The sequence below is a fragment of the Phalacrocorax carbo genome, chromosome 2 (assembly GCF_963921805.1).
Source record: "Phalacrocorax carbo chromosome 2, bPhaCar2.1, whole genome shotgun sequence".
NCBI classification, from domain to species: Eukaryota; Metazoa; Chordata; class Aves; order Suliformes; family Phalacrocoracidae; genus Phalacrocorax; species Phalacrocorax carbo.
The window spans coordinates 65,137,805-65,281,983 of NC_087514.1; the positions used below are offsets into that span (position 1 = coordinate 65,137,805).

Sequence of the window (144,179 nt, forward strand, 5' to 3'; positions counted from 1 at the left end):
CAAAGGTTTTTCCCCTTTCTGAATTGTTCTGAAAAAGAAGTGGTTTTTCTCTCTCTGCTGACCACATTTAGTACATGCCTATCTTAATAATGGCTCTCAATTTACCTTCAATCATCCCCATGATGTAGGAAAAGCCAATTTGAGTTTCCTATGTCAATGCAGTAGGGGACTGATTTCTTCCTACCAACCACAGGCAGGACTCTATTACATTCTTTCCTAGACTTTTGCCAGCACTGAGGCTGCAGCAGGTTTATTTATACCTCTTCATCAGGTGATACCCACCTCTGAAGTAGAGTTGTCCTCCTCAGGCCCAGAAGATGCTGCCTCATGTTGTGCAATAACCGTCCCTCCTCTGGAAGAGTTGTACAAATCTGAAAACATTGCACTAGGGTCTCAGTTGGTTTCTTCTCAAGTCTAGATCTGTTATCTGTGTCTGACTATTTTACATCAGCATGCGTACATGATCTATGTCCTTGCTTCACTTCCTCCCGCTATACTAACCAGCATCAGTAAGATGGTTGACAGGAAGAAAATAAGCAAGCCTTATGGGACAGGGCTAAGGATAGCCCTTCTTTTAGGCTGGGTGAGAAGGAGCCAAGTGAGCCTGGCATTACACAGTAGCCACAGGAGATTTTTCAGTTTAACAGCTTTGCTTATGAAATGACACAACTAGTGGAGTTTGTGTAAATTAAGCTTAAGGTGAGCTGATAGAGCAGGTTTTGTGCTCAGGAAATGACTGCACTCTGCTTGGCATCAGTCATTGCCTCCTGATCCCATCTCTGAAAGATCCCAACATTTTATATTTATTTACCAACACAAATTACATTGGCAGCCAGTCACTTCAAGCAATCTGCCTGGTCTGGTACAGCCAAGCATACAAGGTTTTAACAAAGAAAAATAAAAGATCTGTTCTTATTCAAAGAGTGACAGATATAGCCTTGCCCAGGCTCTTGGTCAGCCAGCTGGCACTAAATTACATCACACTTTAAGAAAAAAAATCCTCCTTATTTCATTAATACTTTCAATGGAGCTAACTATTACAGAAAACAATTATTGGCAGTGCAGTATCTTTACTTCAGCTAAACTGAATCTCTTTCTGTCTCTAACACATTTTTTGACACACCACTGAAATATGATGAACTGAAATGAAGACATGTATCTCTGTTGTGGTCAAGCTGTGTTCTCCTCACTTTGTTTTGATTCCAAATAAAAAACACAGCGGAGAAAAGGTCCTATTGTGGATTAAGGCAGGAATGAAGCAGCACAAGCAAGTAGAAAGATGTTCTTTGTTCTATAGGGCCCCTCATTTCCATAAATTTTTCATTCGGTATATTTGGTAAACTCCCATGCAGAATAACCGCCTAGTCATCCCGCAGAATAAATAAATAGGAAAGAAACATCACGGTTCATAATGAAGGGGTGTTTAAGCAAACAGGTAATTGTCAATTTTCAAGGACATTTGATTTGTAAAAAAGGAAGAGCATCTAGGGGCAGCATGGTGCAAGGGATTCGCCTTAGAGCATAAGGCATAAGGACACCTTAAGTGAGTTATTTAAAATGTTAGCTTTCAATTTCCCTATCAGTAAAATATGTTAATGATATGTGCCAAATGGGTGCTGTGAGGGTTAGTCAAGGAGCCAGTTTCTTGCTTTTGCACTTGCTGCGTGGCCCTGTGGACATCAGCAGAAGTTTTTCCCTTTAAAATAATGATTTGGGTGAACACACACACAGAGTGGCTCAAATCCACAGAGCACTACACTTCATGCAGATCAAAATGACAGTCACTTCTTAGCATGAGATGTGAGGTTTGTTGTACGTTGTCAAGCAAGGCTCATCTCACAGTCACATCTCATTACTCCCATAGCCTCTTTCTCAAAGCACTTCATCCTCTCCAGCTAGTAGGTACTGGCTCAGTTCAAAAGGTTAAACTGTTGTTTCCAAAGGATCCAGAAGTACGTGTCTTGACAAGGAAGAAAGCTACAACTCCCTGATAAATCATGCACACCACTTGGTCATGGGACTTGTGAAGTACAAAATTAAACTGTGTTCACATTGGCCCGTGCCGACTCATAGAAATGCAATATGGGAATCATTGTTTTAATCAAGTCACACGTTAGGTCTCTTTGTGAAATAAAAACTAAGGCGAGTTGTACAGGCTAGGAATAAATACTAAGGAAAAGAGAGTGGTCTGTGGAAATCAATCTCTCCTTTATATACTCCCAAATTATACTCATAAAGAAGAGGCCTCCAGCAGCTCTGTCAGTCACAATAAAGCTATCACTCTGAGATTTATTACAGGTTCTTTCCTTGTGTTTTCAATGGAAAACATCCTACAGGTGTGTTTGCATTACTACCAGTGATACATGAAGATTAATTACATGTCTGAGTGCTGAAATTCATTGACATATTTTCAAAGATTTAACCTGCATTCAAAGTCATGCCCTAAAAAAAGGGGCACTAGCTGGAAAAGTCAGAGCGGGAATAAAATACTTTCAGGGATCAAAGAGTAATCACCATTTAACTCTCAGATGCAGGAATGTAGCCCGAGCTTTCTCCCTGGTGCATTAAGGAAGCTCTGTGCTTTGCATTTGATCTCTTTTGACAAAATCCAAATTCTATTTTTTTCACTTTGGCTTCCCCCCAAAAAGATGTCTGCGTACAAAAAGCCTGATTTCCTAAACTCCTTGGGGTCCTTACCTGGGACAGCAGCAGTCTTATGCTAGCTATTCAGTCTATACAGAGAGCCAGAATCTTTTGGGCAAGGAGTCTCAATTGCAGCTGTCAATCCACAGCGCTGATTAAATTATTTTCCTCTGTGAGGAAAAAGTTTGTGATGATTAATTTCCTAGGATGGGAAATACTGCTCTTTCCCATGCCCTGGTCTCTCTTCCTCACTGGCCTCTCAAGACCAGGTAGAAACTGGAGTTCACTGTGTTGGGGAAAGTTTAGCAGAGACAAGTTTTCACTTCTATAGGGCAATAAAAGCAAGCACACCCGAGCTGTTCCCAGGAACGCAGAGACTGTCCCTGTCATGAGCTGTGGAGTAAACTTGTTTGGAAGGGGGAAATGTTTAAGGTCCACTTTGCCATGGGGATAGGCACATAAAATAGTAATCAGCTTTGCTGTAAAAAAAAGCTGCTATGTGGTTTAAATCCACCATCTTGACAAACATCATCTAAATAAGTTGCAGCAGTCCAAATGTATTGGTCCTGTCATGAGAACTGAAGGTAGACCAAGGAAGGATTTTGATTTACTGCTTTTCAAGGTCTTAGATGAACAAATACAGAGTGTGGTTTTTATTTATATTCTTGCAATTGATGCTAAAGTAGCACTTAGGCAATGAAGTATATAGGTTGCAATTGAAAAAGGAAAAACATAATCCCTAAACATTGTATATCTTTGTCCAACTAAAGAAATGAAAAATCTAACCAATACAGTCCAAAGTGTCTGGATCTTATTCAGCAGAAAATCAAACTTTCTGAGAGCTGGATCAGTGGTACAGTGGGGGTGGCATTGCCCTGGTGAGAGAAAGAAAAACAGGGATCCACTGCAAAGGCAGACATGTGTGCTTGTCTCACCACCTCCCTTCCCCTTCTCCTCTCATCACTCCTCCTGCCAGGGTCTGAGTCTTATTACCCACCAAGTCCTCTCAAAATTACACAATTAAACACCCTCCTTCCCTCCAATTCCGATAATCAATAGATTTGCGGGGAATACACTCACAAAGTCAAAGGGACAAGAATGAAGGTCTTGAAATAAGTTCATTATGAAGGGAATTCTAACACTAGTCAAAGGAAAGAAAATGTGAGAGCAGTAAGAAAACCTAACAAAATATTTCTAACTAAGCTGAGAGCTAGCAACTTTTCAGATCCAATATTGATATATTTTTTAATATCTTCAAAACAGCAAGATTTCAATATTTATTTCAAAAAAAAGATGATTTACCCTTACACAAGGTGCCAGAGTAGGTTCTTCCAAGAGTATCAACAGAAGACATATTAAAATAGGACTACACAAGACAGAAGAGTTATGAGTCAGCTTAAGGCATTTTCTGGATCATACTACATCCAGGACCTTTATCTGTCTTAAAGTCTTTTCTCCCTGTGCAGACACAGATTGCTGTATTGTCACTTTTCTTGCTCCTACGACCACCTGGAACTTACTGCTATTACCACTGCCTATTCTCTTGCCCAGGGAGCTGCAGAAGACCCACATTCCCTAAAACACAAAGTTGTTTAATTTTTCAACTCAGCCTTTACTAATGTAGGAGTTATATAGAGGCAAAGTTTTCATATGGCAGGGTGATGGTTTCCCTTTAATGAAGAAAGTTTAAAGTCTTGAAAAATTTATTAAATCCACCAGGTAAGCAGAAAGGCATTTTCTGGCAGCAGCCAGCCCATCGGATTTCAAATAATTACTCCAAAGCTACATCTGTTAGGACAAAAATTGAACATGAAAATTGCTGATCAAGGCTTATTGTCATGGAAGTACTGTCAGTATTGACAAAACTCAGAACCAAAACAGACACACAACAGCTTTGCAAGGCAAGACGACAGTCATCTAGCAGCTAATCTATGAAGTCAGCAGGTAAATCCAACAGGCTTAAATCTCATCATCCATTTGTGGGTTAAAATGGCACAGGAAAAAAAATGAACTTTTACTGAATGCAACGGGTAGGTTTTGATCCTTCAAAATGGATTATGCAAAACTTCAAGTTTTATTCAATGAATAGGCCTCTGTGCCATTAAAGCACAAGTGCTCATTTTAATGTCAAAAGCTATGTTTTTGCAAGTGTAATAGAGTTTCTCAACTCCAACCCAGCAAATGCAAGCTCTCCCGGTAACATTCCCTGCAACAGTCCTTGCAAGTAATATTCCCTGCAGTATTCTGTGTTACCGGGGCTGGCCCTCAAGGACACCATGGATTCTTCCATCTCCAGTGTCTAGAGTTGCTTTCTTTACAATTATATAAAATCTTCTATGTTCATGTACAGATCTTTTGTGGGCACAGGCAACTGAAGCAAAAGGGAATGATACATCCATGTCCAGCTTGTTTGCCTATTATTGTTATTTAAAAAAAAAAAACACGTTTATATATGCTAAAATTAAAAAATTAAAGAAAAATATTTTTTTATAAAATGTGTTGCGCAATTTTTGACAGTATAGCATTTGGCTTCACTGTTTTGCCCATGTATTTAAATTCTTTTGTCAGTGTGGGTCTTTCACATAGCAGAATGGAAAGAAAATGTTTGTAAAATTGGAAAACCTGATTTTAAAAACTAAACGCTAGCAGAGCTGCTCCAGGACAGATTGAGGATCTAGTATTGACAAACATAATTCCTACAATTTAAAAGTCTCTTTGGTCAGGGCAATAAAACATAATCCAAAAATATACGATAATTTATTACTGTCTACAGCAGATCATGACTCACAAAAGTTTGCATTTTTTCTGACTTTTTTTCTATATATTAAAAACAAAGATCAGTAAAGCGAGAAACTGCACATGAGGAGTGAATTTTGAATTCTGTTTAAGATCACAGGACTTCTACCAGAATGAATTGCAAGGATCCCAGAATTCTCTGCAAACACAGTACAACCTCCTTGTACACAAAATGAAGTCATACTAACCAAGGAGCTGGAAATTACTAATTTGCAAAATAATTTCAAATTTTGTAGGAGAGTCAGGTTTATTGCAGTGTGGAATATGACGGTGACTTTGTTTACAGGGAATCAAAATTGCCCCTTTCTGAGAAAGGCTAAAGATATGTGGTAAAAAGTTTACCTTTGGAGAGCTTAGAAGGAAAAAGCTCATGCTTCATTGAGTGTAAAGGAAATTCTATCCCAAACATGTTTACCTGATAAACTAAGTAAAAAATTAAGTTAAATTCGTTTTTGCTGGAAGGGGAGCAGTGACAATACTAGGAAAAATCCTAATTATTTGGAGATTAAGCCAAGAATTCTAGGTGCACTTAACACATCATATCAAAAGACATCTAAATACTGCTGGTCAGGAGTCAAAGCTAGACATTTTCTGATAACAGAATCTTACTTCCTAGCAAGATAAATCCAGTTGCCTTTGCTTCCTAGTGATATTCAAATAAAAAGTCACCTGATCTTACATACATTCATCAACAACTCTTCCTCTGAATTTTTAATTTCGGTGGAAGTTTTCCTGAATAAGAATTACAACATCAAACCAATAGATATGAAACACTTGCCCTGTGTATTTCTTGTAGCAAACAGTTGCATTTTGTCTAATACTTAGATTGTAACCCTTAAGGAGAAAGACTGTCACTCTGTTACACGTTTATAAACTACCTCCTTTAATATAATTCAGGCCTCAAGATGCTACTGCAATAGTTAAGGCATTTTTTTTTATATATGTATATTTCTCTTCCAATCTTGGGAAGAGCAAAAAATACATTAAAATGTATACCAAATTCATATTCGTTTGAATTCAAAGTGGATTCTTCATTCCATTTAGCCCATCACTAATCAATTTTATATTGTGCATAAAGGAAACACACAAATCAAAAAGGTAAGGGATAATCTGTAAAACATACCTGAGATTTTTTTTTCCCTAAAATTCTACTTCTTTACTTGGGAGCCAATATTGCTAGGAAGAAAATAAACACAAATAATTGATCATCTTAATATTTGAACTGCAATCTAGAGGTGGGGAAAATATTTGGAGATATGCTTTGGCCAAGCACAGTCTCTGCTTACTCTCAGTTATTTCGTGACCGTATAAATCAAGCATAAAGTATAAAATCCCTTGCAGTATCAATGTTCTGGAATTATTTTGTATGCATAAGGACCTGCCTTTCTGGCCAAGTCAAAACTGTGGTATGTTTTTGTGTAATGGATTTAAAGCCTAATCATAAACTTTACTATTTCCGTTTCATAAAGTTTGTGTACCTTCTTTCACTTTCTTCAGCATAAGTATACAGCACCATTCATAAAAATAAAACATTTTAAAAGTCCTTTCAAAAAATAGCATCCATCTCATAATCTGTCTTCCACTCTCGAGACCAAGAGGGTAGAAAGAATCTACAGTGTCCATGATATTACTTGATGAAACAATTATAACACACACAGAAACTATAGCAAGTAGGAAATGTGAAAACCTATACACAGCAGCACATACCATAGCCAGGTAATATTACTGAGTCATCGGGAAATGTTTGTTTCAAGAACTTGGAAACTGTCAGTGCATATAGCAGCATCACTAGTTTTAAAGTCACAGACAGATACAACATCAAAATAATTTAAAATTTCTGCCCCCTGAAGAAACCATGTCATTAAGGCTGGGTCAGTAGCTGCCTATTCAAGCATGGTTGATGATGTTCTCAGGTAGTAAAGGGTTCATATGTCTACACTGGTGAACTGTTACAACATTGCTTGATATCAGTGTGGTCTATCCTGAGTAGCCAGAATCTCTCAGCCTTTTCCAGGTATGGTTTGTTCTCCAAGGAACTTGTGCCATAGTTCACATGCAGGAACCCAGTTTTGGAGGCTTACTAGTAGACAGTTCATTAACAGTCACTGAGGCCATGAGAGCCAGCCTCCATGCCAAGGAATATTCTTAAACATGTCCAATTTACCAGACTAGATGTAATTGAGTCTCTCTAGATAAGAAAGTAATTTTGTTTCAGAAATATTTCCAATGTCCTGAACCACAGAAGCCTTGGATGTTATGGACAAAAGCCCAGCTCCTCATAACTTGTGCATACAGCCATGGGCAAATCATGCCCATGAGGAAGGTGTCGTAGCCTTTTTGCAGAGACTTGAAAGAAAAAGTACCATGACAATTGTCTCTCTTCCACACTTTTTTGCTCCTGTTATTTCTGGCCTTCGCAAACATTCAGGACAGCCCAAAGGTTCAATTACACAGCAGGACCAAAGCAGCTCAAAGATTGAAACAGTTTGCAGAATTGAACAGGTTTTGTACCTGTTTGCAGAGTTACTGTAGTTCCTATAGATCCATTCCAATCCCACAGAGTCTTGCAGTTTGAAAGCTGTGGATTCAGCATCAAGGTGATCTATCAAAATAAAAAAAAAGAAGTAATAACAATAATTTAAAAAATGATTGACATGAAAATCGTACTTCATGTCACTTCACACAATAGGGCTGGAGCTAGTACAGCGTGACTAAAACTTTGACATATATACCAACACTTCAGATGAGGGATGCAGGACAAACTCATGTTATCTGAGGATTTTAATGTTTTCATTTGGATCTTATACATTTTCATGTTAAGCACTGACAATCATTTAAGCTACAAGTCTAGACTTGGCCATGGAAATGTTTTCTGAGCCTGGTGTTAGCCAAGTTTTCAATGGGGTGACATCACTTTATATTGGGTGAGGATCTTGACTAACAGTTTAAAAGGATGGCATAAAATAAGAAAGAGAAGAAAGCAAAATGGTAGTCAAGGTTACATGAACTCATGCTACTATTCTTCTGTTAATGAATAGCGGAGAATGCTTTTCTTAATGATGACATAACTTGTGACTGGCCTGAATTTTGCAGATGAAATCAGTATCACTTCTGGCATGCAATAAAGAAACTTGCTTATAGTAGTAGTATGAAAGGAGAAGCAGCGGGAAAGGAAAGAAGTTGCATAATTTGTAGGGATTAAATATATATCTGAAATTGCAGTACAGATGCAGATGCAGCATTTAAAATTTAAACAAATACTTCAGACGTTTCTAGATATGTTACGTTATTTTGCAGACATTTCTACATGCTCTCAAAGAGTATAAAATAGTATTTAAAAAACACAAAACTTCACATAAACAGAACCCAACTCATCACTCATCTCTCCACCAGTGGCATATTTCCCTTTAGTGTTTCAAAGCCATAGGAGCAAGGGAGTATCCCTTGGTAACTCCATGACACAGTGTATTTTATTGGTCAGCAATGTAGAGTGTATATCTAAACATCCTGTCTCAGACACAATTAGAGATGCTGGCAGTGACCAGCCCCTAGCTCTGTCACAAGCAAGGAGAAGGATTCTCAATTTCTGCCCTCTTCTGATGTGAAGTACAAATTTCCCACACTGTTCAATGTGATAAATGTGATTTTTAGGGTTTTTTTTTAATTACTGCAACTGAGCGTGTGTGTGCGTGTGCGTATACATATATCCATGCCTATCAGTATCAGTCAGGGAATTCGAAATTGCTGTGATGGGAGTATTTAGAAGACTGACAAACCAACTTCAAAATAACATTTTAGTAGACTGACATTCATTAATGACAGTTTGTGCCAATGGTTAGCCTTACATATTATCACCACATAGCTTTGCATGCACAAAACTTTTAGTCCACTATAGGCTGAATTAGCTGTGAGTATGCAATATCATGGAGGTGATGCCCCAGTGGCTGCAGTACTCAGTGGTTGAAGCTGAGGAAGTCAAGGTGATAGGGCTTGAGAGCCCTTTTATGGACAAAGTTTCTCTGGATGTCTGATGCTTTCTGCAGCTTGCTCCTCTCCCAGAAAGGAGTCCCATCTACTCCCAACGCTGCTTATCTTGTTTTCAGCTTTGCTTGTGTATTCAGTAGGATATCCTGCCTATTTGCTGTCCCTTGTGCTTATCTTGTTCTTTGTTCTTTATCTTGTAAATTCTGTTACTTGGGTTGCTGTTTATATGTTTTCCCACATTTCTAACTTGTAACTACACAAGGTTTTGTTTACCTTTTGGTGGACACATTGTTCACATACTTAAGTGAGTTACTTACACATTGTGTTTGGCCATGCCATGACGTGTTAAATATATATATATGTTGTTGGCTATGCTATTTTAGAATGCTTCTAGTTGGGTTCAAGGCAAGCAAATATTAATTCAGTCCCAACTACGATTGTACTATAATGTGTATCCTCACCCTAACTATCAAAATAATTTATGGGTGTCACAGCCTCTGGTTAGCTACAATGCCTACAGTTGCCAGTTGGTGTGGTGGTGATCTCAGGTAAAACCATTCTCTGTGGCAGAAATAAGCAACCAAAGAGCTGTTCATTAGACAGCTAGAAGAACAGAATAATCAGTACACCTCAGTAGTGCGTTTTAAAACAAAATGATTACACCTGCAACACCACTTTCTTTAGTCGGTACAGTGTCACTGTAGAGGTGGTCTGCAGTGTTCCTGAAATAAAATCTATTTCAGAGCTGAAAAATAGAGATTTTGTGAAGATGACATTACACAGGGATTCACTATTCATAAAATGAAGTTATTCTCCCTTGTGCTGCAGAAGCTGTTAAATTAAAGAACACAGTAGTTAGTAACTTTGATGTAGAAAAGAAGGCAAGAGAGAAGAGAAGGATAAGTGTTATCATCAGCCTGTCTAAGGGAGAAGCAGAAATAACAGATGCAGGAATAGACTGATTTTGACTTAACTAAAACACTTTTTTCAGCCTTAATGAAATTATTTCCTAGCCCTGATGTGCAATGGAGTCAGCAGCAGAGGCTCTTTGCTTTGATACAGACCAGCAAGTGAGAAATGACATGCAAGTATGTTTAGGAAACCTGACATGACAGCTGGTTACCTAGTCTCTCTACTCCACAGATGTACTACTGCACTGGGGAAGAAAAGACATCAGTCATACTCTTCAGCCAGAAGGCAGAGGAGGATCATTTCAGGAAAAGTTTTCACAGCTTCTGTGAAAAAAATGGAAGCCATGCCAAGAAAAATTGGATGCTGGGAAACACCCAGAAGAGCCTTTCTGTGAATAAAGTTCACCTCTGGGGATACCAATGGTGCTTGCTGAGGACACCCTTGCAGGAGCTGTGCCAGGGAGCCAGGGCTACCCTAGCCCATGGACAGAGCGGGCCAGGTCATCCACAGTGCCCTTCAGCTAGGGCAGGCAATCAGCAGTTCTCAGTAATCTCATTATCATTTCTCTCTTCTCCAGTTAAATAAACTCTCTGTAATCAGCGACACAGACAGAAGACGTGTATCAGTAGCAGAAAGCCAGGTAGGGTGAGGGGGATGTCGGGTGGGGGGTGGTGAAAGCATGTGCAGAAGCACAGCGGGGCAGCTGTAGCTTTCCCATCTGCCTCATGCATAGCAGTGAGTCTCTGAGACCTCTGTTCCCCAAAAACCCACTGCTGCAGGGACTTGCGGTGCACGCCACCTCATGAAGATCCAAGATTCCTATTACTCACAAGCAGCGAAATGACAGAAGGCAAATTTGTCCCCAGTACCAGCACCTGCCAAAGGATGAATGAACACTGCATATGTCCTTGGGCTGTCTTAAAAGGCTGCCACTGACAGTGGTAGGAATTACTGACCTACCTCCAATATAAACTTGGCCTTCGTGGAAGGAGGGATGTGTAATGCATACTTTCTGACTGCTCTGTCAGTGATCTCAGTCCTGACCCAATGGGTCTAGTCAGAAATTAGTGGGCTTCTAATTGCTTTTTAATTTAAAGCAATTACAAAAGGGGGCACTACCAAACGTCATTTGTACTTGTGGGATCACACATGGTGTTTAACTGGGAAAAGCATGTTGGGCAATTTTTTTCATTAGAAATCTTACTCTACCCATAGCAAATGCTGGAATACCTAAAAATCAGAATTTATATGGCAAGTTATATGGGCATTTTTATCAGCAGATGTTTATTTTGTTTGGAATATTGAAGTGAAAAACAGACTCAACCATTTAGACTGGCCTGAAACTTATGATTCATGCTCTTAGCTTTGCGGCATTGTTCTTTATTGTTTTAGCCACTTAAGAAGAGACCATTGTTAAAGGTTAACTGAGCCAAAGAGGCATCTAGAAAGAAAATAAATTCCTGATGCCCCTTTATCTTCCTTCAAAATTTACAGCAGTGTGGAACATGACCTTGAGAAGTCACATTAACTGACACAATGAAGACCATGGGCTTGCAGTCATTGTAGACAGAGATAAGTTTTGTCCAGCAACAACTTTGCAGATTGTGAGTCAGTTCTCACTAGAGTAAGGCTTTTCTGTGATTGAAAAAACACTTTGTCCCTGCCTAGACACACTGTGTAGTCACGGTCGTTGTTGCATTAGTTAACGTGACTTCTCAAGGACATGCTTTAACTTGTCATCCTGTTCCAGTGAAGTCAAGCCCACTGAGAGGGACATCAAGAGGGTATTAGCAAAGTATGGGGCTAGCTCCATCAAAAAGGACAGATTCTCCTGCAGCAGTTCATAATAGCGAAGTGACATCTCTGCATTGCCTTTTCAAGCCCACAATGTTATCTGAAGTGACATCTTCATGTTGCAGCATGAAGCCCGTAGTATTATGTGGAGTGACGTCTCCACAGAACTGACTGAAGCCCTTGCTAATTGCAACTCAGTCTCGGGAAAAGACTTTTGCGAAAACATTACTGAAAACCCTCTGAGGAGGGCAGGCACCAGCTAGCAATGCTAAGTAAGCCCCAAGTACCAGAAAGTGGTTAGTCCTGTTAACAAAAAACTAATGTGGGATTTTTCCCCTGAGTTCAAAAAAGCAGATCGCTTTTGATAAGAAGAATCCATTGCTCTGTTTCTCTGAAAAGAGAAAAAGCGCTTCATTTTTCCTTTTGCATATATGTTGGGGGGGAAAGTAAACATCTTCCCTGCACTTACAACCATTCAGATATGCTTAAGCTAAAGTAAAACATGCAACTTTCTTCCCTGAAGAAAATCTTGAGTCATACATGATCGCAGATTCATGTCTATCCTTTACAGTTGGGTAGTCTTCTTTCTTTGAAGATCTCACCAGGGCTGCCTCTTTAATTCTGGCTTTGATTTCTATTATCCCATCATCCCTACCTGCTCCCCAACAAAAGTGCCCAGCAGACTGGGAATGGACAGAAGTCGTCCAAAAAAGTGCTGGGATGGAGGTTAAGACTTGGGGGTCATTCAAGGTGTACAATGGGGGGGTGTGGGGGGTGTGTGGGTGTGCAGGGGGGGGATAATAAAACATCACATTTGCATCAGCTTGGCTTCCAGCCTTCAGAAGAGAAAGGGCAAAGAGGAGATACTCTTTCTTAGTACTTGAGAGCAGTTATTTTATATATTTGTAGACCATTACAGGAGGGCCAGGAATCTGTTTTTGAGTACTAGCCAGTATTCTCAGATAGCCAAATTTCAAGTGCTTGACTCAAGTTTTACCTTAGTTAATGACCCTTATTCTGAAGTTACCTATTTTTGCTGGTTTTAAGTCACTTCAGAAGTAAAGTATGTTACCAATGCGGACCTTGTCCAAGTCAGATCTCAGCTATTAATAATTTGTTTTCAGACTTACATTTTCAATCTTGAAGTGATTTGATTTTTATCCTACTAAGTTCAACTAGCATCTTTACTCACAGATGGTGTTTCTTAGACATATACTTTTAATAATTCTAAGCGTAGGGAAAGGAAAAGCTTTCCCCTTTCAGAAATTTTCTGGGGCTTTTTTACAGACTCATACATACTTCCTTCTGCTATACCACTGGAAATTTTCTCTCCAGCTGGGTATATTAAAAATTGTTATATTTACCAGGAACCTACGTTTTGTTTATCTTATATGGGTCTAGTTCAAATTGGCAGTGACAGAAAAGTTACCTATTATGTAGTACAGGGGAATTCAAACTTGCTGCACCAGTTACTCTCAGCACTGACCTGATGCAATTTAAGGGACAAGGTGAATACCCATCAGTAGGAAAATGTCATTATTCACCACAAATAAACAGAATTACCTGTTCTTAAACAGTAAGGTCATCTGTTTCACATTCTATCCACCTTGGCCTGATTAGAGCAAATTAGATTCTGTGCTAATCAGCTCAAGACATGTGCTGAAAATGTAAAAATCCGTTATTTGATTTTCTTGCAGTAGTTCTCACAGAATTTGTATGCCCAGTGAAGAATGCAAAAGTATTTAACCTTGGTAGGACCCGATCTTGCCACCCTTTGGGATTTATTCCGAATGGTCTTATCAGGTTAAATAGGACCCCTCACACAAGTGAAGAGCGCATAATGGGCATAGTGGAAAGGTGGTTTTACAATCTGTCAACAGCATCTTTTTAGTTACTTACTTGCAGTCAAAACTGTACCTTGTGCGCCCTAATTTTGCCAAATTCAGAAATTAGTGGGTTTAGTTGCATCTTTTCAATCCTACCAGGAATGAAGTGGCAAGACCAACACTGGACAATTATCACTTTATATTAGAATGAGACTCCATTTAGGCATGAAAGGACAGGGGACACTTAAGTAAGTTCTTTTTTAATTTAAATTTCATTAGTTTTGCATGTTACATTTGTCATGGCTGTACTAAAATAAAGTCCTAAATCAGGTCATCTATGAAGAATGTGGGAATGAGAGTCTAAGTAGATGGTTTCTATTCTTTGCTTTGCTATTCCTTCCCACATGAGCTTAGGCAAATTGTATAAATGTCTTTTTCAGCTGCTAAATGACAAAAATAATGTGTAATATCCTCTGAGAGTTTTACTTCACTTGTAGAGATTAATTGCATTCAGACTCTTATCTATACTCAGTAAGACCCCTATATATGCACACTCAAAAGATGTGTTTATTAACAGCATTTTGTAATTTGTTATGTCATCATTTCAATATATTTCCATGTCCCACTACATCAGGACTGTATCCATTGACCTCCAAGAGATTCACATCTCTGCTTCATAGGTGACTGCCTTAAAATCAATATACATTTAAAAAACTCATATTCCTAAAATACGTTTTTTAAAAGGTTGGGGGGGCTTATTAGTTTTGTTAACCTCTCCACTCCTATGAGAATATTTACTCTTATTATCAGTAAAAAGGGACAGGAAAAAAATTAAGTTATCTATGTAATTTTATTTTTTTACCTCATGTTTCAGAGCAAGAAAAAAGCAGGGAAGTCCTAATCAAAATACTCGAATCTGGATAGGAAAAATAATTTCATGCTTACAAAGGCCTAGGATCTTGTTTATGTGAGACTGGAAATTTTTGTGCAAATGATCTCTAAAATATGGGGAGAATCCATTTATTTCTCTCATTATTTGGATAGCTGTAGTCAATGCTTGTAGGATTTGCAGTCTTCAATACAGAGGTTAAATTAAAGAGGGGAAAAAAAAAGCATATTCCTTAGTGTTCCACATAACTCGAATCTTCTCGGTAATCCTGCCATAACTTGAGAAACAGTGGTATTTCAGGCTTTGGAAATCTGTGTTTTCAAAGCCTAAATGGGTTGAAAACAAATCAATGCAACTTCAATCCAGTACCAGTTAATTTTTAAGAAAGGCACAGACCCACCCTACCTTTTCATACTTTCTTCCCAAACCAGGTCTATCAAGGAGAGGGTGCCGGTGACTTAAACTCTGTCATCCAATACGCCACAGTGGGACTGCAAGGATATCCCACAGTCACCTGAATGCATAAAGAGGGCAGTAACTTGGACTCTCTGGTTCTTGCTTCTGGTCATACCAAACCATAAAACTGTCTTATGAATTGCAATTAAATTTATTCCATTCAGGCCTGAAAGATAAACTGACAAAGCAGAGATTGAATGAGTTTACAGGTCAGAAGTAGAAATGCTGCATGGACACATATTTGACCTGTTAGTTTGTGTCTAGCACAATACTAGTGCAATTATCCTACTTTAAAATTTCAGATTAGTGATGTCATTCTATTACCTTTGCTGCATCAGAGGTGTGGGGACATCTCTCCATTGGCTTTAACTGCACAGTGTATGAATACAACATCTGCAGGGTGATCTGTGCAATAGCATCCCATCAATAATCTGGGAAAAGTGAGAGTAATAGTAAGAGTCTTTTTATTTCAAGGTAAAGATGCTCTAAGTCTGTCCATCCAGGGATTTCCCTCATTACAGGTGAATTCAGGGACACTTTGAGGGTCAGAGCCAGGAGACCAGACACTACGTAAATTCCCAAAATAGGGATGAAAAAAGAATTAGTGGCACAATGACTTGTTACTGGATGAATTTCCCTCTAACCGGGAACTGCTTCATTAACACATACCCTCTCCATATCGCAAGACTAAAACCAAATAAATCAAACCCTGGCTAGACTTAACCAATATTTTTTGTCATCATAATGTCTCTTTTTCAAAAGAGTTACATGATTCAAGTTCATTTTAATAGTGAGCAATGAAGAAATTACAGTTGTTTCCATTCACACATAGCTCTAATGGGAAAAGCTTGACAGTAACTGCTGTTGCAAGAAATTCTTACTTTTTCAGGAAAGGCACCAGTGTTCCTACATGGGTAATTACATCCTGATTCTGAGATTTTCCAGAAAAAAAATGAGACAATAGCTTTGTCCCCTCGCTTGGAGAGGACTAACTGGAATAAAAAAAAAAATCTCTTCAGGTTAAAAAGATTTTTTCAAAAGTAAGTGATTGTGATGGAAGGAGTAGATTACATCATTCATTTCCATAGCAACAAAACTTGTAAAATAACAAAGCGACTAAACTTGTAAAATAACAATAATGTTAGCAGAAGTTGTTTGAAATAGCTTCCTTGTTAGTTGGTATAAAACTCCAGTGAAAAGATGAGACAGATAAATAGAAAGATTTGCTCTTTCTATTGAGGGTTGATCCACTATTTGTCTTTCTTCTTGATTTTTTCCCCCTTCATATTTTGAACTTCTTTGGAACAAAGAAATACCCCTTCGTCTCTCTGATAGCATAAAAGCATTTCTTTCTTCTTCATTCACTCTTCCTTGGCCTCTCACTCTACCTCCCCCATGCTCGTCTTCCACTTTCTTCTTTTGTGAGTTTTCAGCTATCTTTATCATTTTCTTTATCTAAATAAAATTTTTAATGTAGCCAACAAAAGAACACACGAAACATTGGAATTAAAAACAGAAGGGTAAATCCCAGAATAAGAATCACAAAATATCGAAATGCTCATTGCTGAGGAAATCTCACTGACAGCCTGTATCAACAAGGACTCCTTCAGTTTTACTTTTCCTCTCAAATACTACTATATTCTTCTTTAATTAAAGCTGGATTTAAATGTTGAGGCAGTCTAAGAGGAAAATGCTTATCTATTGAATTCAGAGCCTTTCTGAATCTTCTGCTGCATAAAACCCTCTGTTTACTCACAATAAATAGAAACCTGTTCTGTAAGTAAATCCAGTAGATTTCAGCGTGACCACTCTCAAAGTAAGTTGTTAGCAGTAAAAAGGATAGTAGGTTCAAACTTGTTGGGAAGCGTTGCACTGAAATAACTCTAGAAATGCTATGAACTTTGCTTTACAGCCAACGACTTTTTTTACAAGAAATGTGGAAAACATTAGCTAAAATTGTGTTGGTCTGTACAATTTTATTCTGTTAAAGACAGGTTTTATGATACATTTAGCCTTTTAAATGACACTAATAGTCTCTGGAGACACATGGTCTTTCCTGCAGTTCAACAATTAAGTCTATTTCAATGTTATTTGGATAAGTTGAAACAATTCAGTTACTGTATGTCTGCTCAGTGGCATGTACTGTAAGGCTAATGGAAACCACCTAGAGTTAACTAAATAATAAGGCTTTAGCCAGCTGTAGACATCTACCTAACTATTGGAGGGAAGGTTGAAAACTGAGGGGGTGGAAGGGGTCATTTTATTGGTAGAGAAACGAGTGTATTTTTCATCTCTCATTCCACACATATGCACCCCTCCTCCCATCCACCACCACACACACACTTCAAAAAAAGTGCCCCAGAATTTACACAGGTCATAAGTCTGAGCTGATAATGAGCATGATTAATCACAATTGTGTTTCTGTTTTTCTTTTCTCTCTCTGCTTTTGAAATGTGTTACTTGCTAAATTGTACTAGTGGGGTTTTTAGATGTGTATGCATAAATATACACATCATGCAGCCCTTACATACGTATATACACACACACGTGTGTGTGTGTGTGTGTGTGTGTATATATATATGGCATGTTCTGAATTGCTCACACTTTTGTGTAGTAAGTGTATGTTTTTATATAAATTATCGTATGTTGCTATGGCTAGACTGCTTCCGCTACCAAAGTAGCTCTTTTAGACCTAGCTTAAATATCCCTACAGTAAGCTACTATGTAGACATATCTATAATCAGACTTCTACCACATGACAAAAAAAAAAAAAAAAAGTGAGAGGAAGTAATTAAGAGGGCTCCAGATTTAAAATCTTGGCTTTATTTCAAATCCCAAGCCTTGGACTAATCAGACATAAGAAGGATAAAAGGTACAGAGGGAGCTAAATTAATCACAGGTTAAACTGTCTAATAGCTTTCCATCAACCTGTACTAAGAGTGGGAAGAAGCAGAAGTGTACCAGTATAAATCTACTTTAACACACCTGAGTTTCCCAAGATTTTCGGATCTTAAGAATCAAACTGAAATTCAAAGTATGTCACTTATTTCTTTGGGGTCAGTTAAATTGGTGTTAAATCTGTGAGGCTGCTGAAGCACGTCATGAATATTGGTGTAATATAGGATAAACCATGGCCTGTCCTTTACATGAACTACATGAGGAGACTTGTCTGATCATGGCATACCACTGGAGATACAGCATTAGAGATTAATAGCAATCCAAGGTATGAAAACTTCATGCACCATGTGGCCTTTCAGGTCTAGATGACCTGAGGAAAATTTAAAACAAAATCATAGAAAACAGATGTGTTCTTCAAAATTATTTTTGCTGCCAAAAGCTTGACACTACACACATGCTAAAACAAAATGTTGGTGAAGACTATTCCAATACTGCTGAAGTTACTCAGTCGAAATATTTAATAGTTGTGGGTGCAAGGTGAGGCAATCTACCCTCTGAAAGTGAATTTTGCCTAGGAAACCCTCTCATCCATCAGGACCAACACCAGAGAGATTTTGGGGTGGAAATTTTGGCAAAGGACAGCTCCAAATGGTTCTTCAATATTCATTTGTCAAGGATGGACTTAAAACTCACTTTCTGCCAAAAAAACCCCACCCAGATAGTTGAGTGGCTCTACTTACACCACTGCCCCCCACATCAATGCCAGGTCCAGGGCCACAGTCCGGATCTACCAATACAAACAATTGCAAATGCACAAGGCTCCAGATGAGATGGGTTGCATACATCCAGAAAGCCAGTAAATCCTACCCAAAGCAGCCAAATAGTAACACATGGATAAAAGTGATGATCTAACACCAAATTCAGTAGGGTTGGAAGGTCTACAGTGCCTTTCTCAAGGGCTTTGCTTGTTTGAATAGATTTGCTGTAGTGATGACCCTCCTGTGAACAGTTACAGTATGGTTTCCTCAGAATACTCCTGCCAAGACAAAGCCATTAACTATACTGAACATTCAACTTTGGGGTAGTCAACACTTAATTTGATGTAGAAATTATTAGAATGTACCATTACAAACAATTAGTTCCTTTGACAGGGAAGTGTCTTTTTACTAGAGTTAAAGGGTGGCAGTTTATGAAGACCGGACTTATCCTTCTGCATTTATTTAAGAATTTTCAAGGGGCATCAGGAATACAAAATAAGGTCTGTGGAAGAGCTTTTCTTTGATCTAACACAAACAGACTACTATTCTGCAAGCTGCAAAAGTACATTTTAATTACCACAGTGAAAGCAGATGTAAAATCAATAAGGTGTTTTATTTCTCTCATTGATATGTATAAATACTTACTTTACAGCAAGGTTAAGCTGAGTTTTCTGTCATTAAATGTAAGGATTGATGCAGGCCATTCAAACCATGTTAGAGCAACAGAGAACAGAGTAGCCCTCCATGTCACACCATCACCTGAAAATATTCACCCAATGCTTCAGAAACTATTGTCTGGGCTATTCAGAAATTTCTGTCATCACCCAGTTGGGACTGAAAGCTATAATGGATAAAACTTTATTACAAATAAGTGGATCAGCCATTCCAGTTTTTATAAAACTCTGCTTGCTTGTCTTAATATATGAGGTAGTTCAATTACTGTAGAATTTCTTGGGGATGTCTTATTTTAATAGAAATATTAATTCTATGCACAGAGGATGTATAGAAATTGATGGTCAGTTCCTGTTGTTCTTTTTAAGCAGAGATGGATCCAGTTCAGAGCCTCCCACTTAAACTCTTTCAAACTTTGAGGAAAATTCAAGCTGCATTCGTAGGTATCAAAGGCCTAGTTTTCTGCGTTTATTTATTTATTTTATTAGGAGCAAGAATCACAGTCCACTATTGTCCTCGACTGACTTCAAGCAGGTTGTCTCCCCTCTCACTAGGGTTCTCATTTATCTAGGAGAAATCAGAAGACCCCTTTATCCCCTAACGTCCATCTGTCAAAAACACTGATTATCATTGCTTCCTATCGCTTTTTACTTCAGTCTGAATGGAAACAGACTTTGAAAAACTCCACATGAAGAAAGGCTGGCCCAGCCACAGCAGTGCCTAACTTGAGACGTCACTAGACTCTGCTTCTGCTACAACTGTGTCTGAGACACTAGACAGAACAACAAGCCCAAAACTTCAGATGACTTTAAACATTTAAGCGTGGCCTACCTAAGCACTGAAATCTAATGCAAAGTTTTGCATTTTAAATCTTTATAGATGTTATACCTCAGTTTTCCCTGTTAGAAGCCTTTTCCTTCCATGACAGTGGTGCTGGGAATATGCATTCAAAGCTTAGAGGCACGCAAATGTGTTAGAAATAGGTGCCACATAAGTACTACTGATTCAAAGCCAAATCCACATTATTCCTACAATTTTGTCCTCATTTAGAAATTGGTTTAAATGAATATCTCACTATTTTACAAGGCTTTGAAACTGCACCATTATGTACATACTGCCCAGATGACAGTCCAGTCTGCTCTACAAAAATCTGTACAATCTCTCTTCTGCTTTTTAAGAAGTACTTTCTGTATTTTTAAATTTCATTTTAGGTTTGTTTACGACCTGTTTTCACACATTCCTCATGTATTCCATTGTGAGGGCTGCAGGAAAGAGGTACTTGCAGTGTCTGTACGATGATGTGCAGAGGGACTCGAACTACAAAACATCTGGTTATACTGTACAGACAGGGGAACCATGGAGGCAAATTTGCCAGTAGCAGAATGTTAGTCTTGAATAAATTAGAAGGGAGAAATCATTCACAGGCTCTTTTCTAGCAAAATTATATGAATATGAGATTAACATGGGACAAAAACCCAGGGAGAATAGAACCCTTATGATTCAAAACGCAGAAATATCAGAGGCAACATGGCACAGAAATAAGGAACAGTAAGTATAAGGATGCTATGTTTCCTTTTTTTTTTTTTTTTTTTTTTGCTTTTTTTACTGCAGTCACAGAAGATGAAATGCATTATCAAGGTATATGCTTTAAGGGGCCAATTTTCAATCTAATGGAGTCGATGGAAGAAAACATCGAGTTCAATGATGCAACCTAATGTCCTTAATGAAAAAAGTAATCTCATGTTAGGACCCACTTTTGAACGCATTTAAGTTGATGGAAATCCTTCTTTTGATTTCAAAAGTACCAGATTAATATACCAAATATTCAAAAAGAAAGACATCTAGAAGCTCTCTTTACATGGAGTGCATCCCATCTATTAAAAGTTTAGACTGAGTAATGGAGAGGCCAGTGCACGATCCCACAGATATGATCAGACTGCCCATGCATCTAAAACAATTGTGGGCTCAGACACCAGCAGGGCAATTGTACCTGAATGTCTTTATGTTTAACTCTTTGTGCCAATAAAATTTTCTCTGACATTTATGGATCCTGCCATTTTAACTTACTGTAGGCTTATGCTAAAACTCCAAGGAAGAGGCATAATTTTTTCTCTCCCTGTATACTCTACCTCAATAAGGGACAATTCATTTTACTCAGACTATTCTTTTTTAATATCACTGTAGCTCTGAGACCAGGCAGAGAAAATATCAACCCAAATGCTTAAGGAGGGAGAGGCTGGCGGTGGGGGGAGGACATGGAGGGGAGAAGATTATGACGGGAAACGACTGTGGCTAGCCCTTTTTAAAGCAAGAGCAACTGCAAGGAACATGGTTCTCCTCAGTTCAAATTCAGAAAGCACAATTTGGTAAAGTTTGGTAAAGGTTACCTCCAAAAAAAACCCAGAAGTTCTGGTGGATTCAAGAGCTAGGTGAAATTTGTTTTGCCCCTGAGCTAAACAAGCTTTTAAATTAAAAAAGACAAATTCATATGGATAGGCATGAATTTTCTCAAAAGTGAGGGAAAGCCAATAAACTCCAGTTATTTTAGGCTACTGATGAGATGAGACCCTCTCTCCAGTCCGGGTCACTGAGACACAGTCACCAGGGCTGGACCTCTGCACTGGTTTGCTAGCGGTGCACATCGGCCACAACAGGTTGCCGGCACGAAGGTGGGAGGCAACGGCACAGACACCGAGAAGGGTAAGCATGCAACTCAGAAATGTGTTTCAGTACTTCCCTCCCTGGTACTAATCATAATCTAATCCCCTCATAATCATCTAACTACTCAGAGGACTCAGATTATTTAATGACACACCTGAATCTTGGAGTGCTAGAGGTCAGGAAGTGCAGTTTTTTCCATTACTAGAAAGGAAGAGAGCAAGAATTCCTGTTGCAGAAGACAGCAGAAAGAGGAAGGGGAGCACAACTTCCACATAACCCCTGGAGCTGCTGACACTGAAATCAGAATGAGGAACCTGAATTTTAATTGTGAGGCTCTGTCCTGGATTAATAAGGAGCAGAGACATCCCAGGTCCTTCAGCAGAATGAGCAGAGCACCCACGGGTATGACTTAACCTGGCCTACCCCACTTACAACCTTGAGCTACCCTAAGCACATGTACAGTTCAGTTTTCTATGCTTTTCTTTTTAGATGGGAAATCTGGGGGCAGGGACTATCTTCTTCCATACATTTGTACAACTGTACAGCACTAAAGAGACCCATTTAACATTAGGGAAGAGTATTCATCCTTTGATGCATATTTAACATGTCAGTCATACATCAGTGTTAGATCAGTATATAAACACACATATGCTCATGGACAAAAGCATCCATGCATCAAAACTCTGCATCCATACTTCAATGTATTTAATTAAGAGAGTAACCCATTATCACTAATTATGGTTTATATTTTCATAATGCATTTTTATGGTTATTACCTATTCCCTTCAGTTCTATCTATCCATAAGCCTTACATGTTATGACACTACCTAAAGAGCTCTTTGTTTCACACAAACCAGTACCTAGGCTGATCTCAGATCTTTGACACTGTCCATTCTGCAGTATCTGGGCTGCAAAGTGACTTAATCATCTCCTACTTCTCCTTGCAGATAATCTGATCAGGAATTTCACATACAATTTCTTCACTTTGTGAAACATTCACATGCATATGCGCCCACTCCCCAGGAGGCTTTCCCAGCACTTTCGTGGTGCCCTCCATGACAGCAAACACTATGGGGAGAGGAAAGGTGGTAAAAAGATACAACCAACATGTCAGGCATCATATTAATTCCATCTAAGAACACTAAAACTATGCATCAATACAGGCAAAATAGCTCAAAAGAGAGAAATAATACAACCTCTACAGTTACGGACAAAATTACCAGGAAAAGGAAGTTTTGAAATGGAAGTTAAATACTGAAAAACATGGATTTGAGATCTTTCTGGATTCTCTGAAAACCTTTTATTTAAAGAAGAGCTATCACTCTGGGCCATGTTAGTGTAGAATTTATGAATTCTTTTAAAAGCATAGTTATCTTTATTTAATTGTAAATATTTTTATTGATTAGAAAGACAGGCTGAGAACAAGTTTTCTTTCAGTTTTTACTAGAATCCCCAATAAGAAGTGGTATTACTAAATAATTACAATATTTTTAATAAAGAGGATAGAGCTTTTAGGCTAGCACCTTATTTAACTACATATACCAATGTTTTGCAAAGATTTTCCTGTCTCTGTAATTCTAATCCTTTCTCTCTTCCGATAACATTTCTTCACATCTGGCTTGGTATTCACTAACTGAGGAAAGCAACACGCTTTCAGAATGAAAAAAAAAAAAAACCAAAGGAGAGAGACTAGTTTGGACCTCATTTTTCATGGGCTCATGCATTTTAAAGCCACTACCTTTTGTGGAAACACTACTGATTTGCAGTGGTTTGCACACCACCTGCCTCACCTCCTCCCAGTGGTTTTCCTTGGGAAGCCAGCGCAGGATGTGTGGGGTGAAGGACCCTCTTAAGCCACAGGTGTAAAAGGCTCCTGGTGTTTGCACACAGCAGTGGGGCAGTCCACAGGCAGCCCAGATACAAAACACAGCCCATAGCTGATTTTCCTGAGCGCTGCCAGTGCTGTGGTGCCAGCCACGGAGGCTACAACTGTGGCTTGGTGTCAGAGCAGGAAGGCACAGGTTCCTTGGACGTGCTGCAAGAAGCAAAGCTGCCTCCAAGGAGATCTGCCAGGTCTCGCAGATTTTTGACATACGACACATGGCTTTAGCTGGGGTGGTCAATCTGCAAAATATATCATTTTTTTCCCAGTCCATACCACCCTCTTTAGTCTTCTACTGGCTTCATCTGACGTCAGGCACAGAGGAGACACGGTAGGATCTCTGCCATCAGTTCAACAGGGCAGAAACACCATGGCAAAAAAACCATCGGACTATAAACTTTTTTGGTTTAGGAGGATATGAATCCCCCATTTCCTGATGAAAAATTGTCATCAGGAACCACTGGAAGGTTTTTTAAGGACTCCAACCAACCCACGCAGACTTGAGCAATAATGGCAAAAATAATTTAGAAATATTAAAACAGATCAAATATACCTCAGTACTCAGAAAGAATAACGGCAATTTTTGAGCCACAAATAAAGCAATGCATGTTAACATATGTATGAAAGTAGGCAGGAAAAAATCCATCTGTAATTCAAGTCATTCTGCTTTATGGCTGTAATGAACGCAGAGTAAAGACAACTCGTTCTACTGCAGCTCAGTCTAACACATGCTCAGCCTGACCCTCTCATCTTCTCACTGGTAAAATAAATATTATAGAAAAAAATTCAAGGTAATAAAAAGAAAAAAAAAAAAGAAAAAAAAAGAAAAAAAGGAAAGGATAGACAAAGACACTAAGAAAGAAAAGAAGAACTATTGAAAGCCTGTGCAGACAAGTATGAATCAATTATTCTAAAAAGCAGATGTAAAATGAAGCTGCTTAAACATATAAGGCACTTCTACATTGTATTCAAATAATGCTGAAATTATAGAGCTGTCATTCGCAGACCTGTCGAGGGTGCCTTTCTTACCGCATTATGATTTAGCATTTCTCTCGGAAGGTTGTAGCAATTTTGACATTAGAGTCATTGGACAGAAAAGCCATAAAATGTACACAAAGCACCACATCTCTTTTTTGTGGTCTTAAAGAGAGCTCTGAGAACTGATTTTGCCACTAAAAAATTTTAAAAATAAAAAAGAGACCTGAAAGTATTTGTAAAAGTGGAGAAATGCTAGTCTCAAGAGAAAGAGCACACATGTCTGTAGAACAAATGTAACTGTGAAGATTTAAATAATTTGATGGCACATAACCTAATCTGACATGGCAGCAGGTTATTTTACAAATTGTGAAGGGCTCTGCCCACCAGTGTCATAATAAGAGCCTCTCTGAGAGGCAACTCAAAGATACAGATTTTTCTGGAGGCAAACACCCAGGTGATAGAAATGGAGACCGAGAGAGCGAAGTAACTCCCGACGACTCACTTTCTAGGCTGCTCAGCTTTGGGTGAGGCAGTATGTACAGCATTTATACCCGGGATCCCTATACAACCGATGGGCAGATCAAACCTAACATTAGCAGTATGGAGGTACATACAGCATGGTTTCATACTTATTAACAGGCAGAGGTGGGCATCAGTTGGCAAGGTCCTGCCCCACACATGAGTGGATGGGGAAGGGCTGCAGGTCTCCCCAGGGAGGGCGCAGCGCCCCTCCCCTCTGACCTGTGCTTGTAGGGCTCCTGCCTGGCTACAGTGTGCAGCTCTGGAAGCTGGCTTATGGAGACAGGTGGCTCTGCGAGGGGGCCTGAATTGCTCAGAGGTAGTTGCTGACCCTCACAGGTCCAATTAGCAGTTATACGCTCCCTGAGACAGCTCACAGGACTGATCCGTTTTTGCACACACATATATTGAAACTTTCATTGCACTCAGTATCATGTCTACAAGCTTTGCTGTTGCTTTTCAACAGATCAAAGGTATACTGGGAAGAATGAATGCTGAACCAGCTCTGGACATGAACAAATATATGTATGTATGCATACCACTGAAAGACATGAACTGCAAAATGCTGATGAGCTATAATGAAATGCAATATATTTAAGGGGGTATTTTCAATCACTTTCTCTGATTCTTATAATTTGATGAGATAATCCTAACCATTTAGCTCTAATAAACTCACAGGTCATGAACAATGGCTGCATTAAATCTATTGTTACTAGCAGTAACTCGAGCAGCAAAGGCTCACCGGCTCTTCTCACAGCATTTGATTTTATTCACTCAGTCTCTCATTCCACATCAGCTGCCATCTGGACAAAATTCAGAAACCATGACACCTGCTTGAAGAATAAGATGCTGATCAGATGGAATGGGCTGGGACTTTATCTTGAGAGCAGAAATGTGAATTGTTGGTAACACAATCGCTTAAAAGGTTTGTAAATTATGTGCCTTCAGCTCAGCATATGGCTCATGTGAAATATGGACTTGTGAACTTTTCGCAAAACTTGAGCTTGGATGATATAGCGGTGGCTGTTTTATAAACACTTGTGATAAATAAGTACAACTTTACATGTATACACACAAGAGAGTGTCAATGGCTTTCAGCACCCTTTTAAATAATGATACTATTTTACGTTTACTTAGCAGCATACAAAAATTTATTTCACCCAAAATATCTATGCAGACTTCACAGTACTGCTGGAAAAGCCAGTCAAGAAAACCTGGGCCCTTATGGCTATGCTGCCCTGGTGTGGAAGCCAGCCCCTGTTGCCTTTCTGCCCAGGCAAGGGGTACAGACATAGGTCCCCCTTGGGCTGGGTGCAGCAGGCCCCCCAGGCCCCGTCCCCGCTAGCAGAGCTGTAATTTCTGTAAGGATGGGTAAGGTCAGAATAAAAACTTCTCTCCTGGCAGAGGTGACTATGTCTGGTGGCTTGGGAGTCTGCGGTGAAACCCACCTGGGTAACTCTGCCCTCTGCAGACGAGGGACCAGAGAGAAACTCCTGACATCTATTCACTAATGAATTTACAGAAGAGTAAATGTCAGTTTGCATGCACAAATATGGACACTGCAAGTGTTTCAAGCAGGCTTTTGTTGACCCTCTTGTTCCTCACACGTCATGAGGGGATTTCTGAGTACTTATACTCAAGAACTGAATCTGAAGAAACATGGTTTCTTATTACCCTCACTGATGCCAGCTAGTGCTGCTAAGACAGTAATGAAATTCTTTGTATTTCTTTACCAATTTACAAAAAAAAAAAAAAAAAAAAAAAAAGCCACAGCAACTCTTCAGGACTTTTTTGGGGAGCATGATAGAAATTTTAAAAAATTAGTCCCCCACTCTAATGCCAAGTTATGGTGCTTTATAGCAGCCAGCTTTGCAGTGTTAAATGGTCTTCTCTAGCCTCATCCTTCTGCCTGCCTACAAGAAATAGTGACAAATTACAGTTGGGGGGGAGACTGAAGAAAGAAATATTCCATTTTTAATTGCCTTTTCATTTTCTTTTTATAGCCATGCTTAAACTGTGAGTTATCAGAAGCTGTTCAAAGTCTTTTTCTTTTACCATTTTAAAATATATTCCTCCTAAAGCCAGATGAAAAATACGGTTAATGGGGTTTTGTGACTCCCACAAAGTCCCCTACAAATTAAGGGACTTTGAAAAAATGTCAGCTGCCCAGTTCCCAAGAAAGAAAAATTAAACAATAAAGGCTTATCGACTTGTTCCTGAAAAGATAAAGCACTTATGAATGAGACCCTCTCATACTCTCTGGTTTGTGATCAGAGTCTGCGGTTTCCAAGATTCACGGAAAATACTCTGATTAGCAAAAAAAATGCTCTGATTAAATGAGTTTTAAGATTTTATAACTGAATCCCATCCTCCCTTCAACCTGTTTTCATACAATGTGCTGTCTCGTTCAGTCGTGCTGCTATCACTACCAATTATAACCAGTGCCATAAAAACATCACATTCATGCAGATCAGCTGACTGTGCCAAGTTCAAGAAAGGACAGCAGGATAGAGATGACAGCAGCTTCTGCTGGCTTTGCTCCAAAGTCCCTTCAGGCTTGTTGTTGTTTTTCTCTTCTGCAAACCCCCAGGATTTCACTTTCTCAGAAATATTAATGCCATGCCTCTCTCTAAGAGGGCCTGACTTCCAGTCTACTGACACCATTGAGGGTATTTCTTTTGACTTCAGCAGGTCATCTGTGGAGCTATTCATCTTTCACATCTTCCTCTTTTAGACTATTTCTGATCTCTCTGCCATGTGTTAGCCTGAGCAAAAGCCCTAAACCGCAAACTCCAGTCCCCCATCACATATTCAATATATATGCACCATGAACAGGTAAACTGTGGGATTACAGCTGCTGTCTTTGCTGTGCGTGTGCCTTCTACATGGTCTAAAAGACCTTAGAGCAAAGGGGGAAAAACCCACCCATGGAATACTTCCAATTTTAAATTTTCTGACTTGATGAGTCCTGCCCTATGCCATCTAGAGAAAGGGAGGTACCACAAAAGGAAAAGGACGATTCATACTACTTATTTCTTTTCCAAGCACAGGACACAAGGCATCTTTCTAGAAACTTGTCAGATTAATGTTTGTCCTGGTTTCAGCTGGGATAGAGTTAAATTTCTTCGTAGTAGCTAGTGTTTTGGGTTTTTGCTGGAAACAGTGGTGATAATGTGGAGATGTTTTAGCTGTTGCTAAGCAGCACTTACACTGGTCAAGGACTTTTTCAGCTCCCCGTGCTCTGTCGGGTGCACAAGAAGCTGGGAGGGGGCACAGCCAGGACAGCTGACCCCAACTGACCAAAGGGATATCCCATACCATATGACATCATGCTCAGTATATAAAGCTGGGGGAAGAAGAAGGAAGGGGGGGGACGTTCAGAGTGGTGGTGTTTGTCTTCCCAAGTAACCATTACGCGTGATGGAGCCCTGCTTTCCTGGAGATGGCTGAGCACCTGCCTGCCCATGGGAAGGAGTGAATGAATTCCTTGTGTTGCTTTGCTTCTGCGCGCAGATTACCTTTACCTATTAAACTGTCTTTATCTCAAACCATGAGTTTTCTCACTTTTAGTCTTCCGATTCTCTCCCCCATCCCACCGGGGGGGAGTAAGTGAGCGGCTGCGTGGTGCTTGGTTGCTGACTGGGGCTAAACCACAACACTATTGAAAGCCCAGGTGGATTTTCTGACTTAATATCTTTGGAAACTGAAAACTGTTTCACCTGGAAAATAATTATAACTGTAGTTAGCTAGCCATATTAATCATAACTGAAAATTGATTTAAAATGTTTTAAGTAAACTAAAATGTTTGCAAGAGTAGGCTGAAGAAACCAGTGTTTCAGCTCCTCTTACATGGCACAAAGAAAAATCTGATTTTAAAAATATCTTTCTTATTCTCTTTCCCTCTGTCACTCCATTTTCCTGACATTAGAAATGTGAGGGCAATTTCATCAACAAGAAGACAGTGGTCAGCTGCAGAAAGGAAGATCATTCACTTCTCCATATGAGCAGCAGCAAAACCCGGCTTAAAATATCCACTGCAGAGTTTTGAAAAAATCCTACATCACAATTAAAGACAAATAAAGTATTTTTTTATCTTACTCATTTTAATCTTTAAAAAAAACCCCCACAAATAAATTTAATAACAAGGCTGTTGAACACAGTATTCAACCACCCTTCAGGCTCCTAACCTGCCCAGTGTTGTATATTTTTAGCATTCAGCTGATTTGTTTAACTAAGCAGGGACAGCACTAATTGCTGCAGGAGGCTGACATGGAAGAAAATAGTCACATCCTTCCTTTAACGTGGTGCAGTCTGCCATGACTCTGCAGAGTGACACAGCGAACTCAGAATAGCAACCAAACCAAGTGAGTCTTCCTAATGCCAGACAGGGATCATGGGAGAAGATGGAGTGTCTCTGAATTAAAGACAAGAAGCTAAAACTATGTGAAGTCTGGAAAGCCAGCTCATGCCGAAGGAATATTTGCTTTGATTTAATTGATGATAAAAGAAAACCCAGGAGAAGGGTGAGTTTGGATGACATTCAAGTGTGTGTCCTGTGTTAGGAGGAGGGTGGAGATACCATCTGCTTACATTACCCTTCATCGCTACAACCACAATGGCTAAGTACAACTATGAAAAGAGCCTTTGCTACACAAGAAGGCTCCATGGCCAACAAAGTCAAAGATTTGCTGTTTCATCAGCTTCTGGCCTCTCTGCTAAGGCATCTCCTCTGGAGCGGCTGGTGGAAGGCAGAACTAGCAGCGGTAGGGAGCAGCAGGAGGAAGGTACCTGCTCCCTTACGAGTGAATTTTCCTCATACTCATTCTCTTCCACATAAAAGAGAAATGCCAGAGCAATGCAGTTATGTTTCCCTTGCTCCAGCAAAAGCAACTCTGGACCCTTTGGTTTGTTATTTGTTGAAGGTGATGCATAGAAATTCTGAAAAAATAATCCGTGTTTTTGTCAAAGGTGTTATAAACAAAAAAGGTAGCAGAGAAGACATTTTCTAAGCTCCAGGAAGAGAAAATCCTTTGTCTCTTCAAACAAAACCAGACTTAAAAAACATTCATGCTTTCCTCATCTCATAAACCACCTGATCACCACATCTCTTTCTCACCAGTATGAGATGCAGGAGGCATACAATCGCTTTCCTGGTCAAATGCTAAAGAGGCATTGTATATAAAATGCACAGACAAGCAGAATAGGTTTACATAATGTTAATATAGACAAATGACATGTACAACATATCTAGCTGCAATTTAATTAGATTAATTGGATCAATATAATTAGCAGTGCTATATTACACTATCAAGACTTAGCCTTGCAAAGAACACTGCTAAAAATGGTTTACAGTCTTAAAGCATTGTAACAGCACATGCAGTATCCATGCTATCACGCATCAATATCACCACTAACACACTATTAATACTGGGAGTTTATAGGACACTCAGGAGACACATAAAACACTACCCTTGCAGAGGAAAATTTTGATAATGGAGCCTGTGAAATTATTTCAACTGTTGAAAAGAGCTCACTCGAACTTAATTCCAAACTACAGCATGGTCATGATTATATAGAAAGTTAATTTAACCCATCGAGGCAGGAGCAGACATAATGAACAAAACAGACTGAGGTAGCATGACTTACCAATGAGCATTTTGCTGAGCGTTCTCCATAAGTTTTGTACACATAATAAATCACAAGCGGCTGTTTAACTATTGCATCATCTACTTGGACGTAGACAAGATGTCACACTTGCTGAAATCTCATACAGTTGTTATTGTTTTTAATAGTGATTTTGCATTAACCAGGGCTTTGGGATTGTGCTCAGACATCTAAACCTCCATAGTGGTAAAAAATGTTAATTTACATCTGCTAGTGCACTCTGTACACTGGGGCTCATAACTTACCAAACAAAGTGCATATGTGTAACATCTAGAATCAACTACTGTGACTTTCTGTGTCCTGGAAATCATAGCCCTTGCAAGGAGAAGAAAAAAAAAAAAAAAAAAAAGAAGCAATTCCAGCTCTTTCAAAATAACAACAGCCACTACAATTTAGCAAAACAAAGTGATAACGTAACCAGAATTCATGTTTATGGATTTCTCCCACTAAGCAGAGAAGCTAATCATAACTGGTTCATCTGCACTATTAATTTGATGTTTGCACCAAATTCTACTAAGAAAAAAAACCTGGTATGGTAACCACTTAGACTAGGAAAGATTTTTTTTCTCTTTGTATTTAGACACATGTATGAATAAATCTGTTCATGGACAGGATGTAGTAACAGCCCTGGAGTCAGCTATCTATACACAAGATACACTGAAGCTAAAAATGCCAGAATGCCTATTTCCATTCTGCAGCCTTTGCTGGTGAGGCATGGCTCAAACTATATGTCAATTTGACCATGGAGTACTGACGAAATAAAATCAAGCCGTTTCACAAAGAAGACCAAATAGTTCTGTTGCTACCACCCTCGTCTCCCTAGAAGACTGAGGAGTCTCAGGACAAAATGGCCCCTGTCAGCGTGTGTATCTTGACTGGCCACAAGAATTAGGTCCCAGGCATCCTAAAGCTCATTAAAAGAGCAAGTGCAGAAAGCTTAGATGTGGATTAGGTTTCCTTAAGAATAGATGCAATTAAAATGTATGTATCTCCCTATAACTGTCAAAGGAAGTCATCCCATTTTCCACCATTTTTTGAGTTCTACTGTTTGTTATTATGGATGCATTATGGTTTATGCTAGTGGTACTCCGAGTCTTCTGTCCTTGATCATACTTTTTATTTCAAGAACAAGTTAAACGTAATGTGAAGAGCCCCTCTGCCTGCCTGTTGGGAATATACATTAATGCTTAACTGCTAAAACTGGCATAATTCTGTTTTTATCTGTTTTGAGTATCGTGTTGGATGCACACTACCTGCTTCTGACTTTGGTTGCTTTTACATCATTATTACCTACAATCTAGTCTCCACTAGATTTAAACTACCAGATAAATAGAATAAAGCACAGACTGAAATAGAAGTGTCTTGTGTCTGGAAATAATCACCTATGTTATGGAAATACTGAAAACAGAAAACAAACATGGCTTTCCAGCTTTTTTAATGTGATGCTGATTTTAACTTCTCTGATAGAAAACTTTGCTTGCTCACTTTCTGTGTGACATATTCAGAAGAAAGTAGTACTATTTTCATATGTGAGTGCAATTAGTAAAAAGCAGGTAGGTAGTCCAGCTGATATTAAATTAAAAAATTGGGAGCAGAAGCTATTTGTGTCAGTTTTCCATTTTGTCACTCTCCTTTTCAAATAGCTAATTTAGGATACTGTGTCACACACTAGTGTTTTATGGTATGTATATTTTATGACAGCTAAATGACAAATTTGTCTGAAATGAAGCTATTCTTTGAAGAGTTAATTATAACCTGTGTAACATATTAAAGAAAATCGATATGCATTTGGAATGAGTCACTACTGAATCTTATTCCAAACAGAGCAAACCTATTCTAACAATTAAAGCTCCATTTTTAACTCAGTTTTTGCTAAAATAATCTAATTTGAGAGTTAATTGGTAGAAAAGGAATACTTTGTCAATATATCTGTGCAATAATCCTTTTCTAATGTAACATTATGTAATCTGCCTGTATGACGTTCAGCTGAAAATTTCACATTTAATGTTGTTTGACAGCAAAATAATGGGCCAGACTGGTCTAATTGCTGAACACCTTGACATATGCGATATTTGGACTTTGAAAAGCATCACCAAATTTTGGGTATCTGTTCCAATCTTTCAAGCTCTTTCAAATAATTAGACAGAGATCTAAGAATTTACTATAAGAATTGCTCAAAGAGTAAATAAAGGAAAGTGCATAACATTTTTCCAGTCATCTCCAGACTAGGGTTTCTGTCTCAGGTACCAGTAATTTCAGCCTACAGGTTTTGTCATTATAATTTCTTACAATGTATAACACGTGCTATGGCAATAGCATCTCGGTTCTGCAGCTACAGCCATCCAAAGTGTAGTGAACTAAAATTTTAATACGAAATAACTCTTAAATATTATTAAGCTGGCCCACCTTTTTCTAGCAGTGAATATAAAGCTTAAGAAACAGACCTCAAGTATTTCATTTGTTCAAAGTGAGGGAAAATATTAAAATAATAAAGGAAAAAAATTAAGTGCTAAGAAAGATCCCGAAACAGAGAAACAAAAAGACAAGGTTTATCATATTCATAGGTCCAAAAAAATTTTGAAGAAAAGTAAGGACGTGCATAAAGCAATTTTACAGCCTACTCAGGGAAGTGAATTTTTTAGTTATATGTGGATGCTAGCTTCACATATGATTATCCCTAGGTATCTAGCAGAATCCTGTCTCTTCTGATCACACTTCAGCTGGGTAGGCTCTGCAACTGCATGTTCAGCTTAAGAAAACAGGTTTTATTGCTGCAGCTACAAAGAAGCCGGAGGTAATGTAAAACCAATCCACTGTTTGTAAGATTATAGGTAGATTATGACCAGGATTACAGGAGCAAATCAGCATGTCATCTGCATACAATGAACCCAAATTTATGGAATTTCCAATTTCCATTCCTTGAAACAATTCTTAGTTACTGAAAAATAAGGCTAAAGGTTCAATTACAATTGCAAAAAGAAAAGACGATAATGGACAGCCTTGTCTAGCTCCCTGGTGTCATTTTAAAAAGGGCAAGTTTAAATTGCTAGTATGTACAGACCTGGTCAGGATATTACACAATATTTTTAATCCAATTTTTATGAAGGTCTTTCTAAAGTGAAGAGTGGAGGGTTTGGTGGTTTTTTGGGGGGGTTCATTTGTTTTGTTGTGGTTTTTTTTAAGAATAGTCAACAAGTATTTCCATTTTAATGAGTCTGAAGAGTTTTCCAGTCAGTTGAATGGACAAACCTACGCTATCAAACTCCCGTGCTGAAAAAAGACAAAACTCCTAACCATCCTCAGTGAAGCACAATGGAAATACTCCGGGCTGATCTATGTGGAAATCATTTGCAATGAGCTGGAGAAGTGTCTCAGCAAGCCTCTGCTCCCGTTTAAACCTTCACTTAGGCTTTGCACACAGGAGTGCATTTTAACACTGGGAAATAGATGTACTCTGATGTTTAAGACCAATATCCAACACTGCATATAGATAGGAAAACCTGTTCGTTGAGATTGTCAAGTTGTGTAATAACAGACTTTTTGATTCAAATGTTCAGTTAAACGCTTCCAATAATAGTTCACTTGCGTATGTATGATTTCTCACTGAATGTTTACTGGCAGCTCATCTAAGCACGTTACTTTCCCCACTGTTAGACTTTAACAGCATTTATTATTTCTTATTAAGTCTATGGGTTGCTCTTTGATCTGGTGAAAGTTTCAATAAAGTGCTTTTGTTTACAAAGTTTATCTCCTGTTTAAAGCAACTTGGAAAAGAGTCTGACACTCACACAGTGTCTGACACTGCTCTTTGAAAGTGTTACTTATGATTTCTAGATCGTATGTCAAAGTTTGAGCCTTTACTTTTAATAATTGACACAGTTTGGGATACTTCATCTTATTCTTTACACAGAACTTGTGCCAGCAGTTTCTCATTTGTATTCTCACTGGTTTACTTTATATGAAAGCTTTTCTGCAGCCATGGCATGTTGCCGTTTGTTCACTTTTTGTCAGCTAATTCAGTTGAGGTTTTTTTACTACACATATTAGTATTCATTGATTTTTGTCATTTTAAAACTATTATTCAAAATTACTATTGTTGTATCTCTCCTTTTTTGAGGTCTGCACCATTGTTAATTGTGGTTTTTAATGATTCCCATCTTGGATTTTATAGCATATTATTACCATCACAGATTCAAGTTTCAAATGAATATTTTGGTCTGAAGAAAAGCACTCCTTTTCTTATTTCAGGAAGTATTTGATTTGTTCATGCAGTTTCTTGCTTGTGACAATTGTAAAATGAAATTTTTCTGCTACTTCTACAGTGGGAAAACTACCCCAAATACCTGACTTTAGTCTTCAAGTCTGTGAGTCCAGGATGAGACAGAATATTTACTTGGCCCTTGGTGGTGAAGATTTTCTATGGAGAAGAACCACATCCATCTCCAAGATACATACTCTGAAGTTCTATGATCTCCAGCATCCTCACCACTGTGGGCGCAGGATTGTCTTTCAAATGCTGCAAATGCCAGGCTGGTTTGGAAGAATGAAGCATCAAAAAAGAAGTTGAAAACTTGTAACACCTGTGTGACGTTTCACTTTGGCCTCCTTTTTCTAAAAGATAGATTGCAGCCTATTGATCCTTTCCATGTGCTGTTCATAGTCAGCCCAAGACAAAGTGAAGGGCTGTAAGCTGGAGACAGTCTACAGGCAGATCACTGAAATTAGTCCATCACTCAAGGCAAATGAGCATAGACTTCTTGCTAGCCCAAAAAGACCTTCTTCAACGTTTCCAGCTGTGTACTTATGACAATGGCACTCCCAGCTGAAGCTTGTGTCTGTGCATCATGCTATCAATAGCGAAAAGGCCTCAACGAAAGGTGAGTTCTTTGAAGCATTGTCTTTCCCTGACAACCTCACCTTGCCTTATCCACGAAAAGCTGGATCCCGCTTCTTTTCGAGCTTGTATTTATTTCTCACAGGCACTGGGATATCTGGGCAATAATACTGCCTGTCTCTACAAAAGCAGACAGGCATGTATGTATGTTCTCAATGATAGAGCCCACAAAGATGTTGAAAAAGATAGAGCAGAAGATTGAAAACTACATATCCCACAAGAGCGAGTCTTCTGTTATCTGTCCAAGAGTAACACGCAGAGCCAGCTCAGAGCTGCAAATCCAGCCCTGCCAGGTCCTGTAAGTGCATCAGCTGCACCCAAGAGACTGGTGGTGTCAAAGGCTGTTGATGGATCGAGCAACAGTAACATACATGTCTTCCCTTGCTCAGTGACCATAAGAAGTTCACCCACCAGGATCACTAGAGCTGTCTCCACACTACTCCAGACTGATACCTGATTATGAAGACTGCTGGGTTTTGGCAGCTGGAGTACTAGACACTCGTTTCCCAGTATTTTTGCTTAGGCATGAGAGTTTAGATATCTTAGGTATTCATGTTTCACAAACTTGCTGAGGTGAAGATAGATGGCAGAGAGAGGTCTAAGAAGCTTTAAGCACCCTAGCTTTCAATCATTTCTCAGCTTAACTTTAATATAAAAATCTATTATTTCAAACTTTACATCTTCTGTTAGAATTTTGACTTTAAAATTGAAGGCTTCTTTCTCCCAAGCAATTTAATTTCTTTATAGATTGTTGGATTAAAATACAAGCTTCCTGTTGGACTTCTCCCTATTTTTATTATCCTTCCTTAAGCAAAACATTCTTGGTCCTGTACCATAAACAGAGACAGAGAAAAAAGAAAAAACTGTACACTTGTCTGGTGGTCTCACACAGAGAATATTTTCCAGGAATATAGAAAAGGAAAGTAGGACAGCAGCTTTATTATGCATAATAGTTATTGCGAACAGAGAGAAATGGTGATGCATTGTTTGCTACAGTGATGACATGTACAGTAGTAATTGCACAGTATCATGGGAATTATCCAAAACTCTTGCACTAAATTTCAACAAATATAATGGATTATCTGACAGTATAACTTATATTACAACTACACACTGAGAATAGGCCAGCAGGAGGAGGGAAGTGATCACCCCCCGGTATTTGGCACTGGTGATGCCGCACCTGGAATACTGTGTTCAGTTTTGGGCCCCTCACTACAAGAAAGACATTGAGGTGCTGGAGTGTGTCCAGAGAAGGGCAACAAAGCTGGTGAAGGGTCTGGAGCACAGAGAAGTGGTTGAGTCACCATCCCTGGAGGTATTTAAAAAATGTGTGGATGTGGTGCTTAGGAACATGGTTTAGTTGTGGACTTGGCAGTGCTAAGTTAACAGATGGACTTGATCTTAAAGGTCTTTTCCAACCTAGATGATTCTATGATTCTAAATGCACAAATTTGAGATAAGCCATCCTGCCCATAGAGTATGAGAGAAATTAGTAAGATCATTAACAACCTTAAGCTGGTTGTCATATATTGATGTCTTAAATTCAAATTTTAAATCAACAGAAGTTCCCACAGAATCCCTAATTAAATGTAAAGAAATTCTGAAGGACGGTAATTTATTTCTGCCATGCCAAGACACTACGTATAGCTGATATAGCTACAGATGCAGTGGTAACTAAGGTACTGCTGTGCTGTTTACAAATATTAACAGGCAACCATGACAGCACTAAGGAGAAGGCTAGATGTTCAATTAGCATAGAACAGGGTCTATACCCTACTTTTATTAATGTTAATATAACCGATTAAACCAGAGAGATCTTTCTAATAAATAGCTCTTGTTTGGGCAGGATATTAACTGAAGGAAAAATTATGTGAAGGCTTAAGGTTAGGATTTGATTGAAGATTTTAGACTACTGAATCTATTTAGTAATTAGATGAGGACTAAAGGGAACATTTTATCTCAAAATGAATATGAGTTATTTGTTGGGACAAAGAGCCAAAGTCCTGGGTGTCATGCTTTCATCTACTTACGGCAAATGGAGGAAACTTGGCTTCTCAGCAGTGGTCAGTAATCAAATGTGAAAATTCAGTCAAGTTAGTATTTTCTCAATTACAAAGCTTTTTAATTTATTGTTTTAAAATAATTGAAAATAAGCATCAACGGGAATAAAATTCTCATTTAAAAAATGTTTCTGCAGCAGGAACGTCTAAACAAAATACAGCAAATAGCTCCATTCTTAACGGTCTCACTCTGTCTATGGTAAGTGCTGATGTAAATTACACCAGGGTTCAGAGCTACATCATTTTCTCTACTGTATTTTTCTGTTTTAATTCCAAGGACAATTTCACATAGGAAGGGTGAAGACAACCACCAGGAGGGGCCAAGTTTGCACAGGATGAGGTTTTCTTCACATTAATTTTTCTTTCGGAGTAGATATCCATAGAAAGAGTTTTAGAATTTGCTATGTAAAGAGAGGCTTTCTTGATTCAGGGTGTAATTCTGCTCTATCATTTACAAATGCATACTTACAAACATTTACACTTGGAAACTTTGCAGTGGCTTGTTCAATCATGATTATTATGCCCACTATTACAATGCAACAAGCAAAAGAATGGCAGGAAGAGGTACCACAAACTGCATCTAAAAATGACATAAAAGCAAAAGTCATCCCAGCTTTACATCTCCAGAGCATGTGCATGTTGGCACAATCTACAGGAAGGGAGATGCTCTCTTCAGCTGAGTGATATCAACGTTTTCCTAAAACACCATATTTCTCCATTAAATTTGTTTTCCAGGGTTCATGTGATTTGATACTTCTTTTTTTCCTTTGAATGTCATTTTAAAAGAACACAGAATCCATGCAAAATCTAACTCTGAATTTGTATTCAAAATTCAAGAAACATGAATTTGAATTGGTCTTATACTAGAGCACAATTCTGAAGGATTAAAAGGACTTAGATTTTGGGAGTATTTATAAACAAAGAATGGAATGAACTTGTCTTCCAGCCCTAGTTTCCTGAGATCACTCTCTCCAGGGAAATATTTAAAAATCTGATTCTTCACATTGATCTCTTCAGATCCTGTTGATAAAAAAGGACATATATAGTGGCGTGATCTACATACTTCCTACTAAAAGCATCCATCCTACTCTTAAGCTATGCAAGCACCAGTGCCAGGCTAATGCATCAAGCACAGCTTTGCCTAGGATTCGTGTATAACTTTTGGACAAGGAAGGCATCCAAGATCCTTCACTGACAAACCTCATGGGGAATAGATTAAGAATACTAGGAAGACATTGTCTGTAATATTTCCATCTGAAATCTGGGAAGCATCAAACAGTGCTATGCAAACTAAGCCAAAATTCCAGAGGCAATCATGAAAGCAGGTTGAGATCTGCCATCTGATTGTTGTCTCAAGGACCCATAATTCGAACTGAATGCTTCCGGAGCTTAGCTTTGCTGAAAAATCAGGCACAAGCTGACTGCACTTGGGCATTTAAAATGGATGTACCCAAGAAGAGGATGAGTTTTGTAAATTCAGCTGCTTAAGCAGAAAAAAATTCCAACCATGACGTTTGTATATGAACATAATCTTAGGCCAAAAAAGAAACAAGAGAATCAAGCACAGCATGACTTCTGTCTGCATAGAAAAGAACTCTCCAGAGGGTGTGCAGAGGTTTCAGAATTTAAGTATTTTAAAAATATATTTATTAAGAAAATATGAAATATCTCCATGATCTACACACACACCCCAAAATGGAATTTTAAAATTATTTTGTAAACTTTTCTCTTTCGGATATGAAGGTATGTGACTATTACAAACCTTTAACAAACATACAGCTAAATTAATCAGTTAAAGTTGTGATTAAAGAAAAACAAGCTGTAAGTGCAGTAGACAGAACTGCTAATATCAGGCAACCGGGGCAGAAAGTAGCACAATAGATTGATCAATTTAATGACTGACTAAAACTCAGTTCTAAAATAGGTTGCAGGACAAATAGGGGTAAAAATCCTTCCTGACTACGCAGTCGTTTCTTTACGATCAATTCCTTCATCTGCATTGCGTAGTGTAACACAAACTGGTTGAGATTAAAATCTTGAGGCTCTGTTCTTTGGATTTGTCTCAACTGGCAGCTTATTCAAGGTTATTAATCAGATCTGATTCATAATTCTCAAAATGTTGTAAAGAGGGCTCATATTAAAAAAGAAATAATGTATATCACGCAAACATCTTTCTGGGGATGACTCAGTCAGCTGTAGGCTGTGCCACAGCTCTGTTGCAGTGTGTACCACTGTTTGAATCACTGATTCTAACCAGACTTCTTTGAACCTGATTTTCCCTGGAAATCCTGCAGATTTTTTTTCTTTCTTCCCATCCACAGAAGACCAAGAAGACATAAAATGAACAGATGTCCCATAAATTACTGTGGCCCTAGCCATATCTTCAACGCACCACAGTAATGAAAGCAGTAATTATATCTGGATACAGTAGTTTTAAAATTAGACATTGGTTACAAGCAACAAAAAGAAAATAGGAATCTAGGACAGATCATTTTTGTTTTCATCACACATGAATCAGTCACCAAAGGATTGCAATGTTCTTTAGGACAAAAAGACCTTTTCTCATTATATTTCAGCTTCTGGACAAGATACTCTCTGAGGGATACAACAAATATGGGGAAAAAAAGTCAATGTGGAGATGCCATCCATGCTGAAGACTTTTCCAGAATCCTGTGGGTTTGATTACATTAAACCAGTTGTCACAATAAATAGGGAAGGTAGGCATGCTATGTTGAGTTCAGGACATTAAGAAACTGAGCTGTAAGCTCAGAGCCTGAGCCTGACAGCTGAAATATCCTACAAAGAACAGCATTATTTAAAGACCTTTTCTGAAGGCAACAAACAACCCTCTGGCTTAAGTCCTGAATAGAACTCATTAAAAAGTGCTCTCCGATCAGCATTTTCCAGGAAAATTAGTTGCCCTTTAATGGCAACTCAAATACTAAAAATTTACTACCAAAATTCAAAGCATGCTGATGTGGAATTAATCCTATGCTGCCAAGAGATATATATATATGTATATATATATATGTAAAATTCAGACACTGTCTGCTCTCATTCTCTTCTGTTGGTCCACTTTGCAGACAGCTTTCAGCCCCAGAAAGTCATTACCACCTTTCCTCACAATGCAAAGGCAATGCGATGGAAAGCATTACCCGGTGTTTGTCTTTGGCTTCAGTGCCTCAGTGAGAAATACTGAGTATCTGGGAAGCCTATCCCTGAGAGAGAATGGAGACAAGAAACAATAGCCCCACAACTTTCATGAAGTCTTATTTCCAAATCAAATACTTTGTTCTTCAGCCAAAAAAATATATAAACTCTCTTATGTTGTCTTTAAAGCAAACACATTTGTAAAAATCTCAAAGTAATCTGAAAGAAAAAAATAATTTTTAGCAAAACTAACAATATCTGATTAAAATAATTTAACTGCATGATTACCAACATGCCTTATCTTTTCAGCTTTAAATAGTCACAGTTTTGGATACAATAAATATGGTTAATGCAAGTACAGGTATTTGTAGAAAAAGTACTAGAGGTTCAACTAAGATTCATATGGAAAGGTTCATATACTTCCTAAGAAAAAATCCAGAAATCACAAGGATATTTCAGAGTTGCCTTATATGAAAAAGTCACAGGCATAATTTTATAGTTTCATTTTTCAGAACAAATTAAACTTCATAAAACATAAAATCCATCTTTTACCTGTCTATTATATAGTGTCATGAAAGGTAAGAAATAAATGTTTTAGTACTGTCAGCTTGAATATGCAGCTCAATCCTTTCTTGCCCCATTTTAAGAATAGTCAAGAAGGAAAAAAAAAAGAATAAAAATACCAAAAGTTGACTAACATGCTATATACCAAAAAGGTTAAAAGGCACATTTGGGGATCTTCTGGGTAAACACACCCTGAAGTTTTATTATATAATTCTAAAGCATATTTTTAATTTTGTTTTTCATGCTACAGCTTCTAAGTCCTGCTCATTTCAAAATGCTAAGACAATCTTCATTTAAGTATTTTCTAAACAGGTGTAAAATATGAAAGTTTTTAGTTCTAATTGTAAGTGTTGCCAGTCTCTTTCAATTCCACAGTTCTTCTCAGACTGCTTAAAAACATTACTTTGTGTTTCTCCTATTTGGGTAAGTCTAACATACAGTCCACAAATTGTTTTGATTTTTTTAACTAGCACATTAAATTGCCTTAATGTGATATGGTGCAACTACCCAGGGTCTTGCATCTATCCAATGTCACCAGAGTCAAGACTATTTTTCTCCATTTACTCCATTACTTCATTGTGTTGTTGTCAAAGAAGACCAGGATGATTTTCCATCATGGAAATACAGACACAGTGGAGAGCACAACACAAGTCTGTATGAACTTGGAATAAGTCTGTGATGCCCTGACGTGGGTTGTATTGCTCTTAGGCGAGTCACTATAAACTTGTATTCTGTTTTTCCATCTGAACAATGGAAAGAACATACATATCTTCCTATGCCATTACAACAGCAAATTCTATACAGCCCCCCTTAAAATATTATGTTACTCTATGTTATTATTATAGTCAATATTATTAATACTACACTAATTTTTTTTTTTTTTAAAGTGTGCCTATTTTCCTGTAGATGAGTGTGGAGACTGAGTGGTCCAAAACCATGGAGAGTATTGCCGTTATAACTGGCTGGAAATACTTCTGATGGAATAATTTTTCAAAGGAAAATTCAAAAGTGTCCAAAGTAAGAAGCTCTGGAAACTTAGATGGGGTTTTGCCAAAATTTGTTTCAGAGAAAAACGAAGACAAAAGTTCCAGCAATGAAGAAAAATGTACTGCTTGGGTATCTTCCAAATAAATCATTTTGGGGTTGTTTTTTTTTTTTTTGCGTGTGTATTGAAAGCTGTGTTTTACAATACAAAAGTATCAAAAGGAAAAACTGTAATAAAAGGGTGTGATTTTTCCAAAGTGACGTATTTTGATTGATCAGCAATATTTTGATGTGAGTGGAAGACGGGATCTGAAATTTTTCACTGCAGAGAAATTTAAAGCTTGCATCTGTTACTTTTTCTTTCCTTTACCTGCATTTCTTCAGGTAGGCAGCAGAAGGGCAAAATTCAGGTTAAATGTGTGTCACTGAAAGTCTTATTGCACAAGGTGATCCTCCATTGTCTGCAAGCATCACCACCAAAATCTTCTGTAAAACAACCTGAAATGGCCCTTATGATGTTCAATAAATGGCCAAACAGGTGCATATGCAGTTTAATCTACAAAAACATCAGTAGATGTTATCTCCCAGGCATCCAACTGCAGACCATGACATTCTGGGAAAGGTCTTGCGCAGGTAAAACGCCTTCACAAGGTACATAAAGTGTTTCACCCAGTAGCATTGCCAGTGGCACAGAGAGTTTCTCAAATGATTTTGGTACAGTTGCAAATTGGAAAAACATTTATATACTTCAGTGACGGAGCATTCTGGGTACAAATTCAAAAGCTTCATTTCCCCCAGTGCATAAAAAAACTTACAAGTCTACATCCAAATCACTCAGGGAAAAAATAACATTAGGAATAACTCCTGCACAGATTTTTGGCTAGCATCAGTACTTTTGTCTAAGGACATTTTCTGTCTCATGCTTGCTGCTTCATAACACTTGACAAATTCTTGGTTCATGAAAGGAAGCGTAAATGTTTTGTGGATTGCTTAATTTAGCAGGGAGTTCTCAGGACCTCACCCTGGTATTCAGTGTGGTTCTGTCTTCCCTTTGTAGCTTATCTTTATTTTTATACATTTCCAGCTCTGATAAGATTTTTTGTCTACCCCCTACCCCTCGACCACAGGAGAGATTTACCATCTGTAAGCTGGAATTTCCCCAGGCATGAGAATTTCTTTTAGAGGGGCTTTATTTTGGGAGGGTGAAGGCATATAGGAGCAGCACTTATAAATCCAGTGTTTAGAAAAAAAAGAAGACAGCAGATCAACTAGGGATTTTGTGCAAGTGCACAACTGTGGTGAATTCCTATCAAAGTAGTAAAAGGGGATTACCAAAGTAGATATTATATAATCTCTGTCCAGAACTACAGTATCATATGTTTTGAATAATAACCATACAAGAGACCGGATATGTGTTGCAAAAACAGGCAGGAGGATAGGCAAAAGAGGAATTTAGGTAGGTAACCTAGCAAAAATCATGTAGTGAGAAACCAGTTGAAGCAGAAAGCTAAATTAACAGAGCTGCTCCAAACACTATCCTTCAGAAAGGCAAGATATCAGCATCTTGTTTGGAATATTTTGCTGGATAAATTATATTAAAAGTGAGATACTATACTGTAAATATAAGATCAAGTGCTCAATCGTTGTGTCCTCACTCAGGGCTTCTGGTTCATTCCCCAAAGTACAATATCCCAGATATTATACCAAGGCTGTACAGTATAGTTTTCCATCACTCAGAAATGTTACCTTTTAAACTAGAGAATGTAAATGAAATATTCTACACTGCAAAACTAACCTTAGGACTAGTGTGACATAACCCTGATTCACTGCTGTCTGCAGTACTATTAAAGGTAGAAATCTTAACCTGCATTAATGAAAAATATCATGCCTGATTTTACTAAGGACCTAGACAGGCACGTACACAATAACTCCATGCTTCTAGCAAGATTAGCAAGGCCGCACCCAATTCAAAATGAAAAAAATCAGAAAGCTGAAGTTGCATTAAATATTTGCTTATGAATAGCTTCAGTTTTGCTTTGATTGTATGCTTGAAGTCCACTTTCCAAGAATTCTATAATAATTGCCTGTATAATATTTGTTTTGCATCAACTAGGGAAATTAAGGTAAACAATCTATTTTCCCTAGCATCTTTTATGCAGTAGTCATGGTAATACCCAAAACATACATTATTTTTGTAGACTTCCTGACTTTTTGAGTTTGGCAATACCAAACTAACAAAAACTATCAGAGGTCATCAATTCCTAAGCAGCACAAGCAGAGCTAATTCTGCTACACAGGCAATATATTTGCCAGGAAGTTGCATGGGAATCCTTGGATGTGCTCCTAGGATCTCTTACTCATTCCTAGGACAGCCCTGGGTAATATTTCCTTCCTGTGAAATCAGACAGAATTCAAGGGGAAAGGAAAACCTCTTGGAGTTCTCCTTTTAATGTGATATAGTCTATTCTCTCACAAAACAAGAAATTAGGCTTGAAGAATGATTGCTTTATTTTCAACAAGGAGACAAGTAGGTACCTGAAATTTGGGGTTGGCTGGGCATTGATAGGCAAAAGGCTGATGAGGAAAAGGAACTGTACGACCTGCGTTTATATGCAATGCATGCTACTTTTAAACAGCAAGTTTTGGGAAGATGTTTGGAGGTGGTTGCTGGCTTTTTCTCTTCCTTTTACTGCACATAACCTACTAACTGTGCAAGTCAATATATGGTTATCTGCACCCCATGATTGTCCATGAAAATCCTTGTTGGACTAGGCTACATACAAACAGAACAAAAAGAAAACCTTTTCTGAGCAAAACTGTGTCTACAGTTTCACCACTTTTCCCACAAGACACTTGTGACAGACTGTTCCTTCCTTTCCCATACTTCATTGATTTATGACAGGTAAAGTCTAGGAATATTTCCTGCTTTTTTTAATGTATGAGTTTGGTTATGTGTGCCCAGCAGTCTACTTCTATACCTCTATAGTGTTTCTAACCCTGTATGCAAGATAAAGAAACTTTTTAAAAAAAACACAATTTAAACAATGTGAAATCTATTTCAAAAAGCTATGTGGTACTAGAGAAATCATGCCCAAAATCTTGCTGAAGTTCATCCCAGTGTAATCAGCATGATACACCACTTGCATCCTCAATGTATATCTCAAGATATTTGTGAGCAACAGGGTCACTCATATTTTTCAACCTTGTTGCAAGTATTATCAAGAGAATTTCAGTGTTTCAGCTATAAATATGATTAAACTAGAACTAACACATAGTAGGTGCATGCCAACATATCTTTATGTAAACATGTTATTCTGCTGTTCTGCATTTGGAGCAATGGCAAGTACAAACATGTTTTATGTTTCAAGCCCCTCTGAGTAGTTGTGCTCCCACGTAGCCTGAGCAGATCACGGCAAGGGCGTAATGGAGTTGAAAGCCCTCTGATCCTGCAGCTCTTGGCCTCAGTAAAAGCAAAGCTATGCCTGTCAAAATCATGTGCTGCCTTTGTTCCTCTTGCGTATACATCCCCCTTGCTGCTTCCCCAGCACACTGCAGCTTAACTCTGGCTAGCCATGTCTTTCCTTCCTCTCTAATTTCCTGAGGCCTCCACTTCACATTTCTAAGCTGTCTTTATTACACACTATTAGGTAAGCCCAAAACACTCCTGGAAGATCATGGGAGGCCTAGATCAGATCTACATGCCCCATCTGCTTGTATCTAGACTGTGTCACCTTGTGTGAAGAATGTCCCTGGTATCTTGTCATGGTGCAGGGTCACTAGGTACTTATCCCTGTATGCCCCCAGCCAGTTTGGTGTAACAGGAGACATTCCCCAGAGTCAGAAGAGTACTCTGGGAAGAACTTCTGGTCAATTTGTCCTCTGCCAGATGATCAAGTACATTGTCTTTCACCAACCCTGGTGGCAGGGTTTCTGCTAGAAGGCTCTGTGGTCCTCAAATCTCCTGCTAACTAGAAAAAACACTCATATAGAAAATCCACACCTTCATCTTACCCCTCTCCTTCCTCTCTCTTCCTCCTTCTGTGCAAGCGAAGCCTATGAAGACACATTTTGAGCACAAGTCATCCAACGTACTAAATTGTTCAAATGAAATGCATTTATGCAATCACACTTTCAGACCGCCATGCAAGAGTAGTTTTCTGCCAGAGGATACAGGTGGTACAAAGCAGGACAGAGGCCATGAGGGAGGTTTCCTGTCTAGGTAGGCCCCATGGATGTTAAGTGTGTAAGGCCAGCCTGCTTCTGCTTCTTCCAGTCACATGGTTGAGGAGATGCTGTTAAATGTGTTCGAAGACATCCTACCATATGGCACACTCTCCCATCTACAGACCAGTTCTGCTGTCTCTCTGACAGATGCCACCTGAGTCATGGCTTTGTGTGACACCCATGCAAATAGGAAATTGAACCCTAAAAAAATGTAGGTCCTTGCCTCCATAAGGCTCCTCAACCAGAAAGCATGTGTTCTAAGCCTTAGCGAATACTTACCAGTATGGATCACTAAGGTCTGCTGAGCTACACCTCACATCAGTCCGGCCTGTGATGCCTAGAGATATGTAAACATTGCCTGGTTCCAGATTTCTACAAGTACTGCTGGACATCTGCTGGAAGAAGGAGCCTGCCTTCTCCTCCAGCTCCTTGGGTGGGTGAGGATAGGATACTCTGCACTAGAAAGATACTATACTGCCCAGGCAGAACTCATTCTTTTATAAATGCCTCGGAACACAAAAGCAATCCTATATGATGTGATGGCCTGCAATGGATGAGGACTATGCATGATGAAACAGAAGGGTCTTTTACTTTCTGTATTCTCAAGCATCCATGGGATTTTGAAGACAATACTGTACAATATCCAGGAATCATGAGGACAGAGGAGACTTGATGAGTCTGTGTTTAGTTTTTTGGGTTTTTTTTTTGTGCTAGGTATACAGGATAGACCAGAGCAGTGGGAGAATTAAACACAAACACAGACCTGCTGTTGAGGGGACAGCACTTACTTCTTTTATCATGATCTCTTCAGCTAGGCACATTAAGAACAAGGAACAAACTAAGGCCCTTTAGAAACTGTATAGTAATGTATAGTCCAAGTGTATTAAACAAGTTACTGGCCTTCACCCTAGTTCTGAATGAAATCAACACAAAAGTAGAATACTGACTTCAGGAGGAGGAAAAACAACCCAAACCAAAGTTAAAAAAAAAAACCCTGACATTCATATTTTACAGTAATTTTGGAGAAGTCAACAGTTCACACACTTAGAAATGTAACATGTACATTTTGTGACTAGGATAGGTAGAGCCAAGCCTGCCTTTTTTGGCAAATAAACTATCATGTCTCCAAATTTTATTTCCTTCCAATCACAATAAAATCGTGCCAGTACTGAACAACCTCTGAAAGCTCTCTGAGTTTGAGTTTGAGTGCAGCACTTACAGAGAAAGAAAAGCTTCCTGATACCTGCCATTTTATCTAGGTATGGGAAAAGAGTTCACTCCATTTGAACTTGGATCACCAGCAGACCTGCATAATTTTGCCCCAAATATTTTACTGAAATATACTAAGTATACTCTACCTTATAGCTAGCTACCTCAAAAGAAGTAAATATCTTGTACATTCCTCTGTCAAAGTCTTTTCTCCATTCAGTGCTGCATTTTTGAAAAGCTGCTACTTTGCATTTTATTTTTTATGGATTCCACTAGTTATTAGGAGTCTGGACAGGAAAGGAAGAAAACTCAGTGGAAGAAAGTTGCAAGCATCCCTGCAGCTGACCTCCCCTGTAATCTACTCAAGACCTGAGCAGGACATCTGCTTTTCAAGTCAGTAAAAACTTTCTGTTACCTACAAGCAAGTTAAAATGGCAAAGGAGCTTTGAGAATCAAAAACACTGCACCACAAGCATTGGCTAGTGCTGGAATGTGAAGCACAGTCCTTGGGAACAGATGGTTTAATACATCACAATAAATCTCTTACCAGCCTTTGCAACATAGTACTTCAGATAAAAATAAGTTTAAGTTACAATCTGTGAACAAAATGTTGTCCTCAGAGGCAGAGAGGAGCTGCTTTTGACTTTACTGAGAGTTGCAGCTCCATTTTAGAAAACGTTTAATTAATTTATGTTTTTAAAGGAGCTGATCAAAAGTTCCTTCTCACCTTATTTCATAATTATGAAATTCAGCCCAAAAGACTACATAATGACTCAACGCTAACAACTACCAGAGCTAAAAAACGCCATTCAGCATTTATCCTCCTACCCAGGACACCTGGAACAGCAGCTCATGATCCACCTGCTTCACAGACATTAGAGAGTGCAGAACAATTATCAGAGCAAAGTAAGAATGTCATTTGAGCTACAAAGTGCTCATGTTATGTACAGCTGACATATCAGAATACCTGCCTTGAGCAACTGGATTTGCATAAATGAAAGAGCTACAGACCATGACTGTCACATCAATTGGACCACACTTCCTTCTTTGTTAGGTTTGTATGCAGGACAGTCTAGGGAAGGGGGAAGAATGAGGGGAAGAAAGAAGGGTTAGACATTTTGGATGACATAATACAGCTGCAGTTTCCATTTTTGACAAGTTAAAGACTGTATTTTTAGAATTAAGAACTTAAAGGGGATTGGGTGCAAGCTGGTAATTTCTTGATCTAAGGAACATTAACATTCATTTCTAATTCATGTAAGTTGGCATGCATCTTCAATTGCATCTGCTATGTTTATTCCATCATTTGCTTCATTTCACATGAGTTCTTTCATTTAAACAATGTTCTTGTACAGTAGGGGTGATGGGTCCTGAGCTCTCTTCAGTGGCATCAGCAGCATCTTATGTCTCCCTTGGAGAAGTTAACAGCAGGCAAAGAGTTTGTACCACATAATTTATCATACTCCTGAATGCAGTTCATGAACAAACTGCAGTTTTTACAAGTTCGTTTTCTATTTGAAGCTGTCCAATAAATGTTTTGTGCAAACCAATTTCAGCCTACAAATTGCTCATAAACTGCTCACTGTGAGTAGTACTCCCAGTATTTGCTACTTGTGATTCAGTAGTCAGCCTATGGAATTGGTCAGGATGATCGTATGGCTTGGTTTTCTTCCCCGAACATTCAACTAATCCTACCAAACCCCAAGCAGAGGAGAAAATAGGATGTTGACTAAGTAATAAGCCAGGACACAGTAGGTGTAATGCCCAAGGGGACTGGCAAAGACATGAAGGTCAGTAAGGAGAGACTAGTAAATGTTAAAAACCAGTGTCTGCCTGAATGTTAGTAGTATGAGAAAATGAACAGCAGTTCTCAGTGAGGAGCTCTTTATTCTCCCTATTCTTTATTCAGGAGGATGGTCCAGACCAAGGGGAAATTCAGGCTTGATGTGGCCAAAATTACCAGGATTCCTATGACAAATAAAGCCATTTCTTTTCACCAACTTTTTAAAAGTTGCATTTTTCACTACTTGATGTATAACAAGACTATGCCCTTCCCAGTTTATTAATTTCAGCCATCAATTCACAACAACCAGGTAGGAAAGTAGAAAGTTTTGTGGAACAATACGAACACTGATTTTTCAGCGCTTCTCAACAACCACAACAACAGAGTCTAAAAATATTCTTTGACCTATGAGATGTGTTGATACTGTCCCCTACTTCCGACTCCATGTTCTAGGAAACATAAAAATACCAAGCATGGAATATCTCCTCCCACCCCCCAAATAGTTGCCTTAGAACTGAGAGGGGAAATAAAAATGTTATTTCTCCATACTACATGTAAGTTTAATCATGGTGCATTTTTCTTCCATTTGCCTCAAGGCAAAACAGAAATTTTAGAGAAGACAGAACAGTTTCCGATAGATCACAGAGGTAGGCAGAAAGGGAGGAAAAGGACATAAAGGTATTATTGGCAAAGCACAATAAGGACATGGGGACTTGGTAGGAGAATTAGCAGAAATGTAGGTCAGAGCTAAGGTCTTCATGTCCCTGGAGGCTGGCAAAGAAACTCTGAAACTACAGCAAAGTCACTCAGAGGGAGTGTTTTTCAAAGCGTGATTGTGCACATGCCCATGAGTGCCTAAGAAACTTCAGAGAAATTACTGTAATTTCTGTAGTGGATATCACAGGAGTTAAATTCTAAAACACTCCAGCACTTTCGCACAGAAAATGGTATTAAACAAGGTCCAGAGGTTTTTTCTTCCAGCGCTGCAATCACTATTGGAAAAAAAGAGACACTCAAGGCAAGTGAAAGGAACTTCAAAAGATCTAGGCATTCGCTTCATTTCAGATGGGTGGGGTTTTTTGAAATGTGCTAACATTTTGCCAAGGCTTCAGCAGCTGGCCATGTTGTTTGCTGCTTCAAACACAGCAGTGGCCCAGATCTTCCCCGTGTAGGAAGTGCCTCCATTCGCAATGCAGACCTCTAACCCAGAATCTGCTCTGGACTCAGATCTTTTGAACACGCGGTATCCTGCCAATGATGGACAGTTATCTGCAAACGTTACGGAGAGGAAATATGCACTGAAGAATAAAAATAACCCATGGAAATATTTTTATCTGATGGCATGAGATTTGGAGGTATACATGACAGTTTTCCAATCACCAGTGATGAAGAGAAAGAATCAGCTCCAGCAGAAAATTATAATGAAAAAGGCTGATAGTCTGAAAAGCCAAAGTTGAGAATTGAAGCAAGTGTGAGGTAGAGGTAATACCAATCATTGCTCCTCCATCAGTTAGTGGCAATAGCATTGAGAAGCCAAATATTCATCACCTCCCACCGTACAGGTGAACTGTAATTTTGAAGCTTGGAAAAATGTCATACTTCAATTGTATTTTGCTTTTCAGTAGGTAGCAAAATATTGCCGTCATGTGTGGGCACATACTAGAGCGCTTTCGGTGCTTATCTTTGCACAGATTATTTCAATCTCTAGCATCCAGAGAAATTAAACGAGGTCATATGTAAAATACTGTTATGTGAAAACCAGCAACACTTAGATTACATCAATGACAGTAAAGGATCATGCTAATGGCAGTAATAAAACCATTTGTCCAATATTGCTGGATACCCACATTTTCAGCTCCTGCAGATGGTAGCTATTGTTCAGAGACTTCTAGAATAATAACATATTGTGCATGTAACTGTTAGGAGGCATAAAATAGGGAAGAGACAGATGATCTTTCCAACTTTCACTCACCGGATTCTTCTCAGCACTTGGTTTCCACAGTCTATCCATTTCATCTGGTCACTTGGGATGTCAGCAAGCAGTGATGATACAAGTACAGAGTCAGGTGCTGCTATTTACCAAGCACCATGCTACACCTATTGCTTGAATAAATCTGAACAGCATCTTAAAGCAAAGGAGACACTGCTGCAGTAACATTGACAGAAGACCTAGCTATTAAGCTGTCTACAGAGTCTAGTATCAGTGAAATGTTTGACAGCCGCAGGGACAAATATGTATTAGCAACATTGCTTAATCCATGTTTCAAGGGCAGAATTGAAACCATGTCTTCACCCTATGCAGGCACAGATTGCTGGAAGGATACTGTCATAAATAATAGTGCTGGAGGCCATACCATTATGCACCTCCTCTTCTCCCTCATCCTTCCACTTAGCTCCCCTAGGCCAAGTATATCTCATAAAGCAGAAGATGCACAAGCTCCTGGAACATCACAGAGTGCAAAAGAAGTAATCACAGCATACCTATAGTTCCTGGGTCTTCCTTTATCAGCTCAGAGTGGGGCAGTACCTCCCAGGAAAAACTCAATTTGTCCATATCATGGGAAGAATCTGTCCATTATGAAAGGTCTATAGGTGTCATGGGAGACCTTTTCATATGCTGGGAAGTGAGAAGTTGACTTTCGAAAAGATATGCTCTAGTTCAGACAGGAATTAATTCAGCGGAGCCTATGGCCTGTGTTAAGCAGGAGGTCAGATTTGATGATCGCAATGGTCCCTTCTGGCTTTATAATCTATAAAGACTAACTACTTTAAGGGGGGGATAAAAAGACAAAGAAAGAAACTAATACCAGGATTTTTCAATCTCCAAATTCCCCACCACCCAATATGTGCTCAGATTTCTTTTTCAGGAATGTATGTGGCACTGAGACATATCAAAGAAGTGGGCTTAATAAACCACAGCATAGAGCACCTCTTTCTTAAGGGAGTAATTTGAAAAGCTTAGCAAGTTATACATGCAACTTACAGGTGACTCTCTAAATTAGCCTAATGGAGGAGACTGCAGAGGAATCTATCAATCAAAATTCTTACAGGAAGGTGAAGAAGCATATTACCAAGTGTTGTGCTTATATTCCTGTTCCCTTTTACCTCACTTTCCAAATATTATATAAGAGATTTTCTCTGCTCTCCACTTGAATAATTTGGCAGAAGATAAGAATTGTGCAAATCTCTGTTCTGTAAGAGCTTTTCCTGGAGCTTTGATTCACCTGGGTTCATAAATCTCTGGGTTTTGCTTTGAGGTTTAAGGACATGTGAGCTGCAAAACTGCAAACTGATCTCGCATTAATAGCGTGCAAAACTGCAAAATTACAAAGCCATAAATGGATTTACATTTGCAACTTAAGAACAATGAGCTGACTTTCCCATTTGTAACAAAAATGTACAGCCAGGCACATTTTACCATACATCCATAGCACATGGGCACACGGGTACACATGCAGATGATTTACTTGCTGGAAATTAATGAGTGAACCCAAAGAGTGAAAGCTCATAGAAAGTAAACAATTTGGAGAATATTCTTTCTCAAAGCATCCTTCATTTCAGGTTTCTGGATTTTTTCACTTTTATTTTCTCCTGTAGTACTGCATGCTAAATCAAATAAAACCCACACCATGTAAAACAAGAAATGAGTCAAACTATTGAGACTGTAAGGCTTGTGTTTATACTAGAATATTTATCAGAAAATACAAATCCCAGATTTCAATGCACACATTCAGTTAAGTTCCACAGGTACAGTAAAATTAGGTAACTTGTTTTTCTCTGTATTAATTTCATAACACAGGAAACTCCTTTGAAGTATAATCATAGAATCGTAGGATAGTTGGTGTTGGAAAAGACCTTTAAAGGTCACCTAGCCCAACCCACCTGCAGTGATCAGGGACATCTTCAACTAGATCAGGTTGCTCAGAGCCCCGTCCAACCTCACCTTGAATGTTCCTAGGGATGGGGCATCTGCCGCCTCTCTGGGCAACCTGTGCCAGTGTTTCACCACTCTCATTTTAAAATATTTCTTCCTTGTATCTATTCTAAATCTACCTTCTTTTAGTTTAAACGCTTTACCCCTTGTCCTATTGCAACAGGCCGTGCTAACAGTTTGTCCCCATCTTTCTTATAAGGCCCCTTTAAGTACTGAAAGGCTGCAATAAGGTCTCCCCAGAGCCTTCTCTTGTCCGGGCTGAACAACTCCAACTCTCTCAGCCTTTCTTCACAGGAGAGGTGCTCTATCCCTCTGATCATTTTTGTGGCCCTCCTCTGGACCCACTCCAACAGGTCCATGCCCTTTCTGTGCTAAGGGCTCCAGGGCTGGATGCACCAGAGCAGAGTAGAGGGGCAGAATCACCTCCCTTGGCCTTCTGGGCTTCACGCTTCTTTTGATGCAACCCAGGATATGGTTGGCCTTCTAGACTGTGAGCACACATTGCCAGCTCATGCCCAACTTTTCATCCACCAGTACCCCCAAGTCCTTCTCAGCAGTGTTGCTCTCAATCTCTTCATCCCCCAGCCTGTATTGAAACCAGGGGTTTCCCCAACCCATGTGCAGAACCTTGCGCTTGGCCTTGTTGAACATTATGAAGTTGACATGGCCCCACTTCTCGAGCTTGTCCAGGTCCCTCTGGATGGCATCCCTTCCCTCCAGCATGTTGACCATGCCACACAGCTTGGTGTCATCAGAAAACTTGATGAGGGCGCCCTTAATCCCACTATGCTATGTGCTCCATCCACTAGAGAGGGGTGGGAAGTCAAGGAAGAACAGTTGTAACAATATCACATTGAGTATTACATTTACATATTTTCACTAAAAGCAAACTAAGCAAACTGTAATACAAATATGGTAAATTTATCTTCATTTGAAAGGGAATACGTTTGTGAGGGTAGTCATGGTGGCCAAAAGGGACAATTTTGCTTTGATAAAAAAAAATTGTCAGGGGACAGAGAGGATAAAATGTTTACTTCACATTTTCCATTCCAGTTTCACCTGTGAAACAAAAAAGGGAAGGGTCTATCTCACGTTTGACAGATGTTTGACTTGTGAGAAGTCACCCATACCAATTTCCATTATTATTTCTAGCCAGGCACACCTTGCAGAAGCAAATATGTGTCTCTTCTCTTATTAGAATAATCATTACTGTTTATTCTAGGTGACAAAGAGGGAAGCCAGGCTTAAGCTTAATTATCTTAAGTGTTAAGCTTTCTGCTGATGTTGGGCCCCTACAAGCCTTATTAATATGCCTCAAATGGGCAACTTTCAGGTTAGCTGCAACTTGTAACTACAAAACAGCAACAGTCAGAGATACGAAGTTGAGGAAACGTCCACATCCAGAAATGGACCAGTTTTCAGAGACCTAGGAGCACAAGGATGCAGACAATTTTGAGAAATCCCACCCTTAAGGACTTTTATCCCCATGGTACGTGCAAGTTAGGCATATACAGCAAGAACCACAATAAGGCTAAACATTTTTCAGGTTACTGAGCCATGCAAAAGGTTCAGCTGAACTGTGCAGGGGCTCCTTCACTTCCTAGCATCCTTAAAACACACAACTCTGTTGTTTCTGACTATACAGATACGTAGATCCTCCTCTCCTGGGCAGGAGTGCCAAAGCAGCTACTCCTTCCCTTTAGGCATTTCAGCTTGGAGATTTGTAGCCTGTTAGTGAACTCCGCTACCCCTGTGACTCCTTGTGCCACACACTTTGCAAGGATCACTTTACATCTGTCACATCAGGGTGCAAGGACTCACTCATGCTACCTGGTGCTAAGTGCAGGCAAAAAAGGCATGGTGTAGGTAGAGATGGCGCTGACTGACCAGAAAGCAGCAGCTCTCCCCAGACTCAGCCCTCTGCAGAGGGGAAGAGGAAGAGTAAACATTTCTTGCCAGCACATACAGTCCCGTTTCCCATCTCCCAGATATACATACACCCTCAGCACTCTAATCTCAAGGATATATGTGCATAAACTCACAGGCGGACTATTAAGTCTCCTCTAAGCAGGTCTGCAGTATGCCTTCTCTGTCACCCTCAAAGCAAGTTAGTATAAAAGAACTACTTTGAGACTCCTGCTGCAGCCGATATTGTTATGAATAGGTACCAGATAGATTTATGAATGTCCATCAGCAGAAACTTAAGCACTTCAGGGCAGGGAGTGTGTAAGTCAGAAACACATGTGACTGGGAAACCTTACTGCTTCCAGGTTTTGGCAACAAAGCTGCTGCAATTCTGGGGAAGTTGGTGAGGCTTCATCAGATAGGCATGGGCACCAAGAGATTACTAAGGGCTTAGGTCTAGAGCCTTGCCTTCACTAGAAACACTGAGAATCCTAATGCAAAAGCAATGATCTTTCCTGTTGTCATTTTAAACACTACATTATTTATTCCCACTTGGAACAGGCATACTAAACACAATATTTAAAAATTACTTTGTCTTCCTATATGAGAGCTCCCAATCGTTTTGGACCTGTGAAGCAACAGTGAGAAGTATCTGCCAAAAAACCTCCCTCAAACCAGGAAGCATTAGGAAAAAGTCTCTGGAAAGCCTAATCCCTCAGTATTTGTAATTCACAAAAGTTTGGCTGAGTCTCCAAACTCCTGGATGATTATGTGAATCGGAATCTCGAACCTTTTTTAAAAATCAGTCCTCCCTCAGAAGCATTTGAAACACTCTCCTCTTGCTCATTTGAGCTCAGGTAAAATAAGATAAGCCTTATGCCCCCCACTGCCACTGAAGGCACAGCTACAGCACAGATAGGCTCCTAGCTGGCATGGGTAATGGCAGATCTCTTGGCATGGACTTCAGATCAGGCTATGGGATCCCACCAGGGATCTGAGGATAGTGCTCAGATCACTGGTCCTTATCAAAGCCTGTACCAGTGTACATTCATGGCTCTTCCTCAGAAAATTCCAGTTTCCTGTCCAAATAACTCAGTAAATGTGGATCACCAGCAGTAAACAAGTTTTGTTATGAAAGGCAAGGAGGACTGGGTCTTGGCAAACCATGCTTTACTATCACCAGCCAGCTTTGCTTTCCAAGTGTGGCAAAGTCCTGGCAAAAATAAATATATAAATAAATAACTGCAGCAATCAGCACAAGGGAAGCAAGCAGAGGAGAAGGCTTTGCCCAGCAGCAGGCTGAGAAGGGCTGATAGTGAATGACTGATGATGATTACATGCAATTTTTTACTTCCTGCAAAATGATAGACACTGGCCAAGTCAGCCCCACAGCGCCAGAGCACTGTAGAGCCAGGCTGGAAAGCCAGCTCAACAGCAGAACTCTGCCTCCTCGGCAGGTGGAGTGTCCACCTACAGGCAGGGAGGTGCCCTGGGCACCACAGGGTGCCTTGGATGCAGCAGCTCCTGGGCCACTGCTGCGGGTGGCACAGCCTCTTGGCAGGAGCGGTCAAGGGAAAAGAATGGCAGAGGGACTAATTCAGAAGGGGAAGGGGAGGAGGAGAAACCCACATAATCAAAGTGTTTATAATTAATGGATCAGAGATGAGAGGAAACTTTACATATGCACTTGGAGAGGAGGAAAGGATGTTCACAAGCTTCCTCCATGACAAATGCAGGCAAGAAATGGGGAGGAAAGAACTATTAATCAGTGGTACAAACAGATTATTTTTTCCCCTCAGGAGAAGCCAGTCCAGATATACTGCTCAAAGTGCCTGTTTCCAGCCTGCCTTTTACAGAGGGCTGCTCGACAGGCCTCAGCGCTGTCTGCAATGATCCAGTGCTCTTTAAGGCCAGCTCCTCCTTCATATCCTTGCATGAAGTGGAAAAGAGTCCTAAAGACAGCATATGAGTAAAAACCTTCATCTTCATATTCCAGCCACCGTTGTTATTCACAGTGCACCTTACAAGCATGGCTACCTGCCAGTCAAACAAATACCACTCTATCGAGTCCCCTAAACAGCCATCTGATCCTTTTCTAACTGTTGTTTAGAGTTGTTTAGGGGTGCCCATGGAGTGATGATTAACAGCCCCAGGCACTGTGCAAGCACTTGGAATATGCATTTCTTACTAGTAGGGACATTTTTTCCTTCATATTTTTATTGGTTGTGTTTTATTAGTCACATTGCTCTTCAGCCTCCCTGCAGCATTGGCAGCAATGCCATTAGCTCGAGATGAAGGTGCATGTCCTCCCTTCATGGCTGAGGTGAGGTACCACAATAAAAGCAATATCAATAAACAGTACATTGCAGAAAATTAATAAGCAGTGTACTGATGAATTGTTGGCAGCCAGTAGTGACTACAGAACAGGTAACACACTTAGTATCAAGTCATTTCTTGTTTTGGTTGCTAAGAAAGTATTTAGAGTCTTGATAGCATGTAGTAAAACAGACTGGAGAAGGTACACAAATATTAAGTGAAGTCCAAGCACATTAATTACTTAGTAAGTGTTTGTAATTATCTGACAACTAGAGCACCTTGCTTGATCTGACATATGTAGTGTTACTCCCTTGCACCAGCAACAAGAAACACTGTGGAAACACTGGCGCTGTGTGATAAAATATTCCACTCTCTTGCCCCAGTATCTCAGAGATCTGCACAGCAGGGCAAAGCCTCACAGCACCACAGCAGTTAGATACACCTTTCCATACTGGTTTTACAAGTGGGCAGAGAGAAGCAGGGACCCCTGGAAAGCCTTAAACTCTACACTGAGGTGAAAAAGCATCATCACACATGAAGGCTCTCATACAGGAATAAGGACATCTGGTTTTTAATTCTTGGCTTTGTGTGGAGCCTCATTTTTTCATATGTAAAATAAGGATGATAGCGCATCTCATCATATGCACATAGGTCCCAGATGACGACGATTAACATGTCATCCACCTAAAAGCACTAAAAAGCACTTCCATTTCACTACTATCAAGTTTAAGAGTAGGCCATGAACATCACTGCCTACAGGAGTGCAGTCTCAGGTGGCAAATTCTTCAGAGGTGAGGACACCCTTTCCTTAAACGCAGGTGCAGAACAGAGGACAGAGGGGGGCTGATTTTGCCTGATATTTGTAGGTGCTGCTGCAATCCAGCCAACAAAGAGCATGAGTGCACACACGGCATTCTCCATGTACAATGGCTGAGGCACAAGAAGGGTGAAGAGGTTGTACACCACCAGCAGCTTTGCAGGTAGAAATAAGAGACGCTACTACAGCTAACTACTTCCCCCCGCCCCGCCCCCCAGAACTTTCTGGAATGCTTTATGGCTTGTTTCTTTTATGAAGTTTTTTTAAAGGCATGAAGGAAGAAATTATGTGAAGGAAAGAAAAGAAGATTAACATATTTCCCAACATGCTATTAAAAAAAAAATCACCTGATCCCTACCAGAACTTCACTGACTAAATTGTTAAAAGGGTGGGAAAAAGCCCTGTACAACATCCTATCCAGATGGTAGCTCCAGTGCTCTGTGGTCAGCCTGTTTATTAATGAACATCTGTTTTCCTTACAAAACAGGGTGGACTTTCTACTATAAATTCTCCTTTCACATATTTCTTGGAAAATGACATTAGGAGTTATTCACTGTCACATAGATAAGCCAAATTTATTTTTAATTTTAGAAAATGCATATTAATTATAGCATTTCTGCCACTCACTAGATTATTGATGAATGTTTTGCTAAAACATAGAGCTAGCTGGATATTGAAAAAATGAAAAATACTACTTTGTCTTTGAAGATATTTGGCTCCAATCCCTTTTGTTACCCTTTCCTTTTAGCTTTCTGCACAACTGGATGAATGCTGTTGGTAAAGATGATAGTGGGCATCAAACTTCAAAACACTGTACACATAGTACTAGAGTTCCCTAAAATAATCAATAAATTTGAGCATATCACTGTCCATTCATGGATTAATTTTGAACAGAAAAATGGCTTTATTGTAATTCAAGGTAAGTTTCCTCTTAGTTGTAACCGTATCTTATAATTTACTGAAAGTTATACATTGAATTACACAGAAAGACTGAGATTTGGTACTCTAAAAGGCAATTAAAATTTGGAGACAGACCAGAGTTATAACTACAGCACCATATGTAGGGTAATATTTTAATTACAAATGAGAACGTGATGGAAGATTTCAGTCCAGTCTCAGGATTTTGAAACACCACAATCAAAAGACATTGAAAGGGAGCGTTTGGATGCAACCATTTGAAAAGCAAGGTTTAGATTTAAATTCAAAAAGATTTAATTGTCTATTAATGATATTCACCTTCCAAGAGCACAAGGATCTGGAAACTTGTCTAGAACGTTTGTTTTCTCAATACAATGGCTCTTTTAAAACACTGATACAGAACAATAGTACCCTTACAATATCTTTCCGTTTGTGCTCTGACATCACTTTAAGAAAGAAACAAGCCTGGAACTGGCATACCTGCTTATGCAGAAGTTTCAGAGTTAAAGACAAGTGATTTTTGTTCTTTTTTTTTTTTTACAGAAAAAATTTCAAAGCTTTGAAATTGTAAGGAATACATGTGTATGTATGTGTGTGTGTGTGTACAACCATGTCTTTGTTTCCATGTTCAGCCTGATATGCAAGGTACATGACTTATCTGCAGTTCAAAGGCTACTACTATGGTATACGACAGGTCAAAAAACTGTGAACAAATGGCCTATTACTTGTCTACTGGAAGCCACTATACTGAGGGCAGTGAAACTGTGCTACTTAGAAACTGTGGCTCCTTGCTAGTTTCAGATTATGCAGCTTAGCTACCATCAAACTCAGCTTTTCACCTCCATCTGAGTGGTAAATATTTCAGTTAAAAAATATGAACAAAACAAACTAAAAGCCCCAGGCAACCAAATGCATGAGGCAAAAGCCAGACAAAAACATGTGGTTAAAACATCACATTGTCAGTGTTGTCCATTCTACAATCTGCTTTTTCAGAGAAAGCATGGACATTCCCATAGGAAACAGGGCAATGCAGAGCAGCACTGAACTCAGGAGAGAAGACCTTGGGACAGGGGTTCGGCTTGTATCAACTGAGGAAGTGGCTCCCTTTCTGCTTTCTGCTTGCTTTCTGTCACGGGTAATCAGGATCCCCACGGCAGGAGTTAACAGACCTCGTACAAGCAGGGAGGGACTGACTCAGGTGTGGGTGTAGGTGGAAGCCACTGAACAAGACAGCAGACACTAAGCAAGCCCCAGACACCCCACAGCAGCAGCTGGGCAGCTCCCACCTTCCCCTTGTGCTTGCCATCCCCCCCTGCCTGCTCCTCTCCCTCAGGAAGATTGCACCCTCCAACAACGAGCTGCTCAGCAGTGAACAAGGGCTCTGCCTCTGGTGCGAAGCTGTTGCCAGAACAGTTTTGGCATCCAATCTGAAGTTTTAAAGAAGCATTTAGAGATTCAGATGCCCCAACCTACACCCACAAAGACTTCAGGAAGCAAAATTAAACCTGGGTCTGCTTTTATCTACAAACCATGAGCTCAAAAGAGGTTCTAAATATCTGACCTTAAGTGCTTCTAAAACTACAAGCATAAAACCACACAGAGTCATGGAGCAGAAATTTCTTTCAGGTCTTTTCCAAGTCCATTAGAGATGACACAAGTTGTATCATTTTTCTGTGCCCCACTGCTGCCTTTGGACTCCTCTGTTGAGACAGTAAACAGTTTCCAGAAGGAATCATCTCTGGCTGTGTCTGTGTTGCTCTTAGTTCAGTGGAGCTCAGCTGAGGCAGGATCATTACTATCTGTTTCTCTGCTGCAACAACAAATCTCTAATTATAAGCTTAATTAAATGGCCTCAAAAAGGGGGCAGAGAATCACCTCCTAAGCATACACATTTAATAAAAATGGACTGGAAGACAGAGCTGTTACAGCTTGCATCTTTCAGAAAAAATTAAACACAATAGGATGTTTCAGGATTTTCAGGGTCAGCTCGTGACACCCTTGCACTGCTCTGTATGGGAGACATGCATTTTAAGCCCCAAGGTTCTTCCAAAAATCCTGGCCTCAGTAGTTAACACTGTTTTATCACCAATCAAAGGATCCATTTCTAACCCTAGGGGAAGTCAGTGTGATCTACTGGATATCACAGAGCCCTGGAACTGCATAGATTTGCCTCTAATCCCAGCTCCACTATTAGTTGACTGAGATGACCTTGAGTAGATCACCTCACTCCACAAAGCTTTTATTCCCAGTATGCAAAGTGAGGACCCTGACAGTTACTTCATTTTTAAAGAACTTGAAGATCTACTGGCGAAGATGTCTTAGGTAACAGCCACATATGATCATTAATAACTCATGCTCCTTATGCAATATTCCCTGTGCCAAAGATGGAAGTCATTTAATTTGCAGAACTGCCATTAATTGCTCTCTTGCTGTTAAAAGGGAAGAATAAGAGCATGAAAAACTCTTGCAATAGGGGTAGTGGGGGCAAAATCAAGACCAGCTTTCATGTGAGACTGTTGAATTTATTATTGATGCAATTGCCTACAACAGAAAGAAGGTAGGCTTGCTGACCCAAGGAACACCCTTCCCATACTCTTTCAGAAGGGTCCTAAATGCTCTTTAAAATGACAGAGGTCTTTTTAGTTCCTCAATCACCAAGTCTTTAATTAAACTGAAAAATATTTTGACCCTTTGCTCAATTTCAGTATTCTTACTCACAGTAGTATAATACATTTTAATTAAAAGTAGACTTAAAGATGTGGGGTTTTTTTCTCTCTTCACTGGCACCTTGAAATTATAATATATTAGGAAGCTGCAAAATAAAGTAGCCTGTTTGCAGGGTTTTTTTAAATGAAGTAGGTTAAATAAAAAAAACCACACTCTTGTGTGTGCAAAGCAAATGCTTGGTAGGTAAGTTGTAAGCACTTTTCTCTATTCCATAATTATAAGTGAAATGTTCTTTAATGCGCAGTAATAATGTTCAAGCTATGCTATTTTGCAACTAATAATAATATAGAGCAGCATGGGGCATGATAGCTAACAAAGTTTTTCCAGCTTAATGTATTGCCCACATCTATCTGCCTTATTTTCCAGTGCCTTGGCTTTTCAATCCAGCCTTTATGCTGGAAATCTGAGACTGAGTGGAGCAGGAGTTACCTACCTTTTTAAGGAAAGAGTTTGAAGCAAGACTGCTGAGTAGCTCAAATCATTCCCACACAGAGCAGTGTATAATAGATTTCTTTTTCTTGTTTGTTTGCATCAAATAGAAAAGCTGGAGATGTGACTGCTTGAATCCTTTAGTCCTGAAAAGCCCTAAGTTTTTTCCAAACTTGAAAAATGCTGTGCAAAAAGGGGGGGAAACTGACAGAAAAAAAGCAGAGGTCATCAAGACCCAGCAATGTGCATCAATTTTGTTCACAAATGAAGGAATAAATTTATCATTGCAGAGGCTGCATTAGTTACTATAGACATGCACCATTTCCAAGATTTCTCGGGGGGTGAGAATACTGCGTACCAGAGCCAGCTTCTCCATTAGGCTTTTAACAGCAATGCTTCCTTGTTTTCCCATTGAGGAGTTAGATTTAGAAGCATAGTGAGGGGAAGAAAGCACACACAAAAACCACCAACCCTCTAGCTAAATTAAACTAAAACCTAGGTGAAGCCTCAGTGGGAAACCTGCTGCTCAAATTGGATCTCCAAATGCAGAAAAAATTAATTATGTGATGCACAGCAATGAAGTAAGCAACACCTTGATGTTAACCTGGACAGAGCTATTGATTCAGCAGAAAATATAAGCACTTTGCTTCACCCACTTTGTTGTTCTAATGTTAGTTTGGACTGTTGCCTGACCATTTCCAGCTAGGGTTTAGTTCATTTGCAGCTGTTCTAAATGCACACGCTTCCCTGACGGTTCAGACAAAAACTGATCCCATCTGAGTTAATATGTCGGTTTTGGGGAAAACACTGTGTGCGCATAAAATAACTTGTTGTAAACACAGCAGAATAGACCTTGCCACCAGCCTGGAGCTCTGAAGTGGACGGCTCTCAAGGCCTCTAGGGAAGCAGATAGAATTGCTCAAGCAGTTTTGCCTACCTCTGCTCCAACAGTGTCAGTAAATCACTAGCAACAGATGAACCTTCTTCTACCCAGCGAAGTCCCATATTGACCTGTCCTACAAAGCTTTCTGCCATCTCTACTTTTACATGCTGTGTAAATGGGAACCGTGTCTAAGAAAGGTGACTTAGGCTGTGCTTGTGAGTGATGGAGGGAGCACACAGCCTACCCAACTGCAGCAACACGCTTTAAATTTGTACAATTTGTTAGTTTGTTTTGCAGCCTGAGAGGGCCCTCTGAATAGCAGTGCCCTCCTCGCTGCTCAGAAACACTTTGAGAGCCACAGCTCTGCTGACCAAAAGCTTTCTGTTCCAGATCTGCTGTGCTGATCACAACCAGCACCTAACTCTCGGCACAGCTCTGCACTGAGGACTGGTGCTACACGTGCCTCTGTGATCATTCTGCCTGTTCGTTCAGCCTCCTGATTGCCTTTCTGTGCCACCTTCCTGTTAGTGGCACTGGTTTAACTATTGACATTGAGCTTTGAATCCCTAAATAGTTTGGATCTGGGCATCTTTAGCAACCACCTCTTCCCAGGGATATCCTCAGTGGAACTGTCTTGACTGACAGATGCCTGAATGCCTAGGAGCCAGATCAGCCACAGGACACCTCACGTGAGGGGTTCTTGGTTCCAGATTTTTTATTTCGCTCCTTGGTTTAGCAGAGCCAAGATTTATTGACCTTCAAGCCATGCCACAAAACTTTGCTGTTGATCTTGGCTTTTCCTGAGGAGGTTACGGAGGCAGACTGAGGCCCTACGGAACTTTCTGCTGGAGTACTTTTTCAGATGCTGAGCTATTAAAGTCTCCGTACTTTATAATGATTGCTGTTGTGCCTGAAGTTTCAGTTGACTGCCTTTATAAAAACCAAAAATAATCAATCAGTACAGTGTTCTTTATGGACAATGATAAAATCCCATTATCCGTTGGTGGCCCATCTTTTTTATTTCAGCTTCCACTGTTTTACAGGAACATGAGGGAAATAAAGACACATTTAAAAGATAAAATTTACCTTTTGCTTCTTATTTGGCAGACTAGTCAGGGTCAAAACATTTCATGTAGGAGGTTCTAATCAACTTTCTCTTTTCCTGTCCTCTACTTTGCAACAATGAAGACAAAGTAAAATTTTCTACTGTCTTAATTAGGAAGAAAGCAACTTTGTCACAGAATGAAAATAAGGTTCTCCCCTCCCCACCAGCACTGCAGAGTCCTTTCAGCTGACTCACACTACAGGCCTGGAAGAGCATGATCTCACTTCGCAGAAGGTCTGAACAGCTGACATCTGGTGGATTGAAGTGTGTCAACACTAAGGCATTATTCTTTAGGGTAGGAAAAATGTTACAGTCATGGGGCTGGGGTGAGGATACAGAACTCTAGGCATGGTGATGCATTATTTCACATTAAGAAGAAATGAAAATGTAGTCTGATTCCCTAAAAAGTTTTCCTAGGAGTACAGTCTGGTAGACTGTGAAGTAGTTTTAGAACAGAGAGAGTCTGTAGTAGAGGGGGAAAAAAAGTAGTTCAAAAAACCATGAAGCCCATTGAAGACTTCTGTTGCATTTATTAATCCTAGGCAAAAAGCAGTCTGGGCTGGATTCACAAAAGGGGTTAGGCTTGGCACTTGTAAACTTCAGCTTTGCCATTTTTGCCATCAGCCTTGGCACCTAGTAGAAATGCCAACTATGGGTCAAGTGCCAGCAGTCAACTACAGAAGGAATTCAAAGAAGATGGTGTGGTCTGCAAAAAAGCCTAAGACAGCCGAGGTAAATTTTGCTCTTAAGCAAAAGAAGTGACATAAGATCTGTTCTCTGAACAAATTCAGAGGCTTGACTCTAGGGTAAAGTTTAGCATTTCTCTCCCCTTGGGATTTGGAGCCATGTAACATTCCCTGGATGTCCAAGAAATGAATAAGAAATCAAGCCTCAAATCCCTCCTTCACCAGAGTGGAGTTTGACTCTCCCACATCCTAGCTGGCTGCTCTAAACAGCATACATTAATTAAGGTATAAGAAGAATAATTACATCTATGTTATATTTTCTGAGCTGTATAATGTATTCAAAGCATACCTACCATATTAAATCCCAGCCACAGATACAGCATGTGACTCCTAAAGCTTAAGAACAGGGTAAGCCCAAAGTGCCTTCACATTATCAAAACAGCTGACTTTGCACACAGTACAGAAATAATAGCCAAGAATCTACATAACAAATCTAAAGGTGTATCTAGCATTAAACAAGAGCTCTGAGGTTTAAGATGTCAGACATGAGTATCTAAAGAGACATTTAGTCATACAACTTCTCCCCCTCCCCAAGTTATGATGGTAGCAAATGGAAGTGTAAATCCCTGAAACAGAATTGTTTTCCTGGTTTGTACTTCATCTTCAACATTTGACCTTCAATTACCTGTACTAGGATATTTTCCTTTGCTAAAAAGCTCTCTACAACCCTGGGTCACCATGACCCTCTGTCCCTCTGAACAAAAAACTATCTGACCATGCCAAACATCATGACCATGAGGATGGTTTGAACCTCAGTTTCTCCAGCTCAGTAATTTCAGCTCCAAAGTGAAAGCAAACTATCAGGAACAAAGAAATCAGTTTTCCCATCCCTGAATCACTGATCAGCACAGGACTTTTCTAAAACACATTGCTTCTTAGAATTGGTTTGAGACCTACATTACAGGGCATTAAATATGAAGTGGACTAAGAGAACAAGATATGACCAATGAAAACTTTGACGGTCTTAATATATGATACTACATCATTATGATTTCAGGTAGCCAGTTCAATTAATAGTTAAGTGCTTTAGTGACAAAAAAAAACCAGAAAAGTTAGTCAAAGTTGTCACTGACTTCCATGGCTATATTTAACACACTCAGTCCCTTGGTGGCACTAAGTTGTTGCAGGTTAATTAATGACTGCATAAATGTAAAGAGCTTTACATTTCCTTTCATTTAGGGAACACAGCCTATGTTTCAAGGAAAAACAGAAAGTTCATCATCCTGAGTTATCCAAAATGATTCAGAGCAAAATACAGACATGAAGACAAAGCCCATCATTAATAGGGCAAGGACATTGAGTATGACTTTGTTCGGAATAGGAGGCGTACCATTCCCAGCGAATAAAGTTAATTTCTCTAGGCCTTTTTTGCTCTTCATGAGTTACCTGTTAAGTCCCAGTTGTTTCAAGTTTGCTTAATGTAGCCCTTGGATTCTTTATAAACATATGGCACAAATATTAATGAGTCACTGTTGCCCCAGTGTAATTGGTCATCTAACCAAATGGCTCTGTCTGCATTCCTTGATTGGATTGCCTCATTTTCTTTACAGAAGTGTCTAAAAATTGATTGTAGCTTGGTTTCTTTCAGGAGGTTTTTTCATTACCAACCCCACCTTCACCCAAACTACCTACCCCAACTCCTCACCCTTAAAATGATTTCTTAACCCTTATGTTCCTGTGCAACAAGCTCATTCTCTGTCTCCAGTTTTAATTATCAACCTATGATAATGAGCACGGCTATGGTAGCTTTAGCCTAAATGACTCTTGTGAATGTTATTTGCACACTTATGAATAACACTTTTTCCTTCCATAACTCCAGTTGCTCAGCTAAATACTCACAAACAAGAGACTAGAAGAGATTGTAAATGCCAGTAAAACAAGCATAGATTTTTCTTTCTTTTTTTTTTTCTTTATTGTATATTCATCCTGCTGGAGGCAAAAGAAACCCCTAGCATCTATAAAGATCTGAACCACACATGACAACAACCATTCCTCCTAGAGTTAAATGTTAATACTTTTAGATAAACAGAACTTATTTATAATAACACCATCTGTGGGATTCTGATAATGTTGGGGGAGGAGATTAATTTATCTTGCATTTTAAATAGAGATGGCCGCTGGCATCAAAATCCAGATCTAGCTTTTAGCCACCCAGTTATCAGGGAATTTCACATTCAGGATACTGTATCCCTCACCAGAATGTCTCCATAATACCAATGGACAAGCACTATGAGGTAACATAATGGCAGCATGGATCAGTTCTTCCTTCTCCCCAAAGAAGGCAGCATGCCCAGATGAAGCACAGTGCAGAAGTCCCCCAGTAATTAAAAGATCTGAGTTAGGACTGTATCTGATTTCTAGGTTTTTAATTAGCACATCACATCAGCATCTTGCTGTTTTTTGTAATTGATTTAGATTATTACTGTACTTTGTTGTCCCAGGAAAACAGTATGCAGCTTCACTTATGCACAGAGGCTTGCAGACCCAGCAAACCTCCACTAAAAAGACTATGTAATAGATACATAATATATCCCACTCCAAACCTGTTGCCATGCCCTTTCCCTTTCAGCACTTCATTCAGGGTCACCTTGTACAGCACTACCAAAGGAGTTGCACCTAGGACAAGAGCCCACATGAGCCACTGTACTGAATTATACCTTGCTCAATATTATACTCAATAAGATCAAACATCTATTACCCAAAGTACTGTTGCTTGCAAACTTGATAGCTACCACAACCGTAGCTGCTGAAACAAAACTTGTTGATATGGATGAGTACTAAAGGAAGTCCTCTATCTTCAAACAAGGCAAGGTGATCTGGAAATTAAGCGTTCTACACAACACTGTGGAGACACTGGTTGTGTCACACCCTACAGGCTTCACAGCAGCACCCTATGGGGAAAGGAAAGGAACTCTGAGACTTTAGATCTTAAGTCCTGCTCTTTTTCACATACCTATTCCTTTACCCACTTGAAAAGTGAAAGTAGATGGTATAACTGACTAAATAAAACTGAAATGCCACAAAAATACATGAGGCAGATAAAATCAGCTTTAGATTCCATCTACAGCAGTTTTTAATTCAAAGTTACTTGATCATTTCTTAATGGACATCAAGAAAATAAAAGAAAGAAAACAGTGTTATCCCACCTATGGAAACAAAAATCAGTCTTGCTAACATAAGCCTAAACAAAAGGCAGTTATCATATACTAACATTTCCTTTCTGTGACCTTTTAACTCATTCACTACATCTCTATCACAGCCCTTTTGAATAGAGAACTCAGATTCAACCTGTAAAGGCAGGGGAAAAATGGCACGCTTCAGTAATGAACGATTACATACACACAAGAACATCAAATGAACAGAGGCATCAACAACCCAAATTCTGGCATTTGTTAACTTTTTAGGATTTAAGTAAAGATGTAAACCAATATTCTTTTAATGTTTTATCACTTAGTGCCTAGGGTTTGCAGGTATGAAAACAATGGATCTATAAATAAGTTACATACGATTCTTTACATTCATCTCTTAGTTGGACAAGAGGGTTGCAGAGGAAAAATGGCTGCTGCTCTTGCCAGACGGGACACTGTACACTTGTATATATAATGCATGCTTTGAAAACACAGCCAAGCTAATTTATGTACTGGAAGCAACATAAGTGTGTTAGTGCCGCCAGCACCATCAAGGTGAATTTGCTCCCAGGTGTCTGAACCTTGCTCAGGAATCTCCCCACAGCATTCCACATAGACATACTGCACAGATACATACACACCTTCTGTGGCATGCTGCAAGGTGTCTGAGGAGCAAAGCTGGTAAATAGATGCAATGCTGCAGGAGGAGAGATTGAAAGACACCCGAGAAAGGCTCTGGTACACATGAGGCGATATCACGTATGTGTGAGCACTATGTGTGAACCTGATATATGTCAGGCAGCATCGTGTAAGAAACAGTGGGTATGTGTGCCTAAGGATTTTTCTTTACATAGCCAAATATATCCACATATCCTGGCCACCCCGTGCCAGGCTCCCACTCCAGGTCTCAGAAACAACAGCCGCTCAGGAGGGCAGGGACCAGCGCCGCCAAGGTGGCTGCAGAGTAAATGAAAAGGATCTGAGAGAGCAGCAGCACTCGGAGGCACCTGTATTTGTGCTCAGTTTTCTAAGAGCCACTGTTGTGGCTTTACCTCCCTTGATAGCAGGGGTGACTGCCCTTGTCTGATCCCACAGGAGAGGGGATCAGGGTGCTGCGAAGGCAGCCCCACTGGAGCTGCTCGCTCCCTCAGCCTGGGCAGAAATCCACGGGAGGCTGCTGGGAGGTGAGAAATCACCCCGACAACACATTTCACCTGGCAGTCTGACGTTGTTTATCAGCATAATAAAAAGTGCCAATACTTACCACCTGTCTAAAACATGCAGTAATAATAAACACAGTTACAGAGCATATTATGGTCAATGATGAGATATTAATTTATATCCGTGGAAGAAGGGAAGGAAGGCAGAGGCTGTGGTGCCTTACAGGGGGCAAAGCTTGCTGTGGATGAGGCTGAGGCCTTTTCCTCTCTGATGAGAATGAATGGAAAATTGCATTGATTTTTTTTTGTTTTGTGGGGTTTTTTTTTAGTTTTAAAATAATATCCCTGTTTATATTATCAAGTTACAGAAACAAATGGCCAGGATATTCCTTTTCCGTTCCTATGCCAGCTGGTAATATCTGCTTGAGAATGCATGTTGATTTTGTACAAAATTAAAGATAAGTTAATTCAGATGTGTGTATGGGGGGGTGCACCAATGTCAGGGCTCCCTGGGGGTGCTCCCCATGGGGGCCCATCAGGGCAGGGCTGGGCAAGTCCAGGCCCATTGCACCTCCCAGCCAGGGGCTGGGCAGCCGGGGGTACACTAGGGCAGCCCCAGCGCTGGGCACCTCCCTGGGAATGGGACAAGGCTGGGCTGGGGTGTGGGCCCATGGATGGGCCCAGCTCAGGGCCAATCAGGGCAGGGCTGTGGGAAGCTGGAGAGAGACTGGCCCTGCCGTGGCATCGCTGGGGCAGATGCTGATGGCCCCAGGGGGGTGAGACGGGGTCCTGGGCCCTGGGCGGGTTGGGGGAGCCCAGGGGTATGGGCAGGGACAGGCAGGGCTGTGGGTGCCCTCCAGGCAGCCAAAACAAATGCCAACATGCAGTGCTTCCTCACTAGCCATTGCCTTATTGACTGAGATTTTTCTTTCTATCCCCAACATCAGCTGTGAACTAGAGCTTTTATGGGGTGTTTTTTTCTTCCCACTTTGGGCTGTTTCCCCCATGGAGAGTGAGAAGCCATCCACAAGCTGCCGTGGCCACCATCACCATCCTCCCAGCAAAGGAGGGGAGGTCACAGGATGCACAGGGCTCTCTCAGTGCCACCTAAAACCTGAGTAAAACTTGGTTACTTTTAGTGCAAATTTGGACGTGTGGGCTTGCTGCCAAGTAAAAATATATAAATTCTCTGCGCACAGAAGCATTTTTACTTACAAAGGCCAGAGAGTCACCTTCCACCCATGAATAAGAGCTTTGTGAGTACCTCTGCATGATAGAAACTGCAGGTCGTTGTTGTAAGTGATGTATTTTAATAGAGTTCTATTTTTTAATTTGGAAAGGCAACAACTATCTTTCAGGGCAGGATTTAACATTTTTTTCCTGCAGTTTATACAGAAACTTGCAGTGGTCAGTCAGGCCACCCATGTTGAACATAACCTCACAAACATCACCGATTATCTGCATAATACAGAGAATTTATGCTATACTTTGCCTTCGGGTTAACATCAGCTGTAAAAACACTGTCATTTGAAAAGGCCAGACTATGCATAGAGTGGTAAGGGCTGGCACCGAGTCACTCAACAACTGCTTGTTTTTCTATATTATGGTACTGGTTAAGAACATAGTTGGCTGGGAATTTTTCAACAAAAGGCTTATTTTTGGACATGAAATTTCAATTATCTCAAACTAATTTAATGTCGTGGCCATCAGTGTGGTTCATTATTTTCCAGAAAACTATATGACTCAAGAGCACATCATAGGACATAATCATAAGCTTAACTGCAGTGAAAAAGGTGAGTGTCTTCCTACTGTGTCCATATCTTCTTACAGACAGCCCTCTGCCTGTAACTTTAGACATAGAATGACATGGGGAGGTAGCCCTATACTGAGAAACATGGTTATGTACAGCAGCAACCGAGCAACTGATCACTCCTATGTTTATATGTGGGGTCATCTAGGATAAGACTGGTGTCTCACTTGGCTCCTCTGGCAGCACAGCTGGGAGGGGAAGGCAGATGGAGGAGCACACCTTTCCCTGACTTGCTGCCCTCCTACTGGGAGGCAAAGATGGAGTCCAGGCATTGGTGCACGGGAAGGAGGAAGAAAACCAGCAAAAGGAAAATGTCCTGCTGGGTGAAAAGCAGATCTCCTTGGGCTACCTGCAGGGTGAGCAGAGGGGGCAGCTACAGCATCTAAAGAAGTGGGGATGCACTAAGGGCTGGCTAGAGCTCTTTGCCACATGCTCCCAGGGACACACAGATTAATGGTCAGGTCTGTAGCTATGTTTTGGCTAACTCTAACTCAGTCATGTGTAGATTTTTAGCAGAACAAGAAACTCTTAGTGATTATGTTAAATACAACTTATATTCAGATATCTGTGCCCAAATAAAAATCTTCCTGCAGTGTCTGTTTCAAGGATGTTAACTAGCACATTAAAACACAGCTGAAAGTCCCAGGAGAGAAAAACCCTGGGATGTTGTTATTTAAATGTAAACCCAAATTTAACTGATGGTCTTGCAGAAAGATTTGGAGCTTTCTGTTTGCCTTCAGCTTTTTGGGTCAGAAGTACTTTTACTACAAGCAACACTAGAGAGCAAAGATGCAGGAGAACAATTTTTTTCCTATCTGATAATTTGTGGCAGAAATTAGACCTATTAATTGCTTGCCTGTACATTTGTACCATCTTTCCATGGCATAATATGTGGGGTCACCCCTACAAATGAAATAAAGAAGAGAAGACAGTCTCACAAGTTGGTAAATTTGAGGACAAATCAGTTCTAAAAATCCCACTCAGAAATTTTCTCGGCGTGCCACATGAAGTCAAATGCAAGATTTCCCCCCTATCCCCCTCCTTTAGTTGTCTCAAGAATTATTTAGAACTGGCCTTATTGCCTACCAAACATCCATGCTCTTTCTCTCTCTCACACACACACATGCACCCCCACGCTGCTGCACTGGTGTCTGCATACATCTCTCCAGCTGTGTCCTGGAGGTTCCCGGGAGCCTGAAGGGAATGCTCATGAAACATGACTTTCACAGATTCTCGGTCCATCTGGAACACTAGGGCAGCATATGGCAGGGCAGCACAGTAACTGTTTGCGGACATGTCAGACTATTTTTGCCTTGTGTATTACCTGATTAAGGAAAGAGAAGACGTGCTGATATAAGCCTCTTTCTCCCACATTAACCCTCTCCAATTTTATTTTTCAATTTAAAAAGAAAGGACGTTTTGGCCAGCCCTGCAGGGATAGTATTCCCTGAAAGGTACAAGAATGGTCACATAAACACACCATTGCTGATACAATTACACCAGCTTAGCATAGACAGAGATTAAAAAAAGAAAGGTGTGCAAGGGAAGAATGTTTTTTAATATAAATTGTAGGGTTATCCCTGGGGCTGGAGAAAAAGGTACGGTTAAAAAAAAAAAAGATTAGGAAATAATAACTAAAGCTGCATGCTTTATTACTTCAGGTAAAAATATCTTATGAATAATATAATCATTGTCTCTGGCTATTGGGTATGAAAAAGATAAGTGTAATCAGTGTACTGTGATACAGGAACATTAACACTTTCACATTGACTGGATTCAGACTTAGAAATGAGTTAAGAATCACTGGGTCATCTAAGTGGAGGATTATTCTACACACAGGCCCCTAGGTCAATTTAAATTATTTAATTTATCTCAGTGACCGCAGGGGCCTAACCATCTCTGTGCCTGCATTTTTATCTTGCAGTCCTGTTAGCATAGGTTTAATTCTGGGGGATCAGAAAGGCTAGGCTAACAAGGCAATGTACTAAAAGGCAGGCACTGGCTTCTGTAGGGTTAATAATAGAACCACAAAGAGAAATGACTCAAATTATACCAAGGACGTTTTATTACCCAGCAGCCTTAATCAGTATTTTTTTTTCACACATTATTATACCAAGGGTCCTTTCAGTGCTCATTGGCTTGTTACAAGCATTAGAAGAGGGGACGATGCATCGCAATTAATTCCATGTCTTACCCTGAGTCTCACTATTTTCTTTGAGTAGAGTTGGGAGGAAGCAGACAGATGCAGCCTACTCCATTGCTGAAAGCTGTCCAAAAATTACCAGGAAAGAAGGTGAAATAAGTTTACTGGAGTGCTATGTTTTCACTCATTTCTTTCACAGACAGTTGGGACAACTGCAGTCATTTACCCATAGCTGATATTCAGTGCCAAGGCATGCAGGGTTTTTGTGACCCAACATCCAGCCCCACTGCCTGTGACCATCAGGATGGTTTCACTAAGGGGTCAGTATGTGTAATACTCCTGTGTTTCGGAGCTCTGAAAATGTCACATGTTGGCTCTTCGTCCTCAAGTGAAAGATTTTAAGGTAACTGCTAGTTAGTAGCATTTCTCTAGAGGTTGCAGTTCTGGTGGCTTTCTAGCAAAGAGGAAGAAAGAAGAAAAGCGTACAGTAGAGCCAAAAGAAAGACACCAAAGCACTGATGAGACAAATCAGGGAAGAGTTAGTGGCTAGAGTCTGTACTGAATTATTGCCAAATATAGTCATGCTTCAATTTGAATTTAAATTAAGTCAGCTACACAACCAACTGTAAGATCATCTTGACCCCCACAGACAGAAAAGATGAAAAGCCTGTTCTCAAATTAGGTACAGCCCTGTTGAAGAAAACAAATCAACGACATCCATGGGCTGATACAATATGTGAAATTCCCAAAGGCCTTGTGCTCTTATTTTCTGGGAAGTTAGGAAATTCATGTTATCCATTTAGTCATACTCTAAAACGGATCAATAGGTTTAAGCTTCTCATTGGTTTAATTTTTGACGTGAAGCTGATATTCTCATAGATATTAAGGTATTTCCCCTTTGTTGGTTGTGCTCTTTGGGCAAGCAGATGGTAGGATGTTATCACATCTCTGCTATCCCTTCAGCTGTGAAAAGCTTCAGCTAAAATAATCACAGTTTTGTGATCAAAAATAAATTTTTCAAAAGGAGAAATTACCTGCAATGAACATCTTCCTAGGATGATATTTAAGGATGAAATGAGTAAGGGAGAGCGACAGCTACCAGGCCTCCTTATGCAAAGCATTATACACCCAGTTTGGACGTCAGCAACAGCTAACCAAGCACTATCCAGGGCAATGTTAAACACATTGCAGAAGGTTGCCTACCAGGCAGGATTCAAAACTTGATACACATTGTTTTGCAGCTCCAAAAAGGAAACTGGCCAGCAAGGCAGGTTGGCTCTCTAACGTTTTGCTTTTCCTATATCCAACTCTCATTATTTCAGTTCATTTTAAATGCTAAGCATAATAATATCCCAAACCTGAGAGAATTTACCTGAAGCAATCAACTTTTGCCTATTTGCTGTCTGCAAATCTGCGCTAGTTCAAGGCTGTGTGTTGAGTAAATCTCAGCCTTGGCTTGCTCAAAGCAAATTCACAGGAGGTTTCCTCTTGGGGAGTTTGTTTTAAGTTTAAGCCAAAACCTCATGCAAAGAAAGAGTTAAACCTGGGGTGGGGTTTTTTTTTTTTCCCCAGAAGTAGAACAGAAGTCTCAGACAGCTCTGAGGGCCAAAGAAATTCAGATCTGGATAAAGCTTCTGCAACTTTAAGTCATGGCAAGGTTTCAGAATTGGTTACAAATATCTTATGCAAAAAAGCAATAAAACCATTGACTTGGTTCTACAGTAAGAGAATAAATGTTTTGGGTTTGTTTGGGTTGGGGTTTTTTTGTTTTGTTTTTAATTAACTGCTGAGAAATCAGTTTTGACAGTATTCCCAAAGTTAGTCCTTCACCCTTTTGCAGATCAGCCTAGGCTGCTCACACTGGTTTCATACAGCATGTTCATTCTAGCAAGCCAACCTTTTCCACCAATGTCAGAAAAAGGACCATTCTAGCCTCCCTGTAAAAACCTGTTTACATGCAGATTTATGCAGTCTATACGTAATGTTTCAGGGGAAACTAAAGGTGGAAGTCGTTGACTCTATATATACTGTCAAATGTGAACCTGAAATAATAGTTGTTCAATGCTGTTCAATTCAAGTTAATAAGAGCTATTTATTTAGTGGTTATTTTTTTCCTTTTAATTGGAGATTTGCAGCAACAATGATATTTTTTGAAAAAACATACCTTCGTTTTAAAAGATTACTTTTTCAGAATGTATTTAAATTTAGTTTCTCTGAGAAGGGTTCTACAAGATACTATACTTGTCAACCAGGTAGAAGAAAACAGATACTCCTGAAATGAAAACAGAGTTGCTAGACATTGGGGGGGGGGGGGGGGGGGGGGAAGAAAAGAGGAAAAAGGGAAAAAGTCATTTAAGTAGAGAGTTGTGAAAGTCTTGAAACAAAATCTCATAGGCCAGCTGCAGAACATGTTAGTTGAAAAACTTCAGGGTACCTACTGAAAATTATTTTGAAAGCATCAGTAGGTCAAATATTCTTCTATTGCTTCTCCAAGATGCTCAAGAGAAGCAAAGGTTTTTTATTTGCTGTCTTCCTTGAATTGGCCAACAGGCCTAGATGTCCACAAGTGTAAAACTGCCTCTTCCAAAACATTCCAAAGAAGTGTTGGTTATTACCCTAGTGCAGCAATGCTCCTTGCCTCAATCAGTATCTCCTTTTTATGGAGGAAATACTTTGCTTTCCTTCACTGAATAAGTAACGTACAACCAACCTCCCCAGTGAAGCTTCAGCTTTACTCCTCTTATCCCTCAAATTAATGGAGGAAAGTGAAGTTTATAAACACACTGGAGCTTGTAACATTAGAAACACTTCCCTGTGTTTGCAGCTCCCCAAATGCACAGCCTCATTTGCTGCCCAATCAAACTCAGTAGTTGTAACAGTTACCTATGCAGGTCTTACTCTAGAGTTTAAAATTCCCCACCTACAATATATATAGTTAGTCTTAATAAATAAATGACTTGGACCATGCATTATATATCATTCAAATCCATGAGGACACAAATTATGTATAATACATTGGCTGTGTAATTTATTTATTAAGCAAAACGTGAATTTTCCATGCTTGTGTTTTGAGGCACAGTTTGTCACACACAGCTAAATGATGTATTCTTATTAGTCCCACTCAATTACCAAGTCATCCCTCTGTGCACTGTATATTTGTTAATGATAGTGCCACAACGCTGCATCTACAATACCTGTGATTTTAGTGATTCATAACCACTCACTAAAACTGTGAAAATGATAAATTGACTGCTGTTGATTAAATGCCGCCAACAGTACATTTCGTATGTGTTTGTCGCAGTTAGGAGTTAAAGAAACAGCATTGCTCCAATCATTTAAATATCTAATTAAGCAGAACCCTGGCTAGATAGAAAAAGGTTGTTGGAAAGAAATATCATTAAAAGAAAAAAAAAAAAGTATCGCACTGGTTTTTGCATGTGTGTACATAAAGACTTTTCATCTCAACCCCACTGATCATAAATATGTCATGAACAAAACAAGACCAAAAGATAAAAACTAAAAAGGCTGAAGATCTTGGAGTGAGTCCTCCCAGACTCGCTGCACAGCTGCACATGGTTGATTTGATGGCTGTAGCTGATACCCGAGATTAGCTTGAAAATATAGTGAACTCCAGTAACATATAAGGCAGTCCTTGATGACAGCCCTAAAGACTGGGGCAAATAGAGTGGGGAGGAGATGGTGGGGGGAAGCTATATTCCAATAAAGCAAATAGCACCTCTCAGCCTCCCACTGTAGGGAAGAATGTTTGCACATTTGTAGCAAAGGAATGGCAGAAGAAGGGGAAAATATCCCTTTCAAACTTAGATTAATTATCTTTATTGCTTTGCTTAATGCTTTTTTTCTCCCTTTAGATTAATCCTGTATAGAGTCCTCAAGCTAATACTGGAAGCAGAGTGGAACAAGACCAAGAAAAGTGGGTGTTTCTGTGCCAACAGTTTGACTCCTATCTGAGGGTGCTGGAGTAGACAAAGTAATAAAAATAAAGACTTGCCAACTTATGGTCACCTTATTAAGATGAATTGGAAGGGTTTTTTTTCCCTTCCCTCATTTTGAATTTGGAGCTGAGTAGATAGACACCAGAGTACATTAGGGATTTCTGCCTTTTTTTTTCCCTAACCATCCTTCACACAAGCAATGCTTCCATATTTCTGTACCTAAATAGTGACTTTCACACCAAATCTCTTTGCATACTCTGTGGCCAGAAAACTGAGGACTTGGATGTTAGCTCGTGCTGGCATGTGGCAGGGACAGCACTACTTAACTGGAGAAGCAGGCGGGGAAAAATCTGATGCAAAGTCTGTAGATTGTATAGTCCATTGTAGACTTTCTCTTTTAAATGCAAGAACCATGCTGTGTCCAAAAATGCTTCACATTTTAAATCTGCAAAGGACACCTATGCACAGTTTATTGTGCCTCAGGAGTACAGGTTTGAGCCAATTCTGCCTAAATTTTAACTTGTATCCAGAAGGACAGTAAATATTTTAGATGTGATGCTTACACCACAAAATCAGCTCCCACAGCATAGCCTTACTAGTATGGCACGTATGGTCTTTTTCGTTTTGTTTTCAACAGGTATTCTCTCTCTACAGAAAAGGTGTCCCCAGCATTGCACATGAATTCCTGCATCCCTGGACCCCCAGTCAGAGTTTTGTAGAAGCAAGTGAATTAGGAGAAAAAGAGAGATATTTGTCTTTCCTGTGAACTGCTTTCTACAAGGGGGACAAATATTAATTGTGATAAAGAAAGCAGCTCCAGGCTATATAATGCTGTCACAGTGGTGTTTAACACTATGGTTAAACTGACATGCCTAAATTAGCAAAGAAAATAAGGGCAAAAATTGTAACTTACACTGAAATTTACACTGAAACACTTACTCTGAAATTTAGACTAATGCCTTATCTCCAGAGCAACAAATCATCCAATCCTCTTGTCAGTTAACGGGTCTGTTAAAGGTACTTTGCCCTTAAAATGTTTTTTTATCTGTAGAACTGAAAGTGCATATTCCTCTTTACCCTGTACGCTTACATGCCACATTGCTAAGACCACAAGGACTCAAATAGTAAATATTGTTCTGTTACAGAAATCTTGAGCTTTCCCCTCCAGTCCACTAATCGGTGGCACTGGATAAATCATCTACCTGAACCATAGACGTCAGAAATGAGACTTCTCTATGCAGGGTCCACCCTTACACCTCCATTGGTAGGAGTGGCTTTACCCAAAGACAGCAGAGTGGAATTTGTTGCTCCCTGCTAAACTTCACATAGCAGCAAAGAAGTTACAACAGTATAAACTAGCTAGAAAGAGCAGCAAAACAGCAAGGCCTTCATTCACTGGGATCAATGTAACTACGCAGTCACACCTGCCTAAAACAAGCAATCCTACAGCTGACTGTGGGTTAGGAGGACTGAAGGACCAATCTGGCCTTCTAAGTTTATCATTTGGATACATGCAGTAATGCAGACAGAGCAGGACTGAGTTTAGCAGTGGTTAATTCCCTCTGTCAAGGAAAAAGAAGCCTGTGACAGAATCCCTTGCTTTTTCTAGAAAAGGCTCTGTTGGTGAGATTTGGGTCTATCTCAGTAAATGTTTTAAAGAAATAAAACCCCAGATTTAAAGAAGAGCTGAAAGACTTGAATGGGGTAGAAGAAGAGAAGAAAAAGATTTATAGTCCATGCCATAGTGGTCAGAGGCTTTTCACAGCACAGCATTTCCACTACAACCTCCACCTGAAGCTCTGAGCAACTTGGAAAATCTTCATGAATAATATATTAGGCAGAACTCAATTCCCTCAGTATTCCAGAGGATAAGTCATCCCTGAGAACAGGTATGCAAAGTACCGGTAAGGAGCTGGCTACCCACTTTCAGAAGTCCTTGGAAAAGGCCATCTCATGTCAAAAGAGCAAATAACCCAAGCAAGTGCAACAGAACAACTCAAGGCCATCAACTTATAACCACCAAAGAGCCCTACTGGTAACGTATTTGGTGACCTGCCCCAAACACAAAGAGAAGCTTGCTAGGAAGCAGAGGGGGAGAAAGAAAAGGCAAATAAGTATCCAAAAAGAAAAAAAGACATTTCTGGGATAGAACAAGCTCCCACATGTATGTGGGAGTGGGTGAGTGTCTGTTCAGGTACGCTTGTATGCGCACACACATCATCAGCCAATTGCCCATGTTGAGGACAGGGAGAAGCGAAAGCCTGAGAGTGCTGGAAAAGCTGCTGCTAGGGTTAACATCTTCTTCCAAGTGGGGATCGTGCAAGGAAGTATCTGAAGCACATCCCCTGACTGTACTTCAGCAGTAACTATGAAGTACATATAGGAAGAAAAGGCAAAGATTTTCCCCCAGCCAGAGAACAGAGAGATCAGGAATTAATGTCTTGTCATCGGTTTTTTTTTCATGCTTACCCCAGCCAGACCCTAAATGTGAACCTTGAGTCTTGCCACAGTACAAACAATAAACCTATTATGCACCAACGGAAAGGAGATCTGGAAGCACATGTGTCTAAACTGGGAAGAAAACAGTGTCTAGAGCCAAAATAATAAAAGTGTCCCAATTTTTTGTGACAGATTCACCATCCCAGCAATTAAATACTTTAGAAAGGCCAAATCTCATGTTATTTTGCATCTGAAAGCCCACAGGAAAAGAATAAATAAAAAGCATTGCATAGAAGTGCCACACATTAATGCTTCAAACACAAAATTCTACACTATAACAGAATCCTATTGAAACTTACCTTTCAGACAAAGTGCCTAACCAGATCTTAACTTAAATAATTGGGGGAAAAGGGAGTAAAACAACAATTTTGTCAAAATAAAGACCTAAAGTATTAGGTGCCATAGAAAACGTACATGTCATTCTTCCATAAATAAAGTTGCTAAGCAGATTTACTGTGAAACAATTTATGCTGTGTTATGTAAATGGCAAAATTCTTAAGCCTGCTTGGTTGTAAAGAACAAACCTGTGAAAAGAATCCATTTTTACCATCAGTCACACCATACATTTAGCAGGTGTCTATTTTACCCCCAAGCTTTGCAGATATCCAAATAAATACATAAAATGCCGAATGTATCAGCTATTCTAATAATGTTTTTCTCCTCATTTTTTTCTTAAAATAAATGAACAATTGCTTTATTAGACCTGGATGGATGTCCCTTTCCAATTTCTTTATAATCAAACAGAAAATTGGCAGTGAGCCAAAGCATTTACTCTTCAGAGAACACAATGTTTTAGCTACTACTTAGCTACTCCTACTATAAAAGACTCCTATCAAGGACTCTATCAAGTACACCATGAAGTATACCCATTATAGAGAATAAGCTTCTCAGCTGGCCTTTTGCTTACCCACTGTGCAAGCAACACCGATAGGCGTGTTAGAGAACCACAGATATTGTTGGTTAGAATCAAGGAATCAAGATAAAATACAAAGAATCTAACCAGGGCAAAACTATGATTGAACTAGAAGGTATAAACTGAAAATTTAAACTGCTGAGGTTGGAAGGAACATGGAATACAAAAAGAGGTGACAGGGTGATGGGGAGCGAAGAGGATGATGGGGAGGAGAATGGGATGTAGGTGAGAGAAAGAGAGTCAAAAAAGCAAGAGCAAAAGAAGTGAAAACTGATTTCAAGGAGCTGAAAGCATAACACTGAAGCGTTAGAAACCAGAAGGTCTGTTCACTTTCTACTGAGCGTTAGGGGAATGAATTGGGGAATGAAAGTTAACAAACTGGATGAACTAAACCCTGCTTTTGTTTACAGGTGTGAAAGCAGATAACAAGCATTAAATAAGCAGGGTGACTTCAGGTTACCCCTCGCATGGCATGTCCATGAGTCACATCATAGCTTTATAATCTATGATTAGCCATGAGTACTAAATGGATGCTTCCCTACACTTTCTGATATTAACTATTCTCCCTCAATCAAAAGGGGAAATATGAATTAAAGCCTTCCAGCCCCCCAAATTTCAAATAGTTGTAACAGGAAAATCAATTCTATCTTCCTGCTATTGGCCCAGTATTTATTTTCCATGCACATCCACAGGAACAAAGATGTCAAGTGTTCAGATGTGTCTGAAAAGGGTGACTGCAGTCATAACTGGGCTGTTTTGAAGCCAGCGAAAGGATAGGAAATAATTCTTCCATACTTGCTTGGTCTATACAGTGGTATCAAAAAAAAAGAATGGGATGAAGGTAGGCAGAAGATGCACTGCTGATGCAATGAGAAATAAGATAACTGCAGTTCAATTGGTTACACTGCCATCATGCAGCTTTGAAACCAATATTTGAATTCAGAACTAGCACGTGTTCTTCTGCCTACCCAGATGAAGCGAATGAAGAAACCAGGCAGCGCAGAGGCACAGGCAAAAGGTGCTCCTCTGACTGCCCGCCGACGTCTGACTGGGCACACCTATGGAGCCACCCGGTTTGCAATGCATCCAGGAAATCGGTGCACCTGCTAAGCACTGACAGACAGCAAAATCAATAGTCTTTGGTTTTGCTTTGAAGTTTCGTGACTAAACAGGCCAGAAGAGATTTCTTTCCAGCAGGAGTGTTTTTCTTCCGTTCTCATGGCTGTCCTCTAGCATTCACCATTATTGCTCAGCCTCTGTGATCTGATCTCTGAATGAAGTTTCCCCTCGCAAAACTGAAGCAAATGATTATGCAAGGTACTGCCATAAAATTCAGTCTTTCAATCAAGACATTGCACGGTTGCTAATGCAAGATTGTTTTTTAAGGGTGTTGGTTTTTAAAGTTAAGCAGTCCCTGAAACTGTTATGGATGTTAGTTTTCTAATCTTTTTAGTTATTTCTCACTGATCACTGAGGATGATTGGCTGGCAGACGGTATCAATCAGCCTGAGTGCAAGGATTTGCAAAGTACTGTATCTCCAAAAAATGTGCAGTGAATATTCAAGGCTCTATCCTGACTGGGTACCCCAATTAGTCTGCCTGATTGGATCTTGTCTTCTGTTTTCAAGCTGTTCACTAGCAGCAAAGGTATCACTCAGTTCCAGACTTGTTTCAAGTAAAAGAAAAACTTCAACATGTATGAGAAACAACAGTGCCAACAGAAAGTGGGGCATACAAATTAATAAAGATGAAAATTCTTAATAAATAAAAATAAGCTTCCTGATTTATTTCTATTTTATGTTTGCCCCCATTTAGTCTCTGCATGCAAGTAAAGTTATTGTCTCCATTTTTCCGCCAATAATTCATTTATGTTTATGGAGCCAAGATGCTCCATTTCAAATTCTAAAATACAATAGACGCTAAAACTTATAGTAATTATTGCAGAAGAGGCATGAACAGTTATTATAAAGGAAGAAGTCTGTGAACTGGAAACCAGGAGAGAAGAATGAATACAAATTAGAAACTAATTTACCCTTCAAAAGTTTGTTGGGCTGCTTGGGGAGGTGGATGGGGTGGTATTATTTACGCCTTTTTGTTTAAAATTTGTTTAAGGGTATTTTCAGTTAACATGGCACGCCTACTTGAACAATGTATTCACTTTTTGTATTGCGAAGCATTTGTTGTAATGTCTCTAAATTTAAATGAAGTACTGTACCCGTTCAGTGCTTGGGCCTATGTAAACTCTTAATGGAAGCAAAGAAGCAGCTTTTATTGGCATTAATGCCTTAAGGCATTCCTGATAACAGAGACACTAACTTTTCTATTTATTGATACCTTCAGGTCTCATCTGCCAACAAAAAAGCTTGAAATCACCAAATAGGTATTTGGCCTTCCAATTTGCTCAGTTTAGAGTACAGTTAGCACCTCATTAAAAACAAAAACATAAAACAAAACAAACAAAACCCCCATACATTTCTGGTTTGACTGCTTCCAACAAATGCAAAGTTTTAAAAGGAGTCTGTCATTTATAAAAAGGAGTAGAATTCACTTCTAATGCAAGAAGTAAACTTCGATTTCAGGGAAAATTTACCCTGAGACAACTGTATTAGTCAATACATAAAATAATGACAGTTCCTAGGGAGTAAGGGAATTAGAGATTAGTGATGTATCACAGGCTGCCAGAATTAGAAACACGGGTACTAGGAGAAATTTTATTCTGAGCAATAAGTTCAACTAACCTGGAAATTCTCTCTCTCTCCTTCTTATGAAAAAAAAAAAAAAAAAGGAAAAGAATAAAGAAACGAAAAAAGAAAATGAAAAAAAGTAGGAGGAATGAGTTTACTTGAGCCATATGGAACAGGCTTAGCCAAACAAGGACAGAAAGAACTACAGAAACCTCAGAACCGTTCATTGCAGTTCTCCACTAAATGAAGAAAAAAAATTAAAAGAGTAACCAGTATTTTGTTTTCTTTTTAAAGTCCTTTGGGAGAGATGATGTTTTCTTCCTGGTTTCAAATCCTTTGAAATGCTCTTTTTGACCATTCCTTCCCAATACAAGAACTGAAAGTTTTTTCTTCAAAAGCTAAAAGCTGAGAGGATTACCCATAACCTGATTCTAGAAGCTGTAGATTTAAGAGTCACAGAAAGGCTCCTACTTTTCCCCTCAGAAGACTACAGGATGCAGAAAAAAAAACAAATATTGAGGGCTCCACGAATCACATGACATGGCCTTTCCCAACCCAAACAGATGCAGGTGTTAACAGTACAGCAGCTGCTATATATTCAAATAACTTCCCGATATCCCAGATGAACAAAGGTACCGGGACACAAAAGCTCCAACCATCATCCGCCAGCATATGTTAAACCTGAGTAAAACAAGGCTGTCCGAGAAACACAAATCACAGTTACACTCCAGTGCTTTTGTCCTTATTTTTCCACAGTTCTGTATGCAAGTTCTTACCATGCTGCCAGAATAGACCTATGACATAATGCAATATAAAGTTATGCTTTGAATCTATTTCTGGCACTGTTCCATGCAGTTCTCGCTCTGTTTCCTTAAATAAGAAGCACGTTAATTACTAGGATGCATTTTAAGTGAACACACTATTTTGAGTGCTCCTGCCTTCTTGATAGCGGATTTCAGTCTACATTTCAGTTGCAATCTAGAGAAACGCACCACAAATCTGAAATTTCAGAAAATCCAGAGTAAGGTCTACCAAATCTGTTTTCAGCCACGTGGGGTATGAAACCAAAGTATTTCTACTGTGCAAGCTATTATAAATTTCTGTCCTTTGTAGCTGAGATCAGGATCTGAACCACTGAATTTATTTTCCCTATTTGTCTCCTGTGAAAACCAGTTCTGTGTAGGTGTCCACAGCAGAGGCTAATCTGTTCAGATTCAGTTGTTTGAGCTACTTTGCATCAGTTTTAGTAAATAGCAGCATGCCTTCCATTTTTCCTTCACAGACATTTTCTTTCTTCTTAGAGAAAGCTTTAAAAAAAAAAAAGTAAGTGCTTTCTTCGTGAGTCTTCGGCCTTACGTAGTGGCCTGTCCTCCCAGTGTCCTTCCCCAGGCCCCGAGTCATGCATCACTCATCTTGTCACATTGAACTCCAGATGCTCCTACCCTAGAGAATGCTCTGACTCTGGCAATTTTTCTTCATTCTCACTAACAATTTGGTAATGAAATATTGATTTTTAGTTAGATTCATATTGATGCTATTAGGTTTGCATTGATAAATCATGCTGGCCTCCTGTCTGAGAGGCTAGAAAGTGCTACACTGAACCCTGGAGATTACAATCAACTCATTGATGTGTTAATTTGATGGATTTTTTCGTTCTCTTAGAAGGAGTAGGAGGGGTAGGGGACGATTTTTCAGTACGGCTGTTGTAAAGTTTTCACAGCGAAATCAGGGACAGTAATTGTGGGTTTTTCTATGCGCATTCACTTTAAAAGTATCTTTCTGCCTATTTGTCCAGAACATAAAAAGAAAGGAGGGGGAGAAGGACTCTGGGGTTGAGAGGATATGACACACCTTGTAAACAGAGCTCCAGACTCCCACATGGAGTGGAAAAAATAGGAACAGTTAAATCCCAATTAAACCTTTCAGAGGTCATAGTCAAAAAGTATTTCCTTCTGCTAAACAGGTCTTCATGTAGAGCTAAATCCCAGGTGAAGTGAAAATATTGTGGAAATGGGAACCCCCTCTGCTGGCCCTATTCTACCTGGAGCCACCACGGTGGGATAGCTCCCCCCCTCCTCTCTCCAGCAAAGTGCCACTTATAGAGCCAACGTCCACGTGCATCTGCAGCCTATTTAAAACAGCCTCTAGCTTTGATTTATGGTACTGTGCAAATGTAATGCCTGTCATTAAGGGACAATACGTGCTGAACCAAAGGATTACATTGTGATTTCCTTCAAAGGCACAGGGCTTCAAGGGGTACGGCGGCCACTACAGCACAGGGGGAAAAGGCTTTTAAAGAACACTTAAGTCAAAATTTGCTGTATCATTATTTTGTAAAGCAAAACCATTTCGTATTTAGGCACTGCTTTACTTATTTTCTCTGAAAGGTTATCATCCCCTCCACTTCACCTGCAACCCCCACCATGCCCCTCAGCACCAAGAGACAGTAGCAAAGCCTGTTCAACAAGGGACCGATCCTGTAAGCAGAATAGACTATAACTCTGCTTTATTAATAAAACCATCTCCCCCAGTGAAATAATTTCTCAAGCCCTTAAGCCAAAAGCATTTTATTTTTTCTTTTACTATTCCCACCCTTTCTTTTCCTGCCCTTTTAAGAACACTGATGATCAGCCTGCGAAGTCAATGACATCCTAACTGAGTCTGAACCTCATACAGCTTTTGTTGGACCAAGGGAGTTACCGAAGGAGCCTCAGTGAAAGACATTCCAGCTACCTTTGATTAATAATTATTGTATGGCATTGAGTGGGGCGGGGGGAGTGTTGAAGAAGCTCCATTATCAAGTCTTTCTGCCCTTCCAAGAGGCTTCGATACTCCATTCAAGGTTGAACCATTAAAAATAATAATGCCACTGTAGATAGGACAGTTTATTATTACCTTAGCGGTTCTGTTTTGGTGCCAGTTGAAAGAAAGGAGGGGGACTTGGAGGAAAAGAAAAAAATGAGGCTTTTTGTGCCATGTGGAAATGGGCACCTTTTTGCTGGATCTTGCTTAAATAAACCACTTATGTACTAGGACATTTTCTAATTAGCTTCACTTCAAGGCTCCCTCCCTGCCTCCCTCTCCTTCTTCTCCCTCCCGCATGAAAGCATACAAAGAGTCCTGTCCTAAAGAAATATGTCCCAGTACATAAGGAGGCAATCATCTGTACCTTCAAAAGATTATGTCAATGATGAAACTGTTAGTTAAATTCTGTTGTACTATTGACATCTTAATGCCACAAACCCAGCTGGTACGAGATCAGTAACGTAAACAGCCGAGTTCAAATTAATCTCTTTGAACCTCACTGCTGAGCTGAAACCTCTGTTTGACAGACTAAACTGCCAACTTCATCTTCTTCTACCAGTTATACAGTAGGCTAAATGTGGAGAAAAAAAAAAAACAACAAAAAAACACACCCTCCTAATGTGAAAAGGTTTCGCATGTAGCAAGGAAATTTAAGCTCTGGCAACCATTTCAAGCACAGCTCTTTCTCTTTGCACACATGTAGTAGTTTGCATTACCACATATGCTGTTAACTAATTTACTCATTTATTTAGATTTTTACAGCACTTATCCCATGCTCCAAGTGCTTTTAGAATTATTTAAACATTCAGTGCAACACTTAACATTTAAATTTACAATTCAGTTAAGAATACTTAGGTTATGGTAGAACAACCAAATTTAAAACTAATTTACTCTACCAAAGCACCCTCACAGAAAACCCACAGGGAGTTAAAGCTATCAGCCCAGCTCTATCCCAAATGTCTGCTTGAAAAACCTGAGGAAGAAAGGAAAGGGAAGCAAGCCTCTGTGCTGCTGGAGCTCAAACCAATATAGGCTCTGAAGACTACAGAAGGGAACTACGTTCCAGGATCAGAAACCCATTAAGAAGGTGCCTTGCCAACTACTCTATTCCTTTAAAAGATAATTCCAGCCATTCTGTCAATGGCTTACCACATCTCAGACTACTTCATCGGGAGTTATAAATCTGTATCCGCTGAAGTTCACGTCAGCTCTCTCCTATGAGTGCAACGTGGCTCAGGGTTTATACCCACAGTCAAACTACCATGGCTAAGCAAGTTACCAGAGATCAGTTGAACCCAGATAACTCTCTGTGAGTGCCCTTATAGCCCATCATAAATATGAGGTAATTCAATTTAGCCTGCAATGAAAATAGATTAAGCTAAGTCAAATCACCTTACATTTGTCAAAGGCGAGGAGGACACACGCGGACGGTTTCTGCAGCTTAGCTGATGCATGGTAACCCGTTAAACTGCAGTAACTCAATTGCAGCTCTAAGCCTTAAACTGCAGTCACTCAGAGGGGCTGAACTTCTTGACATGAGACATGTCACTTTTTGGTAGACTTTTTTTCACTAACCTTAACAATTACAGGTGACTGTAGTAAGAACAAAAGTCATGTCCCACGGTTTACCTGAAGGATGATTTAACCAGGTGTGGGAATGCTCGCACCAAACTGCACATTTGAATCAAACTTGAAGTTTTCAGGTCATCTTCACTTACTCCTGAAATGCTCCCACTGACAATTTAAGAAACTTTCATGGGCTGCAGGACACCAAGAACTAAATGCAAAACTCTTGAGAGAGTGCAGAGTTTGTTTAAAGCTGCACTGCAATCACAGTATTACAAGGACAAGCACTACAGTAATGGTGGGACGAAAGGAGGAAATAAAATTAAGGGCTAAGGTCTGGAAATTGGGTATTTTCTGTCTGGTTATGTAATATTTGTTGATATTTTCAAGGGCTGGATGACTAGGAATAACATGAGTATCTAGAGATCTGTATTTCCTACATGACAAAGCGCAGCAGGAAGGTATGTACTGCATATAAACAGTAAATGCTTTTCTGATTATTTTCCATTTTCCTAATTATTTCCACATCAGATTTCCTCAAAATTCCTTCAATACTCTTGATCCAGTTGACAGAGGTTTTTATGTCACCCTAACACTACAGTATGGGGTTGCTTCCATACAGTTCAGAGATAAAAATCCATCACAAAACAAGCCCTAGAAATCTCAGGATATTTCACACTTTTTCTTTGCCATTTCCACACTTTGGACCTTCCACACACAGCCCCTGTCACTCCTCTTCTTTGAACCTTTCCTGTTTTCACCTTGCAAAGCTCCAGCTCACCTCAGTTTCTGTTTTGTTTTTAGATTTAGTCATGCCATCTCCTGCCCAAGACCCCAACCTTCTTGCTGTACAGATGGCAGTCATGTCCATAGTGGCTTTTCAGTGACATGCAATTGTTCACTTTGCTCAGGAATGGAAACCTCACAAACTGTGGCAAACCATAGCAGCACTGTAAGATGTGTGTTTAACCTGAACGAAGCCTGAAGGACCTGCTGAGGAGAGAAAGGAAACTAAACCATCTAAGCCAGGAAGTTTTTAGTGAGTTTAGCCCGGGCAAAGGATGAGACCTGAAGCCTCTCTCCAGAGAGTGCAGCAGGGAGTAATATTTTTCCACCAGATCAGCTCCCACCTCCTTCGCCAAGACCAGCTTGTCCCCAGGGTCAGACCCGGGCACCAAGGGTGCCGCGGGGCCACCAGGGTCAGCTTTTTCCGGGAGATGTCTCAGAGCTTGCTGTGGAGGCTTGTGAGGCTGCCCTTCCCCTGACCCTTCCCCTCCCTGACCGCGTGCCACAATTAGATTTCACTAAAAGACAAAACCTCTCTTCCTCCCTCTCACCGTAAGGGTCCGGGGTTGGGGGGGGGAGGGGATAGAAATGTCATCTACATGGAAAATAATTTCCTGCTTGCCAGCATATCTTAAACTGATGCAGCCAACAGCATGCCTTGTGAATGTTAAATTAATTTGGAAAGTCTTCATGTATTGTTCCTTACCATGAAAAGCACTCATCACTTCTCGCTGGCTATCTGCCCTGCCTAGGAACAGGGAGGGAAGTTTAACAGGCCACGGCAAAAATGTTCATGAGGCTGCAGCCTGTGGCTTAGCATGAGAGCTGGGAAATTCCTGTCAGCCAAAATATTGGGCAGCAATGACAGCTTTGTCTCCAATGCAGAGAATTCAGAATTTATTAATGCTGCTGCACCAACTGTGAAAGGAAGACTGAATTGTCCTTAAAGGAAAATAAAGGTAAATAGTGATGTTCTTTTGGCTTCAGACTTACTTAAAGCCTGCTTAAAGGTTCGGTATCTAAAAGCTCTCCGGACTAACAACTGTATATTTATGGAAAACAATATTATCAAAATGTCAAAAGAACCTAGAAATATTTAAAAACCTAATAAATCATCTTCTGATTAGTTTGAACTGTGCATGCAAAATTGTACCGGGTTTGCTTAAATGCTATAAGGAAGCAAGAATGATTCAAATTAAATTCTGTAGAGCAGGTTTCTTTCTTTGGTCTTTTAAAAACCACTGTATTGTCAAAATTTGATTCTATATTATATTTAATTTTCCATTGCTGCTTTACCTCACTGTAGATGCCTCCAAGTGTAGCCAGTCTCTCTTCCAGTGCCTCTCAACTCTTAGCTCTATTTTTTTTTAAGTTATTGAACTCGCTCACACTTTCCCCTGCCTTATATTTCAGAGGATGCTGTTACACGTTAGGCCATTCTTTTACCTATCTAGTAATTTTGATTTTTTTCCTTTCCTCCTCAGAATGGATTTTCTTGTTATTAAATCCACATTCTGCATCAGCCTGTTAAGTTGAAGATTGGCCTTTAATATCATTTTGCTTTTAGGCTTCCATTTCCTTCCCTAAAAACTATTTTTGGTATTTCATTTCTAATTAGAAGAGAGTCTGAGTTGCAAAAAAAAAAATCTCTGTTTCTAACCTCCTGAGCAATTGGATCCAGAAGTTTGGGCAGCCGCAGCCAGGCTGGCCAGCTGTGGAGGCTGGATCTCGACCCAGGCTGTGATTCCAGTTGCCTGAAGGTCACAACTTTGGGAACCAGCATTTCCATGAAAGTCATTATTTAAGAGGTCCCAGCTACTTAATTCTAAAAAGCTTACAGTACACTAACAAGAGGAGCATGACTCTGTTTTTCCCAGCAATTACCCAATTCCCATGTAGGAGAGAAAGGTCTCCTGGTTCACCCACTCAGGAACTAGAGTATTGCTTCATACACCAGACCATAACTCCCTTGTTATCGTTCAACTCATTCACTGAAGTTTAATTATGAGGCATCATGAAAAGAACCATATTGATAGCCCATTTTTAAAACTGGCCTCAATAACACTTAAAAGAGACCAGATTAGGAGACAAAAACACCCAGCCAAAACAGCATTATCACCTTTGATCTACAGAATGGGGGTCTCCTTCCAGGTGAGGGCCCATGTTAGAAAGCTACAGGATCGGCAGAGCTGCATTATTGTTCATCTCATCACTCCAGATGACATTTGCTGCCTAACCAATTCTAAAATACTAATTAGAGTAAGAGGTGACTCCTCCTTCCGGACCTCAAAATTTTCACCACATCTACTGAAAAGGTACAGCACATATTGAACATATGTGTTTAACATGATCAACATCCTAAATGATCTTTCCCTCTCTTCCCTCCCCGACGTTACACTACCACATGCAGATGTCTCCTCCAGAGATATTGATGGGTTTGCTGGCTTTTCTCACCCACATTTCAGGTCATAGTGTGGGTAGCTGCCTTTTCCAACAGGGGTTTTTCAATTCCTGTCTCGCAAACAGAGCTTGTGCCCATCCCAGACCAAGGAACAAAGTTAGAAAGATCATTCTCCAGTCTTTCTACGTAAGACTTTTTAAGAATAATCCAGTCCTAAAGACAAATTAATACCAATAGCCACAAAGGCTGCACACTCTCCTGCTTTCCTTTTCCAATTTCACATGAAGGATTTCCAAATTGGGCTTACCTCATTGGAGGTGACGAGGAAAACCAGGAAACATGGATTTTAATAGCACACTTTGTCAGGTATGTAGGTCAATCACAGGGACAAGGAGAGACATATTCATGGCTGTGTAGATTAATTAACTGAAGGTTACCTGCCATTAGAGGTGGGGGAAAGGCTACTTAAGCAGCCTGCTTAAGTAGACACTTTAGCAACCATATTGATTTCCTGCATACACCTAAGCAGCAGTAACAATTTTGCTTCACCAGTGAGGCCCTGACCTTCAGCCCTAGGTTTGCTTTCCCAGAGCATCCTATATGACACCAAATGATGATACATAATAACAGAAAGAGAGAAGAAAGATCCGAAGAGGCCCCAAGTGCTTGATGGTTTTCAGGAAATGACTTCTCAAATGTAGGTTGCCAGCCTCTGCTTAAAACCAACAGTTTAATATTCTGGATTGGCATCAGTACGCAAAGGCCCAGGTAAATCTCAGAGAAGCTGATCTGGCTCAAGGCTCTCAAATATTACTCAAATCACTGGAAAAAACAGTAGAGCAAGCGATTAACATAGCTATCCTTTCTTTCATAATTAATTGCAAGGATTTTTTTTTTTTCTGCAAAATCATTAGTTAAAGGGGAAAACATTTGCCATTTTCTGTGCCCCCCAAGGTATATCTATGACTAGAGAATTAACCCTGGGTTTTTGGTTTGGGTTTTTTTAATACAACATACACCACAATGTTTGCCTGCCTCCCTTTTCTAGCCTGGCTATTCCAGACACTTTATTCTTAACCAATTTCTGGCATAAACTTAAGCTAATGAGGTTTTTGGGGTGCATCATATGTTAGGTGAAAGACTAAAAAGATGAATGTATTTGGTACATCCTGCTGAGTTTAAGAGTACAGCAAGGTGGTGGTAGAAAAGACATGCACCTGTGACTACCACTTGCAAAATCCACCTCTAACCACTCCTTTCTGCTAGTAGCCCTGGTTGTGCAGAATACCATGCTCATAATTAGTCAGAGAGGACATTTGCCATCATAGCTGATTGCTGAATAAAAGGAAATGCAAACTAATCAGAAACCCTGAAGATTCTGTCCAATGGACCTATTTCACGAAGGTGAGGTGGATATATCTGAGAGAAATATTTTAAACACTTGGAAGGGGAAAAGTCAATCACTGCCATGTATATTTTCCATCCATATATTTCTTTTATCAGACCATCTGGCCTGGGTAGATTTATTAACAAGAGCATTTACTGCAGAGCTAAGCTAGAGGTGGAGAGATTTCTTTGTACCCAAGTCACAGCCCTTTAAACGAGATCTGAGCATGGCCTCCTGAACATGCAACGCCTGGGTGTTTCCTTTGTTTGTGAATCAGGTAGAGGTCTACAGGCCACATTAACTGGATTGCAATCTTCTAGTAATTACCAACAGGCAGCTTATCCCTTTGTGCATACCTGCAGGGAAAAATGGTGTTTATCTGTATAACCTCTATCCCACATTTTAAAATCTTGCTACTTATTCAGATTAAATCTTACCACCGTAGTTTCAAGATATCAGGCCTTGTTAGTAAACTAGTTATCTTGCTTCTCCAGTCTATTCTCTGTGTGAAAGAGACAGTTTTGTGGAGTTGCAAATCAGAGTTTAAAAAAAAAAAGAAAATTCATCAATCCACCAGGATTTTACAAAACTAGCTAATAGGTGACACAAACAAGATGCATTGCTTTAGTAAATTAATAAAAAAAAAAAAACCAAACAAACAAAGGAAATGCTTATCTTCCTGTTTTAATATGTTACTTCACTTCTTTCTAATATTTAAAATCTGACCACCTGCAAAAGATTACCAAGAGCCTCTGTGGATTTGCAGGAATGCTTGCAGTACTTGGAGCAAATGAGATACTCTCACTAGCACACACTACTCCCTGTCATTCAGTGTGCTAACAGCGAGAGACAAGGCCATCAGCAATGCAGTTGTTATTATTTGGTAAAGGCTGGTGGTGACTTATGAGTTTCAGAATGCAGCTTCCTCATTTGTTTAATGTCGAGAGATTACAGTTTCCATTTACTATGGTTTTATAACATGCAGGTGGGAAAAAATCTCTTTTCTGAAAGCCTGTCAGTAACTGGTGCCAATGCTGAAATATTCCTGCTCGATTCTTGCAAATTAACCTATGCTGTATTTGGGTACAGCACAAGGTCCAGATCCCATAACCAATGCCCGCTGCCAGCTGCTGCCACGGGCTCGGATGCAGCGCCCATGGACGGGGCGTGCTGGCCACGTGCCGCAGCCGGTCGGACAAGAGCCAGGCTGAGGTCAGCCTCCGGTGAGCTGCTGGGGTGCAGCCAATGTTGGGTGGAGGTGGCTGGGTGAGCAGTAGGGCTGCCGCACTCTTGCAGCCCTCCAGCATGACTCTTGGCCCTGCTGCCTTCCTGTCTCAGCTTCCCCACCACTGAGGGGGATAAATTGAGTATTTCCTGACATTAGAGGGGTCCTGCACCGAGGAACTCTGATGTCCTGGAGAAGAGATCCATCTGTCCACTAATGCTTTACAAGGCTGGGGAGGATTTTAGGGATTGCAAACCAATGGGTTGGAATCACAAGATATTTGAGGTATAGGCCCTTCCAGCCTCTCTCCCCTGGATAACCCCAGTCTGACAGTGTATCAGCAGGGATGGCTCTACATGGGTGCCTCCAGCAGCGCTATGCCTCTGTTCCACTCACCCATGCGGTGCCAGGCTCCTGGCTGCCAAAACGAAAGCTTTGGTTTGGGGGTTCAGGCTGAGCTGTGTCTTCAATGCCTGAGCTCTATGTTGCTTCAGATCAAAACCAATCTGTTAAGCAGGCTGGCAACCCTAAATCAGTTTACCAGAGGTGGACAGGAGGCTATGGGTCTCTGCCAGGGACGATATCAGCTCACGCTGTTTGACTGCCTGCACTCCATTCACTCTCTCAAGAAGCAGAGCTGGCAGCACAGTAGTGTCTGTGATGCCGCATGGAGGTGGGAAATAGGACGGAGCACTAACAGGGTTGGTGTTAGTGGAGCCTAAACAGGACAAGTTAGTAAAACAGGACAAGTTTTAGGCAGGAAAAAAAACCAAACCCCACAGTTCTCCACCAAGGGAGGTTCTTTCCTCCTTCGTGGGAGGAGAGGAATCAGACTCTCCCACCAGCAGCAAAAGCTCAGCACAGGCAGGTAAGGAAAATTTAAATTTTGAATAGGTCCCCACAAACATTTGATGAGGGGACTTGCAGTCTGATGTTGTCCTGCAGACTCAGATGGGTGAAAACAGACTTTGTGCTGAACAGGACCCGCTGACAGATGACTGGTTGTGTTTGATTTGTTACTGTGAAACAACAATAGGATATTGGGAGGGTGAGTTTGGGGTTAAATTCAAAAGGTTTCAAAATAATGCTTCAAGTTGAATTCAGGCTCAAGAAAAAGAAAACTGGAGTGGCAGGGTTAATAGCAGGGTTGTGTGCTTGGTACCCCTCCTTTTTTCCTCACTCATATTTGCTGTTAATAATAATGGTACCAATGTGAAATATATGTTCTTAGCACTGCTGTGAAAAGATGACTGCTGTGAGTTCCTGGTATACCATGAAGGTGAGTATGCAGGCATGCACATGACTTGGTTAGGGGACACTGACTCTTTCTTTTGAGATCTGCTTATATTCTCCAGCTTTGCACCATCACAACATCAGCCACAGCATGAAACTGGAGTGACAGAGAGGCCAGCCTGGAAGATCCTGGGTCAGCTTAGGGAAAAAGTCTCCACACTAGAGTAGGGGGCCCAAGCCAAAGCAGTGATTCCCCTAAGCCCCGAACTCCAGTGAAAATATGATCCAGGTGATGCAGCTGTAGCTGATCTCAACTGAAAATGTCAGATGAAATCTGAGGTTAATCTTAGTCACATCAGCATTAAAATTCTAAATATAGGCTTTCGTTTGTGCCTCCTCATCAGAGTCTAAAGGCACAGTGTATTTAGTGTGGGTTTTCTCACCTCTATAGACTAGGGAGATGCTATTCCATCCCTTTCTTCCAAACAGGGAGCTGGTGCATACTTCCATAGGGCATTTACCCAGCATAACACAGGTAGTTCATAAAAGGGCAAGGAGCTCTGCTGAGTCCCATGCTTATTCACCAGACTATTTCTCCTCTGTAGTTATGAGAAGGGTCAATAACCATATTCAGATTTCACAGCCTTGGCTCAGTCCCAAACAAGCTGCAGAACGCAGTAGTCTCACCCAACGAGAACTGGCATTTTTGCCTTTACTTCTTAATACTAAAGCCACTTTCCCATTGCTGTTCGTAAAGGCTGTGGAGGCATGCACACACACCCTGATCTAAGCTGCAGGTTGAAACAGACTGGTTGTCTATCCCTTCCCCCATATACAAAATTCTGCACTGTGTGTTTAATTATATCTCGCATTTATTTTAGGCTTTGTGTCCAAAGATATCCTAAGTCAAAACAGAAAAATCACTTCACCCATCACTGAAATTCAGTCACCTCTGGGATGAAGAATGGCAGTCAAGGGGACAGCTAGTACATAGTAACCTTGGCCAAAAACCCAGGTGCAGAAATCTGCTACCACCAAAAGTGCCATGGGACCTAGCTTTTAAAGACTTTCCCACAGTAAATTAAATGAAAATGTATTTATCTTCTTCAGCAAAATGAAATGTTGAGTTGACTCAGCCAAGCCTCAATCTCTCTTTTTAGAGACTCTGGGCATCTCAAACATAATGCAGAAAACACCGTGCTCTTGCGCTTCCAGCTTATGGCAATAGTAGAAAAATACACATACACATAACAAACATGCTAAGTCATTGCTAGTTCAGTGCAATATTATTCACCACACCAAATAATCCATTTACAAAGTTACTTAGGCAGTTATGCATATAAAGTTCTTCTGAACAAAAGGTTCTCTTATTTCAGTAAGCTTGTGATAGGGAAGAAACGTGATACTGGCCTTTTGAGCATATTTAGCAGAAGTACAGATAATGGCCACTGTGACATTACTGGTTTTTCTTACAAACACCAGATTTTTTCCTTCCATATTTTTAGGCCCTATAAAGACAAAATTTCATTGGAAAAGCAGATTTAATAAGTGATTAGAGGGTAATCACTATTCTCTTGTAATATGCAAAGGGCAGTTTTGGGTTGTGAGGTAGTCTGTGGGTCATGTGAATTTAATTGTCATATCCAGAGACTTATACCACATTAAGTGTATCCCTAGTGAAACAGCAGAGTTGTAAATCTGAGAGAGATGGATATATATATATATCTCTCTATATATATGTGCACACTACTTTATAACAGAGCTAGGGGAATAGTCCATTACCTATAAAATAAAGAAACAATGTTAAATATGCCAAATCAATTTCCTCATGAAACCAGCAACAAATACTTAGCTAGTTACTACAAGAGACTCCAACGTTCAGCTCAGGTCCCACACACTGTCCCCCTTTCCACCATTTTAGCTAGTGCTTGCAATGGCTATGTAGAAAGTGTCACATTAAACAAACCATCTTGAAAGATGCAAGGATAAAATTGTGTGTTAAGTTGTTTTTCCATATTTCTTTGAAAAAAATCTTTACAGTAAGGGGAGCTAAAATAAGCAGAGAGGGACCACAAGACTGCCTGTACATGAAAGACACACTGACCATCCTGCCTGTGAACCTGGGGATGTGAAGCTGAAATCTTGACCCACTTGAAGTCATTGGTAATTATGCCATTGATCTAAATGGGATCCAGGATTATTCTGAATCCTCTGCAGGCTACACCTTGGCTCTCCTGCTCTCACCCAGCAACTTTCTACTCCTTTATCCTACTGCTGAAAGCAGACAAGTCTCCTATTTTCCACCACTTGCAACTCAGCTTTCTCCCCGAAAACTTCTTTTTTCTCTCTCACCTTCTGGATATCCTCCTTTCTAAGTTATGTTTAAGTAGAAGGAACCCACCTACATAACAAAAAAGCAGTTTTCAGACACACTGACACACCAGTTTGTCAATACAAGTCCTGAGATAGGAATCTTAAGCATCTTCTAATGGGCATTGCTGAAAAGACAACTTTTGCCATTTCATGTTGATGTTTCCAAGCTGAAGCTACTTGAAAAGTAACACCAGTTTACCAAGGCTGCATGTGGGGGCATAGCGTGGTCTCATGGCATTGAATGAAGCACCAGGTTATGTAGATTGCACAGGACAAGGTGAATATTTTACTGACATGTACCTTTAGGTAAAGGGGAACTGATTTAAGATTTCTATTTGGAATCTTCTGTGCTCAAAACCCTTGATTACTAGAGGCTGACCTACATCAAAATTTTCTTTCTTTCTTTAAGTTACATTCTGCAGACAGAGGTAACTGTTCAAAAATGACTCCACAGTAAAGAAATGACTTGGACTACGGTGCTATAGATATTAAGTATGAAAAATGAGCAGCTGGCTATGTTTTCCTTTTGACAAAACTCTTGTTTCTTTTTCTACTGGGTTCTGTTTTGTTCTAGCATCTATTTATGTATTTTGTGAGCATAAAGCAATCTCACATGCTGTAAGGCTGAGTGTGTTTAAAACACAAATCATGATTCAGAACCGCAGTGTGGAGATTTGAAGCTGATAATTATTGGCTTTGGCTTCTCACCACTTATATCTGAAAACATAAGCCTCCCTCAAAAAAGGAAGGTTGCCCCCTGTAGAAACAAAACAACTAATTCAGAAGTGGCATAATGCTTTAACTCAGCTAAAGGTACTCTACATGGTATGTACACATGAACAGAGTACGCATGATCAAACGGGAGCCCTTCTAGGTCTATACATCTGATTAGCTAAATCCCATAAGCGTGTTCTGCTCTGTTGTGGAGGTCCAGGATAGAAAGGCATGGTTGCTTTTGTAAGTAATGAGGAAGGAGGAGGGAGGGGACCTCATCCTCCAGGAAGATGGAAGGAATAAAAGGTGTTCTTGTAAAATGTTATAAATGTTGCATTTAAATAGAGAAGTCTTAAATTGCGGAGCTGGTCCATGTAATAGAAGGATCAGTAATTTTAAAAGAGTGCCAGAAATGAGCCAATTTCACAAGCTATTTGAAGGATATTTTCATGTAACTTTTGGCCAAAGCAATGTTCCAAAAAGTCTGAAAATTGAATCCTAATTAGTTACAAGGATCCCTCTGGCTCAAGTTGACTATTATATTGTGCTCCATGCTCCCGAAGCAGATGAGAGCCATCACACCTTGCCAACATATGACAAGGAGAAAGGTAAACTCACCATGCCATTGCTTTCAGAAGAGTTTAAATCAAGAAAAGAGAGAAAATTACACAAATCTTGAAGGAGAATTGCCATTCTTTCCGCATAATAACAGTCATCTGGGATAATATGCCTGTATTTCACTTGTCAAAGCATGCTGTTTACTATTTGGTCTTTTAATAGTGAATTTAGTGAACATTAAGAGACATTAAGGCAAAGCAAGCATTTTTATGTTATATCAGCTCATTCCCCTGCCCCTCAATACACAGGTCTTTACATTCTTTTGTGTGTTCTGAAGACACCTTATACATTTTTCGATATAGGTTAAGCTGACACTGCAGAAATGAACATGACTGATTTAAATCTTTATTAAAAATATAAATGTCTCAAATAGTAAAACTGCCTATTCATAAATTGGAGACTCTTCCCCTTGCACATGCTGAATAGGTTTGGGGGTTGCTCTGGGGACAGGAGCATTCTTTGACTTTTTAGTTAGTGTTCTGCCCCCTCCCCTCCCCCCTTGTGAATTTTTTCTTGTTGTTCTACAAGAAATGAAATGCTAATCTCAGCTCCACCTCTATTGGGTCATCTCCAGGTCAGCAGATTAAAGAAATCAGTGGAAGAATGAAGACAGTCTACTCCAACTGCAGGGCAGGATGAACCAGTTATTAATCAATCTGATGGCAGCATTTGAACAATGACAGTCATCTGTCAGAAAGCAGGAGGTGGCTCCTCATTAACACACCACTCACCTGCCCTGAGCTACAACTCTTTTATAATAATACCTATCATTCACCTCCAAGGTGTTGCTTCTTTCTCCGGCTACATGAAATAACAGACACTATTTTCTGCCCCATCCCTGGTACTTCATTTTCTTGGAGCTTACTCAACCTGCATCGCCTTACAAAAAAAGAAAAAAACTAAACAAGAAAAAATACCCAAGGAAAAGCAGAGAGACCAAAATTACTTCTAACTACTTTTCTAAGACTTTCAAGCCTTCAGATTAAAGAAAGTAAACTAAGGGAGTATAAAATACGATTTTTAACAGAGTAACATACCACAGTTATAAACTGGCCTCTTTCTTCCAACTAACAGGTCAACCCTTATTTCTGCCAATCTGATTTCACCACGACTGTCCCAGCAGGTTCCCTCACACCAGCTTTATACTGTCATATAGCTTTTAGAATTACTCTGTTTTACACTGCCAGTTTTCAATCCACATGCAGATGTTAAGCCAAAATAATATTTTAAGCAAATAATTCTTTCATAAAATACTGCTTATCAACACACATTTTTGTTATTAGATGCACACACATGTGGAGGTCAGACACAGGGCTGATGACTAACAAAATGCAGCCCCGGTTCTGCCATTAGCTATGCCTAGGAACAGGCTCACAGCAATTTCCATCAGCCTCCTCAAAAACATGACCACAAAAGGTATCATTAAAGGGAAGGGAGTATATAGGTAACATAAACTAAAAATCACCCCAGCAGTTGTATTTAGTATTATACAGTAGACCAACAACTGCAAGGCACCTACAGATTTCTTGCCTCTGCCTTTGATTCTAGTGCTTCAATTGCTGTTCACTGTTTAAAATCTCCTCAAACAAAAAACTGCGGACCTATATAGCCTTTCATTAAAGAAAATCCCCATGGTGTTGGTTATAAGCACAGTGGGCACTCTAATTTTAACCCAAAGGTCCTACCCATCCTACAGCTCCATATAACCTGCTGCTGCTTCTCAGCCCATGATCTTCTCCCCCTTTTCCTGTAACCTCCCTGCTTCTGATTTTGTGCAGGTTAATTGAGGATGAGTTTACACATAGCAGGGATCCTAAAGGGCTGCAGATTATCTGCAGTGGAAGTTGTATCACCTCTTTCAGACCTAGAACTGGTGCGAAGCCGTTCCTGAAGTGACACCAAACCCCATAGCGGTCAAGGGGGTGTTTCTCAGCAATATTAGACTACTACTAATCATATAAAATACAGCAACACCCCAGCATCAACCAAGATCAGAGCCTCGGTGCTGGGAACAAGCTGGTGGGGGGTGACTATGCATCCTGAAAAGCTTGCAATTAAAATAGATACGAGAAACGAATGATGGAGTGAACTTCCAAACACAGCAAGCAACCCATTTGCTGCCAGCCTCACCAAGAGCTACCATGTCCTTTTTCTGGATGTGCCCATAAAAAGAAGATCTATCCCCAGCTGTTTTAGGTATCCTGCACCAAACCCAGCTGTGGACAAGCCACCTTCCTCGTACAAGCCAGCCCCTGGTGAACAGACTAAGAAATGAAAGGCAGCAACTGTTTAGCAGTCATTAGTAATAGGTAGTGCCTTGTCCACGTGTTTCTGGAGGAGGGCTGCATTACAGTAGCTGGAGAGAAGGGAGGAATCACTGACTCCGAGTGCCCCAAAAACACTGAGCCAAACCCTATCCAAGCTACATCTCTCTGCTCAAATGGGCTGAAAATTTAGTGGAGTTACAGAAGTGCTGGTATTTCTGGCCTCCTTTCCACTCCTACGGCAAGGACAGCATCTCGCAGGCTGTCTAAGCCTCTTTCAGTTCCAGCTGGGCATTACTAGCACATACTAAAATGGGGAAAAAACTAGCTCCACAAATGCTTTCAATACTCAAAAAAAGAGAATAATTTCAAATTTGGGAGTCTAGTTTACTTATTCTTCTCACTTTCTTCTTAGCAGGCACGCACAGTAATTTTACTAAAAGGGGCAAATTGTATTTTAATGTTAGCAACAAATCAAGGCAGCATCCTCTGTATTAAACTGTTTCTTAACATTAGACACCAGCAAAATAACAAACAAACAAAAACTTACCAAAAATATGCAACAAAACAGACAAAAACCCCCAACCAAATAAAGAAAAAAAGCAGCCAAACAACCACATTTTAGAAACACTAGAACACTAGGATCACAGTCTGTCTGTCTAAACTCTGTTTGTTTAGGCAACTACATTGCCTGTTACTTACCCATAATGTTTCCTTTTAGTTAGAGTGCTCAGCAGATGATTTGATGCTGCTAATGTCTAGTTTTCTGGGAGGAGAGAGGAGAAAGGAAATGTTACTCCTGAACTCTGACCTCTGTGGATGGCTTTCTGGGGGAATGCACTCCACTAATTGTCTTCTTTTTGAGGTGCAGTGGATGTAATTGCACGTATAAGGCCTGTGTTTTTCTTGCGTTACTTTTTTACAGCACAGAACGGTGTGTCCACAATAGTGCATTAAAGTAATATAATGAAAATAGTATCCATCAAGTAATTTCAGTGCTGTTACCACACTGGGATATGACCACCCTGCAAGTCCTGTGTGGTTACACCCAGGTTCCATCCACCTCCATGCCATTAGCCCTCCCCCCGATGGTGGGGCAAGCGGCACCCACCTTGCAATTCCTAGGGTTGCAGCTATCTTTCCATCTAAAAGAATATTTGGCAGTATATTTAGTCCTCCCTCCCTGCTATAAGAACACATGCATTTTGGTGTTTGTACATCTTGAGTACAGCTAGAACAGGAACGCATCAGGGAGAAGCACACAAGCCCTCAGCTTCACCCGCCTACAAAGGAAGAAGATACTATCATCATGTTACAGGTGAACAATCTGCTATATTTAAGTAATACACCAAGCACTAGCATGTGAATTAGTTTAAACCTAATGAAGGTGGCCATGCTGTTATTGAATCTTCCTCTCACTCTGCAGATGTGCCTGCAAATCCTTCGTGTCTGGTTGATTGTGCAAAAGGGCTCCAAAGCACATGCTGGGGCTGGTTTCTCCCTTCATAGCCTTTTCCTCCAAATAATGCCCTTTTCCCCAGGAGAAAAAAAAATCTTCATTTTATTCTTCATCTTATTCTCATTTCCTCTTTCTCTTGAACAGGACTACTGTTAACATTAGTTCCAGACTAAAGTGATGTGTCTCACGTTTTTGGTTTTTTCCACATTGGAAAACCCTATAAACAAAATTTTCATAAGAGAATATCCACCTATCTTTCCCAGTATTATATTCCTGACTAAATTTTTTTCTTTATTTGATCAAGAAATCTCTAGTAAAATCCTCCTTTCTCTTACTAATTTTGTACAAGTATATGCTAATTTTTGTTCAAGTATGCATGTATTCTTGTACTGGGTATCACTTTTGTCACGCATATATACATGTCTATTTTTTCTCTATAAACAAATAATAAAAAAATACAACTCCATCTCATGTTCTTTGTGTTTCCATACATATATAAGTGTGTGTGTATGTATTCCCCTGTGTGTGTGTGTATATATACGTATGAATATATGGATAATATATGTATAATTGCCCGGACTTTACAAACGGATGCCAGCAAGCAAATACCTGTCTATTGCTCTGTCAAATGTGACTCGCTGGGAAAGCTATTGGGTTTATAGAAGAGACAAACATTTCAGGCACGCCATTCTGGGGTAATGAAGCATGGCAACAAAATATACCTGTGCAACATTTGATAAAGATGAGCTGACACACCAGTCCAAATAGGTTCTTTTGTGTGTCTGCACGTGTCTACCATCATTGCTTTCATCTTAAAACAGGAAGGTAGCAATAGCAGCAGCAGCTGGCAGGAACCACAAGAGGAAGAGCAGCTCACACAATTAAACGTCATTTACCTCTGGCCTTTATTTCACTCCTCCCTCCCCCTAATTTATTATGTGTTTTCTCCATCTCTATGCAAAAAACATGGGCTCAATTTTTCTTTCTTTCTCATGCTATCTACCTCTTTTTGCAGGGGGACTAAACAAGACAATAGGAAAAATCCCATGGCATTTAGCTTTGGATCTTAACTTGAAATGCTTCTTAGTGGGGTTTTTATGGCCTTTATTGTTCTTTGATTAATGTAAAGTAAAATTAAACCCTACAGTTACACATTAGTACATCAGCTAGAGAGAAGGCAAAACTGTGCTGCATACCTCGCGTTACAGAAAACATCTTTTGTTGTGTGTAATCTTTGGAGCAAAGGAAGGGAAAAAGCCTCACCTGGTGCAGGGACCTTTGAAGGGAAAGGAAACTTAGACTTCAGCTGTGGTGCTGAGCACTGCCAGCAACCCAAGTTACACTGCTGTCCTCATTATGGACTGGGTAATAGCCCTCATTTAGGCACAGCTTCCATTAAAGTCAACAGGAATTGTCCTGGTAGGTGGAGCCCTGCAAAGAGGTCTCACAGGCTCTGCTGACCCCTAAAGATTTTGCTTTCAAGGGACATGATAACTAGAGATGATAACCAAATTTTATGGTAGTTTTTGTTGTTGTTATTATTGTTATGTGGGTTTGCACCAGTTTTTACCAAAGAGACCCAACGGCATAAATACTTCTTTCAAGTTAAATCTAAAACTGTGTTTTCATTGTGTAGAGATTTTGTATGTGCATGCTTGCAAATGTTTGTACCCAACTCAGATGAAACTTAATTATGTATAGTACTCTGGTTAACTTCTGCTGAAGAGGCTGAAGTTGTTCTGTATATGTTGTCTGTGGCATATACGCTGGGTTTTGGTTTGGGTTTTGTTTGTTTGGTTTTTTTTACAAGATATGCCCTGTTCTCATCTCTTCTCCTTGCACACACTCTCCTTGGTATGTGTGATTTTTTTACTCTGCCAGCTGGTAAATTCATTTTTACTCTGGGTTTCCAGTAGACTTTTTCCTCATCTTTTCCCACAGACATTTCTAGGCAGAATGCTGGAAGTTTTACTTTGGCTGAACTGTTATGCTTTATGGTTTCTGAGTGTGGTGAGAAACCAGACAGAATGAGTTCAATCCCTTGTAGTCTCTCTACTGAAGCAACACATAAGTGAAATGGATCTTTTTTTTCCTCTAGTAAAACTTCTGCTAAATCTGAAAGACGGATCATAGATTTGGCCTTGTGTTTTCCTCAGAGCAGCAGTATTTTTACTATTTACTACTAATCACTGTGGCTGATAGTAAATTCCTCTTAACATGCTTATTCTTTTCAATTTTCATCAGTAGTCAGAGCATGGGAACTTCAATTTCAACCTCTGGTTGTCCCCTACCTCGCACCCATTTCATAAAATCTATTGTATCTTTAGCCAAGTTCACAAGTTAAATGACACATATGTGGCCTTTCTGTTCACTTTATCTGACAATAAGACAATTCAACTGATGCTCAGAAGAAAAAAAAAAAGAATCTGAAAATTACAGAGCATCTCTGCCAAGGGTAAGAATAGGTCAAGAGCCGAAGGAGTTTAAGCAAACTGTCTTTTATACACAGGAAGCAGTTAACATATGGAATAAAAGAACAGGGATAGCAATTGATGAAACATTTGGGAGAAACTTAGATAAACAATCATAAAAAAGATTTAGACAAGCGCTTGAAATAGCCAAAAAAATAAATAAAACTAGTATAGAGTATGCAAGTCACTTCATCATCCTTCCATTCTGAAATACCTGAAATAAAATGGCAACGAGCAGATAAACTGCAAAATATCATTATGATTTAGTAGCCATTTCTTTCCATCAGAGCCACTGTTTTAATTTTCATTCTTTCAAATTACAAAGTAACAATAAAATATCCTTTTCGATTTATGGCAATGAGACCCTTTTAATTGAATTTCAGAAATGAGTTGATTTGACTGATGGGTAGGTAATGGGGATATACTATTTACAGTGGGAAATGTATTTCCAATGGATGGTTTCAAAAAAAGCACAGCAAAATAGACATTTATAAGCAGGATTTCAAATGGCTTACATAAACGCGTGCACACACACACACACAAATATATATGTTCACCCTGAGGTACAACAAACAATATTTCTGGTTAATCCTAAAAGCCTCTACTAAAGAAAAAAAGTTCATGAGCATTTAGACAATTTATTCCAGTAACAGCCAAATGTACAATCACTATGATCTCATTATAACTCTTACTTTTTCTCCCTGTGTATAGAGACATGGGGTTGAAGTGTTTTTTTTCCTGAATGTTAAGCCAAACTTGGAAATATTGGCAACTTATAGGCCATCTCACTCTGCCCAAGAGTTAATGTAGAGTAGCCTACATCAGCCATCACTTTTTTGCATTGCAATGGCAAAATTCCAGCTGACTTTAATGGAGCCAGAATTTCACCCCAGGTGCACGATTACAATTGACTAGGGCCTGATAGATTGATTCCTGAGATGCTCTGGATTCCAGATGTGGATCTCATAAAATTGTAGAGTGTGGTGTGTGCAAAGCTTCCCCCTCCCCCCATTCCCCCCCCCCCCCCCATTAAATAAATAATAATAATAAAACACAGTCCTTATAAGCAGTGCAATGGAGAATATGTGCTGGTTTTGTTCTCTGTCTTCCAAGAAACATCTCCTTCTTCTTTCTCTGCTACTTATGATCTCACATTTATATACCAAGGGTGAAAAAAAACACCACCAGCCAGCAAGCTGCATCTGGTTTAAAATATACGTAGAGCTGAGTCCATATGTGCCTGCTGAAATTTTATCAGCAACACCTACCATAGAAACTCTAATCAGAAGCCAACCGTGTTAAGTAACAGAGACAAAAATACTCTCAAAAGCCAGGCAGTCTACAGGACTGTAACAGGAATAAAGCAAAAGGAGCCTTCACCTGTAGGAGGACATGGAGTAATAAATAAAAGGAGAGGAAAGGAGGAGAGATCTCCCACTCTAAAATAAGCCCTGAGATACCTGGAAACCACACGGTGGCATCAGCAGGGCAGGTGTTTCCCATCCTGGGCCTGTCTTCCCTTGGGGAAGGGAGGGGTCTCGTAACCAAGCATCTGTTCTCGCTCCTCTAGATGTCCTTCCTCTTCTTTTTTACCCTTATAAATATTTGAGATAAGTCCCTCTACATCCATCTCTGTGTCTATCAGGAGTCTGGGAAGAGGAAAAGAAATATCTCTATTCCCAGGAGCCAAGTAACAGTGGGACAGTTTCTCCTCAGTAGGGACATAAGGATAAAAGTTGAGCCTTTTTTCCCTACTACACTCAGCAGTACCAGGGAGGAATATGCTTCACACCCCACAAGACAGAGATAGAGAGAAAACAACTATAGAAAAACATGAAAGAGGAAGATGTGCAGTCAGAGGAGTTACCCTGATGCTGCCTTTGGCTTCCCAGGGGTTGGGAAGCTGAGGCAGAGCAGAAGTGAAGGAGCTCAGGTAGGGACATGATGCACAGTGCTACAGTGAGGGCTGGCCATGTCATGCTTTCCCACAACTTGGTGGAGCATGTATGTGTTGCACGTAAGTTAAAAGCAGAGTCAGGAAGAATGTGGTCCATGGGTGTGAGCAATGGGAAAGATGCTATGTAGGATAAGCTTTCTAATATTTCCTAGCAAGGATGCGGTGTCAAGAGCAGAGGACAGCAAAGGAAAACAAGCAAGGCAATGAAAAAGAGGAAATAGTCAGAAAGGGGATGCCTGATTTTGGGATAACATTACCTGGGTCTGTCGATCCTACCCCCCCCCTCCATTCACAGAGCGCAATAGCAGCAAAAGCAGGCTACACATTATCAAGTGAAATCCTAGCAATTGTTGCAGGTGTGTTAGATGTGGTTGAAAGACAAAATGACAAAGGGGGAAGAGGTCTCATGAAGTTACATGGAGCACAGATTTAAAACAATGTACTATATTAAAAAACAACATATCCACTCTATACACTATAGGGGCATGCAAAAAATAACTATAACTATCCCTCTGTTTGTGAGCAATATAGTACTATTTTAAAACTGTCTGAAAAGCACTCTGTAGCCACTGTATTGAAAGATTTGTCTGGTCCTGTATTTCTCAACAAATGCCCCTGTTTACAGTTCCTACTGTGGACACAAAAATATTTTGTGTGAATCTGTGTTTGTGTGGAATTATCAGATGCATCTGCCCATGGAAGGACAAACATGGACAAGGTCAAAGGAAAATATTCTTTAGAATAGCCCTTAAGCAGGCAGAGGAATTAGGCCTGATTTATGAATGTATTTCCACAATTCACTTGAAAATTTGTAATGTCTGTGCAGCCTGGCAAGAAAAAAAGGTGAGGGTAATGTGAAGGAATGCTTCTATTCCACTTTATTGTAAAATTATCCCATGTTACCTGCTCTAATCCCCTGAAAACAAATTAAATCCTCACTAAGCTGACTTTAAATCAATAGTTTCATTTAAGAATAGTGTGACTTAATAAAAATAAAAAACTAACTGGTCCAGCCAATTTAAGAGGGAAATAAATCATTGCCCAAGGAAAAAAGCAGATTTGACTTGTATATGTGCCACAGTTTTGTTGAGGGGACTAACCTGCTGTCTAAATTAACTTGGGGTATATTACAAATCTCATCAGCCTCATTCAGAAATCCGCTCCACTGTACTAGGAAAGAAGATTGCTCCCCCCAGAAAAACCCAAACAACCTGGAGATGTTATGAAATGAAATAATATTTCTGAGAACACTTAGTAAATCATATAAGAAACGCCCTGAAAGATCTCCTCACACTCCAGCATCTCCCTGGCCAAATTTGTTTGGAGAGGATGTTTGTGAAGTAAAAAGGATGCCATGTTTGCAGCTAGGGCAAGGGCAAAAATAGCTGCATTAGAAATGGGAGAAAAAGGAGCAGGGCAATGAACGGACAGGCAAGCTGCCAGTTGTATAATTCATTCATATAGCAAAACTAGTTAAAATAATAACTGAATAAATTATTTGTAAATCTACAGATTGAATTATCCATGCAATCTTTGCAGCCTGGTGAAGATATTACTTCAGTGTTATTAAGTGTGGATACATTTATCACTAATTTACTTTTTAAATGTTATGAAACTTGCCTAATAGAAGTCTTAAAGGTTTGGAAGACCAGAGTATAAACAGAGGCCACAACGAAGCAGCTTACTCAAATCAGTGTGAGTTATGCATTGCAAGTCACTGACAGCAGGAGAATTTAATAATCCTGATTCCAGTTGACTTATTCTAAGCGTTCCCGGATGAATACCTTTCTCTGTCACTTACCACATTTCCAAGCATGCCTTTGAAAACTATCTTTTAAATAACCTATGTAAGGGCACCCCACAAATTAGCAACAAAGGACAGGACCGGCTTCTCCAGAAGCTCAGGAAACACTTTAACTATGCACCTGTCTCATAGCCCACTGTGATAATCTGTAGGAGCTGACAAGGTTTCTGGATTTGCCTTAAATAGCCCGGATTCAAGAAAGGGATTGCGGTGACTCTGTGGGCTTACAGACCTGGCTTAGAAGAAAGGACTTCTCGTGCAGTGTTCCTTTACATTTGTCTGATTCGCCCAACACAATCCCAAAAGATGTTAATATCCTCATCTCATTTTCCTCCCTTACAACATTCATGGACCCATAGGAATAAACACTAAAGATTTTGCTGATAAGAACCCTAAGAAGTCATGTGATGGCTTGGGAAGAAAAATTAGGGGTGTGTGAAGGAACGACAACAGGGTATAGACTTTAACCTTGGCATTCTCCGTGCTGTATCATCAGCGCAGGCTTGCCAACATTGGCAGGTCCAACATAAAACTATCTTGCAGAAATGTTTCGGCGAAGAAGGCAGGCAAACAGTAAAACATCCAAGTTTATAAAACTGGGTAAGCTGTTCTTCTTCAGTTGGTTTTTTTTCTATGTACAGAAATTACCATAAAAAGTAAGAATATTGAAAAAAAAAATGCTCAAGAGTTCCCAAGTGTCCAAGAAACCTGAGAGGTGGCCTTGGAGGGCTTCAGAGGAAGTGCAGTATACTGCAGAGCGAAACGCTCTAAACTGCCCTGAACCTGCCTGACAGAATACTATATGACTGTGTGTTTAACAGGTAGTTTGAGTTGCAGTTATCCGTATTTGTATTCCCCAGTAAGTGCTCCTAGGCTCTGCTATCCCACTGTGATTTTGAGATATGAGGTCTTAAGGAGAGTTGGATCAAGTAGTGTCTCACAAGATTATCTGCACTGGGCCTTTTTTCTTTTTTTCTTTTGGTTATCATTTTTCTTATCCTTTCTTGATTCCGAGCCTGCCTATTTATTTGTTATAGGGATAACCATCTGTGTTAGAGCTAGAATGAAGGATCGTCCTACATGTTACATTTGTATTTGATGGACTCCTTCTTGCTAGATAAAAATATAGTATGCTGTTGTACACTGTATCAGACTAAAATACAAAAGTTACTTTTCTTTCTGGCTCTGGATTATTTAATGAGCTTTAAGATGAGCTTCATATTCACAAAGAAGATTTATGGCTGCATTCTCCTGCGTGGGAAGGGCTTCATTATCCTCTCAACTTTTTACTTCTTTTTTCAAAATTCCTTAGAAATGAGTGGCTTCCTTCATGTTAGCCAGAATTCGCCAGGAATCTGTAAAGAGAACATCTCAAGTTGCCCAAGTCATCAGACCATCCAGTGCCCACATAATAATATTTTCAAAGCATACTCTCCTTTTATGCTCCTTAACGTCTTGTTAAAATTCAGGATCTCCAAGCCACGGTTAGGACACTTGAAAACCTGCAATATCAGAAATCTGTCGTGGTTTTTTTGAAAACTTTTCCCCAAGCCATAGGTCATGATATTTCTGTTTGCAAACCCTTTCTGTCCTATCAGTCCTCCTCTTGCTAAGCTTTGAAGCTGAACGTTCAGCAAAAGGTGAATATTTTGCATTTGCAAGGTGCCTTCAAACCAGCTGTTGCTTGCAGTAACTTGAAACTTGCATGTGCAAACTCAAACCTGTTAAAAAGAGAAATGTGAGGAATGCAAATCAGGTCAGAATCGTACTGACAAAATGATAACACTCAGAAAGCACTTGTAAGGTTGTGCAAAAGGTCCAAACCTTGAAGCTGAATTTTGAATACTTGCCCTTTAAATTCTATTATAAGTTTGAGGCAAACCTTAGGGCTTCTTAACATTTAGTTTTGACAAGTGAATAAATTACTAAGAGAATATAATTCATTGGTTTAATACAAAGGGAGAATAAGTTAGTATGTAAAGACAATAGTAAGTGATACATAGCAGACATCATCATTATGCTGTTATGGACGATATTGTCCTGGGGTGTAAGATTATTTATTTATTTTTACCTAGTAGAGAGCCAAGCACAGCTTCACTGGTTAAAAAGAACTAAACAAGTCATAATAATGAACTAATGTAGTAAATGTACCATGTGCCCGTATGGCGTATACGCTGCATATAGAAAAGAAGCAAATAATTACACTTTAAAACCAAACTGTTGCCAGAACCTCTGCCTTGTCTAAAGGTCTCCTTGTTACTTGTGTTTAAAGATTTTTCTGTTTCAAAATTCCAGGGTCCTGTTATTTTTAAAGAGCATTTACGACCCAATGGAAAACTTTGTGCTGTTTTATTTAACAAGGTTTACATGTCCTAAGGACTCTGGCATCACCTTTTTTTTCTGGATTCACCGTACTGGTTGCACTTTCAGGGTACACTTGGGTGTAACAATCAGTCCACTGATGAACAAGTTGATGACACTACTTATTAAGCTGGGATAGCTTCATAAATTAGATTTTGTAATCCATTTGCTTTTGCACTTTAATGTCCTTGGCATCTAATATACCATAATATTAGCATTTAATCTGGATAACGTAAACCACAAATGCTCAGATGTTCCTCATCACTTGGATGATGAGAAAATAGAAATACTCATTCAAAGTTTTGGAGATTAAACTGCAAGAGTTACAATTTTCTGGAGAGCTCTGGCACAATCTGTGGATGTGTTTAGCTAGTACAGTCCATAGAGGGATGTTCTCTCTGCAGGTGGTCAGCTCAGGGGAAGGTTGTGTAGTGATTACAGAAACCCAGGCACCCAAGACAGTTTCTTGTGTTACGTTCACATGCGAATTCAACTGGAGCCATATCTGCGGCGTGCAAATTTCTTCTCCTACGAGAGCTAGATTTGGGGCTTATGCAAACTTTTCTTTTAGTAAGGGTGTTTGTTGTAAAACTGAAATAAGCAAATGCTCTCAATCTTTAAATAACTCCTTCTTTTCATGTTTGTTTATGGAATCACAGTAAATATTTGGGGTTCTGGATTTCTTTTGCCCACCATTTTCCCTGATCATTGCCTATCATATAACTGACTATATGCGGAAACTTACCAAGAGACCAAACAAAGAACTATAAATCTCTCTAGTTCTTGGTAATCTCATGCATTCCTGGCTCCCAGCTGATCTATCAAGAGGTCATTTGGTTGAAAGCCAACTTGCCAGACCTCCCTCCCTTGTCACTGTTTTAATTTCCTCTTTTGCTTGCTTTATTCTCAGTACTGGTACATTTTAAAAGAAATAGCATTTGCATCTTTACAAGGAATTGCATTTTAAATAAGACATTCTTGGGCAACAACAAAAAAGACCCTCTGTCTCTGAGGATATGTCTTGACAACTTGTTTTTAGTGTTTGGGAACACATACCACTTTGTTCAGTTCTGCACAAGCAGATAGTTTCAGACAACTATTTAATAATACCCCAAGAAAAAAAAAAAAAGCAAAGGGAACAAAAATCATTGGGTACTTATCCCAAGCCTTGATACTTACTGTAGATAGCAGTTTCTCCCTGTCTGATGGCAGAAGTATTTTAAACATACACACAATATCTTCTCTTTCAGATTTCCTTGTACATAGTCTGAGTCACGGGGAATCAGACACAGGATGGGGGGGGCAGCAATCTTCCCGCATTGCAAAGGACAAACTTCTTGCCTGGCCAGTTTTGTTTTAGCTTTAGTAAGTAAGAAGCACATCTTGGCCTTGATTGCTCTAACAGTCTGGTTTTGGCTCTAGTCTTTGGTCTCTTTCCCAAGCTGGCTGTTGACAGGCTATGGAGTAGTACACACTGGTTTTAATCTTCAGGAAACATAAAGCATACGTAGCTGGCTCCAAATCACCGGTTCTCCCATACCACAGAAGAAGAAAATGGAGTTTATGGGAAGGGCTAAAGTACAGAGGGGTGCAGGAGATAGTGCAATATTGCATATAACCCCAGCCACTGCCATGCTCCCGCTGAGACTGAGACATCTAGAATTACTTGACCAATGTCTCAGCTATTTGAAGCTAGGCCAGGAGCTGCTTGGTCTCTATAAATACCTGAAAAGATGTCAAAAAGGCAGTATAGCACTGTCTCTTCCTCTGCTCAACCGCAAGTATTTCCATTTACAAGCAGCTGGCGCATTCAATCCAATATCATGTTTCTTTCTTACCTGAGATGCAGCTGGAAATCAAAACAGCCCTTCAGGCAGAAAAAGGAAAAACTCTTCTGCAGATGATGTCACCTCTCTCTCTTCTCTCCCAGCTTTTGTTGTTGTTGTCATTCTTTGTGGTGAAAGGAAAAGCCCAAAGAACCCATTTGATTTGTTGCCAGTCGGAGGATGGCAATGCTTTAATTTACTCATATTCAACCCCAAATGTGGGTGATGTGAGCACACAGATTCTGCAGTTTAAGCCTGTTTCTAGCATACATCTCTCGCCAGCCAACATTGCCTGAGCCTGGGGTTGGTAACACGACCAGCCCAACGAAGACCACTGTCGCCTCCTTTGACAAGTCCACAAAACAGGAGCTCTTTAGTAAGTTACCTAGGAAATTCCCTGTATCTAGGCCAACCTTTGACAGAAGAAATGCCTGTGGACATTTGCATCATCAGAACAGACTCAGCAACATAATCCAGCAACTGGCCCAGCCTTTCTGTAATGAGACCAGAGTAATCCCGGCTCCCCCAGAACCCGCTTAGAACTCCTTCAACAACTCAACAGGTGAGGAGCAACCTCAAGGGGCAAAATATGACTCTGCCTTACTGTTATCTGATAGCTTTTGGAGGGAGCCGGTGGGGGGTGGAAAGGGGAATCAATGGTTTATAAGGGCAGTCCTAGAAGAAGGAGCTGGGAGAGGAGTTTAATGGGAGAGGCAGAGAGCTGTCAGATCAGCTCCATGAAGGACAGGATTTCCTACCTCCAGTCAGCAAACATACTTTCAGAATTTTTTACCCTCGTGCCCTTATATTATAGTATTATTACTCTTTATATTTTAATAAATTTCCCCATTGTTGTGACGTGTGACAGCAGCACCTGTATTGGTGGATGAAGCAAAGTGGGAACAATGCCTTGTTGTCTGTAACAAATACCTGTCAATTCCAGACTGACAATTTCTACTTAAGCTAATTTACAAAAGGAAAGGTAAAACACCCTCTCCCGGGCTATTATGAAAAGAAATAACAAAACATTTGAGATATGCTTTTACAATTAGAACAAAACCCAAACCTTTAGCTTAACAGCAAAAAAGAAAATAATAGAATTAAAAAAAAAAACAAACATGTGACCTGATTGACAGCAGCTACAGAAAAAAAAAAAAGGCATCTGTGTATATATTCTTTCCTGTAAAACAAACATAGTCATCTGGAAACTGGGTGAAAATCTTCCTCCTCTTCCAGGCTGACATAGATGTGCCATGAACCACCCCAAAGGCCGCGATCTGCAGGTGATGAAAGTGGCTTTGGCCTCCAGGACCAACACATTACCGATTCACTCGCTCAGTGAACACAAGGCCATGTGGTTTTTGTCAGTGCAGCCACTATGTTTATAGCATTTAACAGAGCAGAGCATGAGCTCTCCTAGAAAGGGCTGTGCGTGCTTCAGAAAGGGAGTCCTTTACCAGTTCCCTCCTTCCTGACGCCTCTTTCAGGGATTTAATAATGGAGTTTGGCTTTCTCGCTATGCTGACCATCTTCAGCTGAACCCAAACAGGGTGGAAATGTAGTGGAAAAAAAACATTACGTGTCTTCCTTCAAATTCTCTGCACCGGCATGGACAGTGGCATGCAGAAGGATGCCCTGCAAGGGGCAATGAGCCCCTTCCCCTGCATATACACTCCACCATCACATGAACCACGGCAGCCCCAGACCATGCAGGAGCAGGCTGCGTCTAACGGACGGGTTAGCAAGAGGCCATGTCTGCTGGGATACGGGCAGACAGACGGCAGGTTTCAAGAATGCATTCTTTTAAACACATCGCTTCCCTATTTTCTACCTTCAACAACTGAGAAAATGGGACTTCATTAATGTTATTCTAGACAAAGAGCGGCAGAGAAATGTAACTTTAAAAAAAGCCTATATTCTTAAATTGAGAGAGACCAATTACAAAAGCTATAAACACTTTAATCATTTCTCTGAACATGTGGAAATACATACATTGTGAACCTTTTTCATAGGAAATGCTGAAATCCTTTCCTTAATGGCACATTTTCTTAATGGCTTTACAGTTTCTCAGTTCATTTCAAAGGGCTGTTATTTGTTATGTGGACATAAGTTTAGATTATGGTTTAGAATGCTGAGAGATGTTTGAAAGAATTATCTGGTGAATGGTGGCAGCTACTTTTGCGTTGCCTTCTGTTCTTGCTTTGAAATATATGGGGGTGGAGATACAGAGGAGGGTGGAATGCCTGTATGCTAAATATTCCCCATAAAAATGTGGGGTGAAATCCTGTCCTCGGTCAAATCAGGAACATATCTCGCATTTCTTCAACTGCCAGATTTTATCCAGGTATTTTACTTTATTAAGTACTAAAGTAAAAATAAAGTTTATAAAAAAGGATGTCTTTATTCTTTGCAATGAGATATTTTTACCTCATGCTATAATTCTTTGATCTTTGGGGGGCATAAAGATAGTACATGCAAGACTGAAAGAAGAAAAAAGAACAAAAATGTGATGTATAAAAAGAAGTCACGACAGGGGCATTGCAGATGATGGAGTCAGAAAATTAGAAAACATTGATAATTTCTGGAAACAGCATACCCTTTGTAAAAGATGAATTGTGGATTACATGAGTGTCTTAGAATGATGTGGAGGTCTTGGATGAAATCCCAGCCCTGTTGAACACAATGGGAATTTTTCCTTTCACTGAAACAAAATCAAGTTTTCACTTGCCCCTCACCTTAAAAGCATCTGGAGGCACGGTGGAATTTCTTCTTTAGAAACAAATCTTGTCTGGTTTAGATATTTGCATTCTCCTTTCCTGCCCTGCACTCGTCTCCTATGTCTTCCAGAGTCTAAGCTTGAGCTCCTTCACTACTCATGTATCTCACAGAAGGGAATCCCCCCCAACTCAGAGACTGTACTCATTCACCAAATGCCTAATTTATACAATTTACATTGATTAACTATCGACACCCCCCCCCAACCATTGGTAAAAATCCTGTTCCACTGACTCTGAGAGCATTTATACAGATTTGGGAAAACCTGAATGAAATTTTTGAAGGTCAAGCAAATTCCGCCCCCCCCCCCCCCCCCCCATTACAATCCTCTTGTCCATATTCAAGTCTTGCTGGAAAGAGCAGAGGCTTTATGGGTGTTCTGAAGGGAAAAATGTTAAAAATAAAATAATGATGGCACATTTTATTGGAAGGCAGATGGTTAAGCCAGCCTTAGTGGCTGAATTTGCCGTTACTTCAAAGCAAGCAGAGATTGCTACCATAATGCCACACTGTCCTTATGTGAGGTGAGAGCTAAGCTTCCTTGGGAGCTCAGCCTCTGACCCAAAGTGGGTGCCGGCTTGCCTCAGGCCCTTCATTCCTCAGGGAGTACTTCACCGTCCCGTTCTGGTTTCCATTCCACTGTAAGGAGGGATGCAATTGCCTGTGAATCCTAAATGTTTGGAGTCCTCAGCACTTCAAACGTAACCTCTAAGAGGTTAGTCCACATGTTCTGCTACGCTACAAATATTTTGCTTGCGCTTGTTGACGGAAAGGCATACTCTGGGTCGCTGCTCTGTTCTCTTCTATCACAAATCCAGATATTACACTAACACATCTTCTGAAATGACAAGGCAAATTTGACATGACCTGTGGGATCCCTCCTGTGAGGAGTCACTGCTCAGTCCAAACCACAGAGAGTATAGTTCAGCTGATGTGGACACAAATCAGTTAAAATCTTTTTTTTTCCCTACTGTGGCTGATTTCACAAGCAAGGAAGACTTTGTTTTTTTCCCTGAAACTGTTAAGCCCGTAGCTTTTATTATTTACCACCACCACCCACAAACACTGGATGTTCACCTGGTATTTGGGAGAGGGCTAGAGACCCCTCCATATTAGGTAATAACATGAAAGATTATAGCCCATTGCTTTTTTTTATTTTGATGAAAGTCTCACATTTCATATTCTGCTTACAGACTGGGGATGTTGCAGTACTTATTCTAAGTAAAGGTAGATGCAAATCACCTCTCCATCTGCATCCTGGACTGTCGCTTGCCACATGCAGGCTTTCCACAGGCCCAGTCAGCTCAATTACAGTGCTGACATGGCAAACATTACCCAAAAGTTTTAGGATAATTTCTATAATTTGTGCAATTAATCTGCGGTTTATACATTGCATAGAATTGTTGGAATGTTCTCCCTTATTTGGGGGAGAGCAGATAAATTCACCAAATGTCAACCTCTGAAGAACGTATTCAAACAATGATGTTGTTCTGTGTCTGTGGGGAGAAGACTGAGCCTGGCAGCCAGATGTCCACCATGCTTTACTCCCAGAGAAAGAAAAGGCATGTGGGTTTTGTGCATGTGTGTGTGTGCATGTATGTGAGTGTGCATGTGTGTGTGAGAGGCAGAGAAACAATCCTGGAAAGGAAGATTTCTTTCTGCCTTTTAGCAAAAAAATTAAGTTTGAGGATCTTATTCACATCTAATAAAACACACTTAAAATATGTTGAATTTGCCTTCCTCATCCAGTACAAATGATTGCTATGTTTTAATCCCTGGTAGTATAGCAGGGTATTTCATTAAAATTTCAATCCAATGTCGTCTTAGCTGTTTGCAGCAAACTGAGAGGTCTGCAATATTTCATGTTGTAGTTCTTCCCTGTAAATTTGAAGTTAGATTGCACATTTCAGCTCTGGGTTGCACATCTTAACAACTATAACCAGTGCAACATGAACTACTTCAAAACAACACATAAATGGTACCTGAAGAGCCAAAAGCTTCTTCCTAGGCATTCAGATAGTCTGGGAGTCTCTGTGAAGAGCTATGGCTGGAGCGGCATGCATAAGGCTCATGGAGAAGATACAGAGCTCTCTCAATGGTGATTTGATGGATATCACTTGGAGAGAGGATGGGGTCCAGTGGATGTGGGGAGGGGAAGATCCTTGTGCCTTCCTCTCCTGGGGCAGCAATACCAGTCATATTTTGGTGCATGAAAGCCTGTGCAAGGCAACTGGGGATTAAACATTCATGTGAACGCTGATGCCCATGGTCATTCTGCCCGTCAAAGCTGAGGAGAGCACTCAGCGTCTTCCAGGAAATGACCAGCTTGACTGCATCCACCAATTCAACAAATGCACACTTCCTACCTGAGGAAGGAAGAAAGGCGGAGGGAGCTTCGCACAAAAAAGAAACATGCAACACTCATATAGTAGGAAAGAAGGAAAAATCAGACTGTCAGGAGGACCTGTAGCTCTGGGACTTCAGTGGACATCTAGAAACACTATGCCAGCCCAGAGACATTTTTATCAATATACAAGAGGAGAACAGAGCTCCACATGTCCAAGAAATCTACATAGTCATCAATAAGATTGGATAGCTTTATTGTTTTCATTAACCAGTGTCAGATTCTAATGCCAGCTGAGGTACATGCAAAGAAAGCTTTGGCTTGCTTAAGATATAGTGCTCATGTGATTAGCCTTTCCACCCACCCCAGCTCATGAAGCCGTATGTACTGACATGACCATCTTATAGTACTGCCCAGACACCACAAAACCTGCCATTAATTTCTTCACCCTTATGTCTGTAAGAGGAAGGGAAGTGTCATTACCACCCATTTCACAAATAAGGAAAAAAAATCACTGAGAAACTAAGCAGACAGGATCACCCCAGAAATTCACCCAGGATGAAAGAAGGTGCTAAAGTCGCTCCTTAGAGACTGGCCAAGGCTTTTTCCCCTTGACATCTGTAGGCGATTTGCTAATATTCCCAGAAGTGCAGATGTTGCAACAGCCTTCCCTCCCACCAGTCTGTGAGCATGCTGGGAGGCTTTTCCACTTTGAAGGTTTCAGGTCACATTTAGCCTAAATCCATCTCTTTACAATCAAACAGAGAAACACCTGTTAGTTTTGGGGAACACACTTTGGCTTTAGAAGGTGAGGGACACTGAATATGGAGAGAAGAACAAAAGAACATCTGCTGGTGTTCGCCCCAGGGCAGGAGATCAAAGATCACCCTTTTTCAAAGGTGGTCATGCGTCCAGGAACATAAAACAAAATAAAAGACAAACTGTGATTGATAAGTAGATTCTATCACTCCATAGACCCCTAAGAACAAAGAAAATATTTGTATTTTTCTATATCCTTTTATATATTGCTTCTTCCCTGCCTCAGAGCTTGTCTTTTGGTTTCAGCTTGCTTAGCATTCTTTTTCATTATTGTATTCCCTACACTTTGGATTCTGGTTTATGTTCAAGTTCTTGTTTTACTAGAAAAGCTACATCCTGGTGGAATTAAAATCCAAATTGGATTTAGAGCACTGCTTAATTTGAGCTCCAGTGTCCCAGATGTTGGTTAGGTGCAGTGAACACTGCAAAATCTAATAAAGTTTCTCACCTAAAAAAAGATCCATTAATATAATGCTAGGAGTAAGACGTGCTGAGAGCCAATAGGAGCCAAAAGAAATCTGAGTAAAGATTGCCAAAGTGCTTTTTCCTCCCCTCGATTCCCACCCTCTCCCTGGGCTTTAGGTGTTGCAGCACATGTGGAAGGCCTCTATAACACTAGGAAATGCTATACAGTTGTGATTTCATAGAACAAAACAAATAGCCTTACCTCCCCTAATATTTAATCCAGATTTGTAGTTTCCCAGTGCACCACTGTAAAATCACCCCGTGTGGCGGGGTCCTTCGATAGCGCAGCAGCGCCAAGTCTCAAGGTGGCTGAGCTGAGGGTTATGTTTCAATTTGGCAGTGTAACACCATTTCCATAGACAAATTAACATTGTTTCATTTCATTTTGACACCATAATGTCTTTTCCATAGACCTGCACTGACATTGTCGTGAAATCATTGCATCCCAATCAAGTGAATGGGAAATTAGCACCATGACACAAAACATACTGAGAAAGTAACCACAGCTTAGTTTATTTGTCAAACTGAAATACCTCAGCCACCTTCAAATGCATTTTCTGAAGCACCAGAAGAGCCGAGTGCAGGAATCAACACTAACAAAACACATGCTGTAAAATATATTCCTTCCGTTCAAGATTTAGGAAAGCTTCTAAAAACGAATGGTCCTTACTGCAGGCTTTGCAGGTTAGGGCTCATGCCCTTCCACCCTTCCTCCTTCCCTCCCTTTCTCTCAGCATTTCTCCTTGGTGCTTGCATCTGAGCTGAGGGTTTGTACTTCCAGGGAATTGGTGCAACCTCTCCGTCCCCCAGCTGCTCAGCGCAGCAGGTACTGGGGGAACGCTGCTCTTAGTATTTTGATTGGGCCAAAATGCAAAACATCGTGGGATTTCCAGGGTTTGAGCTTAAGAGCCTCGATAAAAGTGCTACCACGAGAGCTAAATTTGAAACCGCAAAAATCTCTGTTTATAGGAGAAATGTCCTGTTTACTTTAACAAAGAGAACAAGCCGGGGGGAGGGGGGGGGGGGAGAAGAAAAAAAAACAAACCCAAAACAAACAGTAGTCCAAATCACTGGTTCCTTCAAATTTTGATCTCAGACCCCATCTTAACAACAGAAAATGCATTCACGTCCCAGCCTAAGCATGTTAAAGGGGTCACATACACAATATTCCCTTCTGCCAGTGATGTGTTAAATGCTAGCATACCAACCTACATAACAACTTCCATTTCTCTTTATCCCATCCATACACATATACAAATATTAAAAGAAGTCAAGGTTGCACAGCCAGCACTCAGAAATGTCCAAATTTACCTCCCTCACATATATCACACACTATTACTCCACTCCTGGTATCTGGCACCTTTTTTCTTTTGTGCCAGTCTGCTAGCAGACCTCTACCCGCTCCCAGAACCTGATTTCTCCACATTGCACCTCCCAGCCCTCTCTGCCCTTCCCAGTGCCTCAGTGTTTCCCTGCCTCTCTCTCCCTCCTGCAGCTTCTTCTTCTGTGCATCTTGTTCCTGCATCCCATATCCCTCCTGCCTCCTGTCACCTCACTCATCTGTTTTCAGGCAGGTGCACTGAGGAAACAAGGGACAAATCTTCCCATTTTCTCTGCTGTGACTGAAGCACACCTGTCGCAACCACAGGTCATAGCCACAGATACGTTACTATACCTATAATAGCCACAAGCAACTTGAGGAAAGTCCTGCTCTGATAGGGCTGGGCCAGATTCTGCTGCCAAGCTTGGATGTACCTCTGCTAAATATGTGTAAGAATAAGATTTCCATGGAGCATTACAGCCCAATGAAACATGGACAGATTTTCCCATTAGTTTTAAACTCTAAGAGTATTACCCTCCCGCTTCACCTGTACCTGAGATGAAGAGTTTTTTCATGTTTCTTTCCTAAAAAATCCAGTCCAAGACAAAGATGTGCTTTAGAAATGTTCAGTCCAAAATGTTAAAGCTTAGCAACTGAAAGCCCATTAAAATAATAATAACTTATTTAGCAGCCTTAACCATAGCCTTCTAACTGACCCACAACAGTAGCAGCCTTACAGATTATATTTCTACAGCGTAACTGTATACCTGTCCATGGACATGCCTCACCTAGAAATCAGAAGATTACCCCAGTCAGTCATGGGACAGCAAACTCTACAAGTCCCACTAGAGGAAGAGTGTTTTCAGGGGCACCACAAATATATGGACTAAAACAAAAAAGAGCTGATGTCAGCATAAGGCTTAGACCCAGAAGAGTAAAACCAGTTTGAATACAGAGATGAAAGTAGCTGGGCTTGAACATAGAGAATATGTTTCACGCATAGGCATCACATATCTAAGACCAAAACATAAAACAAAGCTAAGGAGTTCAAGCCAGCGCAAGCACAGCCAGATTATCCTTGCAGATGTGGACCTTACACCTTCAGATAGCCCTTCTCCGGTGTCCCCCAACCTGCAGGTATTTCTAGAGAAAGCGACTTCAGAGTCTGTGATCCGAACCTTGCTGAACTTCCACCTGAGCCTTGGAGATCTTTATCAGGGACATCCCATCCAATGGAGGAAGAATCCCTGCTGCCCTGGACTCTCATTCTGTGACACTATCAGGTGAAAGCACCAGGTGATAAAGAATGGGTTTTACTTTGCCTCAATCATATGCTTTGGGCTTTTTGATTCTTGAACCCAAAACATCTGCACCACTTCCCAAACTCTGCGATTACAATGGCTAGCTGCAGGACTTCAGTTCAGTAAGGAGAAGCCCTCAGGTAAGGAGAAGGCAGTACTTCTAAAAGTGATGGTAATTTACATCTTGTGTACCAGTGCATACCTTGCACTTGCTTTTGAGCTGAGGGATGAGTTCAGCTATCAGCTTATTTAACACTCATTCACCCCATCCAGGGACCCCTGCCAACTCCTGAACAGGGTTCAGCAAAGCTCGTGCCTGAGTGGGACTGTGCCATAATCCTCGCCCTGCAGCCTGGCCCCAGGCACTTTTGCTTACTTGTGCTTGTGGAATGGGAAGGAAGAAGCACAAAGTGCGGGCAAAAGAGGTAAAATAAAGGAGTAATTTGCTTCCACATTCAGTAACAAAGCAATTGTGTTTCATTGCTACCACCTCAATATACTCTCCACTTTGCATATCTAGGAAGTGAATTAGATTGAGCCAAACTCACTATTTTAAAAATCATCTAGGGAATGCCTTTTAATTTTCAGTCTCTTTTCCTCTTTGATGTGTTCGTATAGTTTCCAGTTACACTATGCAAGAATCTCAGATATTCATGAAGAAGCAGCTGGGCCAACTCGCCTGTCACTTCATTCTCTTTCACGCTGCCCTGACAGCACGAAGCAGATGAACTCTAGTGGGTATCACCCTCTGGAAGATTTCCCTTGCCTGATGGGAACCCTCTGTTGTCATCAGGCTGTTGGCCAAAGCACTGACTTGGGAGGTGTTTGCCTCTTCCCAGCTGGCATCAAATTACTGTAACAGCCTCTCGGGTCTTCTAGAATAAGTAGGAGTTCAGGATTAAACACCCGTCCTGTTCATAACAACTGTCTCCAGAATCACATTTCTTTTATCTATCCCAGCCCTAGGGTGAGTGCTTGGATGAAGCCAGGCCATGTCGTACTGCAAGAGATTCATCCATCCCGAACACCGGCCCCAGGCTCATGGTGCTGCCTGGGGGCCTGGGAGCACCTTGCTGAGCAGCCTTGTCCCAAAAAGTCACACACGTGTCCCCTCTCTCTCCCAGCAGGGAGTCCTCAGAAGGCAACCTCTGACCCTCTGATACCATACCTGCACCCTCAATTACACTTTCAGCCAGAACCACGGTCTATAATGCTCCGTGAACAATTTTACCCCTCTACAATTTTTTTATACAGCCCTAAGTGGCCAGAATAGGGGCACAAATCTTGCTCCCAGATCTTGCCCCAGCTGCTGTACACCAGTTTGTTCAAAGCATTTAGTGGTGAGAGACTAATTAGGATGCTTTAACTATAATTCCCAAGTCCTCTATTCATTTACCTTAGCAGAATCACTTTTAGTTATATTATATTCTAACTCTAGAGACTGCAACACAAAAATCCAGTCTGGATTTTGTGATCAGTTTGAATTGCCTTTCCAGCATTTTTTAGTCTCAAGTTTATGCTTATTCAAATTCTACTTAGTCTGTTTATCAAAATCCTATGCAGAAAATATGCTAATTGGCAGAGAAGCCCTTTTTTTCAGTGTCAACTTGCTCGCACTACATTCCTTACAAATGGAGCCGTAGTTTATTGTAAAGGATACCTCCCAGCCCACAGCTTCCTCAGGTATCTGATGCAAACCAAGAAACGCGCCCAGCTGACATCCTTTCATGCTTGACCCGATTCATGGGCTGAAACCACAACTGTGATAAGTGCACTGAAAAGATTACTAATGAGGAAGCTGCCTAGAACAAGTCTGTAAGCAGCCACGTTGCTTTCGGTTTTAAAAAGCTAACACTACAAGGTTGTTGTATCGATGTAACTCTTCCGAAAACTGGCACTTGTCTCTTATTCAGGACCCGCATTGTCATTGTTGTTGTTTGGCTGGTAGCCTGGCTGGGGAGGGAAAGAAAAAGGGAGGCAGAGAAAAGCAAAAAAGAAACTTGGGCATCATTTCAAGGCCTGAGATGAGGACAGGTTTGCCGAGAGATATCTTGGAACTGTACAAGGTAAGCATGGTCTAAATCACCTGCTTTGGGAAGATAAGTACCGCGAGTTCTCTAAGCTAAACGTACACTGCTGAAATTTGATTGAAAACTTTGCGATGTGAAGACTGAAAATCACAAGAAGGAGGCAGGCAGCGTTTAATCTCCTGTTGGATGACAATTCAAGATAGACTGATAGAGATACCTGCTGCCTGATAAACCAGTCAATATTGTAGATGGTAGATACTTGCAGGAAACAGACACTGCAAAGGGGAAGAAAATCCTCGGTATTTTTATATTTTTATCCTGTCCTCAGCTCCCTGCTAAGCAAGACGAGACTTGTATTTTCCTCTGTTAAGTTATCGCACTTCAGATGCTGTGACCACCCAAATTTCTTTTAAAGGGCATGTTGTTTAAGGTAGGAGTAACATGTATACAAAAGGTATGGACAATATCCAGGAAACTGGGAATTGCAAATGCCTGGAAACAGCCTGATAGAAACCAAAGGTGACAGATCCTGCCATGATCCCTTATTACTTTTTTTTCTTGTCTGTTATGGAATAATTATTTGCCCACTAAGCTATTGCAAACTGAATAGTGGGGTTTTGTATGAGCAGTAGGTCTTTCGAACAAGTGTACCTGGCGGTAACACCAGGAAAAAAAAAAAAAAAGCATGAAGTTTGAAAAAGCATGAGGAAATCACAGACGAGCAGAAAGCACTATTTACACTTCTGTTTGAAAGGACTTGGATAAGTCAGTGTGTACATATTCTCACCACAACACTTCAGTTTTTGTGTGCACCTATCCTTCGTGTTATGTTTATTATGAGAGCTAAGACAGCAGGCTTTCTAACAGCTCTCTGCTGCTGCTGTCTTACCATGATTTTCCTATCTTTTAATTAAAAGTATATTTCACAGCCAAGCCAAATGTTTTATAATAACAAGAAGGAAATGCAGAGAAACAGCAAGGAAAACTTCTGACCTGCTGTGGACTGAACATACTTCTCTTGCCATGCAACGAGACTAAATCATTGCATGTGTTGCTGATGGACATTCGTCATTATTTCTTCCCAAACTGAAGGCGTATTTCATTTTCCTGAAGCCTGGATTTTCTCCAAGTTTTGCAGGAAAACGTTGCTGCCATTGGAGCTTGTTGCTGTATGTCACCACCTGCTGGCAAATATCAGTTGAGGGTTTCTGTCTTGGTTGCGCAGCTGAAACAGCGTAGACAAGGACTTTTATCTTCCTTGATAGAGACAGATAGGTGGCCGCAAAGAGAACATATGTTATTTAAACAGATTTTTGGTCTCGAATGCATATATTCAGACCAAGCCTGTTTGTATAACATGCAGTCTGGATCCTGCAAACCATTACTCAGGCAACTAATTCTTAATAAAGGAGAAAAGATGCAATTGCATAGAAAAGGTTACCAATGTGGGAAAATGTTCATAGACTCCCCTGGTTCACAGACTTGGGTTTGCTAGAAAAATAAACAAAAGTTTAAAAATACATGGTATAGGCTGCTATCTAATTTTTTATTTTATATATTAGATCTAATTAAAAATAATGTAGTGTGAAAACTCACAATAACCTTCTTTCATATTTCAATTCCCTATTCAATACTATTTATTTCACAGGTTTAACAATGAGGGTTTTCTTTTCTCTTCATTTTTCTCTTCATTTTTTTCCCCTGGATATTTTTAGAAATCAGCCTTTTGAATATGAAAGCATATTTTGAAGCACCTAATATTTATTCTATCCACTCTAATAGGTAAACGTGCATTGCAGTGTGGGCACTAATGCTGATAATTCATATCATTTATCTGATAGATCAGGAGCCATTACGGCCTGTTGTGTAAATTCATATTTTGGCACTCTTTAAAAAGTGGATTATTATTGACCCAATAGACCGTAACAGCTCCAAAGAAGCCATTACTGTCTATTGTGTAAATCCTTCATGGCGCATGTTTTATTGACCCATTGGAGCCATCATGGTCTGTCTTGTCAATCCGGATGCCACGCACGCGTATTAAGGCTGCCTGCGTAATATCCGTACGGAGCAGTAGTCACATTACTGATACGTGCGCCTATGAAATTACATTTTGAGCCACATCAGACAGCTGTTTTTTCCTCAGGTTCCCAAACACCTATTGTTCTGGTTTGCATCCGGAACTAGAGACAAGGGCTACAAAAATCACTTGAAGATAACGAAGCCATTAGTCTTTTTGTCTTTAAAAAAAAAGAGTGAAAATCAGGCTCCCCTTCACCAGGAAGAACACAGAAATGGCTGGGGGTGGCCAGACCACCACAGGCCTTCTCCGTTACCCCCTCTCCTCTCCCAGCTGCACGCATACAGGATGGTGCTGAATAAAGGAAATGTCCTCTCCTCCCTTCTGGGAGCTGCCACCTTGCCGGACAGCAGGCTGGCCAGTTTGCCTGTACAGGAGGGAGGCTGGGCAGCATTTGCCCTCTACAATAAGATGACCAACCTGCACAAAGAACGGGCAGGCTTGCACACAACCCTAGGCGGAAGGGCTCATACACTCCATGTGCTCCAAGGTGCCTGGATTTGAGGGCTTTAATGAGAAAAGGAGGGGGAAAAACGAGACCCCGGTGGAAAGCCTGTCCTGAGGAAGTGCCAACCCTGCAAGCCAAACTCCTGCAAATCCTTTCTATTGGTTAACCCCTCTGCAGGCAAGCAGTATGGCCCACCCTGAGCATCACTCTGCCCAGCACACACCCATCAAGGCAAACACAGCTCCTTGTCAGGAGCCCGTTACCTGCAGACGGTCTCATTCCTTTTCTTCAATGAGTCCTAAACAAAAAAAAACACAGAGAAACCACAAAACCTGAGCTCCCTCCAAAGCAAAGTGTTCCTTAGGCCAGACCGAATTCAGCTGAGTAGCCAGTGGGGCTACATTCAACCTGCAGCTGCCTAAAGGCTTGAATTATTCCCATGCCTGGCACAATAAAGATGTAGTGTTGGCAGTGGTTGCTTGTCTTATACGTTCATAAATATTTATCCAAATATTAATGAGCAGAAAAAAATTTATTTCTTTTTTTCCTAATTGTAACATCAATTCTAATATGTTTTGTTACTTAGTCACCTCACAAGTAAATTGATTTTCTTATCCACCAATAGGTATTTAAACGTTTTACAAGTGCATTCCAGGATCCTGAAATGAGAACTGTGTTTGGATCTCGTAGCAGGGCTGGTACTTTTAGATTTATTTAAATTTTTTTGCTAACACAGTAGGAGTTATGTAATAAAAACTCAGCATAAAGGATGGGTAATGATTTCATGTGATGTACATCTGTGAAGGCTTCAGAAGGTACACAAAAACAATGTAAGCACACAAAATGTACGACGTATTGCAGAAGAGCATTTGCTCTTACTGTTCCTCTACAAACATTTTTTTCCTCTTTTTACACACCCCCCCCCCCTCTTTTACATAATGTCAGCATACTTTAGGATTTCCAGTTGCAAGTGTGGGTATCTAATTTCCAAGATGGCATTGGAGAACTCTTCTTGAAATTTGGTTTCCGATTCAGCAGCCTGCTAAAACACACAGTTGGTTTAATGGACGCAGAGTCCCAGCAAAGTCAGCTACCTGCTTAGCCACCTTGCTAAATTGAGGCCTCACTTTTGATAGATCTCAACAACTTTTCATCACCCACCTAGATAATGAAAGATGCAGGTATTCTGACCTTGCATAGCAACTGAAAACTTTTTCAGCGATATTACTTGTGACAGCCATATATTTCCTCGGAGGGGAAGATAAAGCCTTTGGTCTATGCAATTCACTAAAAGAACACTTTATTAGTCCAGCATTTCCTTGTGTGTGGCTGGAAATGTTATCAGGTGCTCACTGACATCCTGCTGTGCATTAATGCCAGAGGACCACAGCAAACAACCTCTGGTGCTGATAAGAAGTAGGCATGAGACCCTCTTCTTCCTGCATAGGTACCCATAAGCTCACCCTCTCTAGTGGTGGTATGTATGGGAGGTGGAGATTTTCTGCCATTAGTAGAATTACATCAGTGACCCAGGAGGCTCATCTATTTTGGGCAGTCTAGAGATGCCCCTCAGTGCCCTCACAAATGAGGAAAGTGGGAGCTTTTGCATGTCTTTTGCATGGACGTATGTTGTAATTTGTCTTTTGGTAGTGGTTTATTTGCCATTGTTCCCACAAAGAGAATAAAAAGGTCTCCCAATTTAGTAAAAGTATGCAAACCCCTTTCACCTATTCCCTAATGAGATTAAGAAGAATTTAGGTAGATCTGATATCAATGAAGTTCATACACAGGATACAATGTTTACCAAATAAACACATTTCTTTTATAAATGGCAGCTTTACTTCTTTTCTAATTCACTTATTTTTAGAGCTAGGAATTGATTTGTTCAGAGGTAAGAATAGCAGCTTCACCACCAGCTTCAGGGGAGCTATACCCGATGCACACTGGTGTAAGCATAGGCAAAATTTCGACACAATATCCTGGCTCAAGAGTTGCTTTCCTTCTCCTCCAGGATTGCTGAGACAAAGGACAATCCAAAATGTTGTCAAAGGAACCCCCCGCAAGGAGAGGGCAAGGGGGTCCAGCAGAGCTCAACATCTATTACAGCCACTGTAAATCAGGAATAAAGACTGCACCTTCTGGGAATATTATGTACATGTTCCTGGTCCCCATTTTAGCTACAGGAAAGGGAGACTAGGTCAGCCAGCTTCATCTCAACACTAAAAGAATGCACTCATATATGCCCCCACTACTACAGTTCAGATCAGAAAAAATTCCCCCAAAACCTGCACTAACCATTGTCGCAGTTTTTCAGGGTTATAGTAGAAATTCCCAGGGTCTGATACTCTTCTAGTTCAGTGCATAGCCTCATGCTGTTTTGTGGGGTTTTTTATATGCTAATAATAAATGCTCATGATCTGCTTTTTGTATTTCTATCATGGTGTTCTGCTTCTGTTCATAAAACCATGGACAAGCAAGCCTTTGCCTGGCTCTCTCAGGGCACGCAGCTGATGGGCTGCCTGAAACAGCAGGGGGCCACGGAAAAAAAATACAACCAAAATTTTCAGCATCAGGATCACCTCACTCATAAACTCCTGACAGACTGAACACACTGGAGCTGGTATTACTGGAAAGATGATGATTTACCTTCGGACTTCCCAACTGCAGCTGACTCTGAATCCTGCCACAAAAGGCAAACAAAAAACAAGAAAATATTTGATGACTTTGTGTTTTTCTGTGACAACCAACATCATTTATGACCCATTATGTAATGACACGAGCATTATACATTGAAAAGCTGTCTCGAAAGACATTGTAAATAAACATTTCTGGTTTGCAAACAGGAAGCCAGAAATATTACTGTGGAATAGTAAAAGGATGGGGTTAGATTCTTGAAATGCGAGTGATTTGTTTTTTCCTTCCATCTCTCCCAAACTCCTGGTGCAGACATATTGTTGCTAGCTAATGCATGTCATTTTCTCTCCACCCTTATAGCTAAAATATTAACTTAAAAAAAAAAAAGAACAGCAATAGAAAGACAGACTAGATAGATACAAGATGAGAAGGAAAAGTGGCAGAAAGGCAAAATAGAAGGTATGAAGTATTTGAGACTACAGGGATTCAAATCAAGAGCTGGAAAAGCCTAACTTCCAACAGTGGCCCATTGCAAAGCCTTCAGCAGAAGGCACAAAATCACCATCAATAAATATTCCCATGGGGAAGCATCTTCAAATTCCACATATTGCATATGCAGTTATGTTCTGCGCCGTGCAGGGGGAGATTTTTCAGATATGTGCAGCCATCCTAGCAATGAGAGGTGTACAAAGAGAGGCAATAGTTCATATTAGCCTAAGTATTTCTGGAAAAAAACAGGGTTTGGGGCTCAAAATTCTTCTTCAGGACAGAGATGAGCAACAAACTTCAAGCTAGGCTTTGCTGCTTCTTTTTCAGTCCTGAAGAAGTGCCTGTGTACTCAAAATCCTGTCTGGTTTTTCAGATATGTTTCTCAGTCCAGTAACTATCTCACTACAAGCCCTGCTTGGCTCCTACCCTTAAGCCATTACAACTACTACAGCACTACTATTAGCTACCTGCCCTTGGCTTGAGTGAAGCAAACTCCTGACAGCAATGGGTTTTAACTGGCCAAATTGCACTCTTTTCCCATCGCAGCCCACGCAGGGGGTCACGCCGCCGACTGCGGCGCAGCGCCCTGGGTCCAGCGAAGCATGGGCTGCCAGCCAACACGGGAGTTGGAGGAGGGCTCACCAGCAGCTTCCACCAGAGCAGGATCAGGCCCTTTCTTTTCTTTGACATATTTCAAAACATACCCTTTTTTCTATGCTAACTGCTCATAACAGTTGCCCAGTCCAGGCATCAAATAAACACTGGCTTTTATATCCCAGCACTAGTGTTATTGTGAAGGAAGTGTTCAGTCAAACAATACCGCTGAACAAAATCTTTTCTCCTACTGATGTCGTGTGACAAATTTTTTTTTTTTTTGCTTTAACCTGAATTTCTAACCCATTTGAAAACCTGCCATTTTTTCACACATTAATGGGAAGGTTGTTTTTTTTTCTACCTCCTTTCTCTGCCTTTCCCCCCCCTTCAGTAGATGAACTTTAAATGCAATAGTGTGCTCATCCTGAGTGACCCTGCCTGCTGGGAGTAATTGTCTAGAGGAGAATAGAAGAATCTAAGAGCTTTTGTGCAAGGGAATAGAGAAGACAGACTTTATTATGATTCTGAATCGTAAGCGCGCTCCTTTTTTTTTTTTCCCTCTCTCTCCCTTTCTTTTTTTTTTTTTTCGGGTTCTAACAGCTGTTTCCCATCACAACCGGTGTTTGAAAGACACAGCAAAATTGAGTGTATCAGTATCACAATTAGTTTCACAGGCGGCTAATAACTTACTTGCCAGCCATGCCTGATTTAATCAGGACAGTCCTGATTTATGGTTGTTTGTCCCAGTGTCCGATTTTCTCTGCCAGCTCCATCACAAGGAGATGCATGCAGCCTGCTTCTGTGCTCCATCAGGGCCACCGGTTCACTACGGTGGGCTCGCTGCACTGGAGGGGAAAAGGAGGAGGCAGCTTAAATGAGAAGTCTGGAGTCCTCTAACACAACTCAGGAAACATATTCTTCTTACTGTGATAAACAGAGCAGCTCACACTGGTGCAGGCGTGCCAGGCTGACTTGTAGGGGCTTGTACATTTATCAAGGTATCTCACAGTGGCCTGCTACCCCCCTTCCCCTGTGACCTGGAGGAACCTCCTGGGTTAGGGTCAAGAGGTGATTTTAGCAGCACATTATCTCAAGCCTGCAAGGCCCCGAGCTGCTGCGAGTGAGTCTTCTGTCAGTGGTGCCAAATTACGCGTGGCTCATTTTTGCAAAGTGATCTACTGCTGCTGCTCATTGGGGACAGAGCTGAGACCATCCAACTCATTTTTCTTAGGACTGCAAGCTGGTCTGGAGGAAGTCCCAGCAGCAAGAGCCCAGCTCATGCCTTTCTCACTCAGCAACTCTACTCCTTGGAGTTGAAAAAAATGTCCATGAGAAGCTATTTAATGGATCGGTCGTAGCACTTAAAAGATGAGATCCGAGATACTCGCCTATGGATGCAAAAGGGCAGGAAAAAGAAAAGGAGAAACCAGGTTTGTATGAGGCTTTTGTCTAGGCTGTCTATACCACTGTTCCTCCCATGTAAAAGAAATATGCAAATCTTTTCCTTGAAGAACACAGAAAATTAAGCAACGCTGAGTTTTAAACAGGCTTCTTAATTAACACCTACTTGGCCCTTCAAGGTGGGTTTCCCCACAGCTGACTGCAGATTGCTCCAGCACTCTCCTTCACATCTCTCTGCAAGGCTCTCTTTGCCAGGATGCTTACAAGACCAGAGCAGTGACTAAGCCACTGCTGAGCCGAGCCCAGAACCCGTTGCTGTCTCACTTCTACCTTGGGCTCCCCAGGGAAGGCAAGGTAAAGGATCTGTCTCTATCCACTGTTTCTCTCTCATCTTTTGGTTTGGTTTGGTTTTGCTTGATTTCTGAAGTGGAGAGAAGTTTGAGGCCCAAATCCATGGCTGCGGTTTCTGGGTGCCACTACAGTAACAATAACCCTCAGGGATATCTCATTAGTGGAGCTGTGGCACGTTCATGTCAGAGGGAGCCTGTGCATCATGATTAAGAGTGTTTTCAACCTGCAAACAGAGGTTTTCTGTTTCAGTTTGAAAGGTTGTCGTGGAAAATCCCTTGTGCCACCTGTTTTTAAAGATGTGTGTTACACTCCTATAGTTAGCTCTGAAAAGTGAAAGAGAAGGTAGGCCTTGTCATCACCTTTTTAAGTCAGGGATCCAGAAAACTAGGGTACCCAGTTTGAAAGGGGAGATGCAAGCAGGCACTTTGCACCTTCCTTACATGCGCTGGGGGATCACGCTGCAAGGGCATTGCTTAGGGCTGCCACACAGTCCTGGTCCTTGTCCTGAGGAGCTTACAGTTTGGGTAGAAAGGCAACAAACTCTCGGGGAGGCTTGAAAGAAGGAGGGTTTTTTTTCTTATTTTCCTCTTTTCTTACCCTATATATAGCATTTGGTAATGCATGACAGAGAACACACGGTTATTCGAAGCATAACAACTAACCAAGTTGCAAGAGAGGGCATTGACTAGTTCCCTAGATGACAAGACACAAGCAGAGGCCACAGCACATGTTTTTCTCCAGCTGTAAGAGTCATATCTACATTTGCAAGCCCCTAAGGAGCAAGAATGGGAGCATCTCAGTTGCTGATTTCACTTACTTTTAAATAGATTCAAAATGCAAATCTGTGTTCAGGTTCTCCAGCTGAATAAAAGACCTCTTGCACAATACCTTTTACAGGAGGTATTCACGCTGCTTCAGCTGGAACATTTCCTTCCACCTCTCAGGTTTCCTATCAGCTGTTTCTAGCTGGCCCTCCCTTCGGTATGGAGACATGCTGGCTTGCCCTACAGCAGGGACCAGTGTCTCTATATGGTCCCTAATGGGGGACTTAAGCTTTTCCCATAGGCCCTTGGAGGGGCCTCACGCTCTTCTTTGTTTCAAGCTAAAGGGGACTGAGGCAGTCTGGAAACCTTAGCTGAGGCAGCAGCCTCATTTTTAGGTTTTAGGACTCAGCTTCAGTCCTAAACCAGAGCCTGGGTCTAACATGTCCATACAGGCAGGTATTCATACACGTGGATTTCAGTGCTATCAGCCCTATCGTCTTTCAGAAAGACACGTCATCTTTTTCTCATCAAAGATGGCAGAAAGTGGGACTGGAGCTGCAGTGACTCCGGTAAGAAATTTGCACTTGGGATTACTTCTTGCCATTCTCTTTTCTTCCTTTGTTTACACAAAAGACAGACCACGTTCAATGGTATCAGTGCAACCCAACCATGATACTCATTGAGCAGTTAACACACACGCACATACAAAGAGAAAAAGAAAAAGCGACAGTCTATCCATCTCACTTGGCATGTTTATATGTCCTTCTTAACCATAAAAAAGAAGCCTGTTTACAAAGCGGAGTGTCGGTAACATTGTGTAGAGGAACACTTATCTGAGAAACTTTGATCTCCTCCTGAAGCACCATTACGCTGAGACCGAAGGGCTAATGGCTCTTTGGGTGGGAGAGAAAGTTTTTCAACAGGAAAAGGAGGGAGTTTATTGTGCTATCTAGTGGACACATTTAGAAAATCCTGCTCCTCGGAAATAAGTCGTGGCTGTGTCACCAGCAGCCTTATCCCACACCGTGCAGGCTGCTGAATGGGGGGGAAATAACAGGACATTGAGGCCTCCTGTAATGGGATAGTAGGGAAGTTGTTACCCTAAGGCAGGCCTGCTATCTCACTCATTTAAGTAATGGACATATTAATGGAGCTGAGAGCTAAACCAGACACATAGCCTGCCTGTTGGAGCTAACGTTTTCCATTTACAGACTCCGGGCTGCATTTTACAATACTGATTCACGTATCTACGTCCTACTTGAGTGAGTAATCATGTTGGCTTCAAGATCACGAGCAGAACGTTGGCCTCATCAACGGGAGCATAAAACCACTGCCAGGAGAGTGATGGGATCAGATCCTAAAACATCTAGTGATGAGTTATCAATAAAAATAAAAATATGACAGCTTTTTTTGAAAAGGATTGTGAATTTATGGGATCCAAAAAGTGGACTGAAAAATGCACGGAAGACCCAGGTAGGATCGGTTTCAGATAGGTCAGAAATTCCAGAACAACAACATCGTATACTCTGCTGCCTTTGCAAAACCAGCGCAAAATCTTGCCCAATCCTTTTTTTTCTTTCTAATTTCAGGTTTGCCAGATCTCCCTAAGACACTGAGGTTCACTTGGTGCTTCGCTGCAGTCAAAGATTTGAATATCTCGGATCTTTCCTGCAAACATATTTCTCTAAAACGTTTGTTAAAACGCACTGTCAGACTGAAACTTAATAGCACAGACCTTCATCACAAACATAAACAGCACCTCCGGAGGCTCACACATCACGGCTCTTCGCTTGCATCTGTCCTGCTGCTCTCCATTTTATTTCTCCATACCGCCGCTTGCACTTTTCAACTTCTTATATCTGTCGCCGAGTCCTTCATTCAAAGGCCGTTGAAATCCTTGGGAGCCCATCCAATACCTGCCACCGGCTTCGGGCCCCGCCGCAGCAGTTCTGCCCTGCAAGCCCTGAATGATTCCTTCCAGGCGCTGAACAACCCCATTAACTAATCTCGTTAAAAATATTCCCTCACTAGCCAGCCTTTGAACAGTCCCGTCTGTTGTATAAACGTATATTTCTCTTACAAACATTCGTGGGGAGACAATGCAGAGATAGGCTGGAGCTGTCTTTTGCAAGTTGCTTGGCCTGTTGAAACAATTAGCTTGAAAGACAGACTTTAAAAGATGAGGGGTTTGTGCCTGCGAAAGAAAAGCAGCGGCTTCAAAAGAGTGTGATTTATACCAAAGGGAGAAAAAAAATAAAAGGAAGCAGAATAGTTAGGCTCATTGAGTTTCCATCCTGTAGTTTCCTTATTTTGCCAGGCTGTGAAAGACCGCGGCCAGGCTCTATAGAGAGTGCACATTTGAACCCGGCTTTACTAATGACTGATACAGCAGTCACGAAAGCTCAATTTGTGTCTGTCTTCTTCCGAAAAACCAAGGCGTTCGTAAGCCACCGTATTTTTTTGGTGAGAGACAAGAAAGGCAACTGTTATTGCAGGGCGTTTAAAATAGATAACGCCCCGTTTGGAAACCAAGATGAAGTACCTTTCTATCTGGCATCGCCTTGAAACATGTACAGAAAGCCTTTTAATGGAGATTTAGTGCATGTATAATAATAACACAGAATCTGATACCCTCTAGGAACAAACTGCCTGGTGCTCCCTTAACAACCACAATTACCGCACAACTTGTTATACCTAAAGTTAATAAACCAGAATTAAGGTTATGAATAAACTTTATTAACCAGCGGGAGCCGGTGTCTTCTCCCCCTTGTGACTGTCCCACAAGCACCGAAACCCCTGTGTTTGTCTCTTAGTTTACCTTTCCTGGGGCACACGGCCAGCCCCGAAAGCTCTGGCAGTGACTGAGATATACTGGGGCTGAGCCAAAAAATGTTAAATAATAAAACAAAACAAAATAAAATAAAATAAAATAAAATAAAAATAAGTAAAATAACATTAAACTAAACTAAATTAAATAAAACAAAATAAAATAAAATGGACTAAAAAAATAAAGGTAAAATAAAAGTAAAATAAAGTGAAGTGCACTAAAAAAATAAAGGTGTAATAAAATAAAATAAAGTAAAAGAAAATAAATACAATAAGACACAATAAAACAAGATAAAATGAAATAAAATGGAATAAAACGAAAAATAAAAGTAAACCAAAATAAAATTAAAATAAAACAACACAACCCAACCCAACCCAACACGAAGGGATTTTCCCTGCCCCCCCCGCCCCTCAGCGCTCCCCGCGGCGGCCCGAGGAAGGGGCGGGGCGGGGCGGGGCGGGGCGGGGCGGGGCCGGCCGGCGGGCGCGGGAGCGGCGCGCAGCCGAGCGGCGCGGGCGACACCTTGTGGCCGCAGGCGGGAGCACCCCGCGCCGCCGCCGCCGCCGCCGCCGCCCCGCTCCGCTCGTACCCGCGGGCGGCCCCGGGGATTTGGGCGGTGGCGGCCCGCGTGGGCGCCCCCTTCCCCGCTCCCTGCGCCCCCCACCGCCCTTGGCTCGCCGAGCGCCCGGGACAGGAGGCCGCTCCTCTCCTTTGAAAGCCGGCGGTACCGGCTGAACGAGCGCTGGAGAAAGCCCGTGCCTTAAAATAACTTTCGGTGCAGCCGAGGGAGACATTTGCCTTAACGCTCCATTTTAGGCAGCTGCGGGCAGGGGAGCGAGGAGGGCGGTCTGCAGGAACGCGGCTCTTCCCTTTGCCAGCAGGCCGGCAAGGTGGCCGAGTCGGGGAGAAGGGAAGAAGTTCACATTCCTCTACCCCTTAGTTCCTCATAGAAGCCTATTTTTGAACCAAACTGCTTAAGAAAGCAGGAGGAGAATAACGCAGCACGCTGCAGCCTGTGCCTGTGCAGTTTCTGGGTCAGATGTCCTTGTGGGGAGACGGCTTTATTTAGACAGAGTAGGTGATGATGAGATATCATTTGCTGGGCCAACAGAATTACAATGCACGTGGTTTGGGCCCCTACAAGTCTGTCCTCAATTACTTTTGTTTGTTTTGGTGCTTCCCCAAGTCCCTTTCAGATAGAGTGTCTTCACTCATGTTTTTGTTCTTTCAGGAACAGGCACAAGAATCTAAAATCCAGGCCTCGTCTGACAGCGCATCTGCGTGCCAAAAAGGCCAAAGCGGTTGTAATTGCTGTCAGGAACGAGCTTTCAACGGGCCCCTGCGAGCAGAGGCAGCGAAAAAAAAAGATATTTCTTCCCTTCCTTGCCCCCCAAAATGCCCATAAACTTTGATCTGCCGACAGAGAAGGGCCAGCGGTGGAAAGGGCGTGCGGCGGAGTCACGACCTCCGCTAATGGACCTCCTGCTTTTGAAGCTGTTCGGTACTGCCACCTGCTCTCCGCAGAGATATTAAACAAACAAAACCAAAATATTAAAAAGCTTTGTAATGCCGCTGCTCTCACAGGTAGAAAAGGAGCCTAGAATCTTCATGCTTTTTGGGATATGTTAAATTCGAAGTACATAAACATTTTGTACATAATGGTGAGTCTGCCATTAACCTTACCCCCTGCTAAACACTGTAGGAACATTTCAGGTGCCTCCACAAACACTTCTAGCAGTGTTTTAGATGCTGGGGGATTTCCAAAATGCCTGCATGACTTGAAAGAGATGACATATGAGCTGCAGAAGCTCCACATCTTTCCAGAGAAGTGGCCGATTGCCACGTAGGATAGTCAAGAACATCCAAAATGGCACTAGAAATGGATGTTTAGGCTACTTTATCCCACCCTAATATCCAACTTTTTCGGCTCGTACCTCTGCTAGCTACAGACACTCAAGACGTCTGTGGCCTTTTAAACATCCTCAGTTCACATCTGAAAACAATACCGGTGGAAGATCACCAAGAATCAGGTAGTATTTGAATTAGGACAAGCGCTGGCTAGGAAGTCAGTAGAGTTGCAGTGGTGGTTGCTGCACCTCTGTGTTCGTGCTCAAAGACTTTAGCCCAGATTTTTGCCTACAATCGGCAAGTCTTCATCCCAGGTTTATAACCTGCTGCCATTAACCCTGAACTGGCCTTATTAGTTTGGTGCAAGGAGCGTACCTGGTTCCTGGCCATCCAAACCTCATCTTGAGCAGTGGACAGCAGAAGACAGTCCACCTCCTGCTGTAACCAGGTCAAACAAAGCACCAGCATTCAGCCAAACCCTCTTATTACCTCCTCATTGTTAGATGAGTTTTAAGGACAGCAGGAAAGTCGCTTTCACTCCAGTAAAATATACGTTGAGGTGACTGATCACAAAATTGGAGACAAGGTCACAAAACAGAAAAATAATGAAGAGCATTTATAGGTATGGCCTTTCAGAACAGAGCTCTTCTCTTCAGATACAATGTCTAGGTGTATAATGGGAAAGCCAGCTCATCTTCGGATCAGTGCAGAGAAACTATTAAACTTAAGAAACAGCTTTCTTCCTAGCTCATCCCTCAACCTAAGGAAATATCTTCAATGAAAACTTAAATCAACAGTTATACAGAAAAGAGACCATTCTTATGCCTACTAGAAGCCATTGCACTTTCTTCTCCTCTTCCCTGTGGTTCTGTTTAAAGCAAAAAAAAAAAAGTCTGGTGCTGGGAATAATGCAACTACAGCTTTATTTCTGTCACCCTAAGGAAAGAGGCTTCTTTCCTACTGCGGCAGTTCAGCTTCACCTGCAATCTGGTTCACTCCTCCTGCAACACAAATGGAGCAAGGAGATTCTCAAGCCTCCCTCACAGATTTGATTTAGGTAACGCTTCTTCTGCTAGTTGCAATACCTCATAATCATGTATCTTAAAAATTAATGATTATATCAAACCTATACATATATAATTTAACATAAAATGATAACACTGTAGTTAGCAGGTTGCCTCCAGCATAAGAAAGAAGTCAAGCATGACACAAAAATATTCTGAATGCCCAAGGTGAGAATAGATGCATTAAACACAGCTTATTTTGGGGGACTTTTAAAATACAATTGCTGTACATATATTAAATGTACCTTTATCATTAATCTCTGAAAGCTGGTGCCCACTGTCATGTGCTACGGCTCTAACTCTGTACTCTGAAAGCAGCCACTAGAGATGTGTGGTATGTTTTGTCTAAGGCTGTGTGTAGCTTGGCACTTCTTGCCTTGTCACTTGGACATATTATAATATAATGCAATATAATACAATAATAACAACTATTAATGTAACAACTTGTGTTATTATAGTTGAAGATAAACTGCCTTCCCTGACAGGTGGCCACTCTATTGACTGATACAACAGCAAATTGCCCCAGTTGTTGCCATGATATGAAGGAGAAGCAAGTGTCAGCACCTAAAAATACCACAGAGCCATTGATTTTGCATTGCGGGGTGTGGGTCCATCAGGAGCACAGCAGTCTGTCTGGGTGGTGTTTTCCAGCATTCTGATAACTCAGGTGACAGGATTCTTGCAGGAGGACTTCACTTCTGCTGGAACAAGCACCTGGAGATGGTGCTGGTGGCCTGGGAAAGTGGTGGTACCCTTCCCATGGGACTCCTTCCCTCCCTTTCATGAGCCCACTGAACCTGGTGGTCTGCTTTGATGTTCTCCTGGGTACAGAGAGTAGCATTGCCAGCTGGGAGAAGACAAGAACATTGTCCACTCCTTTTTCTCCTCTCTGCCAAAGCAGAAAGGTCATACAGATAGGATTGCCCCAGCTCTTTGGAAAGAGACTGGTGAAAACCAGGGAAAAAGACTGGTACCACAAATACCAATGCAGTATCAGCACCCGATAGCTTTGATATTGCAGGCAGAATCACAAAGTTACTGTGATATCATTACCTCACCTCCCTCATGTAAATCTCCATTTCAGTGGTTAATATGGGAAGAAGGGCCACTGAATGCTCTCCTATATGCAGGGCTTGTAAAAGTGAGGGTTTTTTCAGCTCACATCAAAGGTCTCACAGGAATTGGTTGAGGGCCTGGAGGTCAGTACCTTCAGAGGGCTGGAGCAACCCTTTCATTTCAGTAACTGTTCTTCGCTCATAGTCTGACCGAATTTCTGCTCTGGGCTTGAAACAGTCTCTTTGTGCATGGGAGTCTGAATGATGAAATCAGCTCCCTATTGACAGATTTGTGGTGAACAAACCCCTTGATGAGATATTTGCTCTTTACGTCTATCTGTGTCTCAAAGCAGAAAGTTGATAGTGCCCAAAGTCCAATGCAGCTACAACACTAAATGGCTTGCACTGGTCTTCCAATCCCATTGACTGCGAAGAAACATTTCTAGATACCCATCAAAGAGACAGCTGCCTATCTAAGTGTGGGAAGAGTTTTAGGAGTCTAGTAATATCAGTGTTAGTAAACCAAAGTGGAGAAAATGTTACAGGGCAAGGACCCTTCCAGGAGCCTGGCAAGCCTGGAGTTGTCTCCCAGTCCTACAGAAGGAACCTCAGCTATGGCACTTCTGCTGTCAACCCTGAATGTACACCACAGACATCTTCATGTAAGGAAGTCCCTCAGCTAAAGAAGTCCCTCAACTACTGAGAACTGCATCAGTGAAAGCCAGTACTGACTCTAACTGAAGACTTACTGGATGCCAATTGAGATCACAAGACTACCAACACACAGCTTAACACCCCTTGTACTCTGCACTGAGTTGAGCTTATTCAGATACCATGTATTCCAAAAGTGTCAAAAACATGAACAACTCTGCCATCTCAGGAAGGAAAAATTATACACTGTGTCTTGCCAGGTACAAATGAAACCAGTATTCTTGACCACCGCCATTAGCTTGTGAGAGGTGCAGTCCAGAATTTAGCAGGAAATAAAGGCAGCTCTAGTTCTATGGTTGAGAAAAGTTTTACCAGTTCTTCTCACCCATCTGAGCATTTGGTTTCATGTAATTAAACATGCCCACAGGAAAAAAAATAGTCCTTTATCAGACTGACGGTTAAGCCCTGACTTAAAACCATAACCTGAAGTGTGTTCAAAGCTGAAAATCTGATCTGACTGACATTTGTCTTTAACACATGCCATCACAACCCCAAATTAAAGGCAACACTTTTATATTGCACCAAGCTAAATCACACACACACTTCAGAAACTTTGGCATGTGACGGAAGCATGGGGCAACACAAAGATGGTGTCAGACCAAATTTTCAGCCTTCTTTTCTTGGTGTTTTGAATATTACTCAGACCTTCAAGGTTATATACATTTCATGGTTATTCCCTATGGCACTGGTGCATGTTTACCCACTAACTATAATAATTCCTTTGAAACAAAATAATTTATAATAGGCATATTATGATCCTTTCAGATTTGTTGTGGTCTAATCAGTAGGCACGTATTTAGGAAATCTAAAATCCTTTCAAGGCTTTTACCTTGAGACAGGCTAAGAAAGCACTATGCATAAACACATGTTCATAACAGTTCACATTTTGGTAAGGTGATCCATTCTCCAAAGTCAGCAAATATATATAATAAATTTAATGGAACATTAGCCACCTTTCAAACCTTAATTGCACCACTTGCTTAAAAAAGAAGAGTTTGCCGAAATGTTTTTGTAAATCAAAGGCACGTTCAAACTGCAAACACAGAAAGAAACAGGAAAAGTCAGGTTTGGTTGGATTGTCACTTAGGCATGTTTTTGAGTTTATAGATTTAAGTCAGAATCTAAACGTGACTTAAACAAAAGGTGTTTTCTCCCTATTGATGGCCAAACATCATGAGTTTGTTACCTCAGAATCAGAAGATTGCCTTATCACCGTATCATGTATCAAAACCACTATTCAGTAGTTTGATAGGTTTTCCTGTGAGTTGGGTGGACTCTCAAGCAGCTCTAACCCCTTGAGCATACACTGGCATAACGAAGTCATGGCACAAGTCAACACACCGCACCGTTTCTGCTCAGAGGAGACATCCTGTAGTGGTGCTATATCAGCCTGAACATACGCTGTTCCTGATAAGGTATTAATGGTGATAAGTAACTACAGTAGAGCAAGTAGGTGACAAGAGCTGGAAAATTTGGCAAAGTGATAATATGGCAGTTTGATATGATGAATGGCTATATTCACTCCTTTTGTGTCATGGCATACAGGCTTCACACTTCAGTGGGTGAACCTGAGCTGTGACTAGTGTTAGTCAGAGAAACTTTGTGACTGCAGCAAGAATGCTTATTACTGCTTACAAAAAAAAAACACACACACAAAAAATTAACAAGATATTTTCTCCCAGCATTCCCTAGTGAAAGAACTCTCTTCCTCCATCACCTCATAATTAAACAATACTCATATTCTGTCACTACTTTTTCTTAAACCTCCACTTGCAAAGACCTGCTAGCATGTCTAACAGTCGTTATTTTTTGAACATGAATTTCTAATTGTAATGACTGCAAGCTAAAGCTTGGGAATGTGAACACTGAAGATTAAGATGCTAGTAGATAAGTAAAATAAATCTAAATCTTTGCAATTTTAAACCATTTCTGTAATCTTTTGCCTGTCTTCCTCCTTATCACCTTAATCCAAATCATTCTTTTAAAACTATTCTTCTCTAAACGCACACCTACACAGCACATGATTTTTTATTCTTCTTTAGAAGGACAAGAGTTTGATACTCACCATTAAAAAAAAAAAAAAAAAAAAAAAAAGAGGCAGGCTAGAAAGTAGGCATTTCTGATTAAACCAGCTGCATTCTTTGCTGATATTTCCCTTATGTAGTGAAGGTTAAACCACAGGGCTGGTTAAGGGTGATTCTTTAAAATTAACTGGAAAATGTATCCTATCCAGTGGTTTGATTTTTCTTGACATTTATATATTTTGCCTATTTAATCCATACTCCATAGCACAGAAGAAAAACCTGAAGCAAATTTCCTTTTTAAAAGCACCCCTCCAGTCTCACCATGCCATACTTCCTTACGCACTGAGCTGCCCCTGTTGGTTCCTCCCTGACATGCCATGCCTAGCAAGGAGAAGAAAGCAGCTTAGAGAGAGACTTGATAGGTTTTGGTGCTATGCAAAGTTCTATAGCACTCTTTGGGGCTATACTAACATCTAAGTGTTGCAGGGTGGGAGGGCTGTGAAGAAAACAGGGAAAGAAGAAAAGGCAGAGGACAGCAAGCCGATGGATTACAGGGAAAAATTTGGAGAATGAAGGACTGCTCCATGGCCTTCACCCATGGTTCCACGCTTGTTACTGAGATTGCACATGGAGATACAGTTATGGGTGCCTCAGCTTGTGGATGTCCATCTTGAGGTATTTCCTATTATCCTAAATAAATAAACTGTGTGTCAGGTAAAGGGTCTTTCTATGGTGGTATTAGGTTGTCTGCCTAAAGCAAAGGGATAAAAGCATGGGGCGGGCGGTGGACATTGTCTACCTGGACTTCTCCAAGGCCTTTGATACAGTCCCCCATAGTCTCCTCCTGGAGAAATTGATGCGTTATGGCCTAGACAGTGTTCTGTGCAGTGGGTGGGGAACTGGCTGACAGGCCACACCCAAAGGGTGGTGGTAAATAGCTCTTTCTCAAACTGGCAACCTGTCGCTAGTGGAGTCCCCCAGGGATCGATTTTGGGCCCGATGTTATTCAACATCTTTATAAGCGATCTGGATACCGGCATCAAGTGTAGCCTGATGAAGTTTGCTGATGACACCAAGTTGAGTGGGGAAGTAGACACTCCAGAAGAGAGAGCTCTGCAGGGAGATCTGGATAGGCTGGAAGAGTGGGCCAGCAAGAACCTTATGAAGTTCAACAAGGAGAAGTGTAAGGTCATGCACCTGGGAAAACATAATCCGGGAGTGCAGCACAGACTGGGATCCACCTGGCTGGAGAGCAGCTCTGTGGAAAGGGGCCTGGGGGTCCTGGTGGACAGAAAGCTCAACATGAGCGAA

The 144,179-nt window shown here is 40.6% G+C and overlaps 1 long non-coding RNA gene across 2 annotated transcripts; it reads right to left on the reverse strand.

Moving 5' to 3' along the window:
- Positions 1–3,133: 3,133 nt before the first annotated feature.
- On the reverse strand, positions 3,134–102,410 carry LOC135311716 (uncharacterized). 2 transcript variants are annotated; one of them, XR_010371301.1, is made up of 3 exons: positions 102,348–102,410; positions 7,951–8,041; positions 3,134–3,518 (listed from the first exon to the last, which is right to left on the reverse strand). It is a non-coding gene; the product is annotated as an uncharacterized LOC135311716 (long non-coding RNA). The 2 variants fall into 2 exon arrangements; XR_010371302.1 differs by lacking the exon at positions 102,348–102,410 and adding an exon at positions 15,625–15,726.
- Positions 102,411–144,179: the final 41,769 nt, after the last annotated feature.